We start from the raw sequence: 144179 nt of genomic DNA on the forward strand, positions 1-144179 counted from the left end.
CTGCCACCACCAAACTCCTAACCTGCCGTGGCGTTTGGAACCACGGTTCTGCTCTGTATGTGCCGACGCACTGCATTACCTCCCCTGTGTGGTGTTGACGAATCCCCACTAGCAACTTGCTAGGCCTCTGCCGGTAGCTGGCGGAAAAAGGAACTAGGAGACGTTAGGTGCTTCCCTGGACAGCCAGAGGACGAGGCTATGGTTAGCATAACCTGTAGGTCACAAGATGAAGCAATCTTCTTGAGGCAATTATGTTTATTTGCTCAATAATAGCCTTTAAAAAGGCTCCTCCCTATTGCTAGGGGCAACAGCATACAACAAGATGTTTCAGCAGAATAAAGATGGTACAATACAAACAAACAGTCTTCCTTCCTGCATCTGCCATTCAGGATTCGTATATCCATTAAATCAGGTACATGAAACAGGTTCCATGCCCATAGACCCAGTGATTAGCATCTTTCTCTAAGGAACTTACACATCAAAAGGTATTGTCCTTCACACCTCTCTGCTAGGACAGGGCCATTAGAATGCCACTTCCTACTGACAGGAGATGATTATTCAGACAGCTATTGTAACTGCATTTTTCCTTTAAAATACATTTTTAAACATTTGTACAAACACGGCGCCTACCGCCCACAATATTTTAAATATGGCGCCAAGCGCCCATTGTCCCGATAATGGCACCGGGCACTAGGGGTTAACCCCTTCAGTGCCGCGGCGGCCATTTTCCACATGGCTGGGGCCTATCCAGCCACACACTGACACACTGCTGTTAGATGCCACACCTCACACACTGACACTCTGCTGTTAGGTCCCACACCCTACACACTGACACTCTGCTGTGCTAGACTTCACACACTGACACTGCTGTGCTAGATCCCACACCTCACACACTGACACTCTGCTGTGCTAGACATCACACACTGACACTGCTCTGTTAGATCCCACACTGACACTCTGCTTTTAGATCCCACACCTCACACACTGACACTCTGCTGTGCTAAACCTCACACACGGACACTCTGCTGTGCTAGACCTCACACACTGACACTGCTGTGCTAGATCCCACACCTCACACACTGACACTCCGCTGTTAGATCCCACACCTCACACACTGCTGTGCTAGACAGCACACACTGACACTCTGCTATGTTAGATCCCACACCTCACACACTGACACTCTGCTGTGCTAAACCTCACACACGGACACTCTGCTGTGCTAAACCTCACACACTGACACTGCTGTGCTAGATCCCACACCTCACACACTGACACTCTGCTGATAGATCCCCCACCTCACACACTGACACTCTGCTGTGCTAGACATCACACACTGACACTGCTCTGTTAGATCCCACACTGACACTCTGCTTTTAGATCCCACACCTCACACACTGACACTCTGCTGTGCTAAACCTCACACACGGACACTCTGCTGTGCTAGACCTCACACACTGACACTGCTGTGCTAGATCCCACACCTCACACACTGACACTCCGCTGTTAGATCCCACACCTCACACACTGCTGTGCTAGACAGCACACACTGACACTCTGCTATGTTAGATCCCACACCTCACACACTGACACTCTGCTGTGCTAAACCTCACACACGGACACTCTGCTGTGCTAAACCTCACACACTGACACTGCTGTCCTAGATCCCACACCTCACACACTGACACTCTGCTGTTAGATCCCCCACCTCACACACTGACACTTAGTTCTTAGTGCCAGGAGTGTGCACAGAGCCGGCCCTAACCAATATGATGCCCTAGGCAAGATTTTGGCTGGTGCCCCCTAGCACCACCGCTGGTTCTGCCTCTGACCTTGCACCTCTTTCCCAGCACCATCACCCCTCACCCATAGCAGTCCTTATTTTGGTGTTTGTACCCCCTATATTTTAAATAGGAACAGTTCGCACATTTGTCGCGCACAGCCCAAAAAGGGGTGTGTTTTTGCTGGCAAGGGGCATGGCCACACAATAGTAACCCCAATTCTAATTACGCCATACAGTACTGCAACTCTATTCACATTTGATCATGCGATAGTGTCCATAATTCATATTACATCCCACAGTAGTATCACTTTACCTTATAAACGTTACTCCTCACAGTAGAGCCCCTTATTCACATTACATCACACTGAATTGCTCCTTATTCACATTACACCACACCCTATTGCTCTTTATTCACATAAGACGACACAGTAGTGTCCTTTCTATACGCAATGCCACATAGTAGAGCACCTTATACACATAATGCCACACATTAGTAATGCATTTATGCACAATTCCACACAGTAATTACACATGAGACACATTAATGTCTTTATAAACATAATGCGCTTTACACATTATGACGACCTTTATTAATGCCCTTTTACACATAATGTCCCTTACAAATATGTCGCACATTATTAATGCCGTTATACACATAATGACACACATAGTGCCCCCTACACATTTGCTGCACATTATTAGTGCCCCTATACACATAATGACACACATACAGTAGTACCCTGTTACACATATGTCACACATTATTAATGCCCTTATACACATAATGACACACACAGTGCCCCTTTACACATATGTTGCACATTATTAATGCATTTTTACATGACACACATAATGCTCCTTACACATATTCTGTACACTACTGCACAGCCAACCCATTCACACGCGCACACACACACACAGCACAGCACTCACACTGCCACTAACACTGTGACTTCTGCCTCTGCTTGGATACAGATGTGTCCTCATAAATCTTGCCTCAATGCTAACGTTGGGCACCTTTTTTTATGAAAATGCATCTTATTTGTATTGCTATGAGGCTAAGATGCACAAGCAGCTTCTGCTGATTAAAATGATATGCAGCATGCCTATATACTGTGTGAGACTGTGGCTGTATCTGCATATGAAATGCTACACACAGAATATAGGCATGCCGCATATCATTTTAATCAGCAGAAGCTACTGGTGCCCCTAGGCATATCAAATGCCCTAGGCAATTGCCTAGTTTGCCTATGGCCGGCTCTGAGTGTGCATCTGCATCTCTCTTCCTCCAGCATAGTATTAGAAGTCTCAGCATGATAGCACCTCTTTAATATCTGTAGTAATAGGGTGTGCAGTCCAGGCCCACCCCCCTCCTCTAACCTTCCATAATCCTATTCAATTGCGGGTAATATCCAATTACACCTACTTGGAGAGACGAACAGTTGTAACAGCACCAGGCTGCGTCACCCACTTCTAAGCCATGTCGTATGATTGCAAACTGAACCCTGATGGAGACATGCAATGCTGAGAGAAGACCATGTGGCCTATCCATGCAGCCCAGGCTGCCTATCCATGGAGAATAGGCTACCTATCTAGGGAGCCCAGACCAACCATCCATGGAGAATGGCTACCTATCTAGGAAGCCCATACCAACCATCCATGGAGAACCGGCTACCTATCTAGGAAGCAGCCTACCAACCATCCATGGATAATAGACTACCTATCTAGGAAGTCAATACCAACCGTCCGTGGAGAACAGGATACCTATCTAGGGAGGCCAGACCAACCCTCCGTGTAGAAGAGGCTACTTATCTAGAAAGCCCAGACCAACTATCCATGGAGAACAGGCTACTTATCTAGGAAGCCCAGACCAACCATCTATGGAGCCCAGGCTGCCTATCTAGGGAGCCCAGACCAACCCTCCGTGGAGAACAGGCTACTTATCTAGGGAGGCCAGACCAACCATCCATGGAGAACAGGCTACTTATCTAGGGAGCCCAGACCAACCATCCATGCAGAATAGACTACCTATCTAGGGAGCCCAGATCAACCATCCATGGAGAACAGGCTACTTATCTAGGGAGCCCAGACCAACCATCCGTGGAGAACAGGCTACTTATCTAGGGAGCCCAGACCAACCATCCGTGGAGAACAGGCTACTTATCTAGGGAGCCCAGACCAACCATCCGTGGAGAACAGGCTATCTATTTAGGGAGCCCAGACCAACCATCCATGTAGAACAGGCTACTTATCTAGGGAGCCCAGACCAACCATCTATGGAGAACAGGCTATCTATCTAGGGAGGCCAGACCAACCATCCATGGAGAACAGGCTACTTATCTAGGGAGCCCAGACCAACCATCCATGGAGAACAGGCTACTTATCTAGGGAGCCTAGGCCAACCATCCATGGAGAACAGGCTACTTATCTAGGGAGCCTAGGCCAACCATCCATGGAGAACAGGCTACTTATCTAGGTAGCCTAGACCAACCATCCATGGAGAACAGGCTACTTATCTAGGGAGCCTAGGCCAACCATCCATGGAGAACAGGCTACTTATCTAGGGAGCCTAGACCAACCATCCATGGAGAACAGGCTACTTATCTAGGTAGCCTAGACCAACCATCCATGGAGAACAGGCTACTTATCTAGGGAGCCAGGCTGCATATAATAGCAAGAAATACTAAACCAGGATTTGACAACCCGCTCCTTAGTAAATCTACCCCCAAGTCTTCAACCAATAGCAGAATGTGGGAGATGAACCAATGCCATCTGTATAAAATGGGCATATCCAGAACAGGTTGGGGAATATGGGAATAGATTTCAGGACACCTGGGAGATGCGTCTTTGGAGTCCTGTTAGATAGAAGGCTTGCTAGAGGTAATCTATTTCATGTGTGATGTGGTGACTGGACCATCCGTAGCTAAAGAACTGGATCTGGTTCTGATTCCCTTGTCATTTATTTATTACCAGATATTTATATAGCGCACACATATACCGCAGCGCTTCACAGGGAATATTTGGCCATTCACATCGGTCCCTGCCGCAGTGGCACGTATAGTCTATATTCTCTACCACATACACACACTTACACGCCAGGGTTAATTTTGTTGGGAGCCAATCAACCTACCAGTATATTTTTGGATTGTGGTAGGAAATACACACAAGCACATGGAGAATATACAAACTCCACACCTTTAGAGATATGGCGGGAATTGAACCCATGACTTTGGTGTTATAAGGCAGTAATGCTAACCATTACACCATCCGTACTGCCCAAATACATAGCAAACATCAAATTGTTCCTTAGTGCTGAGTGACACTGCTCCCATCACACAGCCCAAGTTCCCAAACCATGGATTACCTGTACTTGCAATACTACAGCTAACCACATGGTGGGGTATGTGAAGAACACCAGAGTACACTGATAGTTGCATACATGTGATGATTATGTAAAACAGGTGATGGGTAGAGTCACTTATAAGAGGAAAAAATGGAGGAAAACACTGTTCTGTGCTTAATTAAAAAAAATGGCGAGGCAAAGAGAAATCATAATGACAAAACTTCTTTAGGTCAGCTGCTAGTATCTGATTACAGACGGTTGTGAAGGCTGGTGGTGGTGGTGGGTAGGCCGATTAGGTGGAGGTGGTTAGGTAGGTAAGGTATTGGTAAGTAGGTTGGATAGGTAGTGGTAGATAGGTTAATTGGTGGAAGTTATGCCAAATAGGTGGTTGGTAGGTCAGTTAGGTGGTAGTTGGTACGCCAGTTAGGTGGTAGTTTGTGGATAGGTTGGATGGTGGTTCATTGGTAGTGGTAGGCAGGCTAGTTATGTTGTGGTTGGTAGGTTAGTTAGGTTATGGCTGGTAGGCCAGTTAGGTGGTGGTAGACTGGTTAGATGGTGCTTGATAGGTGGTGGTAGACTTGTTAGATGGTGCTTGATAGGAGGTGGTGGTAGGATGGTTAGGTGGTGGCAGAAAGGCAACTTAGGTGGTGGTTGGTAGTTAGGCTAAGTGGTGAAAGGTAGGCCGGTTAGACGGTGGAAGTTAGGCCGAATAGGTATGGTGGTTAGGTGATGGTAGACTGGTTAGGTGGTGGGTGGTAGGCCAGGTAGGTGATGGCTGGTAGGCCAGTTAGATGGTAGTTTAGGTGGTGGTAGACTGATAAGATGGTGGTTGGTAGTTGGTTTTAAGATAGTTGGTAGGTAAGCAAATTAGGTGGTGGTTGGTAGGTTAGTTGGTAATAGCAGGGCAAATTAGGAGATTGACAGGTGGTGTTTGGTAGGTGATGGTAGGCTGGTTAAGTGGTGGTAGGTACCCAGTTAAAGTGGTGGGTGGTGGGCTGGTTAGGTAGTGGTTGGTAGCCCATTTAGGTGGTAGTAGGCAGACCTGTTAGATGGTAGGCCGGTTAGGTGGTGATCCCAGACAGACCCTTGAGGGATATCACAGGTAACATCTAGATGTTTAGCGTTGGCATCAGAGATTGACACATACTGTCATCTTAGTAATAAATAGGACAACACCCAACAGTGAATTTCTCCGGCAAGGTCCACAGTTTATCCACAGGATAACATTGGGATATGAGGTAGCGACAGCGGATTGGCACCAAACGATCAAAGCTTTCGGCCTCCCAGCATGCAACGGACCTGTCCCTATATCCCCACCTCCTGGCTCAGGCAAATCAGTTTTTTATTTGGCGCGGCAGGAACCGGACCATGGTCAATGGGATGCTGGTTTTTAGCAGCTACAAGCTTTTTTATTTTTAAAGTCATACTATTAGTAGGGGAAATGCGAGACACAGCCGCATTGTTTTCAGGATGGAGACTACCGAACAGTCGCTGATGCGGCTGCCACCTCAAGTGCACCAGCGCTAGGTCTCAGGGATCGTAGGCTCCAGAGGTAGTATGAGGCCATGATCCGTAGGGTTGATGTCAGCAGTGGGGAGTAAGATGCTCCCTTGGTCACCCCTACCAGTTTCCTGCCATGAACTGAGTTCCCGCTTCTCTCTGAGATGCTGTGTATCTAAAAGGTGGCTGTGTGACTGGTGCATCAGTGTTCACTTGGGCGTCTGTGTACCCTGTAGGTTCACGGGGCAATTGTGTACACTAATCGAATCTGGATCCACTCAGCGTTCAGTAACGTATTGATCGATCCTGGAAGCAGGGTGAGTTTCCCTCTATCCCACTCTCCTGAGCCGGGTGATAGAGCACTAAGGGGGTAATTCAGACCTGATCGTAGCAGCAAATTGGATAGCAGTTGGGCAAAACCATGTGCACTGCAGGTGGGAAAGATGTAATATTTGCAGAGAAATTTGCGGCAACCGCAAGAAGATTGACATGAGGAAGGCGTGTTGGGGCGTCAACTGACCGTTTTCCGGGAGTGGTCCAGCGAACGCAGGCGTGTCCAGACGTTTTGAGGGCGGAGTTCTGATGTCAAATCCGGGACCTGCATCGCATGTCATTCGATGGCAAAAGCAGTGGCGGCCTGGGCTGATGCATTGGAGGATGATCTCTCATTGGCATCCAGAGAGCAGAAATCCCATATTGCACATATTAAACAGGCGGCTATGTTTATGGAAGAAGCAGCCTTGGACATGGGTACAATTGCCCCTCAGGCCTCAGCCTCAGCAGTAGCAGCTCGCAGAGCGGTCTGGCTACGTACATGGAAGGCTGACTCAGAGTCCAAGAATGTTCTGGAGTCTTTACCTTTTACTGGAGATATTCTTTTTGGTAAAGAATTAACAGTATTTTGGAGTCAGAAGCAGATTCTAAGAAAGTGAAGTTTCCTTCCACACACAAATCCAAGTCTAGATTTCCTGCTTTTGGGCCCTTTCGGACTCAAGGAAAAGCTAGAGAAAAGGGTCATGGCACTCAGTCTCAATATGACAAGTCTGGGAAGACTAAAAAGCATTGGGCTACCAGATGACAGGCTTCCAAACCAGAAGATAAGCCATCAGCCTGATGGCCCGGGCCTCCACTGGGGGACCCCAGGGTGAGAGGCCAACTTCTTCATTTTGCACAGATCTGGCAGCAGTCCACCACAGATGCCTGGGTGCAAGAAGCGGTATCTCACGGTTATGCGTTTGCCTTCAAGAAACACCCTCCACAAAGGTTTTTTTGTACCAGCCCATCTTCAGTGGAAATGAAGGCCAGGGCCTTACAAGAGGCAGCTCAGAAGTTGCTTCAGTCAGGAGTGTTTATTCCAGTTCCTCCTGCGCAACGAGGACAAGGTTTCTATTACAACCTGTTTCTAGTCCAGAAGCCAACTGGGTCGTTCCGGCCCATACTCAATCTCAAGGTGCTGAACAAGTACATTTGGGTGCCTTGGTTTCATATGGAGACTTTACGTTGCATTATTTTGGCCATGGAGCAGAAGTATTTTATGGTATCCCTGGATATACAGGACGCTTACCTACATGTTCCTATTGCCCTGTCCCATCAGCACTATCTCAGGTTCGCTATCCTCCAGCATCATTTTCAGACCCTACCACTTGGACTGGCCACAGCTCCCAGAGTTTTCACCAAAATTATGGTGGTGATGGCATTTTATCTCCGTCAGCAGTGGATAAGCATTTTTCCATACCTCAACGATTTATTAATCTTGGCACCATCTCAGGAATTGCTTCAGTGTCATCTGCAACAGACAATAGCTTGTTTACAGGGACACGGTTGGCTCATAAATTGGGCAAAATCATCTCTGGTTCCGTCACAGTGGATGACTCACTTGGGGGCTGTACTAAATTCAGGTCTTCAGAGAGTAATTCTACCTCTGAACAAAATGTCCTAAATTCAGTCAAGAATTCAGGACTTGCTACACAGTCAAAGCCGCAATGCGTGTGATGGGGTTGATGGTGTCGACATTCGACATGGTGGAGTATGCTCAGTTCCATTCGAGGCCTCTGCAACGTCTGATCCTTGCCAAATGGAATGGTTTTCATCAGACATCCCATATGGACAAAGGGAGACCCTTTTGGATATCAGATTGGGAAATTCTGACAACAGCTGCCAGTCTTCAGAGCTGGGGAGCGGTGTCAGGAAGGAGTTGCCTCCAGGGGTACTGGACCAAGGAAGAAAGTTGCCTGTCAATAAATATATTGGAACTTCGCCATATATATGGCACTTATTCAGGGGCAAAGGACATCCTTCAAGGGAAAACAGTCCAAATCCGCTCAGACAAGGAAACCTTCCTCAGCTCGCATTTATCACAGAATATGGCAGGCCTATATTCAGTGGTACAGTGACCGGAAATTTGATCCTAGGTCTTTCAGAGTTTCCAGAGTCCTAGCATTCCTTCAGGCAGGAATAGACAAAGGTCTACGGGTGGCTTCCTTAAGAGTGCAAGTGTCAGCATTAAATGTATGGTTCTAAAATAAAATTGCTAACCTACAGGATGTGCGCTTTTTTCCAGGGAATGTTGAACATTCAACCTCCTTTTGTTCTTCCTACAGTGCCTTGAGACTTAAGTTTAGTCCTAAAGGCCCCTCAGGTTGCCCCATTTGAACCACTAAAACGAGTGGATCTTAAATGGTTGACAGCTAAAGTTCTGAAACTCTTCTAGCAGATAGAGCGGTTCTCAGGACCAAATCTGGGTATCTTCCTAAGGTGGTGTCTAAATTCCACCTTAATAAAGAAATTGTAGTCCCGGCCTTCCAGGGGCCGGACCTTTCTGTGGGAGATGCCTCGATGGTCTTCCATTAACACATTCATTAGACATTATGCCTTTGATACCTTTACTTCTCAGGATGCTGAATTCGGGCGAAGGATTCTCCTGTCCAATCAGGAGCATCCCCACCACTTAACTTCTTTGGGACATTCCAATGTTATCCCGTGGATAACCTGTGGACCCTCCCAGAAAAATAATCGTTATGGTAGACTTACCGTTGATAAAACTAAGTCCACAGGGATCCCCCCCTGATGCACCTGATTTGAGGATCCTTTCACTCGCTAACCTCTTCCTTCTTGTACGGAAGGGTGTGCATGTGTGTTCTTCTCGCCTGATTAGGGCTCTCTATGATGCTCCTGCCTTGAGCTTTGGAAAAACAACTGATTTGCCTGAGCCAGCAGGCGGGGATATATGGACGGGTCTGTTGCATGCTGGGAGGCTGAAAGCTTTGATCGTTTGGTGACAATCCGCTGTCGCTACCTCATATACCAATGTTATCCTGTGGACTTAGTTGAAATAGCGTTATCAACGCTACTATAACGATTATTTTTTTCTAGTAAAATCTGCCACCCACAGAAACTTCCTGGTAGTGACATCCCATTGGAAGCACTCCCTCCTAATCACAGCCAGACAGGCAGTCCCAAAGAAAGGTGTTTTCTAGCCCTGGGATTGCAAGTCTGGACTGCATTATCAGAGACAATGCTTCTCATGGGATGACTCTTCTCTGCTGTTACAGCGGTCCTATCTGGCTTCTAGGGGTTAGCAGCACTTTACTTAAGTACCACCCCTGGACTGAAGCCCCACTTCCCACTGCACTTAAGCCCTGGTACCCGGTGATCCAGCTGTCAATGACCGGGATAGTAGTAAGGAGTGGACTGCAGACGCCTCGGCCAAACTGCTATGGAGCTGTCACTGGTGATTTTGTGCAACAGTGTAGTGTGATCCACAGTGGCAAAAGCCACTGGTACATCTTCTGCTTTACACATAATTCCATTACAGATTTATTGAGCTCTTCACTTGGGGGGACTAACTTTCCTATGGATTCCCCCCCCAGGATGATGTGAGACCCCCGAGATGGTGCTTAGCGATCATCGCTGGTGCCACTGCTGCCTGCTTGGCCTACTCGAGGTGGACGCAGGCCTTGGTAGGACCTATCCACAGCAATCATGACACATCCCTGAAGGTAAGCAACTAGACTGCACACTTGAGCGCGTTAGACGTTAGTCACAGTTTACGCCATTATTTGTAAACCTAGAATAGAATAACTTCACAATAGATTTTATAGTGCTGTCACCATTATTTTAACACTGCCATTTTATGCCTTTCATTCAGCTGCTCCACCTGGATACCATTCCTCTGCTCATTGCAGATATAACCTACGCAATGCACCCCAGACGGCTGCCTTGGATGGTTCTTACCTGGGGCAGGATGAACAACACCTAGGTCTAGATGTCTTATCTCAAGCATTGCAACCTTTGTAGTGCACCCAAGATGGCTGCCTCGCCTGGGAGGGATGAAAATACATGGACCTGATGGTGATGTAATGGCTGTTTCTAGCTTAAGAAAGCTGCACTTCCCCATTCTGTCATCTCTTCTAAGTGTAGTCTATCCCACCGAGGGTAACATATGTAGCGCGACCAAGATGGCTGCCTCACCTGGTATCATCCGTGCGCGAGATAGCCTATGAAATATATTACCCAAAATGGCTGCACCCATCTTGCATCATGTTCATTGTACCCTTTGTGTTTTTTTACGTTCATTGGTTTCGGTTTCTATAAAAGTAAACCTTGGTGCTGGATGGTTGATGTTTGTAAGGCGACCTTGAGTCCTGCTGGAGAAAAGCGCTATATACATAAAAGATCTGTATGGAGAGGTACCACAGAACTGGACGTGACGCGTTTCTGAAAAGGGGCCGCATGTTAGAATCAGTCATGTTAGGAACGCACTTTGGGCCTGATGTTTGTGGGTCTGTGCAGGGGCTGTGATATCACTCTCAGCCCCCTCTTAGCAACACCATGATACACATGCTGCAGCAACTGGCTCTGTTCTTCAACATTTCCTGGACCTGAGTGTCCAGATCCTACGGACAGTCTGAGTAGGCTTCAGCTTATGGGTAGCTGTGTAGGTTAGGTAGTGGTTGGTGGTTATGTGGCGGTAGCTAGGCTGGTTAGGGTGTGTTTGGGAGGTCCACCACCTATTCTGCCTACCTTCCACCACCTAACTGACCTACCACATTGTAGACATTTATATAGTGATTTACAGAGTATTTTATTATTCACGTCAGTCCCTGATGCACTGGAGCTTACACTCTATATTTCTCATCACACGCACACACACATTACCCTACCTGTACGTCTTTGGATTGTGGGAGGAAACCAGAGCAGGCAGATATGTGGAGGACATACAAACTCCACACAGGGCTTTGGTGAGAATCAGTGCGGTCAGACAGTAATGCTAACCACAACACCAATCACGCTGCCCACAGGAACCAGGAATTCACCATGGGCAAGATTGTGAGTTACGTGTAAAGCGACCACATTTCCGGATGCTGTTAGTGATATGGCCCCAGGAGGGTCCAGCTAACGAGAGGTATATAATCTGTGTCTAAGCTGCAGCCAGAAACTATTCCATCTGTGTCTAAGCTGCAGCCAGAAACTATTCCATATTACAATATCTGCCATCACTTTCTTTACCACAGTTTTTTTATTTGAATAAGATACTTAGGAGTAAATTTACTAAGGTGGCAGTGTTTTTAGAACTGGTGATGTTGCTCATATCAACCAATCAGATTCTACTTAACATTTATCTAGCTACTTCTAGAAGATAATCGATAGACTCTGATTGGTTGCTATGGGTAACATCACCATACCTAAAAAAAACTTGCACCTTAGTAAATATAGTAGTATTAGTATTCACACAAAATGTTTATTCTCTCATCAGGCAGCTGAGTGCACTCCCGCCTATGAACAGATGCTGGAGACGGAGCTACCAGGGTGGAATAATAAGTAACAAGACCTCTCATGGCCAGGGCAGGTAGACCACGCTTCCCCTCACGGCCATCGCACAGTCATACTGTCCCAGCATCAGGGGTAAGATGGCGGTACTGGTGGACACATGGTCACACACTGAGGTGCGCAATGGGATCAGATTTCTGCGTCTGAAGGACACATAAGCAGCTTGCTGAGGTGTACGGTGATAACGTCAGGTCACGGAAACAGATTTGGTGCGCTGCCTTTGATAACGGCAGGACAGACGTTCAAGATGAGCAGCGATGTGCAGAGGAGCCATGTCTGTGGCTGGGCAGGAAGCCGGGATTACTTCTCTCCCAGGTGTAGGGATGGAGATATAACGTAGGTCTCTCATCACATCACTTGGTATAAGCATTAGTCTGATGGGCACAGGAGCCATGTCTGTGTGCGGGCAGGAAGCTGGGATTACTTCTCTCCCAGGTGTAGGGATAGAGATATAACGTAGGTCTCTCATCACATCATTTGGTATAAGCAATAGTCTGATGGGCACAGGAGCCATGTCTGTGGCTGGGCAGGAAGCCGGGATTACCTCTCTCCCAGGTGTAGGGATGGAGATATAACGTAGGGCTCATCACATCACTTGGTATAAGCAATAGTCTGATGGGCACAGGAGCCATGTCTGTGGCTGGGCAGGAAGCCGGGATTACTTCTCTCCCAGGTGTAGGGATGAAGATATAACGTAGGTCTCTCATCACATCACTTGGTATAAGCAATAGTCTGATGGGCACAGGAGCCATGTCTGTGGCTGGGCAGGAAGCCGGGATTACTTCTCTCCCAGGTGTAGGGATGAAGATATAACGTAGGTCTCTCATCACATCATTTGGTATAAGCAATAGTCTGATGGGCACAGGAGCCATGTCTGTGTGTGGGCAGGAAGCCGGGATTACTTCTCTCCCAGGTGTAGGGATGGAGATATAACGTAGGTCTCTCATCACATCACTTGGTATAAGCATTAGTCTGATGGGCACAGGAGCCATGTCTGTGTGCGGGCAGGAAGCTGGGATTACTTCTCTCCCAGGTGTAGGGATGGAGATATAACGTAGGTCTCACATCTCATCACTTGGTATAAGCAATAGTCTGATGGGCACAGGAGCCATGTCTGTGTGCAGGCAGGAAGCCGGGATTACTTCTCTCCCAGGTGTAGGGATGGAGATATAACGTAGGTCTCTCATCACATCATTTGGTATAAGCAATAGTCTGATGGGCACAGGAGCCATGTCTGTGGCTGGGCAGGAAGCCGGGATTACTTCTCTCCCAGGTGTAGGGATGGAGATATAACGTAGGTCTCTCATCACATCATTTGGTATAAGCAATAGTCTGATGGGCACAGGAGCCATGTCTGTGTGTGCGGGCAGGAAGCCGGGATTACTTCTCTCCCAGGTGTAGGGATGAAGATATAACGTAGGTCTCTCATCACATCACTTGGTATAAGCAATAGTCTGATGGGCACAGGAGCCATGTCTGTGGCTGGGCAGGAAGCCGGGATTACTTCTCTCCCAGGTGTAGGGATGGAGATATAACGTAGGTCTCTCATCACATCACTTGGTATAAGCAATAGTCTGATGGGCACAGGAGCCATGTCTGTGTGCGGGCAGGAAGCTGGGATTACTTCTCTCCCAGGTGTAGGGATGGAGATATAACGTAGGTCTCACATCTCATCACTTGGTATAAGCAATAGTCTGATGGGCACAGGAGCCATGTCTGTGTGTGCGGGCAGGAAGCCGGGATTACTTCTCTCCCAGGTGTAGGGATGAAGATATAACGTAGGTCTCTCATCACATCACTTGGTATAAGCAATAGTCTGATGGGCACAGGAGCCATGTCTGTGGCTGGGCAGGAAGCCGGGATTACTTCTCTCCCAGGTGTAGGGATGGAGATATAACGTAGGTCTCTCATCACATCACTTGGTATAAGCAATAGTCTGATGGGCACAGGAGCCATGTCTGTGGCTGGGCAGGAAGCCGGGATTACTTCTCTCCCAGGTGTAGGGATGGAGATATAACGTAGGTCTCTCATCACATCATTTGGTATAAGCAATAGTCTGATGGGCACAGGAGCCATGTCTGTGTGCGGGCAGGAAACCGGGATTACTTCTCTCCCAGGTGTAGGGATGGAGATATAACGTAGGTCTCTCATCACATCACTTGGTATAAGCATTAGTCTGATGGGCACAGGAGCCATGTCTGTGTGTGCGGGCAGGAAGCCGGGATTAATTCTCTCCCAGGTGTAGGGATGGAGATATAACGTAGGTCTCTCATCACATCACTTGGTATAAGCAATAGTCTGATGGGCACAGGAGCCATGTCTGTGTGTGCGGGCAGGAAGCCGGGATTACTTCTCTCCCAGGTGTAGGGATGGAGATATAACGTAGGGCTCATCACATCACTTGGTATAAGCAATAGTCTGATGGGCACAGGAGCCATGTCTGTGTGTGGGCAGGAAGCCGGGATTACTTCTCTCCCAGGTGTAGGGATGGAGATATAACGTAGGTCTCACATCACATCACTTGGTATAAGCAATAGTCTGATAGGCACAGGAGCCATGTCTGTGTGGCTGGGCAGGAAGCCGGGATTACTTCTCTCCCAGGTGTAGGGATGAAGATATAACGTAGGTCTCTCATCACATCATTTGGTATAAGCAATAGTCTGATGGGCACAGGAGCCATGTCTGTGTGTGGGCAGGAAGCCGGGATTACTTCTCTCCCAGGTGTAGGGATGGAGATATAACGTTGGTCTCTCATCACATCACTTGGTATAAGCATTAGTCTGATGGGCACAGGAGCCATGTCTGTGTGCGGGCAGGAAGCCGGGATTACTTCTCTCCCAGGTGTAGGGATGGAGATATAACGTAGGTCTCTCATCACATCACTTGGTATAAGCATTAGTCTGATGGGCACAGGAGCCATGTCTGTGTGCGGGCAGGAAGCCGGGATTACTTCTCTCCCAGGTGTAGGGATGGAGATATAACGTAGGTCTCTCATCACATCACTTGGTATAAGCAACAGTCTGATGTGCAGAGGAGCCATGTCTGTGGCTGGGCAGGAAGCCGGGATTACTTCTCTCCCAGGTGTAGGGATGGAGATATAACGTAGGTCTCTCATCACATCATTTGGTATAAGCAATAGTCTGATGGGCACAGGAGCCATGTCTGTGTGCGGGCAGGAAACCGGGATTACTTCTCTCCCAGGTGTAGGGATGGAGATATAACGTAGGTCTCTCATCACATCACTTGGTATAAGCATTAGTCTGATGGGCACAGGAGCCATGTCTGTGTGTGCGGGCAGGAAGCCGGGATTAATTCTCTCCCAGGTGTAGGGATGGAGATATAACGTAGGTCTCTCATCACATCACTTGGTATAAGCCAGCGGTGGCCAACCTGTGGCTCTTGAGCCACATGCGGCTCTTTCTTTCTTCAAATGTGGCTCCTAACACAAAGTCACATGACCACAACAGATCTGATAACCACTGCTCTCCAGAAAAACACGCAGCAGCACTACGGTGACTTAGAACTGAGTGAGCCAGATACAAGAGATGAGACACCCACCAGCAAACAGAGTACACATAAGGGGCTGCTGCAATGGCATGAATTGGGGGAAGCTGAAGTGACACATGAGGGTGCTGGCTGAAGTGACACATGAGGGTGCTGGCTGAAGTGACAGGAGGGTGCTGGCTGAAGTGACAGGAGGGTGCTGGTTGGAGTGACAAGAGGGTGCTGGTTGGAGTGACAAGAGGGTGCTGGTTGGAGTGACAAGAGGGTGCTGGTTGGAGTGACAAGAGGGTGCTGGTTGGAGTGACAAGAGGGTGCTGGTTGGAGTGACAAGAGGGTGCTGGTTGGAGTGACAAGAGGGTGCTGGTTGGAGTGACAAGAGGGTGCTGGTTGGAGTGACACATGGGGGAGCTGAAGTGTATTATGTGAATCTGGATTTTTCAATGTATTTTATGTTGGATCTGGCTTTTTCAATGTATTTTATACCAGGGGCGTGGCCTAGAAGGCACAAGGCCACACCCCATTTTTGCATGTGTGCCTTCGGCTCGATGTCGGCTCTTTGACGTACCTAACACATTTCTTTAGGCTCTTTGTTTCTGACTGGTTGGCCACCCCTGGTATAAGCAATAGTCTGATGGGCACAGGAGCCATGTCTGTGTGCGGGCAGGAAGCTGGGATTACTTCTCTCCCAGGTGTAGGGATAGAGATATAACGTAGGTCTCTCATCACATCACTTGGTATAAGCAATAGTCTGATGGGCAGAGGAGCCATGTCTGTGGCTGGGCAGGAAGCCGGGATTACTTCTCTCCCAGGTGTAGGGATGGAGATATAACGTAGGGCTCATCACATCACTTGGTATAAGCAATAGTCTGATGGGCACAGGAGCCATGTCTGTGGCTGGGCAGGAAGCCGGGATTACTTCTCTCCCAGGTGTAGGGATGGAGATATAACGTAGGGCTCATCACATCACTTGGTATAAGCAATAGTCTGATGGGCACAGGAGCCATGTCTGTGTGTGGGCAGGAAGCCGGGATTACTTCTCTCCCAGGTGTAGGGATGGAGATATAACGTAGGTCTCACATCACATCACTTGGTATAAGCAATAGTCTGATGGGCACAGGAGCCATGTCTGTGTGTGCGGGCAGGAAGCCGGGATTACTTCTCTCCCAGGTGTAGGGATGAAGATATAACGTAGGTCTCTCATCACATCATTTGGTATAAGCAATAGTCTGATGGGCACAGGAGCCATGTCTGTGTGTGGGCAGGAAGCCGGGATTACTTCTCTCCCAGGTGTAGGGATGGAGATATAACGTAGGTCTCTCATCACATCACTTGGTATAAGCATTAGTCTGATGGGCACAGGAGCCATGTCTGTGTGCGGGCAGGAAGCCGGGATTACTTCTTTCCCAGGTGTAGGGATGGAGATATAACGTAGGTCTCTCATCACATCACTTGGTATAAGCATTAGTCTGATGGGCACAGGAGCCATGTCTGTGTGCGGGCAGGAAGCCGGGATTACTTCTCTCCCAGGTGTAGGGATGGAGATATAACGTAGGTCTCTCATCACATCACTTGGTATAAGCAACAGTCTGATGTGCAGAGGAGCCATGTCTGTGGCTGGGCAGGAAACCGGGATTACTTCTCTCCCAGGTGTAGGGATGGAGATATAACGTAGGTCTCTCATCACATCACTTGGTATAAGCAATAGTCTGATGGGCAGAGGAGCCATGTCTGTGGCTGGGCAGGAAGCCGGGATTACTTCTCTCCCAGGTGTAGGGATGGAGATATAACGTAGGGCTCATCACATCACTTGGTATAAGCAATAGTCTGATGGGCACAGGAGCCATGTCTGTGTGTGGGCAGGAAGCCGGGATTACTTCTCTCCCAGGTGTAGGGATGGAGATATAACGTAGGTCTCACATCACATCACTTGGTATAAGCAATAGTCTGATGGGCACAGGAGCCATGTCTGTGTGTGCGGGCAGGAAGCCGGGATTACTTCTCTCCCAGGTGTAGGGATGAAGATATAACGTAGGTCTCTCATCACATCATTTGGTATAAGCAATAGTCTGATGGGCACAGGAGCCATGTCTGTGTGTGGGCAGGAAGCCGGGATTACTTCTCTCCCAGGTGTAGGGATGGAGATATAACGTAGGTCTCTCATCACATCACTTGGTATAAGCAATAGTCTGATGGGCACAGGAGCCATGTCTGTGTGCGGGCAGGAAGCTGGGATTACTTCTCTCCCAGGTGTAGGGATAGAGATATAACGTAGGTCTCTCATCACATCACTTGGTATAAGCAATAGTCTGATGGGCAGAGGAGCCATGTCTGTGGCTGGGCAGGAAGCCGGGATTACTTCTCTCCCAGGTGTAGGGATGGAGATATAACGTAGGGCTCATCACATCACTTGGTATAAGCAATAGTCTGATGGGCACAGGAGCCATGTCTGTGTGTGGGCAGGAAGCCGGGATTACTTCTCTCCCAGGTGTAGGGATGGAGATATAACGTAGGTCTCACATCACATCACTTGGTATAAGCAATAGTCTGATGGGCACAGGAGCCATGTCTGTGTGTGCGGGCAGGAAGCCGGGATTACTTCTCTCCCAGGTGTAGGGATGAAGATATAACGTAGGTCTCTCATCACATCATTTGGTATAAGCAATAGTCTGATGGGCACAGGAGCCATGTCTGTGTGTGGGCAGGAAGCCGGGATTACTTCTCTCCCAGGTGTAGGGATGGAGATATAACGTAGGTCTCTCATCACATCACTTGGTATAAGCATTAGTCTGATGGGCACAGGAGCCATGTCTGTGTGCGGGCAGGAAGCCGGGATTACTTCTCTCCCAGGTGTAGGGATGGAGATATAACGTAGGTCTCTCATCACATCACTTGGTATAAGCATTAGTCTGATGGGCACAGGAGCCATGTCTGTGTGCGGGCAGGAAGCCGGGATTACTTCTCTCCCAGGTGTAGGGATGGAGATATAACGTAGGTCTCTCATCACATCACTTGGTATAAGCAACAGTCTGATGTGCAGAGGAGCCATGTCTGTGGCTGGGCAGGAAGCCGGGATTACTTCTCTCCCAGGTGTAGGGATGGAGATATAACGTAGGTCTCTCATCACATCATTTGGTATAAGCAATAGTCTGATGGGCACAGGAGCCATGTCTGTGTGCGGGCAGGAAGCTGGGATTACTTCTCTCCCAGGTGTAGGGATGGAGTTATAACATAGGTCTCTCATCTCATCACTTGGTATAAGCAATAGTCTGATGGGCACAGGAGCCATGTCTGTGTGTGCGGGCAGGAAGCCGGGATTAATTCTCTCCCAGGTGTAGGGATGGAGATATAACGTAGGTCTCTCATCACATCACTTGGTATAAGCAATAGTCTGATGGGCACAGGAGCCATGTCTGTGTGCAGGCAGGAAGCCGGGATTACTTCTCTCCCAGGTGTAGGGATGGAGATATAACGTAGGTCTCTCATCACATCACTTGGTATAAGCAATAGTCTGATAGGCACAGGAGCCATGTCTGTGTGCAGGCAGGAAGCTGGGATTACTTCTCTCCCAGGTGTAGGGATGGAGTTATAACGTAGGTCTCTCATCACATCACTTGGTATAAGCATTAGTCTGATGGGCACAGGAGCCATGTCTGTGTGTGCGGGCAGGAAGCCGGGATTAATTCTCTCCCAGGTGTAGGGATGGAGATATAACGTAGGTCTCTCATCACATCACTTGGTATAAGCAATAGTCTGATGGGCACAGGAGCCATGTCTGTGTGCGGGCAGGAAACTGGGATTACTTCTCTCCCAGGTGTAGGGATGGAGCTATAACGTAGGTCTCTCATCACATCACTTGGTATAAGCAATAGTCTGATGGGCACAGGAGCCATGTCTGTGTGCAGGCAGGAAGCCGGGATTACTTATCTCCCAGGTGTAGGGATGGAGTTATAACGTAGGTCTCTCATCTCATCACTTGGTATAAGCAATAGTCTGATGGGTACAGGAGCCATGTCTGTGTGCGGACAGGAAGCCGGGATTACTTCTCTCCCAGGTGTATCAGCATGTGCCACTTAAAGTCGGCCTTCCGCTTGTAACATTTGCTGCATTCAGGACAAGGAAAGGTCTCCTTCTTCTTAGGAACATGGACGTTCATGTGCTGCTTCAGGTTACTCTTCTGTATAAAGCGCTTTCCGCACTGGGGGCAGGCATAGGGCTTTTCCCCCGTGTGTATATTCAAGTGCTGCTGCAGATGGTTCCTCTGTACAAAGCATTTCCCACACTCTGTGCAGGGATATAATGCGTCCCCCGTGTGGAGCCTCTGGTGCATGACGATGGCGGCTTTGCTGCTGTAGGACTTTCCGCACTCGGAGCAGGAGAACGGCTTCTCCCCGCTGTGCTTTATCTGGTGTCTGACCAGGTGGGATCTGAAGAGGACGTGTCTCCCACAATCAGAACATTTAAAGGGCTTCTCCTCTTTGTGAATCCTCTGGTGCACGGTGAGAGCTGGCTTGGATGACATGCATTTGCCGCAGTCTGGGCAGATGAAGGCCTTCTCCACTCTGTGGGCCGTCTGATGCCTGGTAAGGGCTGAATGACAAGAGAAGTGTTTCCCACACTGTGGACAAGGAATGGTCTTGGTTTTGTGGACCCGCTGGTGTTTAATAAGGCGCGAGTTGGTAGTGTAAGACTTCTTACAGTCCGTGCAGGAATACAGACCTTCAGCATTGGGTTCCACTATCTGAGAAGCATTCAGTTTTCTCCCGGGCTTTCTCTGGTTGGAACCTGATGGTGAATGGTCTGAGGGGGAATAAATATCTGCGTCTTCACAGGAGCTAGACTCTTCCTTTATGCGTACAGATGTATAGTCATTGTCGGTGAGACTTTCCTGCATGCCGGAGGCTGATTCTTCCTTAATATTGATGGATGAGAATAGGGTATGACCTGTAGGGATATAGATACTAGAGTCTGTGAGGGACCCTCCATCACATGGGGCTGGGTCCTCCTTATTATGAGTAGGATCTGTGGGGGTACAGATATCAGAGTCTGTGAGGTCTTCATCAGAGATAGATTCTACCTTAATATTAATAGAAGAATAATCTTCCTGGGTATAAATGGTGGGGAGGACTTTTGTGTCACCGTCTGTGAGATTTTCCATGGATTCATCTCGGAGAGATATTTGTGGCTTCTCACATGAAGTAGAGTCCTTCCAGATAAAGCCTCTTAGATGGTCCTCATGAACATTAGTGTCCTGCTTGGAGGACTTCCAGGAGGAAGTAAGGCTGCAGAACCCTAAACTGGTGTCTGATCCACCTGTTAGGGACACGAGAGAGCAGTTTTAGCATAGTAGCAGATAGACACCACAGAACCCAACACATTTCCTTATATAGAAGACCTTGTCCCCTGGTAACATACTAAGCCGCAGATGCAGAACTGAATGCAAGTCGGCCATGAATGTTCTGGCATTGTGGGCACAGGACTGAATGCAGCAATGTGCCTGTTGTATGTACCTCTGTGGGCGTACGCTTGTTCTTGTGACCATTATCAGGGCGTGCTGACATCACCCCAGTACTTGCTGCAATGCATGCATCTTACTCCAGGCTATTTGCATTAAGCCCTGGAAAAAAAACCTAACTTCAAAGGCGTGTTAAAGAGTTTTTAGCTCAGGAATCATTGCTGAATAACATATCCCAAAATCAGACCACGGGAACCCCCCAGAAACCCTTTAAATAGCTTCTGAAGCGATTCTGTCCTGATGGAAGGGATGATTGCTGTAGTGTGCCTGGACTTTCTGCAAACAGTCATTATTTACAGGTACGCACGGCAATTCCATGAAAACACCCTACATGCAGAAGCCACATTACCACGCGGTCAGGGACACTTTTACCGCAGGTGAAGATGCCACCGAGTCGCGCAGAACACCGCGTCCCCCCGTAGACGCGTACACTCAGCTCCAGATCTGGCACACAGCGAAACGCGTAGGATACGACTACAAACCCAACCTGCATTCAGCCCTGCATTGTGCAACTAATGTAACACATAAACCAACGTATACAAGGTAATCATCTGAAAACAAGCAAATAATGGTGCACAGTGTCTGTCCACCACAGGAGACAAAGGCCACCAGAAACATGTCCTGTGGCAGTCATAGCTTTATGAGAACAGACTGCTCCACCACCAACGTCACATGAACACTACATGGATAAATACAAATACAGTGCTGTTTTATCATTAGATGGGCGGATTGTTTTCTACATATACGGAACTGTGCAAAAGTTTTAGGCGGGTGTGGAAGCCATGCTGCAAAGTAAGAACGCTGTCACAAGTACAAGTGATAATAGTTTATTTTTATTAATTAACAAAATGGAAAGTGAATGACCAGAAGAGAAATCTAAGATCAGTATTTGGTGTGACCGTCCTTTGCCTTCAAATCAACATCAATTCTTCTAGGTACACTTGCATACAGTCAGGGATTTTGTAGGATTATAGTCAGGTGTATGATTAACCAGTCATATCTTCATTTGTAGGTTGAATCATTAACAGAAACAGCTGTGTAGGAGGCTTAAAATAAGATTTTACTCACCGGTAATTCTATTTCTCGTAGTCCGTAGTGGATGCTGGGAACTCCATAAGGACCATGGGGAATAGACGGGCTCCGCAGGAGACTGGGCACTCTAAAAGAAAGATTAGGTACTATCTGGTGTGCACTGGCTCCTCCCTCTATGCCCCTCCTCCAGACCTCAGTTAGGGAAACTGTGCCCGGAAGAGCTGACATTACTAGGAAAGGATTTGGAATCCAGGGTAAGACTCATACCAGCCACACCAATCACACCGTACAACTTGTGATAACTATACCCAGTTAACAGTATGAACAACAACTGAGCCTCATTTAATGGATGGCTCATAACAATAACCCTTTAGTTAAGCAATAACTATATACATGTATTGCAGAAAGTCCGCACTTGGGACGGGCTCCCAGCATCCACTACGGACTACGAGAAATAGAATTACCGGTGAGTAAATTCTTATTTTCTCTGACGTCCTAGTGGATGCTGGGAACTCCGTAAGGACCATGGGGATTATACCAAAGCTTCCAAACGGGCGGGAGAGTACGGATGACTCTGCAGCACCGCATGAGCAAACTCAAGGTCCTCCTCAGCCAGGGTATCAAACCTGTAGAACTTAGCAAACGTGTTTGACCCCGACCAAATAGCAGCTCGGCAAAGCTGTAAAGCCGAGACCCCTCGCCCAAGAAGAGCCCACCTTCCTTGTGGAATGGGCTTTCACCGATTTTGGATGCGGCAATCCAGCCGCAGAGTGAACCAGCTGAATCGTGCTATAGATCCAGCGAGCAATAGTCTGCTTCGAAGCAGGAGCGCCAACCTTGTTGGCTGTATACAGAATAAACAGCGAGTCAGACTTTCTGACTCCCGCCGTTCTGGAAACATACATTTTCAAAGCCCAGACTACATCCAGCAACTTGGAATCCTCCAAGTCCCTAGTAGCCGCAGGCACCACAATAGGCTGGTTCAAATGAAACGATGATACCACCTTTGTGAGAAATTGGGGACGAGTCCGCAATTCTGCCCTATCCATATGGAAAATCAGATAAGGGCTTTTACATGACAAAGCTGCCAATTCTGACACACGCCTAGCCGAAGCTAAGGCCAATAACATGACCACTTTCCACGTGAGATATTTTAGCTCCACGGTCTTAAGTGGCTCAAACCAGTGGGATTTCAGGAAATCCAACACCACGTTAAGATCCCAAGGTGCCACTGGAGGCACAAAAGGGAGCTGAATGTGCAGCACCCCCGTAACAACGTCTGAACTTCAGGCAGTGGAGCCAGTTCTTTTTGAGAGAAATGGATAGGGCCGAAATCTTGACCTTTATGGATCCTAATTTTAGGCCCATAGTCACCCCTGACTGTAGGAAGTGCAGCTGGAATTCCTCTGTAGGGCCTTCTCGGCCTCACACCAAGCAACCTATTTTCACCATATACAGTGAAAAAGTCTTGCTGTCACGCCTTTCCTAGCCTTTATCAGCGTAGGAATAACTGCATCCGGAATGCCCTTTTCCGCTAGGATCCGGCGTTCAACCGCCATGCCGTCAAATGCAGCCACGGTAAGTCTTGGAACAGACAGGGCCCCTGGGTCTGAGAGGCAGAGGGCATGGGTCCTCTGAGAGCATTTCTTGCAGCTCCGGGTACCGAGTCCTTCTTGGCCAATTCGGAGCAAAGAATATTGTTCTCACTCCTCCTTTTATTACAATTCTCAGCCCTTCGGTATGAGAGGAAGAGGAGGGAATACATAGACCGACTGGAACACCCACGGTGCTACTAGTGCGACCACAGCTATCACCTGAGGGTCCCCTGACCCGGCGTAAAACCTTTTTTAGCTTTTTATTGAGGTGGGACGCCATCTAGTCCACTTGAGGCAGTTCCCATCAATTTGCAAACTGCGTGAAGACTTCCTGATGAAGTCCCCATTCTCCCGGGTGGAGATCGTGCCTGCTGAGGAAGTCTGCTTCCCAGTTGTCCACTCCCGGAATGAACACTGCTGACAGTGCGCTTACTTGATTCTCCGCCCAGCAAAGAATTCTGGTGGCTTCTACCCTCGCCACCCTACTCCTTGTGCCGCCTTGGCGGTTTACATGAACCCTGCGGTCTGACTGGATCAGAACCGGTTGGTCGCGAAGGCTTGCATCCGTGGTCACCAGGACCCAGTCCTGAATGCCGAATCTGCGGCCCTCGAGAAGGTGACCACTCTGCAGCCACCACAGGAGAGACACCCTGGCCCTGGGGGATAGTGTGATTAACCGATGCATCTGAAGAGGTGATCCGGACCACTTGTCCGGTAAGTCCCATTGGAAGGTCCTCGCATGGAACCTGCCTAAGGGGATGGCCTCGTATGATGCCACCATCCTTCCCAGGACTCGAGTGCAGTGATGCACTGACACCTGTTTTGGTTTTAATAGATTCCTGACCAGTGTCCCGAGCTCCTGAGCTCTCTCTATCGGGAGATAAACCCTTTTCTGGTCCGTGTCTAGGATCGTGCCTAGGAGAGGCAGATGAGTTGTAGGAACCAACTGCGACTTCGGAATATATAGAATCCAGCCTTGTTGCCGTTACACTTCCAGAGAAAGTGATACGCTGTTCAGCAACTGCTCTTGATCTCGCTTTTATGAGGAGATCGTCCAAGTACGTGATAATAGTGACACCTTGCTTCCGCAGGAGCACAATCATATCACCTTGGTGAATATTCTCGGGGCCGTGGAGAGACCAACGGCAACGTCTGAAATTGGTAAATGACAATCCCGTACCGCAATTCTGAGGTACGCCTAATGAGGTGGATAAATGGGGACATGAAGGTATGCATCCCTTATGTCCCGATCCACGATAAAGTCTCCCCTTTTTAGGCTTGCACTGACCGCTCTTAGCGATTGCATCTTGAACTTGAACCTTCTCAGGTATATGTTCAGGGATTTTTAATTCAATATGGGTCTGACCGAACCGTCTAGTTTCGGGACTACAACATGGTCGAATAATAACCCCCTCCTTGTTGAAGGAGGGGAACCTTGACCACCACCTGGTGAAGATACAATTTGTGAATTGCAGTTAACACTGGCTCCCTCTCTTGGGGGGAAGCCCGCAGGGCCGTCGGTGAGGGGACATCTCACAGTCCAGCTTGTATCCCTGCGACACAATTTCTATTGCCCAGGGATCTAACAGGGAGTGAACCCACTTGTGGCTAAACTTATGAAGGCGTGTCCCAACCGGGCCTAGTTCCGCCTGTGGAGCCCCAGCGACATTGGTGGATTTTTGTAGAGGCCGGGGAGGACTTCTGTTCCTGGGAACTAGCTGTGTTGTGCAGCTTCTTTCCTCTGTCCCCGGCTATGACAAGAAAGGACGCACCTCAGACTTTCTCGTTTCTTTATTCGAAAGGCTGCATTTAATAATGTCGTGCTTCCCTAGGCTGTGCAGGAATATAGGGCAAACTAGCAGAATTACCAGCTATAGCTGTGGAGACCAGGCCCGAGAACCTTTCTCCACACAATCCTCAGCCTTCCATATGCCTCTTAAGTCGGCATCATCTGTCCATTGCATATTCTACAGGACACGTCAAGCAGAGATCGACATAGCTTTGACTCTAGGACCCAGTATACTCATGTCTCTGTTACGACCCGGATGCTCAGGACCAGGGAGATCTTATTCAGTAGTCCAGAGCAGCAGGACGTAATGCTGGGAAAGGGAAACAGAATGGGAATAGCCCCTGGCACCCTACCTCCGTTGTTTTACCCGTGCTGTCAATTCACTCTTGCGAGACTATGGTTTCTTGGGCCCATGGCAGCTGCGTTTGAAAGGTGGATTAAGTCTGCCCAACTCCGATGCCCCCTCAGGTCTTAAGGAGAGACAAAAAGTGAACTGAGACAGGGTAATAACAAGGGGCCCTCTAACTGAAACAACAAGGCCAGGGGCTACTGGCTAACCTAAACCTAAATGTATGCGCGGCTTGCCGCTAAGGAAAAGAACAACCAAAAGATACCACTTGTGCACTCCCCTTTGATAAAGCTGCCAAACAGACAGTGAAACGCGTTAGGTTGCCAGCCTATGACCAGGACGTCGCCAAGGCCAGTGAGTTTGTGGAACTGATCATCCATTGCTTCTCTTAAAGTTGGATATAGATGTTTGGGACGACCCGCAGTGGTCTTCAGAGCTCTGACCCATCTAACATTCATCTATCCGGAGACCGATCCATCTATGTGGACATTTAACAAAAAGGGAGAACCACCATTCACATTTGCGCAGGACAGAATCATCATCACCGCGCTAGGTGGAATACCCTGCCGTCTTCCACTTGGGATCTGGTAATTATCATACGGTCATCCATGCAGGATATGGTATACTAAAGCATTGGAACATTTAATCATCATCTGGCCTTTACAAGAGTCCATGGAAAGTTCTTTTTGGTCATACTACTGGCGTATGAGGCTTGTTTTATTTATCTGATTTTAAATATATGTGTTTATGATATTAATTTATCTTTATTAAAATCTACTTAATGATTTGAATACTAGCACCTGGTAGCGCTGTTTATATATTGTTTTGTGTTTCACTTGTGCACTCTCCTACACGGCAACGCCGAGTTCTGGGGAGGACAATGGAAGCGGAAACCTCTGCAAATGCTCCAGTACAAAAAAACAATACTAAAGCGGCCTAGGCCGCAACACGCGGCAAGGCCGCCACTCACGACACCGGGTGAGAACCCCAACCGACAGCCACAGGTAAATGAGGACCAGAAGGATTCCCAGGACCGGCTAACGAACTCCAAGATACAGGAACTCAGGGAGCAGAACGGACCGGATACATCAGACCAAGAATAGACGTTCACCAAACATGAGCAGCATGCAGGAAGCTATCACCGGCGTTAGTGTGAGGCATTGAGGAGGCATATAACAGGGAACCCTCCAATAAGAACACAGGGCCAAATTAACAAATGTCATGCAGCTGTTTTGCTGCACGAGCAGGGGAAAACAGATGAATGCTGATTAGAGCAACGGGGAACGCGGTCCGCCTGTGGCGTCCCCGTTGCTAAGGACCCGGCGGCCCTGCACGCACGGCGTCCTAGCGTTGCCAGGGAGCCAGCGGCTAGCGCGCGCCTAGCGTCCCGGCGTTGCTAGGCACCGTGCAGAAGAAACTTTATAACTATATATCTATCACTTAAGACAGCATACTAGGGTCTCAATCTCTGCTGATAAGGTACCTATCCACGCTGCCACAGCGCTATAAACCCATGCCGACACAAACGCCGGTCTGAGTAGTATACTATAATGTGCACGCTATCTGCAGGATCCCTGAGAATAGCAAGTGCTACCGTCTGTGCAAACAGGACACCCTAGGGGAAGATTCTCAACACATCCTGGCCCTAGTGGGGAAAGGATACAGCCTGAGAATTCTCTTGTGGGAAGCTGCCGTCTCTTGTCTGGAGATTCCCGCTCTTTTTCCTCATGAGAGGAGGGAAATTTACCTCAGCATTCTTCCCCTTAACATGTGGACTCTCGTGTCAGGGACAGATGAGTCATCAGTGATATGCAAATCATCTTTTATTACAATAATCATATATTGAATACTTTTCTGCCATTTGGCTGTAACTTTGCATTATCGTAGTCGACAGTGGAGTTAAACTCTGTGTCGATACCAGTGTTTGTTAATTTGGATAGTAAGCATTGTGAGACTCTGAAGGTCTCTGTGACATAGGGACAGACCAGGGTAGATTTCCAGTCTGTTCCCTAACCTTTTGTGCAATAATTTCACCTTAGCACTTACACATATCCAGACAGCTGTCGGCGTTGTCGACGGAGACACCCTCTCACACACATATCCGCTCTATCACCTCCTTAGAGGAGCCTTTTACCTCAGACATGTCGACACACGCGTACCGACATACCACACACACAGGGGATGCTCTTATTTGAGGACAGTTCCCCCACAAGGCCCTTTGGAGAGACAGAGAGAGTATGCCAGCACACACCCCAGCGCTATATAACCCAGGGATTACACTACAACTCAGTGTTTACCCAGTAGCTGCTGTATATACAAATTTTGCGCCTAAATTTATGTGCCCCCCCTCTCTTTTCACCCTTTGTGTACCAGGATACTGCAGGGGAGAGCCTGGGGAGCTTCCTTCCAGCGGAACTGTGAAGAGAAGATGGCGCTGGTGTGCTGAGGAAGAAGGCCCCGCCCCCTCAGCGGCGGGCTTCTGTCCTGTTTCTGACTAAAAAATGGCGGGGGTTTTACACATATACAGTCACAGACTGTATTATGTGTATTTTTATGCCAAAGGTATTTTTATTGCTGCCCAGGGCCGCCCCCCCCCCCCCCCCCCCAGCGCCCTGCACCCTACAGTGACCGGAGTGTGTGGTGTGCTGTGGGAGCAATGGCGCACAGCTGCGGTGCTGTGTGCTACCTTAATGAGGACAGGAGTCTTCTGCCGCCGATTTCATCGCTTCTCTTCTGTCTCTGCAACGAGGACGGCGGCGCGGCTCCGGGAACGGACGATCGAGGTTAGGTATTTGTGTTCGATCCCTCTGGAACTAATGGTGTCCAGTAGCCTAAGAAGCACAAGCTAGCTGCAGATAGTAGGTTTGCTTCTCTCCCCTCAGTCCCACGTAGCAGTGAGTCTGTTGCCAGCAGAAGCTCACTGAAAATAAAAAACCTAACAAATACTTTCTTTTCTAGCAAGCTCAGGAGAGCCCACTAGGAGCACCCAGCTCTGGTCGGGCATAGATACTAACTGAGGTCTGGAGGAGGGGCATAGGGGGAGGAGCCAGTGCACACCAGGTAGTCCTAAATCTTTCTTAGATGTGCCCAGTCTCCTGCGGAGCCCGTCTATCTCCATGGTCCTTACGGAGTTCCCAGCATCCACTAGGACGTCAGAGAAAATAAGAATTTACTTACCGATAATTCTATTTCTCATAGTCCGTAGTGGATGCTGGGGACTCCGTCAGGACCATGGGGAATAGCGGCTCCGCAGGAGACAGGGCACAAAAGCAAGCTTTTAGGATCACATGGTGTGTACTGGCTCCTCCCCCTATGACCCTCCTCCAAGCCTCAGTTAGGTACTGTGCCCGGACGAGCGTACACAATAAGGAAGGATCTTGAATCCCGGGTAAGACTCATACCAGCCACACCAATCACACCGTACAACTTGTGATCTGAACCCAGTTAACAGTATGATAACAAAGACGTAGCCTCTAAAAAAAGATGGCTCACAACAATAATAACCCGATTTTTGTAACAATAACTATGTACAAGTATTGCAGACAATCCGCACTTGGGATGGGCGCCCAGCATCCACTACGGACTATGAGAAATAGAATTATCGGTAAGTAAATTCTTATTTTCTCTAACGTCCTAGTGGATGCTGGGGACTCCGTCAGGACCATGGGGATTATACCAAAGCTCCCAAACGGGCGGGAGAGTGCGGATGACTCTGCAGCACCGAATGAGAGAACTCCAAGTCCTCTTTAGCCAGAGTATCAAATTTGGAAAATTTTACAAACGTGTTCTCCCCTGACCACGTAGCTGCTCGGCAAAGTTGTAATGCCGAGACCCCTCGGGCAGCCGCCCAAGATGAGCCCACCTTCCTTGTGGAGTGGGCTTTAACAGTTTTAGGCTGTGGCAGGCCTGCCACAGAATGTGCAAGTTGGATTGTGCTACAGATCCAACGAGCAATCGTCTGCTTAGACGCAGGAGCACCCATCTTGTTGGGTGCATACAAGATAAACAACGAGTCAGATTTTCTGACTCCAGCTGTCCTTGAAATATATATTTTCAATGCTCTGACAACGTCCAGTAACTTGGAGTCCTCCAAGTCGCTAGTAGCCGCAGGCACCACAATAGGCTGGTTCAAGTGAAAAGCCGAAACCACCTTAGGGAGAAAATGAGGACGTGTCCGCAGTTCTGCCCTGTCCGAATGGAAAATCAGATATGGGCTTTTGTATGATAAAGCCGCCAACTCTGAAACTCTCCTGGCTGAAGCCAGGGCCAGTAGCATGGTTACTTTCCATGTAAGATACTTCAAATCTACCGATTTGGGAGGCTCAAACCAATGAGATTTGAGAAAATCCAAAACTACGTTTAGATCCCACGGTGCCACTGGAGGCACAATTGGGGGCTGTATATGTAGTACACCCTTGACAAAAGTTTGTACTTCAGGCACTGAAGCCAATTCTTTCTGGAAGAAGATTGATAAGGCCGAAATTTGAACTTTAATAGACCCCAATTTTAGGCCCATAGCCAATCCTGCCTGCAGGAAATGTAGGAATCGACCCAATTGAAATTCTTCCGTTGGGGCCTTCTTGGCCTCACACCACGCAACATATTTTCTCCAAATGCGGTGATAATGTTGTGCGGTCACTTCCTTCCTAGCTTTAATCAAGGTAGGAATAACTTCCTCTGGAATGCCCTTTTCTTTTAGAATCTGGCGTTCAACCGCCATGCCGTCAAACGCAGTCGCGGTAAGTCTTGGAACATACAAGGTCCCTGCTGAAGCAGGTCCCTTCTTAGAGGTAGAGGCCACGGATCTTCCGTGAGCATCTCTTGAAGTTCCGGGTACCAAGTTCTTCTTGGCCAATCCGGAGCCACTAGTATTGTTCTTACTCCCCTTTTCCGTATAATTCTCAGTACCTTTGGTATGAGAGGCAGAGGAGGGAACACATACACTGACTGGTACACCCACGGTGTTACCAGAGCGTCCACAGCTATTGCCTGAGGGTCTCTTGACCTGGCGCAATATCTGTCCAGTTTTTTGTTGAGGCGAGACGCCATCATGTCCACCTTTGGTTTTTCCCAAAGGTTCACAATCATGTGGAAAACTTCCGGATGAAGTACCCACTCTCCCGGGTGAAGGTCGTGTCTGCTGAGGAAGTCTGCTTCCCAGTTGTCCACTCCCGGGATGAACACTGCTGACAGTGCTATGACATGATTTTCCGCCCAGCGAAGAATCCTTGCAGCTTCTGTCATTGCTCTTCTGCTTCTCGTGCCGCCTTGTCTGTTTACGTGGGCGACTGCCGTGATGTTGTCCGACTGGATCAACACCGGCTGACCCTGAAGCAGCGGTTTCGCCAGGCTTAGAGCATTGTAGATCGCTCTTAGCTCCAGTATATTTATGTGAAGAGACGTCTCCAGGTTTGACCATACACCCTGGAAGTTTCTTCCCTGTGTGACTGCTCCCCAGCCTCGTAGGCTGGCATCCGTAGTCACCAGGACCCAGTCCTGTATGCCGAACCTGCGGCCCTCTAACAGATGGGCACTCTGCAACCACCACAGGAGAGACAACCTTGTTCTTGGTGACAGTGTTATCCGCTGATGCATGTGCAGATGCGATCCGGACCATTTGTCCAGCAGATCCCACTGAAATATTCTTGCGTGGAATCTGCCGAATGGAATTGCTTCGTAAGAAGCCACCATCTTTCCCAGGACTCTTGTGCATTGATGTACTGACACATTTCCTGGTTTTAGGAAGTTCCTGACAAGTTCGGATAACTCCCTTGCTTTCTCCTCCGGGAGAAACACCTTTTTCTGAACAGTGTCCAGAATCATTCCCAGGAACAGCAGACGTGTTGTCGGGGTCAATTGAGATTTTGGAAGATTCAGAATCCACCCGTGTTGTTGAAGCACTACCTGGGTTAGTGCTACACCGACTTCCAGCTGTTCTCTGGACCTTGCCCTTATCAGGAGATCGTCCAAGTAAGGGATAATTAATACGCCTTTTCTTCGTAGAAGAACCATCATTTCGGTCATTACCTTGGTAAAGACCCGAGGTGCCGTGGACAAACCAAACGGCAGCGTTTGAAACTGATAATGACAGTCTTGTATCACGAACCTGAGATACCCTTGGTGTGAGGGGTAAATTGGGACATGCAGATAAGCCTCTTTTATGTCCAGGGACACCATGAAGTCCCCTTCTTCCAGATTCGCTATCACTGCTCTTAGTGACTCCATCTTGAACTTGAATTTCTGTATGTACAGGTTCAAGGATTTCAGATTTAGAATAGGTCTTACCGAACCGTCCGGCTTCGGTACCACAAATAGCGTGGAGTAATACCCCTTTCCCTGTTGTAGGAGGGGTACCTTGACTATCACCTGCTGAGAATACAGCTTGTGAATGGCTTCCAATACCGTCGCCCTGTCTGAGGGAGACGTTGGCAAAGCAGACTTTAGGAACCGGCGAGGGGGAGACCTTTCGAATTCCAACATGTAACCCTGAGATACTATCTGCAGGATCCACGGGTCCACCTGTGAGCGAGCCCACTGATTGCTGAAAATCTTTAGTCGACCCCCCACCGCTCCTGAGTCCGCTTGTACAGCCCCAGCGTCATGCTGATGGCTTTGTAGAACCCGGGGCGGGCTTCTGTTCCTGGGCAGGGGCTGCTTGCTGCCCTCTCTTACCCTTTCCTCTGCCTCGGGGCAGATAAGACTGTCCTTTTGCCCGCTTGTTTTTATAGGAGCGAAAGGACTGCGGCTGAAAAGACGGTGTCTTTTTCTGTTGGGAGGGGGTCTGAGGTAAAAAAGTGGATTTGCCGGCAGTTGCCGTGGCCACCAGATCCGATAGACCGACCCCAAATAATTCCTCTCCTTTATATGGCAATACTTCCATATGCCTTTTGGAATCCGCATCACCTGACCACTGTCGCGTCCATAAACTTCTTCTGGCAGATATGGACATCGCACTTACTCTCGATGCCAGAGTGCAAATATCCCTCTGAGCATCTCGCATATAAAGAAACGCATCCTTTAATTGCTCTAAAGTCAATAAAATACTGTCCCTATCCAGGGTATCAATATTTTCAGTCAGGGAATCCAACCACACTACCCCAGCACTGCACATCCAGGCTGAGGCTATTGCTGGTCGGAGTGTAACACCAGTATGTGTGTATATACTCTTCAGTGTAGTTTCCAGCCTCCTATCTGCTGGATCCTTGAGGGCGGCCGTATCAGGAGACGGCAACGCCACTTGTTTTGATAAACGTGTGAGCGCTTTATCCACCCTAGGGGGTGTTTCCCAGCGCGCCCTAACCTCTGGTGGGAAAGGGTATAATGCCAATAACTTCTTTGAAATTAGCAGTTTTCTATCGGGGTTAACCCACGCTTCATCACACACGTCATTCAATTCCTCTGATTCTGGAAAAGCTACAGGTAGTTTTTTCACCCCCCACATAATACCCCTTTTTGAGGTACCTGCAGTATCAGAGATCTGCAAAGCCTCCTTCATTGCCGTGATCATATAACGTGTGGCCCTATTGGAAAATACGTTTGTTTCTTCACCGTCAACACTAGATTAGTCTGTGTCGGTACCTGTGTCGACTGACTGAGGTAAGGGACGTTTTACAGCCCCTGACGGTGTCTGAGACGCCTGAGCAGGTACTAACTGGTTTTCCGGCCGTCTCATTTCGTCGACTGACTTTTGTAATGTACTAACATTATCACGTAATTCCATAATTAAAGCCATCCATTCCGGTGTCGACTCCCTAGGGGGTGACATCACCATTACCGGCAATTGCTCCGCCTCCATACCAACATCGTCCTCATACATGTCGACACACACGTACCGACACACAGCAGCCACACAGGGAATGCTCTTATCGAAGACAGGACCCCACTAGCCCTTTGGGGAGACAGAGGGAGAGTTTGCCAGCACACACCAAAAGCGCTATAAATGTATATAAACAACCCTAAAAGGTGTTGTTTGTGTTATATGCGCTTTAAAATATATAAATATCGCCAAAATATGCCCCCCTTCTCTTTGTTACCCTGTTTCTGTAGTGCAGTGCAGGGGAGAGTCCTGGGAGCCTTCCTCACAGCGGAGCTGAGCAGGAAAATGGCGCTGTGTGCTGAGGAGAATAAGCCCCGCCCCCTTTTCGGCGGGCTTTTCTCCCGGGTTTTGAGATATCTGGCCTGGGTTAAATACATACATATAGCCTCAATGGCTATATGTGATGTATTCCTTTGCCATAAAAGGTATTAAATATTGCTGCCCAGGGCGCCCCCAGCAGCGCCCTGCACCCTCCGTGACCGTTCAGTGTGAAGTGTGTAGCAACAATGGCGCACAGCTGCAGTGCTGTGCGCTACCTTCATGAAGACTGAAGAGCCTTCTGCCGCCTGTTTCCGGACCCTCGATCTTCAGCATCTGTAAGGGGGGTCGGCGGCGCGGCTCCGGGACGAACCCCAGGGTGACCTGTGTTCCGACTCCCTCTGGAGCTATGTCCAGTAGCCTAAGACTCCAATCCATCCTGCACGCAGGTGAGTTGAAAATCTCTCCCCTAAGTCCCTCGATGCAGTGAGCCTGTTGCCAGCAGGACTCACTGAAAATAAAAAACCTAAAAACTTTTCCTAAGCAGCTCTTTAGGAGAGCCACCTAGATTGCACCCTGCTCGGACAGGCACAAAAACCTAACTGAGGCTTGGAGGAGGGTCATAGGGGGAGGAGCCAGTACACACCATGTGATCCTAAAAGCTTGCTTTTGTGCCCTGTCTCCTGCGGAGCCGCTATTCCCCATGGTCCTGACGGAGTCCCCAGCATCCACTAGGACGTTAGAGAAAACTGGGTGAGGAACAGCCAAACTCTGCTACAAAGGTGAGGTTGTGGAAGGCGGTCTCATGTCACATATCATACACACATGGCAGGACTCAGCACAGCAGCAAGACACAAGGTAGGTATACTGCATCAGGCAAAGGTTTCAAAGCAGACCGGGGTTTCAGGTTGTGCTGTTTAGGCACAAAGATACGGGCAACGCTGAGGACCCTAGACTCAGTGGTCGGCCAAGGACACTTAGTGCATCAGATGGAATATGTTCAGCAGCGCCATCAGCTCAGACCTGGCAGAAACCAGTGGGTTTCCCTAACCCTAATGGCAGCAGGTGGTCTGGACTGATCAGTCTGATAGGTGAACGCATCATGGCGTTATAACACTTTCTGTTCCGCATCCTTACTGAGGCGAAGTAGGAAGGAACATCCACAAGATGTAGTAACATGTCTGACGAAGCTACCCCCTCTGGCCATTTCCCCCCGAGCACACAGCGCGTCAGCTCAGTGCCGAGGCGCTGTGCCTCCTTCCCGGTGTAGTCCGGAGCTGGCACTTGTACGGACATCAACACCATGCAGCTGTTGAAATCGCCAGCTGCAGGTGTCGGAACGGTCAGCATCATGTCGGCTTGCTATTAGATAGCAGCGCCGATGTGTACAGGGGCGCTGTGTCACTGTGCATGCACCACAGCTATCATACATTGGGGAAGGGGGGGGGGGGGGAGCGGTATAGCGCACACAACGAGCACCGATACCGCTTCCCCCTCATATCACCTTTCATACATTTACCTAGAAATGATAAATATTTGGTGCAGCAGGAGGCAGTGTGTTGACTGATGGGCTGGAGAGCGGTACAATACTGAGAGTCTGTAGGTAACAGTGACGCAGGGTGGAGGTTCATTGCTAGTCAGGGGCTGCATTTCAGCAAATGGAGTTGGGGATTTGGTCAGGATTAATGGTGTCCTCAATGCTGAGAAATACAGACAGGTACATAGCCATCATGCAATGTCTCTAAGGAGGCGTCTGATTGGCTCCAGATTTATTCTGCAGCAGGACAACGACCCCAAACATACAGCCAATGTCATTAAGAACTATCTTCAGTGTAAAGAAGAACAAGGAGTCCTGGAGGTGATAATATGGCCCCCACAGAGTCCTGATCTCAGCATCATGGAGTCTGTCTGGGATAACATGAAGAGACAGAAGGATCCGAGCAAACTACATCCACAGAAGATCTTTGGTTAGTTCTCCAAAATGTATGGAACAACCTTCCTGGTCAGTTCCTTCAAAAACTGTGTGCAAGTGTACCTAGAGGAACTGATGCTGTTTTGAAGACAAAGGGTGATTAGTTTTAGTTTTCTTTATTCACTTTGCATTTTGTTAATTGATACAAATAATCTATTACCACTGATAAAGCTAAATATTTATCGTATATAAAACCCTTTATGAGGTCTAAGAACACTGTACGCTATCTACGTATAAAGTACCGTAAGGGTACGCTAGTTGCGTATCAATCGCTTAGCCGTGATCGAGACGCTCAAGCGTCACGTTCACTCACGGCCAAGAGATCACAGGCAGGCACGCTATTGGCTGTTGACTAACGTAATGATTCGCTATAGTGTAGCGGACGCTCGGGACCACGAGGAGATCACCAGCGGCGCAGACGCTCACTACGTTAAACCTTTATATCTATACCTTTAACAACGAAATATACAGTAAACCTTAGTGTGGTGATAATGTGTAAATGCAACCTGGTGTAACCTGATTAACTCACAAGCTGTTTGAGCGTCACCGACGCTCTGAGATTACTTAACACTATAAGGAATACACAGATACCTGGGCTTAGGGTCCAAAACCTATTATATATATTATGAGTATTATACTTGCAAAAGAATCACAGTACAAGTCATACACTACAATATAACATAGACTAACTAACCAGATAACTACACAGGAAATACAATACAATACAATACAATACAATACTATTTAAGGGAAAACGAGAGAGAAAGATAAGGAGAGAGAGAGATTGAGAGAGATTGGCTCAGAACAACAAGAAGATCAATATGATTGCGGAGAAAACTTACGCACAAGGGGAAACGATCGCATGCGCCTCGATATCCAGCTCCCGATTATCAGCAATGAGAACCGTTGAAGAGAGTGAACTGGATATGGTCGGCCTGCCTATTTATGCCCCACACACAATACAATTCAATGGTCCCTACAATCTCATTGTTCATTGGACACAGGAATTCGGCTTCGCATTATAACAAAAGGTCATAGGTTGATTCATACAGGTGGGCTGTGACTGCTTCCAACTGTTCAGGTGGGTGGGATACTGGGTTTCCCGCCGCATGACTAAGTAAGAACAAATAATAGTAAATGGACATAAACTTCTTATGTCCATAACTATTCGCACGAGCGATTAATCCGCTCCAAACCAACACCGGAATATTGCTATTTAAATACTCTTCCGATGGGTACCAAACACCACTGTATGACCCCTGTTAGACCCTTCGTACAATACAAAGAGGGATCTCTCTGTTCAGGAACATGCTATGTTAACTAAACTTTCAGAATCTATCAAAGGGACCATGATCTACAAAATACATTATTACTGAAAATATGTAACGAATGAGTCGCACGCTACGATCACATAAACTCTACCGTAAATACGCATACCGTGCGCCTGCGGGTGCCCGCGACTGTGAGTATGCGCACACACGGGAGAGCGTACGCATGCGCAGCGCGGACCTGAATGAGGTGCAAATATGGCAGTGTGTATAGAGATATTTTTCTGACTTTGACAGTCCACCCTTTGGCAGTCAATAATAACTGCCACCTTCTAAAACATTTCAAAAGGAGAAAAATATATGTCAGGGGTTAATTCATTTCCATGGTTGGGTAAGGGAGGAGAGAGGAGAAGGTGTGAAGAGGGTATGACCTAGTGAGATAGTAGAAGCATGTGTGTATGAGTCCATGTTTGGGGGGTCATGTATCATCGTGCCGTACGTGTTGTAAATCAAGCTTCGAGGTATAGCGAAGTATACATTTGAATTCCTTCTTATCCCGTATTAAGGGTCTGTGGATGGGCTGTCAAACTCTACCGAGCTCTTTTCGGCTTTCAGTTGTAACAAAATGGGGGAGCACATTTTAGTTGATGATACATGAATGGGGGAGGTATGTGATTGCTGATATCTGTGCCTGTATTCCCTATAGACTATGTGTGTCATTACCTGAGGGTTGTAGAAATGAAGATAAAGAACACTTATGGTAAATGCAGTGGTGTTCTATGTCAGGTTAATGTACATCTGTCGGTTGAAGTTTTGTTCGGTGTCAGTTGAAAGCCGTCTTCTTTGCGCTGTTTTGCCCATTAGGTGCGAGCAAAAAGCTTTGTCAATGCTCATAGATTTACAAAAAGTGTTGGGCTAGCGTAAGTTTAAGAATTCTAGGGAAACTGGAGATCTATGGCAAAGTTCATCAAAATGTCCGTATCTAAGGTTGTCAAAACTTCTTCTTTGGTCTATCCGTTGTCTGTATAGCGTCTCGTCAACTTCCTCGTCCAAGGGGGTCTTTTTATCTTGGAGGAAAACGGAAAAACAAGTGAAAGAAACGGACCGTATAATCGCATTTTCATTACATCATTGTTTCTACCGTTGGGTCATAGATTAAATCCAGGTTAATTACAGTTTCCTCACTCCTCAAACTCATCACTCTTGTACTTTGTTTGCACTTCATTAAAGCCTGACCGCATCTAAATATCAAGCCAATTGATATGACAACACCTAAGATACATAGGAGAAACTTCCCAACATCCATTATGACTCCTTGAGCCCAGTCTCCTAAACCGGAGAACCAATTTCGCGGGTTCAACCATGACACCCAACCAGTCAGCTCCTTACCTACAGCAGCAAGAGTGAGATTGTGTTTTCGGCGAAATTCCCACTTCAATTGGAGAATATCGTCCATCTTTTGGTCTATGACCTCGACCGGATCCTCGGTGCTATTCGTGATATACGTGCAACACTTCACGCCGTACTGTGTTGCCAATGTAACACAATATCCGCCTGTCACTGCTGTGAGGTAATTGAGAACCATTCTATGCTGCACCAGTTCTGTTTTATAAGCTTGAAGTTCCCTTCCAGTATATCTAAACGTGTCATCATACATTTCAGTGATATTATCTAACAAATTTGCAAGCGCAGAGATGTATTTATAATTCAGCACTCCTCTAGCGGTGCGGGTGAAATCTAACGCGATTAAGAATTGAATCCCGGTGGATTCACTTATCAGATCAGAGGCCGGATGCTCTGTCTTCTCTATCAGGTGCCTTTTAACTACGTGCTCGTAGTGGGTGTGAGTATAAGGAGCTTGGGCACCACGGTGTATGTCTTTCATTTTGTCATGTGACACAGTCATTACTTCATGCAATACTTTTCCAATATAACACAATCCTTCAGAGTTTGGGGCAAGCCACTTGTACGCCTTTCTCCCGCATATGAAATATGCATCATCGGGGAGAACATATGGGACGGAGTAGGACATAACCATATTACACACCTTCCATGTGAAATCTCCTGACCCTAATTCTTCCATCTGCTTAGTACACGTATCAGGTTGTACGATATGTGCACAGTATCCTGGGGATACTTCTCCAACTCTCGTAATCCTATTTCCTAAGGTGTACCTATACCGGAAAGATTTTCCTCTACTGGCTATGTGGCGTACAAGCTCTGTATCTGTAGGCATTCTATCTGCTCTATGCGAAAAGGTCATGGTTTGGTTACTCCATGACACTTCCCAATTTCCCGGCTTTCGGGGATTGGAGATGTTAAAACATAATAGGGACCTATCCACATGGTATTGGTGGAGCTTCAAACTAGGTGGGCTGGAGATATTAAACCTCCTGTCCACCGGTCTCCCACCACTTAACTCAAGTACCTCCCCTATTGTTAAAGGAAATGGTACTAGCCCTGATTTGCTATGACCCTGAGGTACTTGAGAGCATACCCAACAATCTGTTTTGTTTAACACATTACCCACTAAGGAGTGATAGTCACTCAATGGATGCCGGTCCATATGGATATTAAAACTGGATTGGCATTTCTTTATGCACCCATCCTCAATGACATTGTTACAGAGCCTACAGATACAGTTTTCTTCAGCTAACAATCCTTCACAATTCCTTCTATGGTCGATGCTATCGGATCGTTTTCTGATACTCGCCTTTGCTTGTTGGTTAGGTTGTTCTTGGAAAACTACGCCTCCATCTTTATCATCAGAACCCATTCCAGAACCTCTCTAGACCTCCATGGTACTCTCGCCGGAACAGACTGCTCTGGTCAACATCATGGTCAACAGGAAAATCCGGATCACAGTCTCTTGGGGCAAGTCCATCTTATAGGAGGAAACGGAGAAGAATGAGAAGGGGGAAAAAATAATTTGAGGGAGAGGGGATGGGAAGTGGAGAAAAACAATAAAAGGGAATGGGGAGTCGACAACAGCTCTTGGTCTCGTGATCTTCAAGGCTCAGGTGCTGCCTCAGTCCTCCTGGAACAGACACTCCAGTGATACAACCTCTACCGTCTGTTCCTTATCACAGGACTTCTCTGGATCAGCGACCTTCTTGCAGTGGGACGAATGAACCCAAGTCTCTCTCTCGGCAACCTTTAATGCTGTAGTGCTAGTCAATAAGACCTGGTATGGTCCTTCCCATCTGTCAATAAGGCAACCTGTTGACACGACCTCACCTATCCCTCCGCTAGGGGCCTTTGTTACTAATCTCGGGGGTGGAGCAGTTCCTACTGTGGTTTCTGATATGGTGGCCGCTAGAGAGAGCGCTGATATTGTTGCCGAATCGTCTTCTTGATCACACTCCTGTGGAAAGTTCAAAACAGGGTACAACTTGCACGGGTTAATACTTGCATGGGTTAATGGGTTAACATTATCATTAACATTTACACAGTTACTAAGTGATTGTGTGTTACACCTTAGTGCGTCTTTCTCCGCAATCAACTTCTCTCCCGCTATATATGGTGGCGGCGGGGCCGTGGCTATCAGTTTCCTGACCGAGCCAGATCCCGCCGCCTGAGCCAAACCTCTCTGTATCTCACCTTCCTGTTGCCACAACTGTAAATAATCATAATGCTTGATTCGTCTCTTTGTTGATTTAATGAGACATATCCTCCTCCTTAAATTCGTTAACACTTCTGAGCTGAAGCTACCTACTCTTGGGAATTTCTCCCCGTCATGTACCGTCATTCTCTCCCATTCATCACATAAAACTTCTGTGTGACTTCCATATTTCTCACACATTACGTACCTTGCCGATCCGACTGGTCGGTTTACAGAGTCAACCCGAACCGAGGTTGATCGCCCCCTTCCTGAACAACTGGCCCCCATAATCTGCAGGTGTTGCTTGCTCTACCTCTGATCTCTATATCAGGGTCTTCAGCGAACCCTTACAGAAAACCAAAATATTCACGATAGGTAGGCGGTGAAGTTTACCGAGCACCCCACTCGCTCGCCCACGCCGACCAATACGACCTGATCACACCGATATGGTGCTGGCGTACTCGACCCAGGGCACCTATAAACCTTTGTTTACTGGAAAATGCGAGTGTGATGCGAAGAGCACTACCCTTTCCAGTAAAGGTGGGGTTGTCAGATAGTTCCTGAGTGACCAGCGAACTTCCCTTTTTGAAAAAATAAAAAATTACACAAATCACGTTAGAATGTACAAATAGCGTTTGTGACCCCTTTACTCTAATGGTACTAGGTCAGATTACTAACTACTGTACACAATTACGTGCGGTACAATCGTTCAGCACATAAGCAACTAATCTTATGAACGGAAAGACCAACGGAATCAAAAATTGCGGCTGCGAATTCCTTCAGCAAGAGCTTGTATGGCCTATATGGGTGTTGCACCAACCCTTCTTTGGTGTTGTGCCTCTGAACTCTATAGCGGACTTCTTTGTCTGCTGTACCTGGACCTGCTGGTCTGTTATGACCTCCTGGTCTGACCTCCTGGTCCTGTTACAGTATGACCTCCTGGTCTGCTACACTCTAATGCTCAAATTGTATGTTTAACTAAGGATGCCTCCCTAGCCACCGTGCATGTCACTTACACGTATGTACCTCACGAGAACTCGATGATTTCTTTTGGTTCAACCTCAAAGTTATATAAACTTATGTAATACAGAAACACTCACTCATCACATGTACACTTTTGTTTCTATTTCTATTTCTGCGCAGAAATTTTTCCTTTAGACCAGATGTGTTACCAATTAGGAGGAGGATCTGTTAATTTAAATTTCGGACACCCAAAAATAGACTTGCGTTATTTCTCGCCTCGCGTTATTTACCGCGTTGCGCTATTTATCACTTTGCGCTATTTATCTCCTTGCGCTATTTATCGCTTGTTAAAAATCAACTTGTGATTTGAGTTACGTGGGCGAACACAGACGCTCCGTTGCGGAATATACGCTGCGTGCGTCGGCCTTTGGGTTGCGTACACAAATCTCAGTTAGAGACACGTGTACGCAAAGCAAAGATCCACCGTAACACAATTTATACTTTTATCAATGTAGATGATCCTTGATCATCTACCACACACCACACTGACTTCGCCTTATCTCCCAGGCAAAACTGTGTGTTTGTCTATACTTTTAACTATATTACCTCTATTCTTAAACTATGAAATAACGGCAAATCTCTTTTAGCACTTTTATCAACTATAAAACTGGCAGACAGGAGAGTGATATACGAAAATACACAAATGAAAAAGAAATGCAGATATATATATGTGTGTGTCCGCAAGACAGAAAAAAATAAACAGTTTTAAAAGACACTAGCGTTTTGCTCTTACCTCCGGTTCCCGGATTCCTTCAGCACCCTTTACCTAAGCGAAGCAGACGCTTATCCCGTCAGCACTACGAGGGATACAACCTCCCGCCCTTTGCTGATGGATAATGTCTGCTGATATTACCTAGCAGAGATGTGTGAAGGACTGGACGAGCTCCCAATTGATAAAGCTAAATATTTATCGTATATAAAACCCTTTATGAGGTCTAAGAACACTGTACGCTATCTACGTATAAAGTACCGTAAGGGTACGCTAGTTGCGTATCAATCGCTTAGCCGTGATCGAGACGCTCAAGCGTCACGTTCACTCACGGCCAAGAGATCACAGGCAGGCACGCTATTGGCTGTTGACTAACGTAATGATTCGCTATAGCGTAGCGGACGCTCGGGACCACGAGGAGATCACCAGCGGCGCAGACGCTCACTACGTTAAACCTTTATATCTATACCTTTAACAACGAAATATACAGTAAACCTTAGTGTGGTGATAATGTGTAAATGCAACCTGGTGTAACCTGATTAACTCACAAGCTGTTTGAGCGTCACCGACGCTCTGAGATTACTTAACACTATAAGGAATACACAGATACCTGGGCTTAGGGTCCAAAACCTATTATATATATTATGAGTATTATACTTGCAAAAGAATCACAGTACAAGTCATACACTACAATATAACATAGACTAACTAACCAGATAACTACACAGGAAATACAATACAATACAATACAATACAATACTATTTAAGGGAAAACGAGAGAGAAAGATAAGGAGAGAGAGAGAGAGAGAGATTGAGAGAGATTGGCTCAGAACAACAAGAAGATCAATATGATTGCGGAGAAAACTTACGCACAAGGGGAAACGATCGCATGCGCCTCGATATCCAGCTCCCGATTATCAGCAATGAGAACCGTTGAAGAGAGTGAACTGGATATGGTCGGCCTGCCTATTTATGCCCCACACACAATACAATTCAATGGTCCCTACAATCTCATTGTTCATTGGACACAGGAATTCGGCTTCGCATTATAACAAAAGGTCATAGGTTGATTCATACAGGTGGGCTGTGACTGCTTCCAACTGTTCAGGTGGGTGGGATACTGGGTTTCCCGCCGCATGACTAAGTAAGAACAAATAATAGTAAATGGACATAAACTTCTTATGTCCATAACTATTCGCACGAGCGATTAATCCGCTCCAAACCAACACCGGAATATTGCTATTTAAATACTCTTCCGATGGGTACCAAACACCACTGTATGACCCCTGTTAGACCCTTCGTACAATACAAAGAGGGATCTCTCTGTTCAGGAACATGCTATATTAACTAAACTTTCAGAATCTATCAAAGGGACCATGATCTACAAAATACATTATATAGTGAAAATATGTAACGATTGAGTCGCACGCTACGATCACATAAACTCTACCATAAATCCGCATACCGTGCGCCTGCGGGTGCCCGCGACTGTGAGTATGCGCACACACGGGAGAGCGTACGCATGCGCAGCGCGGACCTGAATGAGGTGCAAATATGGCAGTGTGTATAGAGATATTTTTCTGACTTTGACACCACTTCTATGTATGAAAGCATTACTCTGCAGCATTATTTCCACGCCTGCCTAAAACTTTTGCATAAAACGGTATATGACAGATTTACTTGATTTTACAACAAAACATAAGCCAGTAGAGTCAGTATTTATTTCCCCACACGCCAGAGAATCGTTCAAAAGTAGTTACTCACCCTCCCAGCTCTGGATCGTGGTTATTGTACTGAGAATACTCTATATCAGTAAGAGGTCCACTAACAGAATCATGGTCTCTCTGCAGAAAGTACAGCATTCCATTACCAATAATGAGACTTAGCCTTACTTACCTACTGCCCACCGAGCATGGCTACTGTCCATTGTCTTGTCCTTACAATCATCTGTCTTCTTCATGGCTGACTCCTATATAAAAAGGAAAGACCATCAACACCCTAGTGTTACTGTATAATGCCCCATTCCCAGCAGTCACCTCTCCAGTCATCACCCAGACACATCCCCCGGTGTTACTGTATAATGCCCCATTCCCATCAGTCACCTCTCCAGTCATCACCCAGACACGTCCCCCTGGTGTTACTGTATAATGTCCCATTCCCAGCAGTCACCTCTCCAGTCATCACCCAGGCACGTCCCCCGGTGTTACTGTATAATGTCCCATTCCCAGCAGTCACCTCTCCAGTCATCACCCAGACACGTCCCCTGGTGTTACTGTATAATGTCCCACTCCCAGCAATCACCTCTCCAGTCATCACCCAGACACATCCCCTGGTGTTACTGTATAATGCCCCATTCCCAGCAGTCACCTCTCCAGTCATCACCCAGACACGCCCCCTGGTGTTACTGTATAATGTCCCATTCCCAGCAGTCACCTCTCCAGTCATCACCAGACATGTCCCCTGGTGTTACTGTATAATGTCCCATTCCCAGCAGTCACCTCTCCAGTCATCACCCAGACACATCCCCTGGTATTACTGTATAATGTCCCATTCCCAGCAGTCACCTCTCCAGTCATCACCCAGACACATCCCCCGGTGTTACTGTATAATGCCCCATTCCCAGCAGTCACCTCTCCAGTCATCACCCAGACACGTCCCCCGGTGTTACTGTATAATGTCCCATTCCCAGCAGTCACCTCTCCAGTCATCACCCAGACACATCCCCTGGTGTTACTGTATAATGTCCCATTCCCAGCAGTCACCTCTCCAGTCATCACCCAGACACAACCCCCGGTGTTACTGTATAATGTCCCATTCCCAGCAGTCACCTCTCCAGTCATCACCCAGACACATCCCCTGGTGTTACTGTATAATGTCCCATTCCCAGCAGTCACCTCTCCAGTCATCACCCAGACACATCCCCTGGTGTTACTGTATAATGTCCCACTCCCAGCAATCACCTGTCCAGTCATCACCCAGACACATCCCCCGGTGTTACTGTATAATGTCCCATTCCCAGCAGTCACCTCTCCAGTCATCACCCAGACACATCCCCTGGTGTTACTGTATAATGTCCCATTCCCAGCAGTCACCTCTCCAGTCATCACCCAGACACGTCCCCCGGTGTTACTGTATAATGCCCCATTCCCAGCAGTCACCTCTCCAGTCATCACCCAGACACATCCCCTGGTGTTACTGTATAATGTCCCATTCCCAGCAGTCACCTCTCCAGTCATCACCCAGGCACGTCCCCTGGTGTTACTGTATAATGCCCCATTCCCAGCAGTCACCTCTCCAGTCATCACCCAGACACATCCCCCGGTGTTACTGTATAATGTCCCATTCCCTGCAGTCACCTCTCCAGTCATCACCAGACACATCCCCTGGTGTTATTGTATAATGTCCCATTCCCAGCAGTCACCTCTCCAGTCCTCACCCAGACACATCCCCCGGTGTTACTGTATAATGTCCCATTCCCAGCAGTCACCTCTCCAGTCATCACCCAGACACATCCCCTAGTGTTACTGTATAATGTCCCATTCCCAGCAGTCACCTCTCCAGTCATCACCCAGACACATCCCCTGGTGTTACTGTATAATGTCCCATTCCCAGCAGTCACCTCTCCAGTCATCACCCAGACACATCCCCCGGTGTTACTGTATAATGTCCCATTCCCAGCAGTCACCTCTCCAGTCATCACCCAGACACATCCCCTGGTGTTACTGTATAATGTCCCATTCCCAGCAGACACCTCTCCAGTCATCACCCAGAGACGTCCCCCAGTGTTACTATATAATGTCCCATTCCCAGCAGTCACCTCTCCTGTCATCACCCAGACACATCCCCTGGTGTTACTGTATAATGTCCCATTCCCAGCAGTCACCTCTCCAGTCATCACCCAGACACATCCCCTGGTGTTACTGTATAATGCCCCATTCCCAGCAGTCACCTCTCCAGTCATCACCCAGACACATCCCCTGGTGTTACTGTACATTGCCCCATTCCCAGCAGTCACCTCTCCAGTCATCACCCAGACACATCCCCTGGTGTTACTGTATAATGCCCCATTCCCAGCAGTCACCTCTCCAGTCATCACCCAGACACATCCCCTGGTGTTACGGTATAATGTCCCATTCCCAGCAGTCACCTCTCCAGTCATCACCCAGACAAGTCCCCCACAGTTACTGTATAATGTTCCATTCCCAGAAGTCACCTCTCCAGTCATCACCCAGACACATCCCCCGGTGTTACTGTATAATGTCCCATTCCCAGCAGTCACCTCTCCAGTCATCACCCAGACACATCCCCTGGTGTTACTGTATAATGTCCCATTCCCAGCAGACACCTCTCCAGTCATCACCCAGAGACGTCCCCCAGTGTTACTATATAATGTCCCATTCCCAGCAGTCACCTCTCCAGTCATCACCCAGACACATCCACCTGGTGTTACTGTATAATGTCCCATTCCCAGCAGTCACCTCTCCAGTCATCACCCAGACACATCCCCTGCTGTTACTGTATAATGCCCCATTCCCAGCAGTCACCTCTCCAGTCATCACCCAGACACATCCCCCGGTGTTACTGTATAATGTCCCATTCCCAGCAGTCACCTCTCCAGTCATCACCCAGACACATCCCCTGGTGTTACTGTATAATGCCCCATTCCCAGCAGTCACCTCTCCAGTCATCACCCAGACACATCCCCTGGTGTTACTGTATAATGTCCCATTCCCAGCAGTCACCTCTCCAGTCATCACCCAGACACATCTCCTGGTGTTACTGTATAATGTCCCATTCCCAGCAGTCACCTCTCCAGTCATCACCCAGACACATCCCCTGGTGTTACTGTATAATGCCCCATTCCCAGCAGTCACTGCTCCAGTCATCACCCAGGCACATCCCCCGGTGTTACTGTATAATGGGGGTCATTCCGAGTTGTTTGCTCGCTAGCTGATTTTAGCAGCATTGCACACGCTAGGCCGCCGCCCTCTGGGAGTGAATCTTAGCATAGCAGAATTGCGAATAGAAATTTCTTAGCAGTTTCTGAGTAGCTCGAGACTTACTCCTACACTGCGATCAGCTCAGCCCATTTCGTTCCTGGTTTGACATCACAAACACGCCCTACGTTCGACCAGCCACTCCCCCGTTTCTCCAGACACTCCAGCGTTTTTCCCTAACACGCCTGCGTTTTTTAGCAAACGCCAGGAAAATGCTGAGTTGCTGCCCAGAAACGCCCCTTTCCTGTCAATCATTTACGTAACAATAGTGCGACTGGGAAGCGCCGCAGACGCTACTGCAAAACAGCTAAGTTTAGAGTAAAATAACTAAGCGCATGCGCTCTGCGTACCATGCGCAGTTAGCGACTAATCTCAGTATAACGAAAATCGGCAACGAGCGAACAACTCGGAATGACCCCCAATATCCTATTCCCAGCAGTCACCTCTCCAGTCAGCAGCTGAATGATCTTGTTGATGAGTTCCAGGATCTTCTGGTCATCGTCTCTCTCATGTGCCAGTGAACGAGGGTAAGGCTCAATGATGACCCGGCCACCAGACTTTCTAACCACAATATTATCCTACATAGTGGGGGAAGCCAATTAATGTTACTGCGCAAAGAGAATGACGTCCCTGAACACAAGCCTGCTCTCACTCACTTAATTGTCGCTAATTATACATAAAAGGTTTCCAGTGATGTTACAATGAACTTTCCTTCGTCTAAAACTTTCCATGTTAAAAATCCAACAAGAAAGACAGTACTGGCAAAGACTAGACACTGTGTAAGAATGGCACCACCAACCCTTGGGTGACATCGACAAACCAGAGGTGCCAACTGCCTGACCTGAATATCAATGTGCACGTTTCGCAGAGAACTTCCACGTCCCCTCTCTAGATTATCAATGACCTGTGTTTGTTGAATATATTTATCTAGAATAAACAATCTGCTTCTCTTAAGCCGCTATTAGGGCTTCGCTATTTGCAAGATCACAGAAGATCTGGATTGGTGTCAACCGATGGCCAAACACAAAGTCCAACAACCAGATCTCCATGCTGTACACGGACACCTGAAGCACTAGGTCACACCTACCACATTCACACACAGGAATCCAGCTGGCATCCCGGGATAATGAAATTCAGAAAGACTGCTGGGGTGAAACGGACATGTGAGCTCACATATAAAGATTCAGATATAAAGTAATAAAGAATCCCTCACCTCTCTCATCAGCAGGGAGATGATGTCCATTGTGAAACGCAGTATTCTCCAAGTCACCTCATTCCAGGTATTGTCCATCCTTTGTCGCTCAGACTGATGGTCAAGGGATGGACACTGCTCTGTGCAGGAAAACCTGTGCCCACGTATATCGGAGGATCATAGATGACTATAGTAATATACAAGCACAAGGGCCTCCTCATATAGTGACACTGAGTATAGGGATACACAGGGGGACTCCTAATACAGTGACACTGAGTATAGGGATATACAGAGGGGCCTCCTCATACAGTGACACTGAGTATAGGGGCATACAGGGAGAACTCCTCATACAGTGACACTGAGTATAGGGACATACAGGGGGACTCCTCATACAGTGACACTGAGTATAGGGATATACAGAGGGGCCTCCTCATACAGTGACACTGAGTATAGGGGCATACAGGGAGAACTCCTCATACAGTGACACTGAGTATAGGGACATACAGGGGGACTCCTCATACAGTGACACTGAGTATAGGGGTATACAGGGGGGACTCCTCATACAGTGACACTGAGTATAGGGACATACAGGGGGACTCCTCATACAGTGACACTGAGTATAGGGGTATACAGGGGGGACTCCTCATACAGTGACACTGAGTATAGGGATATACAGGGGGACTCCTCATACAGTGACACTGAGTATACGGATATACAGGGGGGACGCCTCATACAGTGACACTGAGTATATGGATATACAGGGAGAACTCCTCATACAGTGACACTGAGTATAGGGGTATACAGGGAGAACTCCTCATACAGTGACACTGAGTATAGGGGTATACAGGGGGGACTCCTCATACAGTGACACTGAGTATAGGGGTATACAGGGGGGCTCCTCATACAGTGACACTGAGTATAGGCATATACAGGAGGACTCCTCATACAGTGACACTGAGTATAGGGATATACAGGGGGACTCCTCATACAGTGACACTGAGTATAGGGATAAACAGGGGGGACTCCTCATACAGTGACACTGAGTATAGACATATACAGGAGGACTCCTCATACAGTGACACTGAGTATAGGGGTATACAGGGAGAACTCCTCATACAGTGACACTGAGTATAGGGATATACAGGGGGACTCCTCATACAGTGACACTGAGTATAGGGGTATACAGGGGGACTCCTCATACAGTGACACTGAGTATAGGGGTATACAGGGAGAACTCCTCATACAGTGACACTGAGTATAGGGATATACAGGGGGACTCCTCATACAGTGACACTGAGTATAGGGGTATACAGGGGGACTCCTCATAAAGTGACACTGAGTATAGGGATATACAGGGGGACTCCTCATACAGTGACACTGAGTATAGGGGTATACAGGGAGAACTCCTCATACAGTGACAGAGTATAGGGATATACAGGGGGACTCCTCATACAGTGACACTGAGTATAGGGATATACAGGGGGACTCCTCATACAGTGACACTGAGTATAGGCATATACAGGAGGACTCCTCATACAGTGACACTGAGTATAGGGATATACAGGGGGACTCCTCATACAGTGACACTGAGTATGGGGATATACAGGGGGGACTCCTCATACAGTGACACTGAGTATAGGGATATACAGGGGGACTCCTCATACAGTGACACTGAGTATACGGATATACAGGAGGACTCCTCATACAGTGACACTGAGTATAGGGATATACAGGGGGACTCCTCATACAGTGACACTGAGTATGGGGATATACAGGGGGGACTCCTCATACAGTGACACTGAGTATAGGGATATACAGAGGGGACTCCTCATACAGTGACACTGAGTATAGGGGTATACAGGGGGGACTCCTTATACAGTGACACTGAGTATAGGGGTATACAGGGGGACTCCTCATACAGTGACACTGAGTATAGGGATATACAGGGGGGACTCCTCATACAGTGACACTGAGTATAGGGATATACAGAGGGGACTCCTCATACAGTGACACTGAGTATAGGGATATACAGGGGGGACTCCTTATACAGTGACACTGAGTATAGGGATATACAGGGGGACTCCTCATACAGTGACACTGAGTATAGGGATATACAGGGGGACTCCTCATATAGTGACACTGAGTATAGGGATATACAGGGGGACTCCTCATACAGTGACACTGAGTATACGGATATACAGGAGGACTCCTCATACAGTGACACTGAGTATAGGGATATACAGGGGGACTCCTCATACAGTGACACTGAGTATGGGGATATACAGGGGGGACTCCTCATACAGTGACACTGAGTATAGGGATATACAGAGGGGACTCCTCATACAGTGACACTGAGTATAGGGGTATACAGGGGGTACTCCTCATACAGTGACACTGAGTATAGGGATATACAGGGGGGACTCCTCATACAGTGACACTGAGAATAGGGATATAATAGCACAGGGGGGACTCCTCATACAGTGACACTGAGTATAGGGATATACAGGGGGGACTCCTCATACAGTGACACTGAGTATAGGGGTATACAGGGGTGACTCCTCATACAGTGACACTGAGTATAGGGGTATACAGGGGGACTCCTCATACAGTGACACTGAGTATAGGGGTATACAGGGGGACTCCTCATACAGTGACACTGAGTATAGAGATATAATAGCACAAGGGGGACTCCTCATACAGTGACACTGAGTATAGGGGTATACAGGGACGACTCTTCATACAGTGACACTGAGTATAGGGGTATATAGGGGGACTCCTCATACAGTTACACTGAGTATAGGGGTATACAGGGGGACTCCTCATACAGTGACACTGAGTATAGGGATATACAGGGGGGACTCCTCATACAGTGACACTGAGTATAGGGATATACAGAGGGGACTCCTCATACAGTGACACTGAGTATAGGGATATACAGAGGGGACTCCTCATACAGTGACACTGAGTATAGGGGTATACAGGGGGACTCCTCATACAGTGACACTGAGTATAGGGATATACAGAGGGGACTCCTCATACAGTGACACTGAGTATAGGGATATACAGGGGGACTCCTCATACAGTGACACTGAGTATGGGGATATACAGGGGGGACTCCTCATACAGTGACACTGAGTATAGGGATATACAGGGGGACTCCTCATACAGTGACACTGAGTATAGGGATATACAGGGGGGACTCCTCATACAGTGACACTGAGTATAGGGATATACAGAGGGGACTCCTCATACAGTGACACTGAGTATAGACATATACAGGAGGACTCCTCATACAGTGACACTGAGTATAGGGGTATACAGGGAGAACTCCTCATACAGTGACACTGAGTATAGGGATATACAGGGGGACTCCTCATACAGTGACACTGAGTATAGGTGTATACAGGGGGACTCCTCATACAGTGACACTGAGTATAGGTGTATACAGGGGGACTCCTCATACAGTGACACTGAGTATAGGGGTATACAGGGAGAACTCCTCATACAGTGACACTGAGTATAGGGATATACAGGGGGACTCCTCATACAGTGACACTGAGTATAGGGGTATACAGGGGGACTCCTCATAAAGTCACACTGAGTATAGGTGTATACAGGGGGACTCCTCATACAGTGACACTGAGTATAGGGGTATACAGGGAGAACTCCTCATACAGTGACACTGAGTATAGGGATATACAGGGGGACTCCTCATACAGTGACACTGAGTATAGGGGTTTACAGGGGGACTCCTCAAAAAGTGACACTGAGTATAGGGATATACAGGGGGACTCCTCATACAGTGACACTGAGTATGGGGATATACAGGGGGGACTCCTCATACAGTGACACTGAGTATAGGGATATACAGGGGGACTCCTCATACAGTGACACTGAGTATACGGATATACAGGAGGACTCCTCATACAGTGACACTGAGTATAGGGATATACAGGGGGACTCCTCATACAGTGACACTGAGTATAGGGATATACAGAGGGGACTCCTCATACAGTGACACTGAGTATAGGGATATACAGAGGGGACTCCTCATACAGTGACACTGAGTATAGGGGTATACAGGGGGACTCCTCATACAGTGACACTGAGTATAGGGATATACAGAGGGGACTCCTCATACAGTGACACTGAGTATAGGGATATACAGGGGGGACTCCTTATACAGTGACACTGAGTATAGGGATATACAGGGGGACTCCTCATATAGTGACACTGAGTATAGGGATATACAGGGGGACTCCTCATACAGTGACACTGAGTATACGGATATACAGGAGGACTCCTCATACAGTGACACTGAGTATAGGGATATACAGGGGGACTCCTCATACAGTGACACTGAGTATGGGGATATACAGGGGGGACTCCTCATACAGTGACACTGAGTATAGGGATATACAGAGGGGACTCCTCATACAGTGACACTGAGTATAGGGGTATATAGGGGGACTCCTCATACAGTGACACTGAGTATAGGGATATACAGAGGGGACTCCTCATACAGTGACACTGAGTATAGGGGTATACAGGGGGTACTCCTCATACAGTGACACTGAGTATAGGGATATACAGGGGGGACTCCTCATACAGTGACACTGAGAATAGGGATATAATAGCACAGGGGGGACTCCTCATACAGTGACACTGAGTATAGGGATATACAGGGGGGACTCCTCATACAGTGACACTGAGTATAGGGGTATACAGGGGTGACTCCTCATACAGTGACACTGAGTATAGGGGTATACAGGGGGACTCCTCATACAGTGACACTGAGTATAGGGGTATACAGGGGGACTCCTCTTACAGTGACACTGAGTATAGAGATATAATAGCACAAGGGGGACTCCTCATACAGTGACACTGAGTATAGGGGTATACAGGGAGGACTCTTCATACAGTGACACTGAGTATAGGGGTATATAGGGGGACTCCTCATACAGTGACACTGAGTATAGGGGTATACAGGGGGACTCCTCATACAGTGACACTGAGTATAGGGATATACAGGGGGGACTCCTCATACAGTGACACTGAGTATAGGGATATACAGAGGGGACTCCTCATACAGTGACACTGAGTATAGGGATATACAGAGGGGACTCCTCATACAGTGACACTGAGTATAGGGGTATACAGGGGGACTCCTCATACAGTGACACTGAGTATAGGGATATACAGAGGGGACTCCTCATACAGTGACACTGAGTATAGGGATATACAGAGGGGACTCCTCATACAGTGACACTGAGTATAGGGGTATACAGGGGGTACTCCTCATACAGTGACACTGAGTATAGGGATATACAGGGGGGACTCCTCATACAGTGACACTGAGAATAGGGATATAATAGCACAGGGGGGACTCCTCATACAGTGACACTGAGTATAGGGATATACAGGGGGGACTCCTCATACAGTGACACTGAGTATAGGGGTATACAGGGGTGACTCCTCATACAGTGACACTGAGTATAGGGGTATACAGGGGGACTCCTCATACAGTGACACTGAGTATAGGGGTATACAGGGGGACTCCTCATACAGTGACACTGAGTATAGGGGTATACAGGGAGGACTCTTCATACAGTGACACTGAGTATAGGGGTATATAGGGGGACTCCTCATACAGTGACACTGAGTATAGGGGTATACAGGGGGACTCCTCATACAGTGACACTGAGTATAGGGATATACAGGGGGGGACTCCTCATACAGTGACACTGAGTATAGGGGTATACAAGGGGACTCCTCATACAGTGACACTGAGTATAGGGATATACAGGGGGGACTCCTCATACAGTGACACTGAGTATATGGATATACAGAGGGGACTCCTCATACAGTGACACTGAGTATAGGGATATACAGAGGGGACTCCTCATACAGTGACACTGAGTATAGGGGTATACAGGGGGTACTCCTCATACAGTGACACTGAGTATAGGGATATACAGGGGGGACTCCTCATACAGTGACACTGAGAATAGGGATATAATAGCACAGGGGGGACTCCTCATACAGTGACACTGAGTACAGGTTGAGTATCCCTTATCCAAATATCCGAAATACGGAATATTCCGAAATACGGACTTTTTTGAGCGAGAGTGAGATAGTGAAACTTTTGTTTTCTGATGGCTCAATGTACACAAACTTTGTTTAATACACACAGTTATTAAAAATATTGTATTAAATGACCTTCAGGCTGTGTGTATAAGGTGTATATGAAACATAAATGAATTGTGTGAATGTAGACACACTTTGTTTAATGCACAAAGTTATAAAAAATATTGGCTAAAATGACCTTCAGGCTGTGTGTATAAGGTGTATATAAAACATAAATGCATTCTGTGCTTAGACTTCGGTCCCATCACCATGATATCTCATTATGGTATGCAATTATTCCAAAATACGGAAAAATCCCATATCCAAAATACCTCTGGTCCCAAGCATTTTGGATAAGGGATACTCAACCTGTATAGGGATATACAGGGGGGACTCCTCATACAGTGACACTGAGTATAGGGGTATACAGGGGTGACTCCTCATACAGTGACACTGAGTATAGGGGTATACAGGGGGACTCCTCATACAGTGACACTGAGTATAGGGGTATACAGGGGGACTCCTCATACAGTGACACTGAGTATAGAGATATAATAGCACAAGGGGGACTCCTCATACAGTGACACTGAGTATAGGGGTATACAGGGAGGACTCTTCATACAGTTACACTGAGTATAGGGGTATATAGGGGGACTCCTCATACAGTGACACTGAGTATAGGGGTATACAGGGGGACTCCTCATACAGTGACACTGAGTATAGGGATATACAGGGGGGACTCCTCATACAGTGACACTGAGTATAGGGGTATACAGGGGGACTCCTCATACAGTGACACTGAGTATAGGGGTATACAGGGGGACTCCTCATACAGTGACACTGAGTATAGAGATATAATAGCACAAGGGGGACTCCTCATACAGTGACACTGAGTATAGGGGTATACAGGGAGGACTCTTCATACAGTGACACTGAGTATAGGGGTATACAGGGGGACTCCTCATACAGTGACACTGAGTATAGGGATATACAGGGGGGACTCCTCATACAGTGACACTGAGTATAGGGGTATACAGGGGGACTCCTCATACAGTGACACTGAGTATAGGGATATACAGGGGGGACTCCTCATACAGTGACACTGAGTATAGGGATATACAGAGGGGACTCCTCATACAGTGACACTGAGTATAGGGATATACAGAGGGGACTCCTCATACAGTGACACTGAGTATAGGGGTATACAGGGGGTACTCCTCATACAGTGACACTGAGTATAGGGATATACAGGGGGGACTCCTCATACAGTGACACTGAGAATAGGGATATAATAGCACAGGGGGGACTCCTCATACAGTGACACTGAGTATAGGGATATACAGGGGTGACTCCTCATACAGTGACACTGAGTATAGGGATATACAGAGGGGACTCCTCATACAGTGACACTGAGTATAGGGATATACAGAGGGGACTCCTCATACAGTGACACTGAGTATAGGGGTATACAGGGGGACTCATCATACAGTGACACTGAGTATAGGGATATACAGGGGGAATCCTCATACAGTGACACTGAGTATAGGGATATACAGGGGGGACTCCTCATACAGTGACACTGAGTATAGGGATATACAGAGGGGACTCCTCATACAGTGACACTGAGTATAGGGATATACAGGGGGGACTCCTCATACAGTGACACTGAGTATAGGGGTATACAGGGGGACTCATCATACAGTGACACTGAGTATAGGGATATACAGAGGGGACTCCTCATACAGTGACACTGAGTATAGGGGTATACAGGGGGACTCATCATACAGTGACACTGAGTATAGGGGTATACAGGGGGGACTCCTCATACAGTGACACTGAGTATAGGGGTATACAGGGGGACTCATCATACAGTGACACTGAGTATAGGGATATACAGAGGGGACTCCTCATACAGTGACACTGAGTATAGGGATATACAGGGGGGACTCCTCATACAGTGACACTGAGTATAGGGGTATACAGGGGGACTCATCATACAGTGACACTGAGTATAGGGGTATACAGGGGGTACTCCTCATACAGTGACACTGAGTATAGGGATATACAGGGGGGACTCCTCATACAGTGACACTGAGTATAGGGATATACAGGGGGGACTCCTCATACAGTGACACTGAGTATAGGGGTATATAGGGGGACTCCTCATACAGTGACACTGAGTATAGGGGTATACAGGGGGACTCCTCATACAGTGACACTGAATATAGGGATATACAGGGGGGGACTCCTCATACAGTGACACTGAGTATAGGGGTATACAGGGGGACTCCTCATACAGTGACACTGAGTATAGGGATATACAGGGGGGACTCCTCATACAGTGACACTGAGTATAGGGATATACAGAGGGGACTCCTCATACAGTGACACTGAGTATAGGGGTATACAGGGGGTACTCCTCATACAGTGACACTGAGTATAGGGATATACAGGGGGGACTCCTCATACAGTGACACTGAGAATAGGGATATAATAGCACAGGGGGGACTCCTCATACAGTGACACTGAGTATAGGGATATACAGGGGGGACTCCTCATACAGTGACACTGAGTATAGGGGTATACAGGGGTGACTCCTCATACAGTGACACTGAGTATAGGGGTATACAGGGGGACTCCTCATACAGTGACACTGAGTATAGGGGTATACAGGGGGACTCCTCATACAGTGACACTGAGAATAGGGATATAATAGCACAGGGGGGACTCCTCATACAGTGACACTGAGTATAGGGATATACAGGGGGGACTCCTCATACAGTGACACTGAGTATAGGGGTATACAGGGGTGACTCCTCATACAGTGACACTGAGTATAGGGGTATACAGGGGGTACTCCTCATACAGTGACACTGAGTATAGGGATATACAGGGGGGACTCCTCATACAGTGACACTGAGAATAGGGATATAATAGCACAGGGGGGACTCCTCATACAGTGACACTGAGTATAGGGATATACAGGGGGGACTCCTCATACAGTGACACTGAGTATAGGGGTATACAGGGGTGACTCCTCATACAGTGACACTGAGTATAGGGGTATACAGGGGGACTCCTCATACAGTGACACTGAGTATAGGGGTATACAGGGGGACTCCTCATACAGTGACACTGAGTATAGAGATATAATAGCACAAGGGGGACTCCTCATACAGTGACACTGAGTATAGGGGTATACAGGGAGGACTCTTCATACAGTGACACTGAGTATAGGGGTATATAGGGGGACTCCTCATACAGTGACACTGAGTATAGGGGTATACAGGGGGACTCCTCATACAGTGACACTGAGTATAGGGATATACAGGGGGGACTCCTCATACAGTGACACTGAGTATAGGGATATACAGAGGGGACTCCTCATACAGTGACACTGAGTATAGGGATATACAGAGGGGACTCCTCATACAGTGACACTGAGTATAGGGGTATACAGGGGGACTCCTCATACAGTGACACTGAGTATAGGGATATACAGAGGGGACTCCTCATACAGTGACACTGAGTATAGGGATATACAGAGGGGACTCCTCATACAGTGACACTGAGTATAGGGGTATACAGGGGGACTCCTCATACAGTGACACTGAGTATAGGGATATACAGAGGGGACTCCTCATACAGTGACACTGAGTATAGGGATATACAGAGGGTACTCCTCATACAGTGACACTGAGTATAGGGATATACAGGGGGGACTCCTCATACAGTGACACTGAGAATAGGGATATAATAGCACAGGGGGGACTCCTCATACAGTGACACTGAGTATAGGGATATACAGGGGGGACTCCTCATACAGTGACACTGAGTATAGGGGTATACAGGGGTGACTCCTCATACAGTGACACTGAGTATAGGGGTATACAGGGGGACTCCTCATACAGTGACACTGAGTATAGGGGTATACAGGGGGACTCCTCATACAGTGACACTGAGTATAGGGGTATACAGGGAGGACTCTTCATACAGTGACACTGAGTATAGGGGTATATAGGGGGACTCCTCATACAGTGACACTGAGTATAGGGGTATACAGGGGGACTCCTCATACAGTGACACTGAGTATAGGGATATACAGGGGGGGACTCCTCATACAGTGACACTGAGTATAGGGGTATACAGGGGGACTCCTCATACAGTGACACTGAGTATAGGGATATACAGGGGGGACTCCTCATACAGTGACACTGAGTATATGGATATACAGAGGGGACTCCTCATACAGTGACACTGAGTATAGGGATATACAGAGGGGACTCCTCATACAGTGACACTGAGTATAGGGGTATACAGGGGGTACTCCTCATACAGTGACACTGAGTATAGGGATATACAGGGGGGACTCCTCATACAGTGACACTGAGAATAGGGATATAATAGCACAGGGGGGACTCCTCATACAGTGACACTGAGTATAGGGATATACAGGGGGGACTCCTCATACAGTGACACTGAGTATAGGGGTATACAGGGGTGACTCCTCATACAGTGACACTGAGTATAGGGGTATACAGGGGGACTCCTCATACAGTGACACTGAGTATAGGGGTATACAGGGGGACTCCTCATACAGTGACACTGAGTATAGGGGTATACAGGGGGACTCCTCATACAGTGACACTGAGTATAGGGGTATACAGGGGGACTCCTCATACAGTGACACTGAGTATAGAGATATAATAGCACAAGGGGGACTCCTCATACAGTGACACTGAGTATAGGGGTATACAGGGAGGACTCTTCATACAGTTACACTGAGTATAGGGGTATACAGGGGGACTCCTCATACAGTGACACTGAGTATAGGGATATACAGGGGGGACTCCTCATACAGTGACACTGAGTATAGGGATATACAGAGGGGACTCCTCATACAGTGACACTGAGTATAGGGATATACAGAGGGGACTCCTCATACAGTGACACTGAGTATAGGGGTATACAGGGGGACTCCTCATACAGTGACACTGAGTATAGGGATATACAGAGGGGACTCCTCATACAGTTACACTGAGTATAGGGATATACAGAGGGGACTCCTCATACAGTGACACTGAGTATAGGGGTATACAGGGGGTACTCCTCATACAGTGACACTGAGTATAGGGATATACAGGGGGGACTCCTCATACAGTGACACTGAGAATAGGGATATAATAGCACAGGGGGGACTCCTCATACAGTGACACTGAGTATAGGGATATACAGGGGGGACTCCTCATACAGTGACACTGAGTATAGGGGTATACAGGGGGACTCCTCATACAGTGACACTGAGTATAGGGGTATACAGGGGGACTCCTCATACAGTGACACTGAGTATAGGGGTATACAGGGAGGACTCTTCATACAGTGACACTGAGTATAGGGGTATATAGGGGGACTCCTCATACAGTGACACTGAGTATAGGGGTATACAGGGGGACCTCTCATACAGTGACACTGAGTATAGGGATATACAGGGGGGGACTCCTCATACAGTGACACTGAGTATAGGGGTATACAGGGGGACTCCTCATACAGTGACACTGAGTATAGGGATATACAGGGGGGACTCCTCATACAGTGACACTGAGTATATGGATATACAGAGGGGACTCCTCATACAGTGACACTGAGTATAGGGATATACAGAGGGGACTCCTCATACAGTGACACTGAGTATAGGGGTATACAGGGGGTACTCCTCATACAGTGACACTGAGTATAGGGATATACAGGGGGGACTCCTCATACAGTGACACTGAGAATAGGGATATAATAGCACAGGGGGGACTCCTCATACAGTGACACTGAGTATAGGGATATACAGGGGGGACTCCTCATACAGTGACACTGAGTATAGGGGTATACAGGGGTGACTCCTCATACAGTGACACTGAGTATAGGGGTATACAGGGGGACTCCTCATACAGTGACACTGAGTATAGGGGTATACAGGGGGACTCCTCATACAGTGACACTGAGTATAGAGATATAATAGCACAAGGGGGACTCCTCATACAGTGACACTGAGTATAGGGGTATACAGGGAGGACTCTTCATACAGTTACACTGAGTATAGGGGTATATAGGGGGACTCCTCATACAGTGACACTGAGTATAGGGGTATACAGGGGGACTCCTCATACAGTGACACTGAGTATAGGGATATACAGGGGGGACTCCTCATACAGTGACACTGAGTATAGGGGTATACAGGGGGACTCCTCATACAGTGACACTGAGTATAGGGGTATACAGGGGGACTCCTCATACAGTGACACTGAGTATAGAGATATAATAGCACAAGGGGGACTCCTCATACAGTGACACTGAGTATAGGGGTATACAGGGAGGACTCTTCATACAGTGACACTGAGTATAGGGGTATATAGGGGGACTCCTCATACAGTGACACTGAGTATAGGGGTATACAGGGGGACTCCTCATACAGTGACACTGAGTATAGGGATATACAGGGGGGACTCCTCATACAGTGACACTGAGTATAGGGGTATACAGGGGGACTCCTCATACAGTGACACTGAGTATAGGGATATACAGGGGGGACTCCTCATACAGTGACACTGAGTATAGGGATATACAGAGGGGACTCCTCATACAGTGACACTGAGTATAGGGATATACAGAGGGGACTCCTCATACAGTGACACTGAGTATAGGGGTATACAGGGGGTACTCCTCATACAGTGACACTGAGTATAGGGATATACAGGGGGGACTCCTCATACAGTGACACTGAGAATAGGGATATAATAGCACAGGGGGGACTCCTCATACAGTGACACTGAGTATAGGGATATACAGGGGTGACTCCTCATACAGTGACACTGAGTATAGGGATATACAGAGGGGACTCCTCATACAGTGACACTGAGTATAGGGATATACAGAGGGGACTCCTCATACAGTGACACTGAGTATAGGGGTATACAGGGGGACTCATCATACAGTGACACTGAGTATAGGGATATACAGGGGGACTCCTCATACAGTGACACTGAGTATAGGGATATACAGGGGGGACTCCTCATACAGTGACACTGAGTATAGGGGTATACAGGGGGACTCATCATACAGTGACACTGAGTATAGGGATATACAGGGGGACTCCTCATACAGTGACACTGAATATAGGGATATACAGGGGGGACTCCTCATACAGTGACACTGAGTATAGGGATATACAGAGGGGACTCCTCATACAGTGACACTGAGTATAGGGATATACAGGGGGGACTCCTCATACAGTGACACTGAGTATATGGATATACAGAGGGGACTCCTCATACAGTGACACTGAGTATAGGGATATACAGAGGGGACTCCTCATACAGTGACACTGAGTATAGGGGTATACAGGGGGTACTCCTCATACAGTGACACTGAGTATAGGGATATACAGGGGGGACTCCTCATACAGTGACACTGAGAATAGGGATATAATAGCACAGGGGGGACTCCTCATACAGTGACACTGAGTATAGGGATATACAGGGGGGACTCCTCATACAGTGACACTGAGTATAGGGGTATACAGGGGTGACTCCTCATACAGTGACACTGAGTATAGGGGTATACAGGGGGACTCCTCATACAGTGACACTGAGTATAGGGGTATACAGGGGGACTCCTCATACAGTGACACTGAGTATAGAGATATAATAGCACAAGGGGGACTCCTCATACAGTGACACTGAGTATAGGGGTATACAGGGAGGACTCTTCATACAGTTACACTGAGTATAGGGGTATACAGGGGGTACTCCTCATACAGTGACACTGAGTATAGGGATATACAGGGGGGACTCCTCATACAGTGACACTGAGAATAGGGATATAATAGCACAGGGGGGACTCCTCATACAGTGACACTGAGTATAGGGATATACAGGGGGGACTCCTCATACAGTGACACTGAGTATAGGGGTATACAGGGGTGACTCCTCATACAGTGACACTGAGTATAGGGGTATACAGGGGGACTCCTCATACAGTGACACTGAGTATAGGGGTATACAGGGAGGACTCTTCATACAGTGACACTGCGTATAGGGGTATATAGGGGGACTCCTCATACAGTGACACTGAGTATAGGGGTATACAGGGGGACTCCTCATACAGTGACACTGAGTATAGGGATATACAGGGGGGACTCCTCATACAGTGACACTGAGTATAGGGATATACAGAGGGGACTCCTCATACAGTGACACTGAGTATAGGGATATACAGAGGGGACTCCTCATACAGTGACACTGAGTATAGGGGTATACAGGGGGACTCCTCATACAGTGACACTGAGTATAGGGATATACAGAGGGGACTCCTCATACAGTGACACTGAGTATAGGGATATACAGAGGGGACTCCTCATACAGTGACACTGAGTATAGGGGTATACAGGGGGACTCCTCATACAGTGACACTGAGTATAGGGATATACAGAGGGGACTCCTCATACAGTGACACTGAGTATAGGGATATACAGAGGGTACTCCTCATACAGTGACACTGAGTATAGGGATATACAGGGGGGACTCCTCATACAGTGACACTGAGAATAGGGATATAATAGCACAGGGGGGACTCCTCATACAGTGACACTGAGTATAGGGATATACAGGGGGGACTCCTCATACAGTGACACTGAGTATAGGGGTATACAGGGGTGACTCCTCATACTGTGACACTGAGTATAGGGGTATACAGGGGGACTCCTCATACAGTGACACTGAGTATAGGGGTATACAGGGGGACTCCTCATACAGTGACACTGAGTATAGGGGTATACAGGGAGGACTCTTCATACAGTGACACTGAGTATAGGGGTATATAGGGGGACTCCTCATACAGTGACACTGAGTATAGGGGTATACAGGGGGACTCCTCATACAGTGACACTGAGTATAGGGATATACAGGGGGGGACTCCTCATACAGTGACACTGAGTATAGGGGTATACAGGGGGACTCCTCATACAGTGACACTGAGTATAGGGATATACAGGGGGGACTCCTCATACAGTGACACTGAGTATATGGATATACAGAGGGGACTCCTCATACAGTGACACGGAGTATAGGGATATACAGAGGGGACTCCTCATACAGTGACACTGAGTATAGGGGTATACAGGGGGTACTCCTCATACAGTGACACTGAGTATAGGGATATACAGGGGGGACTCCTCATACAGTGACACTGAGAATAGGGATATAATAGCACAGGGGGGACTCCTCATACAGTGACACTGAGTATAGGGATATACAGGGGGGACTCCTCATACAGTGACACTGAGTATAGGGGTATACAGGGGTGACTCCTCATACAGTGACACTGAGTATAGGGGTATACAGGGGGACTCCTCATACAGTGACACTGAGTATAGGGGTATACAGGGGGACTCCTCATACAGTGACACTGAGTATAGAGATATAATAGCACAAGGGGGACTCCTCATACAGTGACACTGAGTATAGGGGTATACAGGGAGGACTCTTCATACAGTGACACTGAGTATAGGGGTATATAGGGGGACTCCTCATACAGTGACACTGAGTATAGGGGTATACAGGGGGACTCCTCATACAGTGACACTGAGTATAGGGATATACAGGGGGGACTCCTCATACAGTGACACTGAGTATAGGGGTATACAGGGGGACTCCTCATAGTGACACTGAGTATAGGGGTATACAGGGGGACTCCTCATACAGTGACACTGAGTATAGAGATATAATAGCACAAGGGGGACTCCTCCTACAGTGACACTGAGTATAGGGGTATACAGGGAGGACTCTTCATACAGTGACACTGAGTATAGGGGTATACAGGGGGACTCCTCATACAGTGACACGGAGTATAGAGATATAATAGCACAAGGGGGACTCCTCATGCAGTGACACTGAGTATAGGGGTATACAGGGAGGACTCTTCATACAGTGACACTGAGTATAGGGGTATATAGGGGGACTCCTCATACAGTGACACTGAGTATAGGGGTATACAGGGGGACTCCTCATACAGTGACACTGAGTATAGGGATATACAGGGGGGACTCCTCATACAGTGACACTGAGTATAGGGATATACAGAGGGGACTCCTCATACAGTGACACTGAGTATAGGGATATACAGAGGGGACTCCTCATACAGTGACACTGAGTATAGGGGTATACAGGGGGACTCCTCATACAGTGACACTGAGTATAGGGATATACAGAGGGGACTCCTCATACAGTGACACTGAGTATAGGGATATACAGAGGGGACTCCTCATACAGTGACACTGAGTATAGGGGTATACAGGGGGACTCCTCATACAGTGACACTGAGTATAGGGATATACAGAGGGGACTCCTCATACAGTGACACTGAGTATAGGGATATACAGAGGGTACTCCTCATACAGTGACACTGAGTATAGGGATATACAGGGGGGACTCCTCATACAGTGACACTGAGAATAGGGATATAATAGCACAGGGGGGACTCCTCATACAGTGACACTGAGTATAGGGATATACAGGGGGGACTCCTCATACAGTGACACTGAGTATAGGGGTATACAGGGGTGACTCCTCATACAGTGACACTGAGTATAGGGGTATACAGGGGGACTCCTCATACAGTGACACTGAGTATAGGGGTATACAGGGGGACTCCTCATACAGTGACACTGAGTATAGGGGTATACAGGGAGGACTCTTCATACAGTGACACTGAGTATAGGGGTATATAGGGGGACTCCTCATACAGTGACACTGAGTATAGGGGTATACAGGGGGACTCCTCATACAGTGACACTGAGTATAGGGATATACAGGGGGGGACTCCTCATACAGTGACACTGAGTATAGGGGTATACAGGGGGACTCCTCATACAGTGACACTGAGTATAGGGATATACAGGGGGGACTCCTCATACAGTGACACTGAGTATATGGATATACAGAGGGGACTCCTCATACAGTGACACTGAGTATAGGGATATACAGAGGGGACTCCTCATACAGTGACACTGAGTATAGGGGTATACAGGGGGTACTCCTCATACAGTGACACTGAGTATAGGGATATACAGGGGGGACTCCTCATACAGTGACACTGAGAATAGGGATATAATAGCACAGGGGGGACTCCTCATACAGTGACACTGAGTATAGGGATATACAGGGGGGACTCCTCATACAGTGACACTGAGTATAGGGGTATACAGGGGTGACTCCTCATACAGTGACACTGAGTATAGGGGTATACAGGGGGACTCCTCATACAGTGACACTGAGTATAGGGGTATACAGGGGGACTCCTCATACAGTGACACTGAGTATAGAGATATAATAGCACAAGGGGGACTCCTCATACAGTAACACTGAGTATAGGGGTATACAGGGAGGACTCTTCATACAGTGACACTGAGTATAGGGGTATATAGGGGGACTCCTCATACAGTGACACTGAGTATAGGGGTATACAGGGGGACTCCTCATACAGTGACACTGAGTATAGGGGTATACAGGGGGACTCCTCATACAGTGACACTGAGTATAGAGATATAATAGCACAAGGGGGACTCCTCATACAGTAACACTGAGTATAGGGGTATACAGGGAGGACTCTTCATACAGTGACACTGAGTATAGGGGTATATAGGGGGACTCCTCATACAGTGACACTGAGTATAGGGGTATACAGGGGGACTCCTCATACAGTGACACTGAGTATAGGGATATACAGGGGGGACTCCTCATACAGTGACACTGAGTATAGGGGTATATAGGGGGACTCCTCATACAGTGACACTGAGTATAGGGGTATACAGGGGGACTCCTCATACAGTGACACTGAGTATAGGGATATACAGGGGGGGACTCCTCATACAGTGACACTGAGTATAGGGGTATACAGGGGGACTCCTCATACAGTGACACTGAGTATAGGGATATACAGGGGGGACTCCTCATACAGTGACACTGAGTATAGGGATATACAGAGGGGACTCCTCATACAGTGACACTGAGTATAGGGATATACAGAGGGGACTCCTCATACAGTGACACTGAGTATAGGGGTATACAGGGGGTACTCCTCATACAGTGACACTGAGTATAGGGATATACAGGGGGGACTCCTCATACAGTGACACTGAGAATAGGGATATAATAGCACAGGGGGGACTCCTCATACAGTGACACTGAGTATAGGGATATACAGGGGTGACTCCTCATACAGTGACACTGAGTATAGGGATACACAGAGGGGACTCCTCATACAGTGACACTGAGTATAGGGATATACAGAGGGGACTCCTCATACAGTGACACTGAGTATAGGGGTATACAGGGGGACTCATCATACAGTGACACTGAGTATAGGGATATACAGGGGGACTCCTCATACAGTGACACTGAGTATAGGGATATACAGGGGGGACTCCTCATACAGTGACACTGAGTATAGGGATATACAGAGGGGACTCCTCATACAGTGACACTGAGTATAGGGATATACAGGGGGGACTCCTCATACAGTGACACTGAGTATAGGGGTATACAGGGGGACTCATCATACAGTGACACTGAGTATAGGGGTATACAGGGGGGACTCCTCATACAGTGACACTGAGTATAGGGGTATACAGGGGGACTCATCATACAGTGACACTGAGTATAGGGGTATACAGGGGGGACTCCTCATACAGTGACACTGAGTATAGGGATATATACAGGGGGGACTCCTCATACAGTGACACTGAGTATAGGGGTATACAGGGGGACTCATCATACATTGACACTGAGTATAGGGGTATACAGGGGGGACTCCTCATACAGTGACACTGAGTATAGGGATATACAGGGGGACTCCTCATACAGTGACACTGAGTATAGGGGTATACAGGGGGGACTCCTCATACAGTGACACTGAGTATAGGGGTATACAGGGGGACTCATCATACAGTGACACTGAGTATAGGGATATACAGGGGGACTCCTCATACAGTGACAGAGTATAGGGATATACAGGGGGGACTCCTCATACAGTGACACTGAGTATAGGGATATACAGGGGGGACTCCTCATACAGTGACACTGAGTATAGGGGTATACAGGGGGACTCATCATACAGTGACACTGAGTATAGGGATATACAGGGGGGACTCCTCATACAGTGACACTGAGTATAGGGGTATACAGGGGGACTCATCATACAGTGACACTGAGTATAGGGGTATACAGGGGGGACTCCTCATACAGTGACACTGAGTATAGGGGTATACAGGGGGACTCATCATACAGTGACACTGAGTATAGGGGTATACAGGGGGGACTCCTCATACAGTGACACTGAGTATAGGGGTATACAGGGGGACTCATCATACAGTGACACTGAGTATAGGGATATACAGGGGGGACTCCTCATACAGTGACACTGAGTATAGGGGTATACAGGGGGACTCATCATACATTGACACTGAGTATAGGGGTATACAGGGGGGACTCCTCATACAGTGACACTGAGTATAGGGATATAATAGCACAGGGGTCTCACCTGTCTCTCTGGCTTTATACCTCATTTATATCACATACAGTTACATACAGCTGCTGCCTGGGAGTGAAGTGATTTCTTACCACTAGAGGTCAGTCTGTCCCTCACATTGTGAATCTGCTGTCTGTAGAAGTAAAATTACAAACAGTGCGCCATTATGTCGTAGCCGATGTTGTGAGTGTGGTGGAGCGAGTGTGACGGACACCAGTAAGATGGCGGCCGGTGCGGAGAGCGAGGATCTCACAGCGTCTCCCTCTAGCACGGCCGAGGCTCTGAGCATGCGCACTAGCAGCAGGGAGAGAACCGGCCCTGCCGCCCTATAGGCAGACAATGGGAGGGAGGACTCGGCGATGGGGTGGGCGTGTCTTAGGAGGCCCGGCCAATCAGCGCGCAGACACGCGCTGTCAGAGAATGGCGGGAAGGCGGTGATTACCTCAGGCTCAGGCACGTGATGAGGAGTCCCCGGGGGGGGGGGATAGGAGCGGAGTGACGGGGGATGGGGCAGCAGATGGTGTCACACAGGGGGCAGATGTCTCCAGAGCCGGCCCGTGTGTGTCTCTAATAGATATATATATATATATAGTGTGTATATGCTGCATCTGTGTGTCTCTAGATAGAGATATATAGTGTGTGTATATATATATATATATATATATATATATGTATGTTACATGTGTGTAAATGCATATGTAGATAGAGACCAGTAAGTAAGCGTAGCAGCCATTACTGGCGTGGATAATAAGACAATGGCGTAATGAGAGTCCGGATAAGGATTGGAACATGAATGTACAGGTCAGCGCCGTAGTATGGCGACCACTGCCCCGCCACCACCCAGAATTCCCTGCTGCCCAATCCCCCTGACTGTTCTTCCATGAGCGGCCTAAACCAACGGCCCAAATGCTGAAACCATTCGGAGGACGCTCCCATGATGCCTTGCAGAGCCGGCGTCCGGTCAGTAGGATGAATCCTGCCTGCCGCACTGCCCAGCTTGCGTCCCTGGTACATGCAAATGTAATAAGCACAGGAAGCATTATAACAATCCAGCACAAAGGACCGGACAGCAAGACCACGATGAACGCCGGGGGCCCTGGTTCCGACAGAAGCCGCAAAGCGCAGATGACAAGGGACACCCAGCGATAAAGCCGCATTTACGCCAGAGTGTGCAATAGTATCACATCAAACCAAAAGCGTTGTCTATGTACCAATAACTTATTATAGTCCCCCCCCGCCCCCCCCATCTTCTTAGAGGGAACTGTGATTTCTCTGACGTCCTAGTGCATGCTGGGTACTCTGTAAGGCCCTTTGTGGGGTCCTGTCCTCAGTCAGAGCATTCCCTGTGTGTGTGCGGTGTGTCGGTACGGCTGTGTCGACATGTTTGATGAGGAAGGTTACGTGGAGGCGGAGCAGGGCCGATAAGTGTGATGTCGCCCCCTGTGGGGCCAACACCGGAGTGGATGGATATGTGGAAGGTTTTAACCGACAGTGTCAACTCATTATATAAAGGTTTGACGACGTGACAACCATGGGACAGTCGGCAGCTCAGTCCGTACCTGCCCAGGCGTCTCAGAGGCCATCAGGGGCTCAAAAACGCCCGCTGACTCAGATGGCAAACACAGATGTCGACACGGAGTCTGACTCCAGTGTCGAGGATGAGATAAATGTACAGTCCACAAGGGCCATCCGATGTATGATTACGGCTCTGAAAGATGTTTTACACATTGCTGACATAAACCCGGTTACCACAAAAAAGGGTATTATGTTTAGGGAGAAAAAACATCCAATGACTTTTCCCCCATCTGACGAGTTGAATGAACTGTGTGAAGAAACGTGGTGTTCCCCTGATAAAAGACTGGCGTACCTTTTCCCGCCAACGGATAGGTTACGTTGGGAAACATCCCCTAGGGTGAGGCGCTCACACGTTTATATAAAAAGGTGGCACTGCCCTCTCAGGATACGGCCGCCTTAAAGGAGCTTGCAGATAAAAAGCAGGAGGCTATCCTGAAGTCTGTATATACACACTCAGGTACTATACTGAGACCTGCAATTGCTTCGGCATGGATGTGTAGTGCTGCAGCCGCATGGTCTGATACCCTGGTTAACAACATTGATACCCTCGACAGGGATACTATTTTGCTAACTTAAGGATGTAGTCCTATATATGAGGGATGCACAGAGGGATATTTGCCGACTGGCATCCAGAATAAATGCAATGTCCATTTCTGCCAGGAGAGTATTATGGACTCGGCAGTGGACAGGTGATGCTGATTCTAAAAGGCACATGGAGGTTTTGCCTTATAAGGGTTCCCTCACAGCCTAAGAAAGCACCGTATTATCAGGTACAGTCCTTTCGGGCCCAGAAAGGCAAGCGGGTCAGAGGCGCTTCCTTTCTGTCCAGAGGCAAGGGAAGAGGAAAAAAGCTGCACCAGACAGCCAGTTCCCATGAACAAAAATCCTCCCCTGCTTCCACTAAGTCCACCGCATGACGCGGGGGCTCCACAGGCGGTGCCAGGTGCGGTGGGGGCGCGTCTCCGGAACTTCAGTGACGAGTGGGTTCGCTCACAGGTGGATCCCGGGGTTCTGCAAGTAGTATCACAGGGATACAAGCTGGAGTTCGAGTCGACTCCCCGTCGCCGTTACCTCAAATCAGCCTTGCCTTCTGCTCTCAGAGAAAGGGACGTAGTACTGGCGGCTATTCACAAGCTGCATCTTCAGCAGGTGATAAACAAGGTACCCCTCCTTCAACAGGGACGGGGTTACTATTCCACAATGTTTGTGGTACCGAAACCAGACGGTTCGGTGAGACCCATTCTAAAATTGAAATCCTTGAACATTTATATAAGAAAGTTCAAGTTCAAAATGGAATCGCTTAGGGCGGTTATTGCAAGCCTGGATGAGGGGGATTTTATGGTGTCACTGGACATCAAGGATGCTTACCTGCATGTCCCCATTTATCCACCTCACCAGGAGTACCTCAGGTTTGTGGTACAGGACTGTCATTACCAATTCCAGACGTTGCCGTTTGGTCTGTCCACGGCACCACGGGTATTTACCAAGGTAATGGCCGAAATGAGGATGCTCCTCCGAAAGAAGGGAGTCATAATTATCCCGTACTTGGACGATCTCCTTATAAAGACGAGGTCCAAAGAGCAGTTGCTAGTCAGCGTAGCACTATCTCAGGAAGTGCTGCATCAGCACGGCTGGATTCTGAATATCCCAAAGTCACAGCTGATTCCTGCGACGCGTCTGCTGTTCTTGGGCTTGATTCTGGACACAGAACAGAAGAAGGTGTTTCTCCCGGAGGAGAAGGCCCAGGAATTATCATCTCTGGTCAGGAACCTCCTGAAACCAAAGTAGGTGTCGGTGAATCACTGCACGCGAGTCCTGGGAAAGATGGTAGCTTCTTACGAAGCAATTCCCTTCGGCAGGTTCCATGCAAGGATCTTGCAGTGGGATCTGTTAGACAAGGGGTCTGGATCGCATCTCCAGATGCATTGGTTGATCACCCTGTCCCCGAGGGCCAGGGTGTCTCTGCTGTGGTGGCTGCAGAGTACTCATCTGCTCAAAGGCCGCAGAATCGACATACAGGACTGGGTCCTAGTGACCACGGATGCAAGCCTCCGAGGTTGGGGGGCAGTCACCCAGGGAAGAAACTTCCAAGGAGTATGGTACAGTCAGGAAACTTCCCTACACATAAATATTCTGGAACTAAGGGCCAATTACAACGCCCTAAGTCAAGCAGAACCCCTGCTTCAAAACCAACCAGTTCTGATTCAGTCAGACAACATTACAGCGGTCGCCCATGTAAACTGCCAGGGCGGCACAAGAAGCAGGATGGCAATGGCAGAAGCCACAAGAATTCTTCGATGGGCGGAGAATCACGTGATAGCACTGTCAGCAGTGTTCATTCCGGGAGTGGACAACTGGGTAGCAGACTTCCTCAGCAGGCACGACCTCCACCCGGGAGAGTGGGGACTTCATCCAGAAGTCTTCAAGCTGATTGTAAATCGCTGGGAACGGCCACAGGTGGACATGATGGCGTCCCACCTCAACAAAAAGCTAAAAAGATATTGCGCCAGGTCAAGGGACCCTCAGGCGATAGTTGTGGACGCTCTAGTGACACCGTGGGTGTACCAGTCGGTGTATGTGTTCCCTCCTCTTACTCTCATACCCAAGGTACTGAGGATAATAAGGAAAAGGGGAGTAAGAACTATACTTATTGTTCCGGATTGGCCAAGAAGAACTTGGTACCCAGAACTTCAGGAAATGATCTCAGAGGACCCATGGCCTCTGCCGCTCAGACAGGACCTACTACAGCAGGGGCCCTGTCTGTTCCAAGACTTACCGTGGCTGCGTTTGACGGCATGGTGGTTGAACGCCGGATCCTAAAGGAAAAGGGCATTCCAGATGAAGTCATTCCTACGCTGATAGAAGCTAGGAAGGATGTGACAGCCAACGGAGGAATTTCAGCTGGGTCGATTTCTGCACTTCCTACAGTCAGGAGTGACTATGGGCCTAAAATTGTGTTCCATAAAAGTCCAGATTTCGGCCCTGTCTATTTTCTTTCAAAAAGAACTGGCTTCACTGTCTGAAGTTCAGATGTTTGTTAAGGGAGTGCTGCATATTCAGCCCCCCTTTTGTGCCTCCAGTGGCACCTTGGGATCTCAATGTTGTGTTGGATTTCCTAAAATCACATTGGTTTGAGCCACTTAAAACCGTGGAGCTACAATATCTCACGTGGAAAAAGGTCATGCTGTTGGCCTTGGTTTCGGCTAGGCGTGTGTCAGAATTGGCAGCTTTGTCATGTAAAAGCCCTTATCTGATTTTCCATATGGACAGGGCAGAATTGAGGACTCGTCCCCAATTTCTCCCAAAGGTGGTATTATCGTTTCATTTGAACCAGCCTATTGTGGTGCCTGCGGCTACTAGGGACTTGGAGGATTCCAAGATGCTGTACGTAGTCCGGGCCATAAAAATGTATGTTTCTGGGACAGCTGGAGTCAGAAAAACTGACTCGTTATTTATCCTGCATGCACCCAACAAGCTGGGTGCTCCTGCTTCAAAGCAGACTATTGCTCGCTGGATCTGTAGCACGATTCAACTTGCACATTCTGTGGCTGGACTGCCGCATCCTAAATCAGTAAAAGCCCATTCCACGAGGAAAGTGGGCTCTTCTTGGGCGGCTGCCCGAGGGGTCTCGGCTTTACAACTTTGCCGAGATGCTACTTGGTCGGGTTCAAACACATTTGCAAAATTCTACAAGTTTGATACCCTGGCTGAGGAGGACCTTGAGTTTGCTCATTCGGTGCTGCAGAGTCATCCGCACTGTCCCGCCCGTTTGGGAGCTTTGGTATAATCCCCATGGTCCTTACGGAGTACCCAGCATCCACTAGGACGTCAGAGAAAATAAGAATTTACTCACCGGTAATTCTATTTCTCGTAGTCTGTAGTGAATGCTGGGCGCCCGTCCCAAGTGCGGACTCTCTGCAATACTTGTATATAGTTATTGCTTAACTAAAGGGTTATTGTTATGAGTCATCTGTTAATGAGGCTCATTTGTTATTCATACTGTTAACTGGGTATAGTATCACAAGTTGTACGGTGTGATTGGTGTGACTGGTATGAGTCTTACCCTGGATTCCAAATCCTTTCCTTGTAATGTCAGCTCTTCCGGGCACAGTTTCCCTAACTGAGGTCTGGAGGAGGGGCATAGAGGGAGGAGCCAGTGCACACCATATAGTACCTAATCTTTCTTATAGAGTGCCCAGTCTCCTGCGGAGCCCGTCTATTCCCCATGGTCCTTACGGAGTACCCAGCATCCACTACGGACTACAAGAAATAGAATTACCGGTGAGTAAATTCTTATTTTATGGGCGTATAACGGGAGTTATGTTTACCCTGCTGCGCAATCTCTAGTTTTGCTACTGGCGGATTGTTATCATCTACCACAGAATGGGCCTTTTCTATGGAGGACTCATTAGCAGCTATCTGCTGTTTCAGCGTCCTGCTGGTGGTGCCTGCATCGGCCATATTGCGTGGTCATGTGATAAGGAGCCCAACATAATGACTTCACCGCACAGATGACGCTTCATTTAAAATAGTTTTCCAGAAACTTTTCATAAGTAGCGACTGGACACACCCATGACACTAAACACCTGTAATGTATCTAGGGTTGCAGTGAAATGTGCATTTTAATGACACTCCTGTCTGATTTAATAACTTATTATTACCAGTTATTTATATAGCGCACACATATTCCGTAGCGCTTTACAGATAATATTTTGGCCATTAACATCGGTCCCTGCCCCAGTGGAGCTTACGCTCTATATTCTCTACCACACTTACACACGCTAGGGTTCATTTTTGTTGGGAGCCAATTAACCTACCAGTATATTTTTGGATTGTGGGAGGAAACCCACACAAGTACGGGGAGAATATACAACATCCACACAGGGCCATGGCGGGAATTGAACCTATGACCTCAGTGCTGTGAGGTAGTAATGCTAACCACTACACCATCCGTACTGCCCAATAATGAAGTCCTTAATATTGTTGCTTCTGTTATATTTTTTTGACAAATTGGACTCATTGTTTCATCACACTGGATAATATGCTAATGTCATAAAATCATGTAACGGAGAAAAGCAGAGGAAACTGTGTGATAGGGCAAAATATTGACTGCTAAAAAACCCAGAAACTATCTAATGTTCATGAATCTTTGGTATTTAGTGTTATAAGAATGTATCCAACCTAAAGGTGACTACCAAAGCTTTAAATTGGAATAAACTTTCATCAGCAATCCCGATCAATATGGGATATGTGAAGGTTACATAGACAGTGAGGTTGAAAAGAGGCAAAATGCCCATTGGGTTCCAGTGGCAAACGCAGGATTTCTGAGGGGGTTTCCAAATGCAGTCCACAATCAGCCTCTCTGGAACATTAGAGCAAGTGTGGGAGTCTGGGGGAGTGGTAATAGAACCTAATAATAACCCTGGACATTAATGGTCTTTTTATACACTGGATATGGTATGGAATACAGTATTAATATTTAATACTGTAGATGGTCTATAGGATGTATCAGACATTTAAATAATATAAAATAAGTGGTCAGGAAAAGATTAAACATCCTGTAAAAAATAATTAAACATAATAGAACCAGTCCTGCACTTTCAAAACTCACATTCTCCCACCTCATGGTAAGGCTCCTGTCTCTTCTTCCTGGTAGATACTCTCTGATCCAGGGTACTGATTGAGGAGTCAGATTCACACACACACAGCAAACTCCGTAGAAGAAGCTGCTACCACTGTGCAGCAACTCTGCTCTGTCCGTTACACTGCATGATGTTTCTGCAGCACTAGTAATCTAATCATATTATTTCTCTAACGTCCTAGTGGATGCTGGGGACTTCGTAAGGACCATGGGGAATAGACTGGCTCCGCAGGAGACAGGACACTTTAAGAAAGAATTTGGATTCTGGTGTGCTCTGGCTCCTCCCTCTATGTTCCTCCTCCAGACCTCAGTTAGAATCTGTGCCCGGACGAGCTGGGTGCATTTTAGTGAGCTCTCCTGAGCTTGCTATAAGAAAGTATTTTGTTAGGTTTTTTAGTTTCAGGGAGCTCTGCTGGCAACAGACTCCCTGCATCGTGGGACTGAGGGGAGAGAAGCAGCCCTACTCTCTGCAGATAGGTTGCGCTTCTTAGGCTACTGGACACCATTAGCTGCAGAGGGATCGTACACAGGATCTCACCCTTTGTCGACCGATCCCAGAGCCGCGCCGCCGTCCCCCTCGCAGAGCCGGAAGACAGAAGCCGGGTGAGCATGAGAAGCAAGAAGAGTTCGAAATCGGCAGCAGAATACTCCGGTCTACACTGAGGTAGCGCACAGCACTGCAGCTGTGCACCATTGCTCCCACACACACCTCACATACTCCGGTCACTGTAAGGGCGCAGGGGGGGGGGGGGCGCCCTGGGCAGCAATTAGAGACCTCTTTGGCAAAAGTTTACATAATATACAGTTGGGCACTGTATGTATGAGCCCCCGCCAAAAATTGTACATGAAAGCGGGACAGAAGCCCGCCGTCGAGGGGGCGGGGCTTCCTCCACAGCACTAACCAGCGCCATGTTTTTTCTCCACAGCACCACTGAGAGAAAGCTCCCCAGTCTCTCCCCTGCAGTTACACGGTAGAATAGGGTAAAAAGAGAGGGGGGGCACATAATTAGGCACAAAAATTCAATATAAACAGCAGCTACTGGGTTAACATTAAGTTACTGTGTTATTCCTGGGTTAATAGCGCTGGGGGGTGTGCTGGCATACTCTCTCTCTCTGTCTCTCCAAAGGGCCTTGTGGGGGAATTGTCTTCAGATGAGCATTCCCTGAGTGTGTGGTGTATCGGTACGTGTGTGTCGACATGTCTGAGGTAAAAGGCTCCCCTAAGGAGGAGATAGAGCAAATATGTGTGTGAGAGGGTGTCGCCGTCGACAACGCCGACACCTGTTTGGATATGTGTAAGTGCTAAGGTGAATTTATTGCACAAAAGATTAGAGAACAGACAGGAAATCTACCCATGTCTGTCCCTATGTCACAGAGTCTCTCAATGATCACTGTCCAAAATAATAGACACTGATATCGACACGGAGTTTGACTCCAGTGTCGACTACGATAATGCAAAGTTACAGCCAAATGGCAGAAAAGTATTCAATATATGATTATTGTAATAAAAGATGATTTGCATATCACTGATGACTCATCTGTCCCTGACACAAGGGTACACATGTTAAGGGGAAGAAAGCTGAGGTAAATTTCCCTCCTCTCATGAGGAAAAACAGTGGGAATCTCCAGACAAGAGACGGCAGCTTCCCACAAGAGAATTCTCAGGGAGTATCCTTTCCCCACTAGGGCCAGGATAGGATGGGAATCTTCCCCTAGGGTGTCACGTTTGCCCAGAAGGTAGCCCTGACGTAACCGCTATCCTCAGGGATCCTGCAGATAGCGTGCACATTCTGGTACACTACTCAGACCGGCGATTGTGTCGGCATGGGTTTATAGCGCTGTGGCAGCGTGGACAGGTACCTTGTCAGCAGAGATTGAGACCCTAGTATGTATATAGATATATATATGTGTATATATAGATATATATATATATATATATATATATATTAAAGATGCTGTGTAAGAGATATGTATATATAAAACATGCCCAAACAGACATGAGTATACTGGGTCCTAGAATCAAAGCTATGTCGATTTCTGCTTGACGTGTCCTGTAGAATATGCAATGGACAGATGATGCCGACTTAAGAGGCATATGGAAGGCTGTGGATTGTGTGGAGAAGGGTCTCGGACCTGGTCTCCACAGCTATAGCTGGTAATTCTGATATTTTGCCTTATATTCCTGCACAGCCTAGGAAAGCACGACATTATCAAATGCAGCCTTTCGAATAAAGAAACAAGAAAATCCAAGGTGTGTCCTTTCTTGCCAGAGGAGGGGGCAGAGGAAAGAAGCTGCACAACACAGCTAGTTCCCAGGAACAGAAGTCCTCCCCAGCCTCTACAAAAATCCACCGTATGTCGCTGGGGCTCCACAGGCGGAGCTAGGCCCGGTGGGGGCACGCCTTCGTAAGTTCAGCCACAAGTGGGTTCACTCCCTGTTAGATCCCTGGGCAATAGATAGTGTCTCAGGGATACAAGCTGGACTTTCAGAAGATGCCCCCTCACCGACGGACCTGCCGGCTTTCCCCTACGAGAGGGAAACAGTGTTAACTGCAATTCACAAATTGTATCTTCACCAGGTGGTGGTCAAGGTTCCCCTCCTTCAACAAGGAGGGGGTTATTATTCGACCATGTTTTAATCCCGAAACCAGACGGTTCGGTCAGACCCATATTGAATTTAAAATCCCTGAACATATACCTGAAAAGGTTCAAGTTCAAGATGGAATCGCTAAGAGCGGTCATTGCAAGCCTGAAAGGGGGAGATTTTATGGTGACTCGGGACATAAGGGATGCATACCTTAATGTCCCCATTTATCCACCTCATCAGGCGTACCTCAGAATTGCTGTACGGGATTGTCATTACCAATTTCAGACGTTGCCGTTTGGTCTCTCCACGGCCTAGAGAATATTCACCAAGGTAATGGCGTAAATGATGGTGCTCCTGCGGAAGCAAGGTGTCACTATTATCACGTACTTGGACGATCTCATAAAAGCAAGATTAAGAGAGCAGTTGCTGAACAGCGTATCACTTTCTCTGGAAGTGTAACGGCAACACGGCTGGATTCTATATACTTCAAAGTTGCAGTTGGTTCCTACAGCTCATCTGCCTCTCCTAGGCATGATCCTAGACACAGACCAGAAAAGGGTTTATCTCCCGATAGAGAGAGCTCAGGAGCTCGTGACACTGGTCAGGAATCTATTAAAACCAAAACAGGTGTCAGTGCATCACTGCACTCGAGTCTTGGGAAGGAGGGTGGCATCATACGAGGCCATTCCCTTTGGCAGGTTCCTTGCGAGGACCTTCCAATGGGACTTACTGGACAAGTGGTCCGGATTACATCTTCAGATGTATCGGTTAATCACCCTATCCCCCAGGGCCAGGGTGTCTCTCCTGTGGTGGCTGCAGAGTGCTCACCTTCTCGAAGGTCGCAGATTCGGCATTCAGGACTGGGTCCTGGTGGCCACGGATGCAGGCCTCCGAGGGTGGGGGGCAGTCACACAGGGAAGAAATTTCCAAGGGCTGTGGTCAAGGCAGGAGACTTGCCTTCCCATCAATATCCTGGAACTACGTCAAGCGGAGACCCTGCTTCGCGATCAACCGGTTCTGATTCAGTCAGACAATATCACCGCAGTGGCTCATGTAAACCGCCAAGGCGGCACAAGGAGCAGGGTGGCGATGGTAGAAGCCACCAGAATTCTGAATCACGTAAGCGCACTGTCAGCAGTGTTCATTCCGGGAGTGGACAACTGGGAAGCAGACTTCCTCAGCAGGCACGACCTCCACCCGGGAGAGTGGGGACTTCATCAAGGAGTCTTCATGCAGATTTCAAGTCGGTGGGAACTGCCACAGGTGGACATGATGGCATCCCGCTTCAACAAAAAGCTGCAGAAATATGGCGCCAGGTCAAGAGACCCTCAGGCGATAGCTGTGGACGCACTGGTGACACCGTGAGTGTTCCCGTCGGTCTATGTATTTCCTCCTCTTCCTCTCATACCCAAGGTGCTAAGAATCATAAGGAAAAGAGGAGTGAGAACAATACTCATTGTTCAAGATTGGCCACGAGGGACCTGGTATCCAGATCTGCAATAAATGCTCACAGTGGACCCGTGGCCTCTGCCTCTAAGACAGGACTTGTGCAACAGGGGCCCTGTCTGTTACAAGACTTACCGCGGCTGCGTTTGACGGCATGGCGGTAGAACGCCGGAACCTAGCATAAAAAGTCATTCCGGATGAGGTCATTCCTACGCTGATAGAGGCTAGGAAGGATGTGACGGCTCAACATTATCACCGTATATGGCGAAAATATGTTGCTTGGTGTGAGGCCAGGAATGCCCCTATGGAGGAATTCCAGCTGGGCCATTTCCTTCACTTCCTACACTTTGGGCCTGAAATTGGGTTCCATTAAGGTCCAGATTTCGGTCCTATCCATTTTCTTTCAAAAAGAACTGGCTTCTCTTCCTGAAGTTCAGACGTTTGTAAAGGGAGTACTGCATATTCAGCCCCCGTTTGTGCCTCCAGTGGCACCTTGGGATCTTAACGTGGTGTTGAGTTTCCTGAAGTCACCCTGATTTGAGCCAGTCAAAACCGTGGAGTTAAAATATCTCACGTGGAAGGTGGTCATGCTATTAGCCTTGGCTTCAGCTAGACGTGTGCCATTTGTCACATAAAAGCCCCTATCTGGTCTTCCATATAGACAGGGCAGAATTACGGACCCGTCCACAATTTCTGCCAAAAGTGGTGTCATCTTTTCATATGAACCAACCTTTTGTGGTGCCTGTGGTTACTCATGACTTGGAGGATTCAGAGTTACTAGATGTGGTCAGGCCTTTGAAGGTTTATGTAGCCAGAACGGCTAGAGTCAGGAAAACCGAGTCGCTGTTTATCCTGTATGCATCCAACAAGCTTGGGGCGCCTGCTTCAAAGCAAACTTTCTCTGACGTCCTAAGTGGATGCTGGGACTCCGTAAGGACCATGGGGAATAGCGGCTCCGCAGGAGACTGGGCACAACTAAAGAAAGCTTTAGGACTACCTGGTGTGCACTGGCTCCTCCCACTATGACCCTCCTCCAGACCTCAGTTAGAATCTTATGCCCGGCTGAGCTGGATGCACACTAGGGGCTCTCCTGAGCTCCTAGAAAAGAAAGTATATTTTAGGTTTTTTATTTTCAGTGAGATCTGCTGGCAACAGACTCACTGCTACGAGGGACTAAGGGGAGAAGAAGCGAACCTACCTGCTTGCAGCTAGCTTGGGCTTCTTAGGCTACTGGACACCATTAGCTCCAGAGGGATCGAACACAGGGCCCGACCTCGATCGTCCGGAGCCGTGCCGCCGTCCCACTTACAGAGCCAGAAGCAAGAAGTTGGTCCGGAAAATCGGCGACAGAAGACTTCGGTCTTCAACAAGGTAGCGCACAGCACTGCAGCTGTGCGCCATTGCTCCTCACACTCCGGTCACTGATGGGTGCAGGACGCTGGGGGGGGGGGGGGGGCGCCCTGAGCAGCAATATTAACACCTTGGCTGGCAAATCTACACCATATATAGTCAGAAAGGCTATATAGGTGTAAAAATACCCCTGCCAGAGATCCATAAAAAGCGGGAGAAGTCAGCCGAAAAATGGGCGGGGCTAACTCCCTCAGCACACTGGCGCCATTTTTCCCTCACAGCTCCGCTGGAAGGATCGCTCCCAGGCTCTCCCCTGCAGTTCTGACTACAAAAGTGTAAAAAAAGAGGGGGGGGGCACTAAATTTAGGCACAGTATATATATATATATATATATATATATATATATTAAGTAGCTATAAGGGAAAAACACTCAGTTATAGTGTTATCCCTGTGTTATATAGCGCTCTGGTGTGTTCTGGCATACTCTCTCTCTGTCTCCCCAAAGGGCTTTGTGGGGTCCTGTCCTCTGTCAGAGCATTCCCTGTGTGTGTGCGGTGTGTCGGTACGGCTGTGTCGACATGTATGATTAGGAGACTTATGTGGAGGCGGAGCAGATGCCGGTAAATGTGATGTCACCCCCTGCGGGGCAGACACCTGTGTGGATGGACTTATGGAAGGAATTACGTGAAAGTGTCAACTCCTTACATAAAAGGTTTGACGACATGGGACAGCCGGCTTCTCAGCTTGTGCCTGTCCAGGTGTCTCAAAGGCCATCAGGGGCTCTAAAACGCCCGCTACCTCAGATGGCAGACACAGATGTCGACACGGATACTGACTCCAGTGTCGACGACGATGAGACTAATGTAACTTACAATAGAGCCACACGTTACATGATTGAGGCAATGAAAAATGTGTTGCACATTTCTGATATTACCCCAGGTACCACAAAAAAGGGTATTATGTTTGGGGAGAAAAAACTACCAGTAGTTTTTCCCTCATCTGAGGAATTAAATGAAGTGTGTGAATAAGCGTGGGCTTTCCCCGATAAGAAATTGATAATTTCTAAAAGGTTACTACTGACATACCCTTTCCCGCCAGAGGATAGGGCACGTTGGGAAACACCTCCTAGGGTGGATAAAGCGCTCACACGTTTGTCTAAAAAGGTGGCACTACCGTCTCCGGACACGGCCGCCCTCAAGGAACCTGCCGATAGAAAACAGGAGGCTATCCTGAAGTCTGTATACACACACTCAGGCATTATACTGAGACCAGCTATTGCTTCAGCATGGATGTGCAGTGCTGCGGCTGCGTGGTCAGATTCCCTGTCGGAAAATATTGACACCCTAGACAGGGACACTTTATTGCTAACCCTAGAGCATATAAAAGACGCACTGTTATACATGAGGGATGCACAGAGGGATATTTGCCGGCTGGCATCTAAAATAAGTGCATTGTCCATTTCTGCTAGGAGAGGGTTATGGACTCGGCAGTGGACAGGTGATGCAGATTCAAAAAGGCACATGGAAGTTTTGCCTTATAAGGGTGAGGAGTTGTTCGGGGATGGTCTCTCGGACCTCGTTTCCACAGCAACAGCTGGGAAGTCAGCATTTTTACCCCAGGTTCCCTCACAGCCAAAGAAAGCACCGTATTATCAGGTACAGTCCTTTCGGCCCCATAAGGGCAAGCGGGTTAAAGGCGCGTCCTTTCTGCCCAAAGGCAGAGGTCGGGGGAAAAAGCTGCAGCATACAGCCGGTTCCCAGGAGCAAAAGTCCTCCCCCGCTTCTGCCAAGTCCGCCGCATGACGCTGGGGCTCCACAGGCAAAGCCAGGTACGGTGGGGGACCGTCTCAAAAATTTCAGCACTCAGTGGGCTCGCTCACAGGTGGATCCCTGGATCCTTCAAGTAGTATCTCAGGGGTACAAGCTGGAATTCGAGACGTCTCCCCCCCGCCGTTTCCTCAAATCTGCCTTGCCAACAACTCCCTCAGGCAGGGAGGCAGTGTTAGAGGCAATACACAAGCTGTATTCCCAGCAGGTGATAGTCAAGGTGCCCCTCCTTCAACAAGGACGGGGGTACTATTCCACAATGTTTGTGGTACCGAAACTGGACGGTTCGGTGAGACCCATTTTAAATTTGAAATCCTTGAACACATATATAAACCAATTCAAGTTCAAGATGGAATCGCTCAGGGTGGTTATTGCAAGCCTGGAAGAGGGGGATTACATGGTATCACTGGACATCAAGGATGCTTACCTGCATGTCCCCATTTACCATCCTCACCAGGAGTACCTCAGATTTGTGGTACAGGATTGTCATTACCAATTCCAGACGTTGCCGTTCGGTCTGTCCACGGCACCGAGGGTATTTACCAAGGTAATGGCCGAAATGATGATACTCCTTCGAAAAAAGGGAGTTTTAATTATCCCGTACTTGGACGATCTCCTGATAAAGGCGAGGTCCAGGGAGCAGTTGTTGGTCGGTGTAGCACTATCTCAGGAGGTGCTACAACAGCACGGTTGGATTCTAAATATTCCAAAGTCACAGCTGGTCCCTACGACACGTCTTCTGTTCCTGGGGATGGTTCTGGACACAGACCAGAAAAAAGTGTTTCTCCCGGAGGAGAAAGCCAAGGAGTTGTAATCTCTAGTCAGAGGCCTCCTGAAACCAAAACAGGTATCGGTGCATCACTGCACGCGAGTCCTGGGAAAGATGGTAGCTTCATATGAAGCAATTCCATTCGGCAGGTTCCATGCAAGAACCTTTCAGTGGGACCTGTTGGACAAGTGGTCCGATCGCATCTTCAGATGCATCGGCTGATAACCCTGTCTCCAAGGACCAGGGTGTCTCTGTTGTGGTGGCTGCAGAGTGCTCATCTTCAAGAGTGCCGCAGATTCGGCATACAGGACTGGGTTCTGGTGACCACGGATGCCAGCCTTCGAGGCTGGGGGGCAGTCACACATGGAAGAAATTTCCAGGGACTTTGGTCAAACCAAGAGATTTCACTACACATAAATATTCTGGAACTGAGGGCCATCTACAATGCCCTAAGCCAAGCAGGACCCCTGCTTCAAAACCAGCCGGTACTGATTCAGTCAGACAACATCACGGCGGTCGCCCATGTAAACCGACAGGGCGGCACAAGAAGCAGGATAGCAATGGCAGAAGCCACAAGGATTCTCCGATGGGTGGAAAATCATGTGTTAGCACTGTCAGCAGTGTTCATTCCGGGAGTGGACAACTGGGAAGCAGACTTCCTCAGCAGGCACGACCTTCACCCGGGAGAGTGGGGACTTTATCCAGAAGTCTTCCAAATGATCGTAAACCGTTGGGAACGGCCACAGGTGGACATGATGGCGTCCCGCCTCAACAAAAAGCTAAAAAGATATTGCGCCAGGTCAAGGGACCCTCAGGCGATAGCTGTGGACGCTCTAGTGACACCGTGGGTGTACCAGTCGGTTTATGTGTTCGCTCCTCTTCCTCTCATACCAAAGGTACTGAGAATAATATGAAGGAGAGGAGTAAGAACTATACTCGTGGTTCCGGATTGGCCAAGAAGAGCTTGGTACCCAGAACTTCAGGAGATGATCTCAGAGGACCCTTGACCTCTGCTGCTCAGACAGGACCTGCTGCAGCAGGGGCCCTGTCTGTTCCAAGACTTACCGCGGCTGCGTTTGACGGCATGGCGGTTGAACACCGGATCTTAAAAGAAAAGGGCATTCCGGAGGAAGTCATTCCTACGCTGATTAAAGCCAGGAAAGAGGTGACCGCAAATCATTATCACCGCATATGGCGAAAATATGTTGCGTGGTGTGAGGCCAGGAAGGCCCCAACGGAGGAATTTCAGCTGGGTCGATTTCTGCACTTCCTACAGTCAGGGGTGACTATGGGCCTGAAATTGGGTTCCATTAAGGTCCAGATTTCGGCTCTGTCGATTTTCTTCCAGAAAGAACTGGCTTCACTGCCTGAAGTTCAGACATTTGTTAAGGGAGTGCTGCATATTCAGCCCCCTTTTGTGCCTCCAGTGGCACCTTGGGATCTCAACGTGGTGTTGAGTTTCCTAAAGTCAGATTGGTTCGAGCCACTTAAAACCATGGATTTGAAATATCTCACGTGGAAAGTGGTCATGCTGTGGGCCTTGGCTTCAGCCAGGCGTGTCAGAATTGGCGGCTTTGACATGTAAAAGCCCTTATCTGATTTTCCATATGGATAGGGCAGAATTGAGGACTCGTCCCCAGTTTCTCCCTAAGGTGGTGTCAGCGTTTCACCTGAATCAGCCTATTATGGTGCCTGCGGCTACTAGGGACTTGGAGGACTCCAAGTTGTTAGACGTGGTCAGGGCCCTGAAAATATATGTTTCCAGAACGGCTGGAGTCAGAAAATCTGACTCGTTGTTTATCCTATATGCGCCCAACAAGCTGGGTGCTCCTGCTTCTAAGCAGACTATTGCTCGTTGGATTTGTAGTACAATTCAGCTTGCGCATTCTGTGGCAGGCCTGCCACAGCCAAAATCTGTCAATGCCCATTCCACAAGGAAGGTGGGCTCATCTTGGGCGGCTGCCCGAGGGGTCTCGGCTTTACAACTTTGCCGAGCAGCTACTTGGTCAGGGGCAAACACATTTGCAAAATTCTATAAATTTGATACCCTGGCTGAGGAGGACCTGGAGTTCTCTCATTCAGTGTTGCAGAGTCATCCGCACTCTCCCGCCCGTTTGGGAGCTTTGGTATAATCCCCGTGGTCCTTACGGAGTTCCCAGCATCCACTAGGACGTCAGAGAAAATAAGAATTTACTCACCGGTAATTCTATTTCTCGTAGTCCGTAGTGGATACTGGGCGCCCATCCCAAGTGCGGATTGTCTGCAATACTTGTACATAGTTATTGTTAAACTAACGGGTTATTGTTGAGAGCCATCTCTTCAGAGGCTCCATTTTGTTATCATACTGTTAACCGGGGTTCCTATCACAAGTTGTACAGTGTGATTGGTGTGGCTGGTATGAGTCTTACCCGGGATTCAAATCCTTCCTAATTGTGTCAGCTCTTCCGGGCACAGTATCCTAACTGAGGCTTGGAGGAGGGTCATAGTGGGAGGAGCCAGTGCACACCAGGTAGTCCTAAAGCTTTCTTTAGTTGTGCCCATTCTCCTGCGGAGCCGCTATTTCCCATGGTCCTTACGGAGTCCCAGCACCTACTACGGACTACGAGAAATAGATTTACCGGTGAGTAAAATCTTATTATTGCTCGCTGGATCTGTAACACGATTCAGCAGGCTCACTCGGCGACTGGATGGCCGCTTCCAAAATCAGTAAAAGCCCACTCCACAAGGAAGGTGGGCTCTTCTTGGGCGGCTGTCCGAGGGATCTTGGCATTACAGCTTTGCCGAGCTGCTACTTGGTCAGGTTCAAACACTTTTGCAAAGTTTTACAAGTTTGATACCCTGGCTGAGGAGGACCTTGTGTTTGCATATTCGGTGCTGCAGAGTCATCCGCACTCTCCCGCCCGTTTGGCTTTGGTATAATCCCCATGGTCCTTACGGAGTCCCCAGCATCCACTAGGATGTTAGAGAAAATAAGATTTTATTTACCGGTAAATCTATTTCTCGTAGTCCGTAGTGGATGCTGGGCGCCCGTCCCAAGTGCGGACTTCTTCTGCAATACTTGTATATAGTTATTGCTTAAATAAGGGTTATGTTTGGTTGCATCAGGATTGATCTGATGCTCTGTGATTGTTCATACTGTTAACTGGGTAAGGTTATCACAGGTTGTACGGTGTGATTGGTGTGGCTGGTATGAGTCTTACCCTGGATTCCAAAATCCTTTCCTTGTAATGTCAGCTCTTCCGGGCACAGTTTCCTTAACTGAGGTCTGGAGGAGGGGCATAGAGGGAGGAGCCAGAGCACACCAGTATCCAAAATATTTCTTAAAGTGCCCTGTCTCCTGCGGAGCCCGTCTATTCCCCACGGTCCTTACGGAGTCCCCAGCAACCACTACGGACTACGAGAAATAGATTTATTGGTAAGTAAAATCTTATTATACCATTGCTATTGTTGCCATAATTTGAGCCATTTGCCAAGTGGAGGGGGGTTTCCAGGCAACCAGAACCCCCCCCAACCCCCCACATTTGCCTGAGGGTTCAACCTGTATTCTGTATTAAGATGTTCATATTATAATGCGCCTGTTGGAGTAATGGGTTAGTACCAATTGACAACAATGATTGTTACCACTCCTAGACATTTAATGTCAATATGATAAATGCTAAAGCCCTGGATACATTTTCCAGTTAGAAATTTGTCGAATCCGTTTTAAAATGCATTTACACAGTCTGCCATTATTGCCTTCTCCTGCAGGGAGTTCCAAATCCTTATTGCCCTTACCGTGAAGAACCCTTTCCTACGTTGTGTATGGAATTTTCTCTCCTCTAGCCGCAGCGAGTGCCCACACGTCCTATACAGAGTTCTTATACTACACAAATCCCCTGCTAGCTCCTTGTAATGCCCCTTTACATATTTGAAGATATTAATAATGTCTCCTCTTTTCTAGTGTGTGTGTATGTGTGTGTGTATATATATATATATATATATATATATAAAACCTAGTAAGCCTTTCCTTCTAATCTAGTGTCTCTAACCCATTCATCAATTTATGAACTCTTTCTAGTTCCCCGATATCTTTATTTATAATGCGGTGCCCAGAACTGAACACAATATTCCAGGTGTGGATGTACCAATGATTTGTACAGTGGCAGGATTCAGGGCCGCCATCAGAAATTCTTGGGCCTGAAGCCAAAAACCCCCCAATATATATATATATAACACCATACAAAAAAAATATACACACACTTTCTCTCCCATTCACTCTCCCTCAACTGACCTATCACAGGCTGACCGAAGATGTAGCAGCCTGGTCCTGTGTAGCTCCGCCCCCTTCTCATGACCAAGATCAGGCAATGTCACAGGAGAGGGGAGAGTAGCTGCAATCTTCTATTGAAAAGTCTGTACCAAAATGGCCGCCGCCTCAGGGGAGAGTTATTAAAAGATACTAGAGGAGCCTCCTATAGTTTCTTTAATAACGGTCTCCACTGAGGCGGTGGCCATTTTTGGAGGGACGTTTACAATAGAAGCTTTCAGCGCCCTCTACCCCTCCTTTGACAGCCAGAACTCGGTAATGAAAAGTGGGCGGAGCATCGCAGCGGCATTTATGGCTCGGGCCCTCTCCTCTCTGTCAGAGAGGCCGGGCCCGGGACATCTGTTCCCGCAGCACCCTCCTGATGGCGGGCCTGGCAGGATTACATCCTTGTCTCAAGGTTTGCTTAATTAACTTCCAGGTGTGAGGCAGAAAACCTGTACCTGCTATTTGCAGTACTCGGGGATCTCACAAGCCACAAATAAGCTACTAATACTCCCGTACACCTTTAGTGACGCACCTGTGTATGCTAGCTTTCTAATTGCAGTACTCCGGGACCACGTGGGTCAGCAGTGACTGTTCCCAGAGGAATGGGCAGTGCAACTTCATCCAGGATGGCTCCAACAAGCTACAAGCTCTTCCTGGCTCATGTAATGCCATCAGCCATGACTGGATAATCTTCCCCTACTTATCACCAATATGTTCATGTTGGAAGAGTCTCAACTGGTGAACAGTTTATGGTCACTGGCCACCATTTTAAATATCCTTGTTTGACCAAAAACAAAATGTAGGAAAACCAGTTACGTGTGTGAGGGTGTAGGACCCAAATCACACATTGAAAGTTTTGGCTGCCTGTAGCCTAAGCTTAGATAGCTCCACTTTCCTCAATCAGCCGCATTCTCATCCCTCACTCTGACCATTCACCTCACCACCAAGTCTTTCTATGCCCTCACCCATCTACTACCATGAGGCAGACACAAGGGTCTCATGGAAACGAGGGGACAACAATAGTAAGGCATGCTATGGAAAGTTGCAGATGGGAAGGCTACATAGGACACAAGGAAAACAAGACATCGGAGGCAAAGTAATGGAAAGCAGAAGTGGGTGTAGGTAGGAAAGTAGTAAGAAATGGCAAACGCAGAACACAGTCATACAAGATGGTGCAGCCTCAGGACATGGTACTGGAAGGGTCCAGAAATTCTACTCGTCCACATTAGGAGAACACGGTCTAATAGATAACAGCGTAGGTGTATTCCAAGCTTTATCTACCTTACTGGGCAAATGTCCTAGAGTATGCCCATCTTTCCAGTTTTTATTGAAGGTAATTTCAGAGTACACTGAGACATTACAACAATAAGTAATTGGAAACAAGAAATTATGGGTCTAATTCAGACCTGATTGCAGCAAGAAAATCTCTCTAATCAGCAAAACCATAAAACCATGTGCACTGCAGGTGTAACGTGCAGAGAATCCCCCGACAACCTCCCCCCGCTGCCAGGTCGGCCGTATCCGCTGTCGGGCAGCTCGGCGGCGGATCGGTATGTGTGTAGGGCTCATTAGATTTGGGTGGGTTATATATTTTCTGTGCAGGGTAAATACTGGCTGCTTTATTTTTACACTGCAATTAGATTTTAGTTTGAACACACCCCACCCAAATCTAATTCTCTCTGCACATGTTACATCTGCCCCACCTGCATTGCACCTGGTTTTGCCCATTAGTAAAAGATTTTGCTGCTGCGATCAGGTCTGAATTAGGCCCCTTAGTATAATTTTAACAAACTTTTGTCTCCATTTTTCACTCCTTTTGCTGATATAGCTGCTGAACACACCTGGGCACTCTCTGTACAATGGGAATTGCATACTGTTTGAGGTGTTCCCACAGATGTGTTGTCACCCTTCTGTCCTTGTTATCCTAACCAGCTGACTGGGGTGTAAGTCAGGAGACTGTGCAGCCATTCCATGACGTGAGGCTACAGTCCTGTTCTTTTCCTGCAAAGTAGCTCTGTGCCGCTGTAGCTGTTTTTGTGCCGGGAGCCAGTCACTCCATGCAAGCCACCGACTCAGGTTCCGGCACTAGAGCCCCAGACCATCACCGTTCCTCCTCCGTGTTGGACAGTTGGAGTCATAAGGATTTATTCACTAAGGGGTGCTTTTTAAAAGTTGCCACTTCACAGCATGTTTAAACCTGAAACTTAAGTGAACAATGCTTTTATATCCACTGAGTCGGGACATTGCCGGGAACTCGAGTCCTGGCTGGGTGTGAAAGGGACCATCTGGGTTGTATGTCCCGGGTCTGCAACAAGGGTCAAAAACAGGACTCGGGTGGTCTGCAGTGTGAAAGTGCAACCTGGGTCACGCTGAAAGTGGCAGAGCCGGATCACCGGCACTAGGAAATGATGTCCTATCCAAGTGCCATCAGCAGTGGCACGGCTTAAAACTGTGTTCATAAGCCCTGGTTGGACCTGGGTTTTTTTTTCCTCTGACGTCCTAGTGGATGCTGGGGACTCCGTAAGGACCATGGGGAATAGACGGGCTCCGCAGGAGACTGGGCACTCTAAAAGAAAGATTAGGTACTATCTGGTGTGCACTGGCTCCTCCCTCTATGCCCCTCCTCCAGACCTCAGTTAGAATCTGTGCCCGGCCAGAGCTGGGTGCTCCTAGTGGGCTCTCCTGAGCTTGCTAGAAAGAAAGTATTTGTTAGGTTTTTTATTTTCAGTGAGATCTGCTGGCAACAGACTCACTGCTATGTGGGACCGAGGGGAGAGAAGCAAATCTACCTGCTTGCAGCTAGCTTGTGCTTCTTAGGCTACTGGACACCATTAGCTCCAGAGGGTTCGAACACAGGCAGCTGTCCTCGATTGTCCGTTCCCGGAGCCGCGCCGCCGTCCCCCTCGCAGAGCCAGAAGATCAGAAAGCTGGAAGACGGTCAAATCGGCGGCTGAAGACTCCTGTCTTCATTTAAGGTAGCGCACAGCACTGCAGCTGTGCGCCATTGCTCCCACTACACACCACACACTCCGGTCACTGTAGGGTGCAGGGCGCTGGGGGGGCGCCCTGGGCAGCAATTAGAGTACCTTTGGCATAAATCTACACATAATACAGTCTGGATTGTATATGTGAAAAATCCCTCGCCATTTGCCTGTCACAGACAGCGGGAGATGCCTGCCGCTGAGGAGGCGGGGCCTTCTTCCTCAGCACACCAGCGCCATTTTTCGTCACAGCTCCGCTGGAAGGACGCTCCCTAGGCTCTCCCCTGCAGTCTCCTGGAAGCTAGAAGGGTAAAAAGAGAGGGGGGCACATAAATTTAGGCTCAAAAGGTGTTTATTAAGCAGCTATTGGGAAATCACTTCTTGTGGTGTATATCCCTGTGTTATATAGTGCTGTGGTGTGTGCTGGCATACTCTTTCTCTGTCTCCCCAAAGACCTTGTGGGGTCCTGTCTTCAGTCAGAGCATTCCCTGTGTGTGTGCAGTGTGTCGGTACGGCTGTGTCGACATGTTTGATGATGAGGGTTACGTGGAGGCGGAGCAAGGGCAGATAAATGTGGTGTCGCCGCCGTCGGTGCCGACACCGGATTGGATGGATATGTGGAAGGTCTTAAATGACAATGTAAACTCATTACACAAAAGGTTTGATGATGTTGCTGCCGGGGGACAGCCGGGCTCTCAACCCGGGCCTGCCCAGGCGCCTCAGAGGCCGGCAGGGTCTCAAAAACGCCCACTATCTCACTTGGTCGACACGGAGTCCGACTCCAGTGTCGACGATGATGAGGCACAATTACAGCCTAAAATGACCAAGGCCATCCGATACATGATTATTGCAATGAAAAATGTATTACACATTTCAGAGGCTGACCCTGTCCCTGACAAGAGGGTAAATATGTTTGGGGAGAAAAAGCAGCCAGTGACTTTTCCCCCGTCACATGAATTAAATGAGTTATGTGAAGAAGCGTGGTCTTCCCCTGATGATTCCCAAAAGATTACTTATGCCGTACCCTTTCCCGCCAACGGATAGGTTACGTTGGGAATCCTCCCCTAGGGTAGACAAGGCCCTGACGCGCATATCTTAGAGGGTGGCCTTGCCATCTCAGGATACGGCCGCCTTAAAAGAGCCTGCAGGTAGGAAGCAGGAAGGTGTCTTGAAGTCAGTGTATACACACTCTGGTACTCTACTGAGGCCAGCAATTGCTTCAGCCTGGATGTGTAGTGCTGTAGCAGCATGTTCTGATACCCTGTCAGAGGAGTTAGATACCCTGGACAGGGATACCGTATTGCTAACCCTTGGCCATATTAAAGACGTAGTCTTGTATATGCGGGATGCCCAGAGGGACATTTGCCTGCTGGGCTCTAGAATAAATGCAATGTCCATTGCTGCCAGGCGGGTCTTATGAACTCGGCAATGGACAGGGGATGCCGACTCTAAAAAACACATGGAGGTTTTGCCTTATAAGGGTGAGGAGTTGTTTGGGGACGGTCTCTCGGACCTCGTATCCACAGCAACAGCTGGAAAGTCAACTTTCTTGCCACAGGCTTCCTCACAGCCTAAGAAAGCACCGTATTACCAAATGCAGTCCTTTCGTTCTCAAAAAAGCAAGAAAGTCAGAGGGGCGTCCTTTCTTGCTAGAGGCAGGGGTAGAGGAAAGAAGCTGCACCATGCAGCCAGTTCCCAGGAACAAAAGTCCTCCCCGGCTTCCACTAAGTCCACCGCATGACGCTGGGGCTCCACAGGCGGAGCCAGGAGCGATGGGGGCGCGTCTCCGACACTTCAGCAGTCAGTGGGTTCGCTCACAGGTGGATCCTTGGGCTATACAGATTGTATTGCAGGGATACAAGCTGGAGTTCAAGGTGACCCCCCCTCACCGTTACCTAAAATCTGCCTTGCCAGCTACTCCCACGGAGAGGGAGGTAGTCCTGGCGGCAATTCACAAGCTGTACCTCCAGCAAGTGATAATACTGGTACCCCCCCTTCAGCAGGGAAAGGGTTACTATTCCACACTGTTCGTGGTACCGAAACCGGACGGTTCGGTAAGACCCATTCTAAATTTAAAATCCTTGAACATTTACATGAAAAAGTTCAAGTTCAAAATGGAATCGCTCAGAGCGGTCATTGCGAGCCTGGAAGAGGGGGATTTTATGGTATCTCTGGACATCAAGGATGCGTACATGCATGTCCCCATTTATCCGCCTCACCAGGAGTACCTCAGGTTTGTGGTACAGGACTGTCATTTCCAATTCCAGACGTTGCCGTTTGGTCTGGCCACGGCACCGAGAGTTTTTACCAAGGTAATGACAGAAATGATGGTACTCCTTCGGAAGCAAGGAGTTACAGTTATCCCGTACTTGGACGATCTCCTCATAAAGGCGAGGTCCAGGGAACAGTTGTTGATCAGCGTAGCATACTCTCAGGAAGGCTGGATTCTGAATATTCCAAAGTCGCAGCTGTGTCCTACGACGCGTCTGCCCTTCCTGGGTATGATTCTGGACACAGAACAGAAGAAGGTGTTTCTCCCAGAGGAAAAGGCTCAGGAGTTAGTGACTCTGGTCAGAGACCTCCTGAAACCAAAACAGGTATCGGTGCACCACTGCACGCGAGTACTGGGAAAGATGGTGGCGTCATACGAGGCCATTCCCTTCGGCAGGTTCCATGCCAGGATCTTTCAGTGGGATCTGTTGGACAAGTGGTCCGGATCGCATCTTCAGATGCATCGGCTGATCACCCTGTCCCCGAGGGCCAGGGTGTCTCTTCTGTGGTGGCTGCAGAGTGCTCATCTTCTTCAGGGCCACAGGTTCGGCATACAGGACTGGGTCCTGGTTACCACGGATGCAAGCCTCCGAGGATGGGGGGCAGTCACTCAGGGAAGAAACTTCCAGGGCATGTGGTCAACTCAGGAGACTTGTCTGCACATAAACATACTGGAATTAAGGGCCATATACAATGCCCTGAGTCAAGCGGAGCCCCTGCTTCGAGATCAACCAGTACTGATTCAGTCAGACAACATCACGGCAGTCGCCCATGTAAACCGCCAGGGCGGCACAAGAAGCAGGGTGGCAATGGCGGAAGCCACAAGGATTCTGCGTTGGGCGGAGAATCACGTGCAAGCACTGTCAGCGTTGTTCATTCCGGGAGTGGACAACTGGGAAGCAGACTTCCTCAGCAGGCACGACCTCCACCCGGGAGAGTGGGGACTTCATCAAGAAGTCTTCGAGCAGATTGTAAATCGGTGGGAACGGCCACAGGTGGACATGATGGCGTCCCGCCTAAACAAAAAGCTAAAAAAATATTGCGCCAGGTCAAGGGACCCTCAGGCGATAGCTGTGGACGCACTAGTAACACCGTGGGTGTTCCAGTCGGTATATGTGTTTCCGCCTCTTCCTCTCATACCCAAGGTGCTGAGAATAGTAAGAAAAAGATTAGTGAGAACAATACTCATCGTTCCGGATTGGCCAAGACGGACTTGGTACCCAGAGCTACAAGAGTTGGTCACAGAGGACCCATGGCCTCTGCCTCTCAGACGGGACCTGTTGCAACAGGGACCCTGTCTGTTTCAAGACTTACCGCGGCTGCGTTTGACGGCATGGCGGTTGAACGCCGGATCGTAGCGGAGAAGGGTATACCGGATGAAGTAATTCCTACGCTGATAAGAGCTAGGAAGGATGTGACAGCAAAGCATTATCACCGCATATGGCGGAAATATGTTGCTTGGTGTGAGGCCAGGAAGGCCCCTACAGAGGAATTCCAGCTGGGTCGATTTCTGCATTTCCTACAGTCAGGTGTGACTATGGGCCTAAAATTAGGGTCCATAAAGGTTCAGATCTCGGCCCTATCCATTTTCTTTCAAAAAGAACTGGCTTCACTGCCTGAGGTTCAGACGTTTGTAAAGGGAGTGCTGCATATTCAGCCTCCTTTTGTGCCACCAGTGGCACCTTGGGATCTTAACGTTGTGTTGGATTTCCTGAAATCCCACTGGTTTGAGCCACTTAAGACCGTGGAACTAAAATATCTCACGTGGAAGGTGGTCATGCTATTGGCCTTGGCTTCGGCTAGGCGTGTGTCAGAATTGGCGGCTTTGTCATGTAAAAGCCCCTATCTGATCTTCCATATGGACAGGACAGAATTGAGGACTCGTCCCCAATTTCTCCCTAAGGTGGTATCATCGTTTCATTTGAACCAACCTATTGTGGTGCCTGCGGCTACTAGGGACTTGGAGGATTCCAAGTTGCTGGACGTAGTCCGGGCTTTGAAAATTGATGTTTCCAGAACGGCGGGAGTCAGAAAGTCTGACTCGCTGTTTATTCTGTATGCAGCCAACAAGGTTGGCGCTCCTGCTTCGAAGCAGACTATTGCTCGCTGGATCTGTAGCACGATTCAGCTTGCACATTCTGCGGCTGGACTGCCGCATCCTAAATCAGTATAAGCCCATTCCACGAGGAAGGTGGGCTCTTCTTGGGCGGCTGCCCGAGGGGTCTCGGCTTTACAGCTTTGCCGAGCTGCTACTTGGTCGGGTTCAAACACATTTGCTAAGTTCTACAAGTTTGATACCCTGGCTGAGGAGGACCTTGAGTTTGCTCATTCGGTGCTGCAGAGTCGTCCGCACTCTCCCGCCCGTTTGGGAGCTCTGGTATAATCCCCATGGTCTTTACGGAGTCCCCAGCATCCACTAGGACGTCAGAGAAAATAAGAATTTACTCACCGGTAATTCTATTTCTCGTAGTCCGTAGTGGATGCTGGGCGCCCGTCCCAAGTGCGGACTCTCTGCAATACATGTATATAGTTATTGCTTACTAAAGGGTTATTGTTATGAGCCATCTGTTAATGAGGCTCAGTTGTTGTTCATACTGTTAACTGGGTATGGTTATCACAAGTTATACGGTGTGATTGGTGTGGCTGGTATGAGTCTTACCCTGGATTCCAAATCCTTTCCTTGTAGTGTCATCTCTTCCGGGCACAGTTTCCCTAACTGAGGTCTGGAGGAGGGGCATAGAGGGAGGAGCCAGTGCACACCAGATAGTACCTAATCTTTCTTTTAGAGTACCCAGTCTCCTGCGGAGCCCGTCTATTCCCCATGGTCCTTACGGAGTCCCCAGCATCCACTACGGACTACGAGAAATAGAATTACCGGTGAGTAAATTCTTATTTATTTATTTTTTTTTTTAAATGCAATAACTTTTTATTGAGATTTTAAATTTTGTAGAAATACAAAAACAAAACAAACTGAAAATGCTGTAGCAAGTGCAGGTGTACGCGGCAGATAATAGAATATACATCAAAAATTGCAGATCAAGAGGACACATGACATACGATTCAGTATAAGTAGATTGTCTCCCCATACCATAGTACGCAGAGCCCCACAGGCGCCATGTGAGCCCACACATTCTATCCACAGAATAAAAGGGGGAGCACCTAGTCCCATACACACGTCACCGTAAAGACACATCATTGTTAAGCATAATCCAATAGGATATAAAACGTCTGCAAAACAGCTACAAAAAATAAAACAAAACCCACAAAAACAAACCACCCCTGTAACCCCCCACCCTGTATAGTCTACCCCCAACTCAGGTATACTTGGATCCCTAAGCCCCCACCTCCTTCTCTAACTACATCCCCTTCTCTAACTACACTACACTAATTAGTTTTGAGTCCTATTATCCAGAAGGATAATAGGACTCGAAACTAATAGGAGCAATAAACTAATTACCTTAAGCTAGGCTAAGTCTGGCTTTCCCACAGAAGGATACAGCGTTTCTCCCATATAGCATACTAAGCAGTATATAAACATATACATAGCATAGAAAGGAGTAGATTCAACCATATCAAAAAATACAGGTAATAAAGATATACAAATAATAAAACAAAAATACTGGTAACAAAGATGAGAATTAATCCAGCCAGGCCTCCATCACGTGCAATATCACAGTATCAGTCTCGTCTCTGGTTAGCCAGGGATAGACACATCGGGGCACAAAGTACTTATCCTTTAAGTCCAGGAACCTCCCGCTAGCACGGGGATGTCCAAAAAAGTATTTGAGGCATGGGAATAACGGATCTGGAAATATCACCACCGGTAGCAAAGGTGTAGAACGGATCTTCAAAAAGCCCACAATGGAGTTTTGACACCCACGAACTGAGGCAATATCCAGAACAGTTGGAATCCCATCCCTTGGGAAGGAGAAATACAGAACCTGCGACGGGGCATCATGAGCGCAGACCGCAGTGACAGAATGCAAAGGTACAGCTACCACATCTCCGACCTTCGTAAGGAGCCTCTGCGTAGAGGCAAGGATTACTTGAAGGATTTGCTGCACAGAATTAGCCATCGGTAAGATGTGAATGCAAGCCAAACAGGAGGCCAGTGGCAAGATGGCGGCAGCTAGCACACCACCAAAGCCTACCAATAGACCTACAGCGGGAGCCACCAGCCAGATGACCACAGAAGCAGGGAATAACAAGGAGACACAGCCGCAGCAGTAGTAATGTCACGCTGGAAGGACCGCATCCATCACCCAAAAGGCGTTGAGGCAGATGGGATCCGTGCTGCAGCCGATGAGGACCGCAACAAGATGGTGGCAGCCTGCGCCCAGCACGCCCCAAACACAGCAGCAGACAGGCGTATGTCGAAGAGAATTCACGGCAGGAGACAACCAAGAGGCAGCTCTCAGGTACGTACAATGTCCCCGAACAGCCGCAGGAGCTGGAGACGAGACACCACGCCCCAGTGAGAGGGCCCGGCCGCAGAGATCTCTGTAAAACTGACAAAAGGCACCACACAGGATCCTTCCCTGGAGCTCCTGGTGATCAGCAAACAATACACCGCTGCAGAGCCGAATCCAGGGGAGAAACAGCTACAAAAACAGGATATATTCGAGGATATGAGCGGGAGAGCCGGCAAAAGCTCCCTACACCTAGGTACTCCAGGCCACGCCCCGGACCTGGGTTTTTAGTGAGAAAGGGGAATTAATAGCGAAACAGGGCGCTGGTTCCTCAATCTGTCAGGTTTATTTACGATCACAGACTTGATGGCTTAATAAACCCTTTGATGAACCAAAGATTTTCAATTTGTATTCATCAGTCCATAAGACCTTCTTCCCGTCTTCAATAGTCCACTGGCGGTGCGTCATAGCCCGGAACAGCTATAGCAGGGCTGGCCAAACCAGTCCTCGAGATCTACCAACAGTTCACATTTTCCAGACCACCTAGCTGGTGCACAGGTGTAGTCATTACTAATTAGGATGTGCTGCATTCATTCCTAACTGACAATTCTACAGATCTCCAGGAGGCCTGGAAAACATGAACTGTTGGTAGATCTCGAGGACCGGTTTGGCCAGCCTTGAGCTATAGGTTTTTATCCCATTTTTTTTTAAACCTCCAGCAGTTACAGATGGGATACGGTCTCTGTATGCAGGATGACCCTCTCTGTATGCCCTGAAGGATCCAGCAGGATTGAAACGCGTCGGGCTATTACAGAGGGGACCATCTGCACATCTACCTTTTTGATCCGACCCACCTGGGTAGTGGTGAGTGGGCAGTCCGGAACGCCCGTCTCTACTTTTTCATTCCACACACCTATGTTTTTTTCTGGTGTGGTGCAGAAGTACCTCCATTTTATGTGTTTTATGGACTGTTTTTTGTCTTTTGAATAAATTTGTTACCCCCTTTTTTCACAAATGTGGATTGGAGTTTTTTACACCTGGAAGCATATCCAATGTAAAGATACCTTGATGTGAGGGTAGCAGTCCGCATAATTGTGAGTGGGGTACGCCATCCCAATATATTCGTTAAGGGGGACTAAAGATACCTTGATATATTCGTTACCATTCCTTGAAGTGGAGTTCGGGTATGCACCCATATTCCTAGAATTGATCAGTGAGAGGGTGGGATCCTAACCATAAAGATACCTTTATGGGTCTATGGTGGCTATCCACTGTGTGAGTACGGTAAGCCATCTAGGACTCATTTTCACACGTTTTACGAATCAAGGGGATACCGGATATAAAGTGTTTGGGACTTGTGATTGTTGTGTGGTTGACATACTACACCATATTTGTTTTATTTCTTTGTTCCATGTTTCTTCATAAATCTGGTGAATTGTATTGAGATCATCACCTATTCAAGAGGAGAAACATTGGATTATAATCATCTCAAAACAAGGGAAGAACTGTTCTTAGCGCTTGATTATCGTGTACTTTTTCTTGCATTGTAACTTATGTACATGTGTTTTCTTAGTTTTTTATTTTTAATAAATTTGCAAGAATCTTAAAAAAACTTTTTTCACGTTGTCATTATGGGTTATTGTGTGTAGAAATTTTGAAGGAAAAAATACATTTATTCTATTTTAGAATAAGGCTGTAACATAATAAAATGTGGAAAAAGTGAAGCGCTGTGAATACTTTCCAGATGCACTGTACATAGTGTGTGTATAATATATAATGTATAAATGACAAATTTAGAGCTAAATTATTTGATTATGTATGTAGAGATATCACTTGTAAGATATATCTATATGCTGACCTCACGCCAATATTTTTTAAATAAATGATACAATTCCACATTGACAATGCTTTATAACATGGGTCAGCTATAAAATTTGGTAGGGTTTTTCTTTTTACCTTCAGATGGGGATGTTGTATATCCTGCCACAATTATACAACGTTTGTGAGCTGTGACATGGAATTTTTATACACAACGCTGTGGCACATCAATGGTTTAGCACGGTGGTTCCCAAACTGTCCACCAGGGTCCCCAGTAGTGCACGTTTTCCAGGTCTCCTCACAGAACCACTAGTGATATTGGGCCTAATTCAGTAAGGGTAGCAGATGCTGCTAATTAGCAGAATTTGTTATCTTTTTCCTAGCATGCTGGGGGACGCCCATAGCTGGGCAAGGCCGCTTAGCATGCTGACCGGCGCCTCCCCCTCTTGATAAAGCAGAAATTGTGATCGCTGGAGCCCCGCCACCGTGTTCACGATTGCAGTGGCTGTGTGTGACATCACGCAGCCGCCATATTCACCCCCCCCATTTGCCCACCTGCACCCCACCACCCCTGCAACACTCCGTCATCTTCCCCGGAAACAGAGCGTTGCCTGCCCCATGACCGCCTGTGCCTGATTGACAGGCAGAGGCAATCGCATTTTCTGCACCCCCCCCTCCCCCTCAGAAATATACGTTATGGTAAGAACTTACCGTTAATAATGGTATTTCTCCTAAGTCCACAGGATAACAATGGGATATGATGGAGCGACAGAGGGTTGGCACCAATCGATCAAAGCTTTCTGGCCTCCCAGGATGCAACGGGCCTGTCCATATGTCCCCACCCACTGGCCCAGGCAAATCAGTTGGATTCCAAAACAATTAGGCAGAAGCATCATGTAGAGCCCTATTCAGGCGACAAGAACACACATGCACACCCTTCCATGCAAAAGGGAAGAGGCTAGCGAGAAGAAGGATCCTCAAATCAGGTGCGTCAGGGTGGGATCCCTGTGGAACCTGTGGACTTAGAAATACCGTCATCAACGGTAAGTTCTTAACATAACGTATATTTCTCCGGCAGGGTCCACAGGATAACACTGGGACTTCCCAAAGCAATTTAGTGGTGGGGACGCTCCTGATTGGACAGGAGAACTGAAGCCCGAATTCAGCGTCATGAGAGGCAAAAGTATCCAAGGCATAACGTCTAATGAATGTGTTAATGGAAGACCATGTGGCTGCCTTACATATCTGTTCTGCTGAAGCACCATGTTGTGCTGCCCATGATGGACCTCCCTTAGAAGTAGAGTGAGCAGAGTCATTAGCCGGAACAATAAGATCAGCTCGAGAATATGCGTCTGAAATCGTCATTCGAAGCCATCTTGCTATCGTCTGTTTAGTAGCAGGCCACCCTATCTTATGAAATCCGTAGAGAATGAAGAAAGAATCTGTCTTTCTGATGGCACTGGTACGATCCACGTAGATCCTTAATGCACGGACCACGTCCAGCGATGCATCTCCCACAGAAAGTCCCGATACCTGAAAAGGCGGGACTACAATTTCTTTAAGGTGGAATTTAGACACTACCTTAGGAAGATACCCAGATCTAGTTCTGAGAACTGCTTTATCTGGATAAAAAAAATCAGAAAAGGGGAATAACATGATAATGCCCCTAAATCTGATACTCTTCTAGCTGATGTCATAGTCAATAGAAAGAGTACTTTAGCTGTCAACCACTTAAGATCCACTTTATTCAGTGGTTCAAATGGGGCAACTTGAAGAGCTTTCAGAACTAAACATACGTCCCACGGTACTGTAGGCGGAACAAAAGGAGGTTGAATGCGCAGCATTCCCTGGAAGAAAGTACACACATCCTGTAAATAGCAATTTTCTTTTGGAACCATACAGTCAATCCCGATACCTGCACTCTCAATGAAGCCACCGTCAAACCTTTATCCATTCCTGCCTGAAAGAATGCTAAGATCCTGGAAACTCTGAAAGATTTTGGGTCCACATTTCTTTCACTGCACCAATGAATATAGGGTTAACATATTTGGTGATAAATACGAGTAGAGGAGGGTTTACTTGCTCTGAGCATTGTTTGAATTACCCGTTGTGAGAATATTCTTGACTTCAGTATAGAGGTTTCAAGAGCCACGCCGTCAAAGATAGACGATCCAGATGCCTGTGATAACAAGGACCCTGCATTAGTAGATCTGGACGTTGAGCGAGCAGAATTGGAGCATCCATTGACATCCTCTGCAGATCTATGTACCAATGCCTTCTGGGCCAAGCCGGAGCTATTAGAATCATGGCACCCTTTCCTTGCTTTATTTTCCTCACCACCCTGGTAGCAGGATGATCGGAGCAAACAGATGTGCCAGATGAAAGTCCCATCTCACCGAAAAGGCGTCCACCAAGATCACTCTGGGATCCTTTGTTCTTGACCCATATGCGGGCACTTTGTTGTTCAGACGGGACGCCATGAGATCTACCTCTGGCAACCCCCACTTGTCTACAAGAGTCTGAAATACTTCCGGGTGTAGAGCCCATCCGCTTGCATGAATGGCGTGTCGACTGAGAAAATCCGCTTCCCAGTTTAGGACTCCACGAACGAACACTGCGGACAAGGCTGGATGATGGAGTTCTGCCCACTTTAGTATGTGACTTTCCTCCATCAATGTTTTTTGGCTGCAAGTTCCTCCCTGATGGTTGAGGTACGCTACTGCCGTTGCATTGTCCGAGCAGATCTGGACTGGTTTTCCTTGAAGAATGTCCTTTGCCTGAATCAGTGCCATATATATGGCTCGAAGTTTGAACAGATTTATTGGCAGGCAACTTTCTTCTTTTTTCCGGACACTGCTCCACAGCTCTGAAGACTGGCATCGGTTGTCAGGATCTCCCAATCTGATATCCAAAAGGGTCTCCCCTTGTCTAGATGGGATGTTTGTAGCCACCAGGCTAATGACTTTCTTACTTTTACCAAAAGTATCATAGTCTGTTTCTTTATTGTCTGATGTACTCCATTCCATCTGGTCAGAATCAGATGCTGCAGAAGTCTTGAGTGGAATTGTGCATACTCCACCATGTCGAATGTTGACATCATCAAACCCATCACTCGCATTGCTGCGTGAATGGATACCGCTTGACTGTGTAACAAGTCCTGAATCCTTGACTGTACCTTGGATATCTTGTTCCGAGGTAAAGATGCTCTCTGCAGACCTGAATCCAGTACAGCCCTCAAGAGAGTCATCCATTGTGACGGAACCAGAGATGATTTTGCCCAATTTATGAGCCACACGTGCCTCTGCAGACATGTTATTGTCTGTTGGAGATGGCACCGGAGCAATTCCTGTGACTGTGCCAGGATTAAAAAGTCGTCGAGGTATGGAAAAATTCTTATCCCCTGCTTGCGGAGCTAAGCTGCCATAACCACCATAATCTTGGTAAATACTCTGGGACTTGTGGCTAACCCAAAGGGTAGGGTCTGGAACTGAAAATGCTGTTGGAGGATAGTGAACCTGAGATAGCTCTGATGGGACAGTGCTATAGGAACATGTAGGTAAGCATCCTGAATATCCAGGGATACCATATAATCCCCTGGTTCCATGATCAAAACTATGGAACGTAAAGTCTCCATGTGAAACGCGGTACCCAAATGTATTTGTTTAGCATTTTGAGATTGAGAATGGGCTGAAATGACCCATTTGCCTTCTGAATCAAACACAGGTTGGAGTAAAAACCCTGACCCTGTTGTGCAGGGGGTACTGGAATGACAACTCCTGACTGAAGCAATTTCTGAATTGCTTCTTGCAAGGCCCTGGCCTTCGTCTCTACCCGAGATGGGCTGGTGCAGAAGAACCTTCGAGGAGGGTGCTTCTTGAAGAGAAAAACATAACCTAGAGATACCGCTTCCTGCACCCAGGCATCTGTTGTAGACTGCTGCCAGATCTGTGCAAACTGAAGTTGGCCCCCTATCCTGGGATTACCCAGGTGGAGGCCCGCACCATCAGGCTGATGGCTTGTCTTCTGGTTTGGAAGTTGGCCCTCTGGTAGCCCAATGCTTTTTTGACTTACCAAACTTATTGTATTGGGGCTGCTTGCAATCACTTTTTCCTTTTGCTTTTCCTTGAGACCGAAAGGACCGGAAAGCCGGACCCTTAGGTTTGGAGATATATGTGGAAGGAAACTTGACCTTTTTGGAGTCTGCTTCTGACTCCAGAATATCTGTCAATTCTTTACCAAAATTAATATTTCCAGAAAAAGGCAAAGATTCCAAAACCTTCTTGGATTCTGAATCAGCTTTCCACGTATATAACCAAACTACTCTGCGAGCACCTATTGTTGAGGCTGATGCCCTAGAAGCAATAATACCCATATCTAATACTGCTTCTTCCAAGAATACTGCAGCCTGTTTAATATGAGCTATATGGGATTTTTGCTCTCTGGAAGCTAATGAAAAATCCCCCTCCAATGCATCAGCCCAGGTAGCCACTGCCTTTGCCATCCAAGCTGAAGCCATGGCTGGCCTTATGACTGCTCCAGAGAAAATATTATTTTTAGGAAACCATCCACTCTCCTATCCGTGACATAATTTAATGATGTTGACGTCAAAGGCAAAATAGATTTTCGAATCACATGCGTATCTACTTTAGGAGCCACCTCCCTTTTTAAACAATCCCCAGCTGGAAAAGGATTATTGTTATCTTATTTTTTGGGAATCCTATATTTTTTATTGGGTGTAGCCCAAGCCTTTTCCATGATTTCAGTCAGCTGATCTGACCCTGGAAACTCAGTCTTAACTGTTTTGGGACATTTAAACACAGGTGCCTTGGTTTTTAACACACGCTCTGACGTATCTTCTAAGGATAGAATGGCTTTCATTGCTCTAATTAACTCAGCTACATCCACTGAGCTGAGACCTTCTTCCTCCTCTTCGTATGCCGAAGTAAAGTAAATTGTGCTCTCATCTTCCAATGAATCCTCATGTGTAGCCTGTGAAGGTGAAGATTTACTTACCACCGGTTTATCAGCTTGTTTTATTTGAGAAGCTGCTGGGGGAAATGATATACCGTAGGTAGGGAGCTGAATGTAAGGGTTAATACTGTACCCCATTACTGGTACAGAAGCTGTAGGAATTATCCGCTCAGCTATACTGTACAAGGTCTGTGCAAACACAGCCCAAGGTGGATCCATCTGTACCTGATGTTGTACAGGGATCTGCCTTGTATCTTGTTGTAAAGCAAAAAATTTGCACATAAACCATCCTGAACCAGCTCCTGAACCAGATCCTGAGAGGATAAATACAGTTTTGCAAGACAAACATGATATGAGTGTTGGTATTACTGTATGTGTACCTTCCTCACCTTTGCCGCTCTTAGACATGATAAATAATCAGCACTTTCACAGTGTACTACACAATTTGTGACTGTAATCACTTTAAACCTTATAAAGTGATATACAATCTGACCCTACCCATGCACCAGCATTGAGGATCGGAATAGAACAACTGACAACATATAGTAAAGTGAGCAATCACACTACAGTCAGTCACATGTTATATATTAGACACATGAGCACATCATCAACTACAAACACATTTTTAAGTGTTTAATCCTGTTTAAACAGATCAGATGTATTCAGACACAATGCGAAAGAAACGACAGTAAATGTACACAAACTCATATGCAATAGGCACTTATCTAACTATTCGTACTCAAAAAAGTAGATAGTCAGTGCTGTATAACCCGTACTCTGTAGAGTGGGACACAGGGAGACTCACCTCGCTTCCAGGATCGATCAATACATTAGTGAACGCTGAGTAGATCCAGACGCTACTAGTGTACACTGCCGCTCCATGAACCTATAGTGAACTCAGACGCACTGGTCACACAGCCGCCTATGCTGTGACCGAGTCCCCTCGTGTTAGCGTTCAGTGAACACAGATGCACCGGTCACACAGCCGCCTATGCTGCGACCGAGCCTCCTCGTGGTAGCGTCTGGGACGGAAGCAAAGAAACAGTTCATGGCGGGTGACTCGGAGGAAGCTGGTCATGAACCGGGGGGAGGGGCAACCAGGAGAGCGTCTGACTCCCCCTGCTGACATCAACCCTAGGGATTGCAACCTCATGCTATTCCTGGTGCCTAAGATCCCTAAGGTATAGCACTGGGGCACCCGCGGTGGCAGCCGCGTCAGCTACTGTTTGGTAGTCTCCTCCCAATACAGTGCGGCTGTGTCCATATTCCATCTACTAAACGGAACCAACGCCTTACCTTCTCCCCGTGCTCCGACCACAACCTGGTAACGTCTACTGGACCTGCTAGTATATGCGACACAGACGCCCGTCGAGACAACACTTGTACCTTGGGTAAGCAGAGAGTTGTTGGAGTGACTCTTTCTAAGGTACGTATAAGACGCTGTTTTGAAAAGATCACTCAAAAAAACTAGTAAGACTATAAAAATAACATAAGAAAGCTTAGGGCTGCTAACAAACCAGCAGCCCTCTGACCATGGTCCGGCTCCTGCCACACCAAACACAAAACTGATTTGCCTGAGCCAGTGGGCGGGGATATATGGACGGGCCCGTTGCATCCTGGGAGGCCAGAAAGCTTTGATCGATTGGTGCCAATCCGCTGTCGCTTCATCATAACCCATTGCTATCCTGTGGATAACCTGTGGACCCTGCCGGAGAAAGTGCGGGCGCCCGCGGGGAGATTGTAAAAATTCCGGTTAGATCGTGATTTGCGATCCATCCTGAATTAGCCCCATAATTAGCTCCAGTGAGTAATGAATACACCTGTGCACCTGCTAGGTGACCTGGATAACAGGATAGGTTTCATTTACCGGGACTCATCGCTCGCCTCAGTGCCGGCATTCTGATGGATGGGATGCCGCTGTCGGCATATTGACAGCCGGCATCCTCTCCACCGGTCACCCATACCGAACCCTGGAAAACATGTCCTGCTGGGGGGGTCCTTGAGGAATCGAGTTTGGGAACCGCTGGTTTAGCAGAAAGAAGCTCATTACGTATTATCTATGAGTCCGGAGACTCCACAACTACATGACGTTACTAGTCTTCTGAAAGCTGAAGGGTTTTCTACCTTTTGATGATAAAACTCTTGTGCATAATCTGCTAGTTGGTATGGACAAGCCCCCAGTAGGCTACGGATCCTGAAAACTGACCAAATTCTAAATTCATTTTATTACTTTCAAAACTTTACCCAACTGCAGTCTCTGATGTTATGGCAAAACCCGAAACATTTCTATCAATGGGTTCTACAAATTCCAGCTTTCATATGGAATAGAGCAGAGATGTGGCATCAGTCCCGCTGATCGGGCCACCCTTCATCTGATCACCAACATGCAGTAACTGCCAGTGGCGTCAAGAGAGGAGGGGGAGGGTGCAAATGACCTAGGCCCAGGTCTGATAGAGGGGCCCAGGTCCACGCCTCCTTTGATTAGGCCCAGCCAGGCTCTTTACTACCCTGGCTGGGAGGCATGCCATGCTTCTGTGAGTGGGTGCTTCTGATGTGCTAGATACACCCCCAAAGAGGAGTTGCCATGGTCACACCTCCAGTGGTGCCCAGGATTTTCTCCTGGCTGCCCTGGTAACAGCTACGGCCGCAATCTTTCTCCTGGCTGCCCTGGTAACTGCTACGGCCACAATCTTTCTCCTGGCTGCCCTGGTAACTGCTACGGCCACAATCTTTCTCCTAGCTGCCCTGGTAACTGCAACGGCCGCAATCTTTCTCCTGGCTGCCCTGGTAACTGCTACGGCCACAATCTTTCTCCTGGCTGCCCTGGTAACTCCTACGGCCACAATCTTTCTCCTGGTAACTGCTACGGCCACAATCTTTCTCCTGGCTGCCCTGGTAACTGCTACGGCCACAATCTTTCTCCTGGCTGCCCTGGTAACTGCTACGGCCACAATCTTTCTCCTGGCTGCCCTGGTAACTGCTACGGCCACAATCTTTCTCCTGGCTGCCCTGGTAACTGCTACGGCCACAATCTTTCTCCTGGCTGCCCTGGTAACTCCTACGGCCACAATCTTTCTCCTGGTAACTGCTACGGCCACAATCTTTCTCCTGGCTGCCCTGGTAACTGCTACGGCCACAATCTTTCTCCTGGCTGCCCTGGTAACTGCTACGGCCGCAATCTTTCTCCTGGCTGCCCTGGTAACTGCTACGGCCGCAATCTTTCTCCTGGTAACTGCTACGGCCACAATCTTTCTCCTGGCTGCCCTGGTAACTGCTATGGCCACAATCTTTCTCCTGGTAACTGCTACTGCCACAATCTTTCTCCTGGCTGCCCTGGTAACTGCTACGGCCGCAATCTTTCTCCTGGCTGCCCTGGTAATTGCTACGGCCACAATCTTTCTCCTGGCTGCCCTGGTAACTGCTACGGCGGCAATCTTTCTCCTGGCTGCCCTGGTAACTGCTACGGCCACAATCTTTCTCCTGGCTGCCCTGGTAACTGCTACGGTCACAATCTTTCTCCTGGCTGCCCTGGTAACTGCTATGGCCACAATCTTTCTCCTGGCTGCCCTGGTAACTGCTACGGCCGCAATCTTTCTCCTGGTAACTGCTACGGCCACAATCTTTCTCCTGGCTGCCCTGGTAACTGCTATGGCCACAATCTTTCTCCTGGCTGCCCTGGTAACTGCTACGGCCACAATCTTTCTCCTGGCTGCCCTGGTAACTGCTACAATCTTTCTCCTGCCCTGGTAACTGCTACGGCCACAATCTTTCTCCTGGCTGCCCTGGTAACTGCTACGGCCACAATCTTTCTCCTGGCTGCCCTGGTAACTGCTATGGCCACAATCTTTCTCCTGGCTGCCCTGGTAACTGCTACGGCTACAATCTTTCTCCTGGCTGCCCTGGTAACTGCTACGGCCACAATCTTTCTCCTGGCTGCCCTGGTAACTGCTATGGCCACAATCTTTCTCCTGGCTGCCCTGGTAACTGCTACGGCCACAATCTTTCTCCTGGTAACTGCTACGGCCACAATCTTTCTCCTGGCTGCCCTGGTAACTGCTACGGCCGCAATCTTTCTCCTGGTAACTGCTACGGCCACAATCTTTCTCCTGGCTGCCCTGGTAACTGCTACGGCCACAATCTTTCTCCTGGCTGCCCTGGTAACTGCTACGGCCACAATCTTTCTCCTGGCTGCCCTGGTAACGGCTACGGCCACAATCTTTCTCCTGGCTGCCCTGGTAACTGCTACGGCCACAATCTTTCTCCTGGCTGCCCTGGTAACTGCTACGGCCACAATCTTTCTCCTGGCTGCCCTGGTAACTGCTATGGCCACAATCTTTCTCCTGGCTGCCCTGGTAACTGCTACGGCCACAATCTTTCTCCTGGCTGCCCTGGTAACTGCTACGGCCACAATCTTTCTCCTGGCTGCCCTGGTAACTGCTACGGCCACAATCTTTCTCCTGGCTGCCCTGGTAACTGCTACAATCTTTCTCCTGGCTGCCCTGGTAACTGCTACGGCTACAATCTTTCTCCTGGCTGCCCTGGTAACTGCTTCGGCCACAATCTTTCTCCTGGCTGCCCTGGTAACTGCTATGGCCACAATCTTTCTCCTGGCTGCCCTGGTAACTGCTACGGCCACAATCTTTCTCCTGGTAACTGCTACTGCCACAATCTTTCTCCTGGCTGCCCTGGTAACTGCTATGGCCACAATCTTTCTCCTGGCTGCCCTGGTAACCGCTACAATCTTTCTCCTGCCCTGGTAACTGCTACGGCCACAATCTTTCTCCTGGCTGCCCTGGTAACTGCTACGGCCACAATCTTTCTCCTGGCTGCCCTGGTAACTGCTACGGCCACAATCTTTCTCCTGGCTGCCCTGGTAACTGCTACGGCCACAATCTTTTTCCTGGCTGCCCTGGTAACTGCTACGGCCACAATCTTTCTCCTGGCTGCCCTGGTAACTGCTACGGCCACAATCTTTCTCCTGGCTGCCCTGGTAACTGCTACAATCTTTCTCCTGGCTGCCCTGGTAACTGCTATGGCCACAATCTTTCTCCTGGCTGCCCTGGTAACTGCTACGGCCACAATCTATCTCTTGGCTGCCCTGGTAACTGCTACGGCCACAATCTTTCTCCTGGCTGCCCTGGTAACTGCTACGGCCACAATCTATCTCCTGGCTGCCCTGGTAACTGCTACGGCCACAATCCTTTCTACAATTAATCATGTTTTACAGCTAATACACAAATGAGAGAACACGACCCAGAGGACTTTACTTACAACCAGGCACACACAGATCTGGAAACGGACTGACTCATCGGGAAGTGGCTCCATTGATCATTATAGTTTCCCGTCATTGACACATCATCCAGCTATTTCCAATGGTCACAAAATTTTTATAGAGGACTTCTCAAACATGGATTATAAAAATGACTGCTTTAAACTATTCTATTTCCCATAGGGGGTTAAGGTCTCATCAGAGTGTAAATGCAGTCACTAGTATGGGGTAGGACAGAGGATGAACCTCAGTTTAGGCTCTCACCCTTTTCTCAGACTCATGCAGAACTTTGCCGAATGGAAATCTATGTAAAGAGCACAACATCTTTACGGCTCGGTGACCTTTTCGCTGGCTGTCACGTGTGCAAGACATTACACGAAGCACAGACGTTACAGCTGCTCTCATAGGACTGGAGTGCAACACGTTCACTACACCAGTTACTGCAGAGACACCTTCCACCCAGCATCCACTGATATATCAGATGAAGCCCTGAGAGTAGTCTAGGGCTCTCCAGTCAGGAGACGCTTAGGCGAGTACTCAGCACATGGGACATTTCGGTTTTGCTCATAAAAGGGAATGACGAGTACACAGGTGTTTTCCTGCGTGAAAAAAATACTACAATATTTGGAGAATATTTTTGTTTAGTCTGAAGATTCATTTTTAATTTGAGTTTCTGACAATGATTCACAATCACCACTAATAACTTCATTATTACCGGGACTTCATCCAAGGTCCCCTTCTGTTTCCAGAACGTTGGGAAGCTGTGGAGTCATCGTGGAATTTAATACACTCAACTATATGTTCACATATCAACATCATTCCATTACACTGCACTTCTCTACAGTTACTTACTATTTATTAGACTACAGTAAGTTTACAGCACACATGCATAACACAAATTCATGTCAAGTTCTTAGTTCCTATATTGCTAGATATACCGACTAATAGAAAGACGTTGCAGTAAACACTTCTGATCTCATGAAGAACAGTTTCTGGGATTCGGACATGTCCTTCTGACGACCCATCGAGTGCTCCTGTGCGTGTTCATTTGTTCAACTGAGGTATCCTAAAAATGTCTTCTCAGATGTCCTCTTCTTAGGACCATGTTCCATGTCAGGAGTGATAAAAATAAGGTTTTAAACCTACCGGTAAATCTATTTCTCCTAGTCCGTAGAGGATGCTGGGGACTCCGTAAGGACCATGGAGTATAGACGGGATCCGCAGGAGATAGGGCACCTAAAAAGAACTTTGACTATGGGTGTGCACTGGCTCCTCCCTCTATGCCCCTCCTCCAGACCTCAGTTAGAGAACTGTGCCCAGAGGAGACGGACAGTACAAGGCAGGATTTAGAAATCCAAGGGCAAGATTCATACCAGCCCACACCAATCATACCATGTAACCTGGAACATACATAACCAGTTAACAGTATGACAAAAACAACACTAACGGTCCAAGACCGATGTCAACTGTAACATAACCCTTATGTAAGCAACAACTATATACAAGTCTTGCAGAGTTTCCGCATTGGGACGGGCGCCCAGCATCCTCTACGGACTAGGAGAAATAGATTTACCGGTAGGTTTAAAATCTTATTTTCTCTTACGTCCTAGAGGATGCTGGGGACTCTGTAAGGACCATGGGGTTTATACCAAAGCATCCAATCGGGCGGGAGAGTGCGTATGACTCTGCAGCACTGACTGAGCAAACGCTAGGTCCTCATCAGCCAGGGTATCAAACTTGTAGAATTCAGCAAAAGTGTTTGACCCCGACCAAGTCGCCGCTCGGCAAAGTTGTAAAGCCGAGACGTCCCGGGCAGCCGCCCAAGAAGAGCCCACCTTCCTGGTGGAATGGGCCTTAACCGAATTTGGTACCGGCAATCCAGCCGTAGAGTGAGCCTGCTGAATCGTATTACAGATCCAGCGAGCAATAGTCTGCTTCGAAGCAGGAGCGCCAATCTTATTGGCCGCATACAGGATAAACAGAGCCTCTGTTTACCTAATTCTAGCCGTCCTCGCTACATACATTTTTAAGGCCCTGACTACGTCCAGGGATCTGGAATCCTCCAGGTCACTTGTAGCCACAGGCACCACAATAGGTTGACTCATATGGAACGAAGAAACCACCTTAGGCAAAAATTGCGGACGTGTCCTTAATTCAGCTCGATCCACATGAAAAATCAAGTAGGGGCTCTTGTGTGACAAAGCCGCCAATTCTGACACTCGCCTTGCTGATGCTAAGGCCTACAACATGACCACCTTCCAGGTAAGAAATTTCAACTCAACCTTGTTTAGCGGTTCAAACCAGTGTGATTTTAGGAACTACAACACCACGTTCAGGTCCCATGGTGCCATTGGAGGCACAAAAGGGGGCTGGATGTGCAGCACTCCCTTTACAAACATCTGGACTTCTGGAAGAGAAGCCAATTCCTTCTGAAAGAAAATCGAGAGAGCCGAATTTCAGGCCCATATCCACTCCTGTCTGTAGGAAGTGGAGAAGACGACCCAGATGAAAATCTTCCGTAGGTGCATTCTTGGTCTCACACCAAGACACATACTTTCGCCAGATACAGTGATAATGTTTTATCGTCACCTCCTTCCTAGCCTTTATTAACGTAGGGATGACCTCTTCCGGAATCCCCTTTTTCGCTAGGATTCGGCATTCAACCGCCATGCCGTCAAACGTAACCGCGGTAAGTCTTGAAATACACAGGGCCTCTGCTGCAACAGGTCTTCCCTCAGAGGAAGAGGCCAGGGATCTCCTGTGAGCATCTCTTGTAGATCCGAGTACCAGGCCCTTCGAGGCCAGTCTGGGACAACGAGTATCGTTCGTACTCTTCTTCGTCTGATGATCCTCAACACTTTTGTGATGAGAGGAAGAGGAGGAAACACGTAGACCGATTTGAACACCCACGGTGTTACCAGAGCGTCCACTGCTATTGCCTGAGGGTCCCGAGACCTGGCGCAGTACCTCTGAAGTTTTTTGTTGAGGCGTGACGCCACCATGTCTATTTGAGAAGTTCCCCAAAGACGTGTTACGTCTGCAAAGACTTCTTGATGAAGTCCCCACTCTCCTGGATGGAAATCGTGTCTGCTGAGGAAGTCTGCTTCCCAGTTGTCCACTCCCGGAATGAAGACAGCTGACAGAGTGCTTACATGATTTTCCGCCCAGCGAAGGATCCTTGTGGCTTCCGCCATCACGACTCTGCTTTTTGTCCCGCCTTGGCGGTTCACATGAGCCACTGCTGTGACATTGTCTGATTGAATCAGAACCGGTAGGTTTCGAAGAAGACTCTCCGCTTGTTGAAGGACGTTGTAAATGGCCCTGAGTTCCAACACATTGATGTGTAGACAGGACTCATGGTCTGACCAAAGACTCTGAAAATGTTTTCCCTGTGTGACCGCTCCCCATCCTCGGAGGCTCGCGTCCGTGGTAACCAGGATCCAATCCTGAATTCCGAACCTGCGACCCTCCAGGAGGCGAGCACTTTGCAACCACCACAGGAGGGACACTCTGGTCCCTGGGGACAGAGTTATTTTCCGATGTAAGTGCAGATGGGACCCGGACCACTTTTCCAGAAGGTCCCATTGAAAAGTCCTTGTATGGAACCTGCCGAAGGGAATGGCCTCGTAGGCCGCCACCATTTTCCCCAGAACTCGAGTGCATTGGTGAACACCCCTTTTGGTTTCAGCAGGTCTCTGACCATGTTCTGGATGTCCTGGGCTTTCTCTATTGGGAGGAAGGCCTTCATTTGTTCCATATCCAGTATCATACCTAGGATTGGTAGTCGAGTTGTCGGAATCAACTGTGACTTCGGTAGATTTAGAATCCAACCGTGCTGCTGGAGCACTCTCAACGAGAGCGCCACACTGTTCAGCAATTTCTCCCTTGATCTCCCTTGAGATCGTCCAAGTATGGGATAATTGTGACTCCATACTTGCGCAGGACCACCATCATTTCCGCCATTACCTTGGTGAAAATCCTCGGGGCCGTGGAGAGTCCAAACGGCAACGTTTGAAATTGGTAATGACAGTCCTGCACAGCGAATCTCAAGTATTCCTGATGGGGGGCATATATGAGGATATGAAGGTACTCCTTTATGTCCAGAGACACCATAAACTCCCCCTCCTCCATGTTGGCTATTATCGCTCTGAGAGATTCCATTTTGAATTTGAATCTTCTTATGTACAGGTTTAGGGATTCCAGATTCAGTCCGGTTACGGGACCACAAATAGGGTTGAATAGTAACCTCTTCCCTGCTGGTGGAGGGGAACCTTGATTATCACTTGCTGTATACGTTTGAATTGCAGCTAACACTACATCCCTTTCCGATGTGGAAGCTGGTAGGGCCGATTTGAAAAATTGGCGCGGGGGCACCTTCTCGAATTCCAATTTGTAACCCTGGGAAACTATTTCCAACACCCAGGGATTCAGGTCCGAACTGACCCAGGCCTGATTGAAAAGTCGAAGACGTGCCCCCACCGGTGCAGACTCCCTCAGGGGAGCCCCAGCGTCATGCTGTGGGTTTTGGAGCAGCCAGGGAGGACTTTAGCTCCTGGGCACCTGCCTAAGCAGGTGCTCTTGCCTCTGCCCTTACCTCTGGCGACCGAAAGGACTGCATCTGATAGGGTGTTACTTTCTTTTGCAGTTGGGGTATGTAAGGTAAAACATTTGATTTACCTGCTGTGGCTGTGGAAACTAGGTCCGTCAGCCCATCCCCAAACAATACATCACCCTTGTAGGGTAGTACTTCCATATGTTTCTTGGAATCCGCATCACCCGTCCATTGGCGAGTCCATAAGGATCTTCTCGCTGAGACAGACATGACATTGGCCCTAGAAGCTAGCAATCCAATGTCCCTTTGAGCATCCCTCATAAATAAGACTGCGTCTTTAATATGGGCTAGAGTTAGGAATATAATATCCTTATCCATATTATCAAATTGATCTGTCAGCTCATCTGTCCAAGCTGCAATTGCGCTATACACCCATGCCGACGCAACCGTATGAGAATAAATACACTTTAAGGTAGTTTCTTGCCTGCGATCTGCAGGGTTCTTAAGGGCCGCTGTGTCAGGAGACGGTAGCGCCACTTTCTTGGACAAGCGCGTCAGGGCCTTGTCCACAGTGGGGGGTGATTCCCAAATCTCCCTGTCCTGCTTAGGGAAAGGGTATGCCATATAAATTCTTTTGGGGATCTGCGGTCTCTTATCCGGAGTCTCCCAAGCTTTTCCAAAGAAATCATTTAATTCATGAGATGTGGGAAAATGAATAATCTGTTTCTTTCCCTTAAACATGTGTACCCTTGTGTCGGGGACCGAGGGTTCATCCTCAATATGCAACACATTCCTTATTGCCACAATCATACACTGAATGGTTTTAGTCACCCTAGGGTGCAATTTTACTTTGTCATAGTCGACACTGGAATCAGAATCCTTGTCGGTAGTAGTGTCTTGTGTTAAGGGACGCTTTTGAGACCCCGACGGGCCCTGTGGGTCGGTCCAATCTAAGGATTGACCCCCTGATGTCCCCCCTAATTCAGCCTTATCAAGCCTTTTATGTAACGATGCCACACTTGCATTCAACATATGCCACATGTCCATCCAATCTGGAGTCGGCACAACCGACGGGCACACACCACTCATTTGCTCCACCTCCTCTTTGGAAAAGCCTTCCGCCTCAGATATGTCGACACACACGTACCGACATCCCACACACACAGGGATTTACCTATAAGGGGACAAAACCCCAACCAGGCCCTTAGGAGAGACAGAGAGAGTATGCCAGCACACAGCCAGCGCTTAATTACACTGGAATATATGACCAGATAGCGCTTTTTATATATATAACCTTAATTCCCCCTCACTGCGTCGCCAAAGTGCCCCCCTCCTCTTTTTTCCAGCCTGAATGTTCAGCAGGGGAGAGACCAGGGAGCCAGCGTGTTCCTCATGCAGTTTCTGTGGAGAAAATGGCGCTGGTTAGTGCTGGGGATCAAGCTCCGCCCACCCGACGGCGGGCTTTGGTCCCGGTGATTTTTTAATAGAAAATGGCGGGGGATCGTAGAATTACTGCCCAGCAGCCTAATCTACCTTGTCAGTGCCCAAATGTGAGGTTTATTGCTACCCAGGGCCCCCCCCCCCTGCACCCTTCAGTGCCTGCTTTGTGTGTGTGACTGGGAGCAATGGCGCGCAGCTTACCGCTGCGCGCTTACCTCATGAAGATCTGATGTCTTCTGCCGCCTGAAGTCTTTTCCTCAATACTCACCCGCTTCTATCTTCGGCATCTGTGAGGAGGACGGTGGCGGCGCGCTCCGGGACGAACCCCAGGTGAGACCTGTGTTCCGACTCCCTCTGGAGCTAATGGTGTCCAGTAGCCTTAGAAACAGAGCCCAACTTGACAAGCCAGCTCTGCTTCTCTCTCCTCGGTCCCACGATGCAGGGAGCCTGTTGCCAACAGGACTCCCTGAAAATAAAAAACCTAACAAAATTCTTTTTCCACAGAAAACTCAGGAGAGCTCTCTGCAGTGCACCCACTCTCCTCTGGGCACAAGATCTAACTGAGGTCTGGAGGAGGGGCATAGAGGGAGGAGCCAGTGCACACCCATAGTTAAAGTTCTTTTTAGGTACCCTATCTCCTGCGGAGCCCGTCTATACCCCATGGTCCTTACGGAGTCCCCAGCATCCTCTAGGACGTAAGAGAAAAGAGGATGGTGGCCAGGACGTTCCTCATTCAGAGGAAGGAGAGGTTCCTTCAGCTGCATGGATTCTGTGATGGCGGACTAGGTGGGATTTATAGGTGAAGTGCTTTCCACACTCAGAGCAGAGAAAGGGCTTTTCCCCGGTGTGGATCCTTTTGTGTATCATGAGATAGGTGTGTCGGCTAAAACACTTCCCACATTCCGGGCAGGTAAAGGGCTTCTCGCCTGTGTGAATCCTCTGATGTCTGAGAAGATCAGATTTCTTACTGAAACATTTGCCACACTCAGAGCAAGCAAACGGCCTACCGCCAGAATGAGTCCGCCCGTGCGCCGAGAGAGCCGTCCGCTGACTGAAACACTTCCCACAGTCGGAGCACACGAAGGGCTTCTCTCCGGTGTGTACCCTTTGGTGTATCCCTAGGTACGTATGTCGGCTGAAGCACTTCCCACATTCCGAGCAGGCAAAGGGCTTCTCCCCGGTGTGAATTCTCTGATGCCGCACCAGATCGGACTTGGTAATGAAGCATTTCCCACACTCGGTGCATACAAAGTGCTTCTCTTCCGTGTGGATTCTCACGTGCTTCCTGAGTTCATACTTCAACACAAAGCTTTTCCCGCATTCGGAACAGGGATACGGCTTTACGCCAGTGTGGACAGTCATGTGCTTATTGAGGTCTCTTTTCTGGGGAAAACATTTCCCGCATTCTGTGCAGGAAAAGGGTTTCTCGCCTGTGTGGATTCTACGGTGGGAAATAAGGGTGGAGTACTGGGTGAAACTTTTGCCGCATTCAGAGCAGGAGAAGGTTTTCTCTCCGGTGTGGACCCGTCGATGGATGACCAGATGCGAGTGGCGGCTGAAACATTTCCCGCACTCTGAGCAAACAAAAGGTTTCTCTCCCGTGTGAATCTTCTCATGTCGGACCACGTCAGATTTCTTGCGGAAACATTTTCCGCACTCGGAACAGGAGAACGGTTTCTCTCCGGTGTGAACTCTCAGGTGGCGGACAAGCTGAGTTTCCCGCGTAAAGATCTTCCCGCACTCTGAGCAGGTAAATGCTTTCTCTGCTGTGTGAATCCTTTGATGTCGAATAAGATGCGAGTCCCGACTAAAACACTTTCCACACTCAGAACAGGTGAACGGCTTCTCCCCGGTGTGAATTTTCTCGTGTCTAATAACATCAGATTTTTTACTAAAACATTTCCCACACTCGTAGCATAGGAAGGGCTTCTCCCCGGTGTGAATTCGCTCATGTCTAGCCAAATCCGATTTACTGCTAAAAGTTTTATCGCAGATGGAGCAGGGAAATGTTTTCCTCTGCAGGTGGAAGCGCTTGTGTCTGGCCAGTTCCAGGGGCGTATTGCAGCACTTTGCACACTGGGGGCATGGATACTCTGTAGCTCCAGGAAAGGTGTAATCTGGGTCACTATCTTCTGTGGGTTTATAAAAGTCTGTGTCTGTGAGGTTGTCTTCGTCACATGAGAGAGACTCCTCCTTAATGATGACGGGGATGTAGTCAGTAGGGGTATGCACTTCAGTGTCTGTGAGATTTTCTTCTTCGTAGGAATCCGATTCATCCTTCGTGTATGACGCGTACTGTGTCGGCTGGGGTCTCTCATGTGCGTCGGAGTCCTCATGGGTGTGAGATATATAGTGTGTATGATCTTTGGGTGTATACATCTCGGTAACAGTCACATTTGCTTCATCACATGAGAGCGATTCCTCCTTGATATGAATAGATGTATATTGTGTGTCGGTCAGATTGCCTCTCTCGCATGAGACAGACGGATGTTGTGTGTGATCTGTGAGTGTGAGCTTTCCTTCTTCACATGACTCCTCAACGTGCTGGGTGCTCTTTACTGGCAAATAAATATTGCTGTCCTTTGTATCTTCTTCTTCTTCACACGACACCCATTCCTCCTTAATTTGCGTAAGCGTTATTTGTGTGGGTAAGGGCGAGACACCGTTCTCTTTCAGATCAGATTTCATGTGTAAAATGGGTTCTGGGCTTAGATTATGGACAAATCTTCCTTGATTACAGGGAATAACGCTGGTTTCTTCCTTTTTATAGTCCTCTGATGAAATGCTTCTGTTATTGCTCTCAGCTGTATCCCTCTCTGCAGCCAAATCTGTCCAGAGAAAAACAAGACACTGATTACAATGACTAACTGCAGAGAACACTGATTACAATGACTAACTGCAAAGAACACCGATTACAATGACTAACTGCAGAGAACACAGATTACAATGACTAACTGCAGAGAACACCGATTACAATGACTAACTGCAGAGAACACCAATTACAATGACTAACTGCAGAGAACACCGATTACAATGACTAACTGCAGAGAACACCGATTACAATGACTAACTGCAGAGAACACTGATTACAAATGACTAACTGCAGAGAACACCGATTACAATGACTAACTGCAGAGAACACCGATTACAATGACTAACTGCAGAGAACACCGATTACAATGACTAACTGCAGAGAACACAGATTACAATGACTAACTGCAGAGAACACTGATTACAAATGACTAACTGCAGAGAACACTGATTACAAATGACTAACTGCAGAGAACACGGATTACAAATGACTAACTGCAGAGAACACAGATTACAATGACTAACTGCAGAGAACACTGATTACAAATGACTAACTGCAGAGAACACAGATTACAATGACTAACTGCAGAGAACACTGATTACAATGAATAACTGCAGAGAACACTGATTACAAATGACTAACTGCAGAGAACACTGATTACAAATGACTAACTGCAGAGAACACCGATTACAATGACTAACTGCAGAGAACACCGATTACAATGACAAATTGCAGAGAACACCGATTACAATGACTAACTGCAGAGAACACTGATTACAAATGACTAACTGCAGAGAACACAGATTACAAATGACTAACTGCAGAGAACACAGATTACAATGACTAACTGCAGAGAACACCGATTACAATGACAAATTGCAGAGAACACCGATTACAATGACTAACTGCAGAGAACACAGATTACAATGACTAACTGCAGAGAACACTGATTACAAATGACTAACTGCAGAGAACACTGATTACAAATGACTAACTGCAGAGAACACTGATTACAAATGACTAACTGCAGAGAACACTGATTACAAATGACTAACTGCAGAGAACACTGATTACAAATGACTAACTGCAGAGAACACCGATTACAATGACTAACTGCAGAGAACACTGATTACAATGACTAACTGCAGAGAACACTGATTATAATGACTAACTGCAGAGAACACTGATTACAATGGCTAACTGCAGAGAACACTAATTATAATGACTAACTGCATAGAACACTGATTACAATGACTAACTGCAGAGAACACAAGACACTGATTACAATGACTAACTGCAGAGAACACTGATTATAATGACTAACCGCAGAGAACATGGATTACAATGACTAACAGCAGAGAACACTGATTACAATAACTGCAGAGAATACAAACCACTGGATTACAATGACTAACTGCAAAGAACAGAAGACACTGATTACAACAACTAACTGCAGAGAATGCAAGACACTGATTACAATGACTAACTGCAGAGAACAGAAGACACTGATTACAATGACTGCAGAGAATACAAGACACTGATTACAATGACTAACTGCAGAGAACACAAGACACTGATTACAATGACTAACTGCAGAGAACATGGATTACAATGACTAACAGCAGAGAACACTGATTACAATAACTGCAGAGAATACAAACCACTGGATTACAATGACTAACTGCAAAGAACAGAAGACACTGATTACAACGACTAACTGCAAAGAACAGAAGACACTGATTACGACTAACTGCAGAGAATACAAGACACTGATTACAATGACTAACTGCAGAGAACAGAAGACACTGATTACAATGACTGCAGAGAATACAAGACACTGATTACAATGACTAACTGCAGAGAACACAAGACACTGATTACAATGACTAACTGCAGAGAACACTGATTATAATGACTAACTGCAGAGAACATGGATTACAATGACTAACAGCAGAGAACACTGATTACAATAACTGCAGAGAATACAAACCACTGGATTACAATGACTAACTGCAAAGAACAGAAGACACTGATTACAACGACTAACTGCAGAGAACAGAAGACACTGATTACAATGACTGCAGAGAATACAAGACACTGATTACAATGACTAACTGCAGAGAACACAAGACACTGATTACAATGACTAACTGCAGAGAACTTATAAAATTTCAGAAGAAAAAGGACAACTATTTTTTAGGGGCACTCTTTAGAATAAATTAAAACTTAACTTTTAAAACGACTTACAAAGACATAACAACACATAACAATCAATGATACAACACACAGATAATGTTGTGTATTGTGGTACCTCTCCTATCCTTCACTTGTAACTATATGTTACATTGTTGTTTATTTTACCTCTGAAATAATCCTGTGAAAACTATTGGGTCTATTCAGACAATTATAACAAGTGCCTTTAGAACCTCTTGCACTGGGACAGATGAAACCACATAGTTTCCATGATGTTCTCTGGGGTGTCTATGAAGGTGCAGCTGATTAGATCACCAGATGGAATCCTAATAGTAACTACACCAGTGTTGGTGCACAGTCCACAAGACTGATGGTAACACTTGGATGTAAGATGCCAGTTAGAGGCCGAGTGACAAAATGCCAAAAAGAAACCCAGACCACTGTCTGCTGCCCCTGAGATCATACTCTGCATGTATAAAGGACCTGATACTTAGTGTACAGCAGTATAAAAAGTCTCTTACCAAGTGATATGGCTGGATGGCGGCCATTTATGTACTGATCCTCAGGTCCTACGGAAGGCTCCATCTTCTGGAAGAAAGAGAAGAATATGATAGAAGTAAATGACATGGAACTTATCCTGCAAGACATCGGAGACAAACTAGCATCAGGGTAGCCTCATGCCCTAGGAGTGTTATTATCTATTATTTATAGTGTCCATAGCACTGAACAGAGAATAATACAGGTGGGTGCAGAACCAATCTATGAGATGTGACAAGAGCCAGCGCTCTTAGAGGGTGGACAGAAAAGATCAGAGGGTTAGTGCTCTGGAGAAAAGGACAGAACAGGGAAATAATAAGAGGGCGGAGAGCTTACAGACTAGCGGACCGGAGCGAGTCTACCATGTAAGAGGTATGTGTATATACAGTACGTCTATGGATACAGAATTACGCTCTTAGGACCCAACCACAAGTGGCTGGGGAGAATTCCTTTGTTTGCTCCACTAATCAGAGAATTCCTGAAGAAGCTTCTCTGCCTCTACCATGGACAATCTATATTATATAAAGGGTAAAGCTGCATCCTCTGTGATCCCCACATATGGCCATCCAGATATACAATGATAAATACAAGTATCAGGGCCATCAGACCTCGAAGGCTGGACAAATCTGCTATCGGGCCGGGCCAGGGAAGAAAATAAAAGAACTTCATGTACAGAAAGGTTCCATGCACTGGCTCAGACATCAGCAGACGCGACTGGCCGATTAATGTGCCCTTTACCTCTCACAGATGGGCCACCACGGTTACATTATCCCAAGTAGTCCAATTCCACAGCTAAATCTCCCAACAGATTGCACAACTGTTGTATCTCAGCCGCCATGAGCTCGTTATGGGACATAACTTGTACCGTTTCTGTATATACATCACACGTGCTTAACTATAGGTCGTTCAAATGAGTGACTATGCCAAAGAAAATTGTTGTAGCACCAAAAGCCAATATTTCCTTCGACCAGTGGATGAAGACGCAGCTCTCAGATGTGTACCACACTTCCCCACTAGACAGATGTGTGATTCTGCTTCATGCTATCACTAATGGTGGAGCAGAAACTGTCCCTCATAACCCAAAACTTGTACGAACAGGCGGTAAGTTCCTAAAGTGCATCAAAGTCCAAGAGAGATGCTGTAATCCTGACGGATGTGGGGCACGTTGATCTTCACCTGACCACCTTTATATCTGATAAATGGGAACTACTGACACTAAGAAAAGCTGACACTTGTCTAATGCGATAAACACCATTGCTTACACAATATTTATTTAATATATTGAGGTCAACGTTTCTCATTATTGTGTTTCATGGAGCGTCGACATGTTCTGAATTATTAGGTAATGTCCCATTCCCAGCAGTCACCTCTCCAGTCAGCAGCTGAATGATCTTCTGCTCCCTGTGTCTCTCATGTATCAGTGACTGAGGTGGAGGCACCGTGATGTGGCTCAGGGTCCTGCTCAGTCCTTCTGACACACACAATGATACAGTCATCATCCAGACGCATCCCCTGGTGTTACTGTATAATTCCCATTTTATAAATGGGGGAAAATGCTTAAAGGGCACATCCCAACGTATTCTGTTATGAAAGAGAAGGAAATCACCTGCAAAGCCTTCCAAAACATGACTCAGTTAGCAACATGCAAAAAAACTTTATGAAGAAGTAGAAGGAGCCAACCTGGGACAGCTGTCCCAATTTTCCAAGCCTAAGTACGCCCTACCAGTTGCTGAGATATCACACTGAGCAATGGAAGTTTGCCAGCCTTTGTAGAGACTAGCCTCCTATCTATCGAACCTTCAACAAATAAAAAAGAGAAGGGAAAAAAATATAACTTGGGTAGTTAGTCCAGAAGGTCTGCATCAAAGTAGGACTTTGTTATTGGTTTTAAAACCCATAGACTAATCCAAATGTTCCCAATGAATCACAAAATGCGTGAAGACCTTCAGATGTAGAGACCAAGATGAGTGATCGAGTTTGGTGCTTTTACCATTGTTAACCTGTTGATTATGGAACAAGTAGGTCTTAAGCTTGAGGATATGGATGATGGTCATAGTTCCAAGGCTGCACCTGCTGCGGTAGGTATACCTCTAAGGTTAACATCCAGTAACCATCGGAGTTCCTAAAGGACACCAAATCTTGAAGGAACAAGATTGATGGTTATGAAAGCAACAAAATTCTCTTAAAATCATCTGATGTAAGCAAAACGATCAAACGATTGCTCCTCAACCAAGGCATTCACCTCTTTGTATATGGAAGAGGAGTTAGATACCTTTCTAAATGAGGAACCAAAAAGTATGACCTCTGTTTTAGGGAAGCTACAAACTGGGCACCCTGTGGCACTGAGCTAAACAAGAATACGGCTATGGGACAGTGACTGAGGATGTGTGCATTCCCAAGTCTATCTGCACCACCGGACACTATTCAAAGACTAATCTAATGCTGAGAGGTTGGTGAGGAGCTTGCCTACTGAGCAAAAAGAAGATGCCAAGTTTGAGCTTTTTGGAGGTAAGCACTGTATCGACTGGGACTGCCAAGGAGGAAAGTTAACCTGGCAACAGATATACTAACAGTAAATAAGCACCAAAAGGAGGGGAAAATGCAGATGACAGGGTCTTTTTCCCCCTTACCTCCCCAGTCATGTCCCTGTATTATTATTATTATAGATCATACGAGATGTTACAGTGACACTCCTAGATCCCCTCACCTCCCCAGTCATGTCCCTGTATTATTAGTATAGATATGTGATGTCACTATGACACTCCCAGATCCCCTCACCTCCCCAGTCATGTCCCTGTATTATTACTATAGATATATATGATGTCACTATGACACTCCCAGATCCCCTCACCTCCCCAGTCATGTCCCTGTATTATTACTATAGCTATAAGTGATGTCACTATGACATTCCCAGATCCCCTCACCTCCCCAGTCATGTCCCTGTATTATTACTATAGATATAAGTGGTGTCACTGTGACACTCCCAGATCCCCTCACCTCCCCAGTCATGTCCCTGTATTACTATAGATATAAGTGATGTCACTGTGACGTTCCCAGATCCTCTCACCTCCCCAGTCATGTCTCTATTATTACTATAGATATAAGTGATGTTACTGTGACACTCCCAGATCCCCACACCTCCCCAGTCATGTCTCTATTATTACTATAGATATAAGTGACATCACTGTGACACTCCCAGATCCCCTCACCTCCCGAGTCATGTCTCTATTATTACTATAGATATAAGTGATGTCACTGTGACACTCCCAGATCCCCTCACCTCCCCAATCATGTCTCTATTATTACTATAGATATAAGTGACGTGACTGTGACACTCCCAGATCCCCTCACCTCCCTAGTCATGTCCCTGTATTACTGTAGATATAAGTCAGGCATGTCCAAACTGCGGCCCTCCAGCTGTTGTGAAACTACATATCCCAGCATGCCCTGACACAGCTTTAGCATTCTCTGACAACAAAACTGTGTCAGGGCATGCTGGGATATGTAGTTTCACAACAGCTGGAGGGCCGCAGTTTGGACATGCCTGATATAAGTGATGTCAGTGTGATGTTCCCAGATCCCCTCACCTCTCAAGTCATGTCCCTGTATTATTACTATAGATATATGTGATGTCACAGTGACACTCCCAGATCCCCTCACCTCCCCAGTCATGTCGCTGTATTATTACTATAGATATAAGTGATGTCACTGTGACACTCCCAGATCCCCTCACCTCCCCAGTCATGTCCCTGTATTATTACTAGATATAAGTGATGTCACTGTGACACTCCCAGATCCCCTCACCTCCCCTATCATGTCTCTATTATTACTATAGATATAAGTGACGTGACTGTGACACTCCCAGATCCCCTCACCTCCCCAGTCATGTCCCTGTATTACTATAGATATAAGTGATGTCAATGTGACGTTCCCAGATCCCCTCACCTCCCCAGTCATGTCTCTATTACTATAGATATAAGTGACGTCACAGTGACGTTCCAAGATCCTCTCACCTTCCCAGTCATGTCCCTGTATTATTACTATAGATATAAGTGATGTTACTGTGATGCTCCCAGATCCCTTCACCTTCCCCAGTCCTGTCCCTGTATTATTACTGTAGATATGTGATGTCACTGTGACGTTCCCAGATCCCCTCACCTCCCCAGTCATGTCTCTATTATTACTATAGATATAAGTGACGTCACAGTGACGTTCCAAGATCCTCTCACCTTCCCAGTCATGTCCCTGTATTATTACTATAGATATAAGTGATGTTACTGTGATGCTCCCAGATCCCTTCACCTTCCCCAGTCCTGTCCGTGTATTATTACCAGGAATAAAAGGGGCATCATCATGACTCCTCACCTCTCCAGTCAGCAGGTAGATGGTCTTCTGGGTGATAAAGAATATATTATCAGTCACTTTGTCAGTGTTCTTGCCCATCCTTAGGAAATAAGCTTAGAGGCATTTCTCGTCCTTACTTTGCCAACCTATAAAACAGCAGAAAGAAATTGATATAGTACAGATATTCTTAGTCCGGGACTGATGCTTCGTCCTGCTGTGAAGAGGGACTCTATATTGCATGTAGACTCTACAAATGTTTTTCTTCCTTCTTCCTACGGATATCATAGACAAGTCACATGACAGGGTATGATGGCGGCTCTGGCCACAACACAAACAAGTGGCAATGAGAAGGGGGGGGGGGGGGTGATGGATGTTCTGGGTAAAGCAAACATAGAAAAGTTGATAGTGGTCGCAGCCTGGGAGAAGAAAGGGATCTGATGCTGGACTTGTGCAGGTGTCGGGGCGGATGGAGTGGCCTGGGATCTGTACCCAGTGAGGAGTGTGCAGCACATTGGTATCTGGAGGGCTGGGGGCGCTGGTGCTTGGTAAGGGGAATTTCTGTGTATGCCCAGGATGGATCTGCGTGGATTCCTGGTCACCTGTGAAATCTCGCTGTCTCCAAAACAGCACAAGCAGACACGCTATTCCCACAATCCATTGCTCTAAGTGCACAGGGCTGGGCTAATGATACAGTGGTTTACAACGCATGATAAATGGCCACCTGCAGGTTCAAATCGCCAGCTGTGTGCGTCGTTTTCCAGCTAAGTAAGTGTAACGCCACAGTGCAGCGCGTTGGGTTTGGAAACTGCAGGTGTGCGCTGATGTTCCAGCAGTATTCCCTCCAATGGGGAATGCCGGGATGTGTAGCGGATGTTGATATTGAGATGTATCATAGCACAGGGGTCGGATCAGCATGTGTGTAGGGAACGTTATTCAGCCCACAGAAGCATGTGAGAGGTGAGGGTGTAATATGCAAATTCCACACCAGAATGTTGACAGGTTCTGAATGAGGCAGTGTTTTTGCTTTACCCTGACCCAAAAATGTTTTGTCAACATTCTGGTGTCAACATGTTAAATGACAATAAGGAGATTTATGGTAAGAACTTGCCTTTGTTAAATCTCTTTCTGCGAGGTACACTGGTATTCCACAGGGAATAACATCAGGGATGTCCTAAAGCAGTTCCTCATGGGAGAAGAAGCACTGTAGCGGGCACAAGAACTCGGCGTTCAAAGGAGGCATCATGGGAGGCGGAAGTATCGAAGGCATAGAACCTGATGAATGTGTTCACCGAGGACCACGTAGCCGCATTGCACAATTGTTGTAGGGTCGCACCACGGCGGGCCGCCCAAGAAGGTCCAAAAGACTGAGTAGAATGGGCCTTAATCGTAGCAAAATCTGGAAGCCAAGCCTGTACATAAGCTTGTGCAATCACCATTCTAATCCATTTGGCAAAAGGTCTGCATATTCGCAGGCCAGCCACATTTATGAAAACCAAAAAGAACAAAGCGAGAATCCGATCTCCTAAGGGAGACAGTTCTCTTCACATAGATAAGGAGAGCCCGTACCACATCCAGAGACCGCTCTTTAGAGGACAAATCAAGAGAGATAAAGGCCAGAACCACAATCTCTTGGTTAAGGTGGAAAGATGACACCACCTTGGGCAAATAACCTGGGCAAGTTCTAAGAACCGCACGGTCACTGTGAAAAATCAGAAAGGGAGACCGACAGGACAAAGCGCCTAAGTCTGAAAACCATCTAGCAGAGGCAATAGCCAGCAAAAGCAGGACCTTAAGCGTAAGCCATTTAAGGTCCACAGGTTCAAACGGAGACTCTTGCAGGGCATCTAGAAGAACAGACAAGTACCAAGGAGCCACCGGAGGGACATAGGGAGGTTGAATCCTGAGAACACCCTGAGTGAAAGTGAACGTCAGGCAGAGATGCAAATTTTCTCTGAAACCATATCGACAAGGCTGAAATAGGCCTTCCTCAAGGTTCATAAGTCCAGGCCCTGTTGCACAAACGCCAAAAATTTGGCAGTACTGAACTTGTACACATCTTAATTCTTATCCACACACCATTTTAATTGCATTTCATTTTTGTATCACTTTCTCTATAGCTTCGGCTTCCTAAATACTAATTTATTAACACTATAGTTTTTTCACTGGTATGCTACGCTGGGCTTTCTGGCTTATGCTGGTGTTTTGGGGTGCCACACCCTGCACCTAGATTTAGCGCTAGGGACCCCAAATATACAGAGACGCCTTGATGTGGCTTTGGGGCTTATTCACACATTTGCGCAAATATGTGTAACGAAGATCTCAGAATTCTATTATCATGTGGGATTTATATCTGGTTACGGTTATCATTCAGGGTGCTGGGGGAAACCAATTGCCTTTCTTTCACACACCAGGTGAAATAAGAATTCCAGACTCTATAATAAATCCAAGCCGAAGCAGGTTTACAGGCTTTCACCATTGTTTGAATGACTGCCTCAGAAAAACCTTTGGCCCTCAGGACCGAAGCTTCAAGAGCCACGCCATCAAAGCCAGTCGGGCCAAATCCTGGTGTACATAATGGCCCTGAACGAGGAGGTCTGGGCTTTGTGGAAGCAGAAGAGGACGCTCTATCGAGAGACCCTGCAGGTCTGAGAACCAATGCACTCTGGGACACGCAGGAGCGATCAGAAGTAGGATTCCTCCTTTTTGCTTGAACTTCCTTATTACCCCGGGCAGGAGTGACACTGGAGGGAACATGTATGGCAGCCGAAAGTTCCATGGAATTGCCAGTGCGTCCACGAACGCTGCTTGAGGATCCCTTGTTCTTGCTCTGAAGACCGGAACCTTGTGATTGTGTCAAGACGCCATCAAGTCTACATCTGGTAGGCCCTACTTGTCCACTAGTTTAAATACTTCTGGATGACGGCTCCACTCTCCGGCATGTACGTCCTGACGACTGAGGAAGTACGCTTACCAGTTGAGGACCCCCGAAATGAACACTGCCGATATGGCTGGCAGATAGCGTTCCTCCCATTGAAGAATCTTTAACACTTCCAACCTTGCCATGCGGCTTCGAGTGCCACCTTGATGATTTATGTACGCCACCGTGGTGGATTTGTCCGACTGTACTTGAACAGGCCTGTTCTATATCAGAGGCAGGACCAGTTTCAAAGCATTGAACACTGCCTGCAACTCCTGAATATTTATCGGGAGGAAAGATTACTCCCTGGTCCACCGACCCTGAAAAGACTGTTGCTCCAACACCGCGCCCCAACCCCGCAGACTGGCATCAATCGCCAGAAGGACCCAGTTGGAGATCCAGAAGGGATGGCCCCTGCTCAATTGCTGGTCCTGCAGCCACCAGGTCAGTGACAGACAAACCTCCGGAGTCAAGGATATCATGTGAGATCTGATCCAGTGAGGCAGGCCGTCCCATCTGGCAAGGATTAGCTTCTGCAGAGGACGAGAGTGCAATTGAGCGTACTCCATCATGTCGAAAGCCGACACCATGATGCCTAGTACTTGCATCACAGAGTGTATCGACACTCGCGGATGAGAAAGGAAGCATCTTATCCTGTCCTGAAGCTTCAGGACCTTCTCCGGAGACAAGAACAACCGTTGGTTGAGCGTTTCCAACAATGCCTCCAGGTGCACCATGCTCTGAGCAGGGACCAGGGAGGATTTCTTCCAGTTGAGGAGCCACCCGTGGGCTTGCAGGAATTGGACCGTCAGTTCCAGATGATGTAGAACCTCTGGGGAGTTCGCCAAGATCAGCAAGTCGTCCAGATACGGCAGGATCCTGATACCCTGACGTTGGAGCACAGCCGTCATAACCGCCATGACCTTGGTGAATATTGGCGGAGCCGTGGTCAGGCCAAAACGCAAGGCCCGGAATTGATAATGTAGGTTGCCAATAGCAAACCGCAGGTATTGCTGATGCGACATGGCAATAGGGATGTGACCGGACGGTCTCGTACGAAAAGCAGTCACCACTTTCGCGTCCCGTCCCCAGTACACAGATTGGATGTTCAGGTCACACGGGACCTGGCCACATAGGGGATTCCCGCTTACAGTCAGTAACTGCCTGTTACTGACTCCACCCACTGTGCTGTGGGCGGGTTTATGCTGCCACCACCAAACTCCTAACCTGCCGTGGCGTTTGGAACCACGGTACTGCTCTGTATGTGCCGACACGCTGCCTTACCACACCTGTGTGGACGAATCCCCACTAGTCCTCTACCGGTAGCTGGCGGAAGGCGGAACTTGGAGACGTTTGGGTGCTCCCGGGACAGCCGGAGAACGGGGCTATGTTTTGCATAGGCCTGCAGGTCACAAGATGAAGCGTCGTCTTTAGGCAGAAGATCTTTATTTGGCCAAATACAGCCTTCAAAAAGGCTCAGCAATACAGCGAGATGTTTACAGCAGAATGAAGATGGTATAATACACTCTGGAGGCTCACAGGCATCCTCTTTTTATCTCAGTTCTACACACAGTACCACAGGGGGGTAAGCCCTCCCTGTCTTCTCCAACCAATCAGGTTATCGCACAAAATATAAATAAATACAAGTTACATCTCAAAAGTTAAGAATTAGATAAAGCATTCCTGCTCCTCTTCATATATAACCAAACCAGTGTGCTATCCCAAACACAATCTAATTATCATCTTCCTGTCTCTTTCACAAATGTAAATATAACTTGCATTTCAATTGCATTCACCCTCTCACACATAGACACCGTTCTTATAAGTTAAACATAATCTGCATCACACATAATGCAGCCTAAGAAATCTTACATCAAACTGTTGTTACATGAAACCCACTAGTTTTCATTCATAAAACACAATCTGATTTAGCAGCCCCTTGTGTCTCCATGTAAAACCAGTTCTGAGTCATCACACCACAGGAGATGCTGACAGCACAGTCTTCTTTCCAAACCTTCATTTGTACCTGAAAGCGAATGTTTTCCCACCAGAAGGCTGCTAATCGACACCCTGCTTTAGCTAGGACAAGTAACATATGACTGGCTATGTACAAGTTGCTGGAGAACAATCGTCAAGGTCTTCTAGAAACAAAATACCTTGTACTTTCCTCATAAGTGCCCTGTCCATGCAGTTCTATAACTGTCCATCATTCTCCAACTGCGCACTGCACAGCGATATAACATACGACACATTATTAAATATATTTTAAATACCCGGTGCCTAGCACCCATAATACATTTAAAGATGGCGACTAGCGCCAGTGCATAGTTTAAAAGTGACGCCAAGCTCCTATTGTCCTCAAAATGGCGCTGGGCACTTGGTGTTTAACCCCTTATGTGCCGTGGCCGCCATTAACCATGTGGCCGCCAGAGTCTCCGGCCACAAGGGATATATAGGTAAGCATTCTATATGTCCAGGGATACCATATAGTCCATGGGCTCCTAGGCCGGAACAATAGAGCAAAGAGTTTCCATACGGAACCTGGATACCTTCACAAATTTGTTCAAAGACTTGAGGTTGAGAATGGGGCGGAAGGATCCATTCGGTTTTGGAACAACGCTGAATAGTACCCCCTGCCCCTCTGATCCAGAGGCACCGGCACTATCACTCCTGTGTCCAGGAGGGATTGTACCACCAAATGGAGTTTTTGCTTTTTCCGGATCCGAAGGGATATTTGTTGAGCAAAACTGGTGAGAGGGACGTTTCTTGAGAGAGATGGTGTATCCGTGAGTGACGACTTCCCTCACCCAGGCGTCTGGAGTGGTCTGTAACCATACCTGGGCAAATCCTAGAGGTCGGCCTCCCACCCTGGGGTCCCCCAGGGGGAGGCCCGCCCCGTCATGCAGCAGGCTTGTCTGTTTTGGAAGCAGGCTGACGGGCAGCCCAGGAACGTTTAGGTTTGGGCTTAGTGGATTTGGAAGTGCGAGCCTGTTTCGGCTACGCCTGACCCTTTGCTTTACTTGGAGGTCGAAAAGGAACGAAATGTGGTACTCTTAGCCTTCGTAGCCAAAGGATTAGTACTTGGTAGACATGCAGTCTTAGCAGACGCTAAGTCAGCAACAATCTTGTTCAGCTCTTCCCCAAAAAGGATGTCTCCCTTAAAAGGGAGCACCTCCAAGGTCTTTTTAGAGTCCAGATCCACAGACGAGGACCGCAACCACAGAATCCGGCGAGCCATAATGGACGTAGTAGACGCTTTGGCCGCCAGAACACCTTTGGCCGCCTCCTAAATATAAATGAGAGGTTGTGATAATATATGAAAGACACTGTCTGGCATTATCAGAAAAATTAGAAGGTAGCTCCACTTCAACAGCTTGAACCCAGGCTTCAATAGTCTTTGCAGCCAAAGAAGCCGCTATAGTAGGTCTATGCAGAGTACCCGCAAGAGTGTAAATAGACTTCAAGCAACCCTCCACACGCTTATCCGTCGGTTCCTTCAGAGAGGTGACAGTAGTGACAGGCAGAGTAGAAGATACCACAAGACACGCGACATGCGAGTCCACCGGTGGTGGTGTTTCCCAATGTTTACTTAACTCTGCAGCGATGGAATAACGAGCTAGCATATTCTTAGACAGGGAGAATTTCTTTCCTGGAGACTCCCAGGATTCCTGACGTATGTCAACTAAACGGTTAGAATGGGGCAAGACTAATTTAGTAACCTTCTGATGCTTCAACTTATCAGGTTTCTTAGACATATCCGAAGGTGCAGATTCATAATCAATCTGAAGAATCAGCCTGATAGCCTCCAAGAGACCAGGAACATCCACCTGTGTTGTAGATTCCCCATCAGAAGCCTCTGCATCAGTGTCTGATGGGTCAGTAGATGCACCATCCTCATCGAATGAAGTATCCGTAAAATGCGTGGATTGTGATGAGGTAATAGCCCGCTTAGATTGCCCTTTGGTCCTAGGAGGGTGAGGGTTAGGTTTTTGTTTAACCAAAGACTGATTTAATTGCTGTAACTGAGTGGACAGATTATCTGCCCATGGCGGATTAACTGCAGGGACAATATGTGGCTGTAATGGCACAGGAGGTCCTACAGGGGGCGCAAATCTCGTTACTAGCGTAGTCAGCAAATTAGAAAAAGCAGCCCAATGTGGGTCTTGGTGTGCCACCGATGCTGCAGATTGACTCAGGGGTATAGATCCCCCAGTACCTGGACCCTCAGCTGGAATATTTTCCTCAGATAAATCCGCGGCGTCAGCACTGCATGACGCAGGATCAGCCACGGATCTCCTACCCTGTGTAGCAGACATTATATAGAAATGTAGTCTTAGGGTGTAACAGTACAATATAGCCATACACAGTACCTGACAAAACTCCCCCTGTGCAATGTGACTGCAGATACAGAACACAAACAGGATTTAAGTGATATATGGTGACTGAAATACACAGAGAAAAATACCAAACAGTATATTCTGTGAAACACTATATATATGTGACCCTGACGCACTTAGACCCCCAGGGTACAGAATATAGTGACAGCAATATGTGTGTGATACACAGAATGGAAACCACACAGCAGCTACAGGCACACACAGTCACATGTACAATGCAGAAATTATTACAAAAAAACAATAAAACTGCTCTGGACTAGCAATACTACATATATATATGTATGTATATAGATATAACAATGCACAGTAAACACTGGATGTATATCACAGGATACTTGTACTATATATCCCTGTAGTAATGCACTTGTTCTTAACCAACACTGTCTAAACGACATGTAGAATATGTAAGTGTCCTGTAAACGCACAGCGCTGATGATGCAGGCGGCTTTACAGAGGAGGCATCACCCAGCAGTCCCAGAATCAGCGCAGCTGTGTGTAATGGCGCCCAAATGCTGACAGGGAGTGAGGGAGAGAGAGACGCAGCTCCAGGGCGGTCCGTTTCCGGAGACCGCGCCGGATTGCGATTTCAGCGGGTCTCGCCTGGGGGACCCTCTTACCTCCTCCCTGAACTTGCGGCCAGGCGATCCCGGAGAGCAGCGGCGAGTGTATGTGCCCGAGGAAGAGAACCGGAGCCTCCGCTGTGAGTACCCGGCAACCAGGGTGCGGGTGTATACAGCGCCGCCGGGGGAGGTGATGGAGCCGCAGCACGATATGTCAGACTGACATATAGAACTTCTAAGTGTCTATGCTGCGACCCTTGAATTCTTCTTTCTTCAGAAAAGCTCTTTTCAGGGCCGCCCAGCGCAGCGCTCCCTGTTATCTGCCTGCACCAACTTACACACTGAGCTCCTGTGCACGGAGGCGGGGTTATATAGAGGAGGCAGTGCAATGCATCCTGGGAACAGTCAAAGCATTTAGCCCGTTGGTGCCTCGGACCAAGATCCAACTCTACACCCTGATGTAATTCCCTGTGGAATCACAGTTTACCCTGCAGCAGAAAATAAGATTCTTGGTCATTTCCAGTTGAATCCTTTTCTCTGAAGCAGGCTGTGGGACACTGGACCACAGGATTGCAGGATGGGGATGGAGTTTAGTACTTAAACCAATTGAAACTTTAAATCTAAGCTCCTCCCCCCCGCAGCCCATAATGCCAGTGCTTCTTCTGAGAGAGTCCGGTAAGGAGCAGCACTAATCCAGTGCAACCGTTAGAACAAACCAGCAAAAACCCAAACCTAACACAACTGAGTGTGAGCGAGGGATCGCACTGTCCCCAAACCTAGCATGACCGAGTGTGAGCGAGGAATCGCACTGTCCCCAAACCTAGCATGACCGAGTGTGAGCGAGGGATCGCACTGTCCCCAAACCTAGCATGACCGAGTGTGAGCGAGGGATCGCACTGTCCCCAAACCTAGCATGACCGAGTGTGAGCGAGGAATCGCACTGTCCCCAAACCTAGCATGACCGAGTGTGAGCGACGGATCGCACTGTCCCCAAACCTAGCATGACCGAGTGTGAGCGAGGGATCGCACTGTCCCCAAACCTAGCATGACCGAGTGTGAGCGAGGAATCGCACTGTCCCCAAACCTAGCATGACCGAGTGTGAGCGAGGGATCGCACTGTCCCCAAACCTAGCATGACCGAGTGTGAGCGAGGGATCGCACTGTCCCCAAACCTAGCATGACCGAGTGTGAGCGAGGAATCGCACTGTCCCCAAACCTAGCATGACCGAGTGTGAGCGAGGGATCGCACTGTCCCCAAACCTAGCATGACCGAGTGTGAGCGAGGGATCGCACTGTCCACAAACCTAGCATGACCGAGTGTGAGCGAGGGATAGCACTGTCCCCAAACCTAGCATGACCGAGTGTGAGCGAGGGATCGCGCTGTCCCCAAACCTAGCATGACCGAGTGTGAGCGAGGGATCGCACTGTCCCCAAACCTAGCATGACCGAGTGTGAGCGAGGGATCGCACTGTCCCCAAACCTAGCATGACCGAGTGTGTGTGAGAGATCGCAGTATCCCCAAACCTAGAATGACCGACTGTGAGCGAGGGACCGCAGTATCCCCAAACCTAGCATGACCGAGTGTGAGCGAGAGATCGCACTGTCCCCAAACCTAGCATGACCGAGTGTGAGCGAGGGATCGCACTGTCCCCAAACCTAGCATGACCGAGTGTGAGCGAGGGATCGCACTGTCCCCAAACCTAGCATGACCGAGTGTGAGCGAGGGATCGCAGTATCCCCAAACCTAGCATGAACGAGTGTGAGCGAGGGACTGCAGTATCCCCAAACCTAGCATGACCGAGTGTGAGCGAGGGATCGCACTGTCCCCAAACCAGGCATGACCGAGTGTGAGCGAGGTACCGCAGTATCCCCAAACCTAGCATGAACGACTGTGAGCGAGGGATCGCACTGTCCCCAAACCTAGCATGACCGAGTGTGAGCGAGGGACCGCACTGTCCCCAAACCTAGCATGACCGAGTGTGAGCGAGGGATCGCACTGTCGCCAAACCTAGCATGACCGAGTGTGAGCGAGGGATCGCACTGTCCCCAAACCTAGCATGACCGAGTGTGAGCGAGGGATAGCACTGTCCCCAAACCTAGCATGACCGAGTGTGAGGGAGGGATCGCACTGTCCCCAAACCTAGCATGACCGAGTGTGAGGGAGGGATCGCACTGTCCCCAAACCTAGCATGACCGAGTGTGAGCGAGGGATCGCACTGTCCCCAAACCTAGCATGACAGAGTGTGAGCGAGGGATCGCACTGTCCCCAAACCTAGCATGACCGAGTGTGAGCGAGGGATCGCCCTGTCCCCAAACCTAGCATGACCGAGTGTGAGCGAGGGACCGCAGTATCCCTAAACCCAGCATGAACGACTGTGAGCGAGGGATCGCACTGTCCCCAAACCTAGCATGACCGAGTGTGAGCGAGGGACCGCACTGTCCCCAAACCTAGCATGACCGAGTGTGAGCGAGGGATCGCACTGTCCCCAAACCTAGCATGACCGAGTGTGAGCGAGGGATCGCACTGTCCCCAAACCTAGCATGACCGAGTGTGTGTGAGAGATCGCAGTATCCCCAAACCTAGAATGACCGACTGTGAGCGAGGGACCGCAGTATCCCCAAACCTAGCATGACCAAGTGTGAGCGAGAGATCGCACTGTCCCCAAACCTAGCATGACCGAGTGTGAGTGAGGGATCGCACTGTCCCCAAACCTAGCATGACCGAGTGTGAGCGAGGGATCGCACTGTCCCCAAACCTAGCATGACCGAGTGTGAGCGAGGGATCACACTGTCCCCAAACCTAGTATGACCGAGTGTGAGCGAGGGACCGCAGTATCCCCAAACCTAGCATGACCGAGTGTGAGCGAGGGACTACAGTATCCCCAAACCTAGCATGACCGAGTGTGAGCGAGGGACCGCAGTATCCCCAAACCTAGCATGACCGAGTGTGAGCGAGGGATCGCACTGTCCCCAAACCTAGCATGACCGAGTGTGAGCGAGGGATCGCACTGTCCCCAAACCTAGCATGACCGAGTGTGAGCGAGGGATCGCACTGTCCCCAAACCTAGCATGACCGAGTGTGAGCGAGGGACCGCAGTATCCCCAAACCTAGCATGACCGAGTGTGAGCGAAGGATCGCACTGTCCCCAAACCTAGCTTGACCGAGTGTGAGCGAGGGACCGCACTGTCCCCAAACCTAGCATGACCGTGTGTGAGCGAGGAACAGCAGTATCCCCAAACCTAGCATGACCGAGTGTGAGCGAGGGATCGCACTGTCCCCAAAACTAGCATGACCGAGTGTGAGCGAGGGATCGCACTGTCCCCAAACCTAGCATGACCGAGTGTGAGCGAGGGATCGCACTGTCCCCAAACCTAGCATGACCGAGTGTGAGCGAGGGATCGCAGTATCCCCAAACCTAGCATGACCGAGTGTGAGCGAGGGACCGCAGTATCCCCAAACCTAGCATGACTGAGTGTGAGCGAGGGATCGCACTGTCCCCAAACCAGGCATGACCGAGTGTGAGCGAGGGACCGCAGTATCCCCAAACCTAGCATGACCGAGTGTGAGCGAGGGATCGCACTGTCCCCAAACCTAGCATGACCGAGTGTGAGCGAGGGATCGCACTGTCCCCAAACCTAGCATGACCGAGTGTGAGCGAGGGATCGCCCTGTCCCCAAACCTAGCATGACCGAGTGTGAGCGAGGGACCGCAGTATCCCCAAACCTAGCATGAACGAGTGTGAGGGAGGGATCGCACTGTCCCCAAACCTAGCATGACCGAGTGTGAGCGAGGGATCGCACTGTCCCCAAACCTAGCATGACAGAGTGTGAGCGAGGGATCGCACTGTCCCCAAACCTAGCATGACCGAGTGTGAGCGAGGGATCGCCCTGTCCCCAAACCTAGCATGACCGAGTGTGAGCGAGGGACCGCAGTATCCCTAAACCCAGCATGAACGACTGTGAGCGAGGGATCGCACTGTCCCCAAACCTAGCATGACCGAGTGTGAGCGAGGGACCGCACTGTCCCCAAACCTAGCATGACCGAGTGTGAGCGAGGGATCGCACTGTCCCCAAACCTAGCATGGCCGAGTGTGAGCGAGGGATCGCAATATCCCCAAACCTAGCAAGACCGAGTGTGAGCGAGGGACAACAGTATCCCCAAACCTAGCATGACAGATTGTGAGCGAGGGATCGCACTGTCCCCAAACCTAGCATGACCGAGTGTGAGCGAGGGATCGCACTGTCCCCAAACCTAGCATGACCGAGTGTGAGCGAGGGCTCGCACTGTCCCCAAACCTAGCTTGACCGAGTGTGAGCGAGGGACCGCACTGTCCCCAAACCTAGCATGACCGAGTGTGAGCGAGGGACAGCAGTATCCCCAAACCTAGCATGACCGAGTGTGAGCGAGGGACCGCAGTATCCCCAAACCTAGCATGACCGAGTGTGAGCGAGGGATCGCACTGTCCCCAAACCTAGCATGACCGAGTGTGAGCGAGAGATCGCACTGTCCCCAAACCTAGCATGACCGAGTGTGAGCGAGGGATCGCCCTGTCCCCAAACCTAGCATGACCGAGTGTGAGCGAGGGATCGCCCTGTCCCCAAACCTAGCATGACCGAGTGTGAGCGAGGGACCGCAGTATCCCCAAACCTAGCATGAACGACTGTGAGCGAGGGATCGCACTGTCCCCAAACCTAGCATGACCGAGTGTGAGCGAGGGACCGCACTGTCCCCAAACCTAGCATGACCGAGTGTGAGCGAGGGACCGCACTGTCCCCAAACCTAGCATGACCGAGTGTGAGCGAGGGATCGCACTGTCCCCAAAACTAGCATTACAGAGTGTGAGCGAGGGATCGCACTGTCCCCAAAACTAGCATTACAGAGTGTGAGCGAGGGATCGCACTGTCCCCAAACCTAGCGTGAGCGAGGGATCGCACTGTCCCCAAACCTAGCATGACCGAGTGTGAGCGAGGGACCGCACTGTCCCCAAACCTAGCATGACCGAGTGTGAGCGAGGGACCGCACTGTCCCCAAACCTAGCATGACCGAGTGTGAGCGAGGGATCGCACTGTCCCCAAAACTAGCATTACAGAGTGTGAGCGAGGGATCGCACTGTCCCCAAAACTAGCATTACAGAGTGTGAGCGAGGGATCGCACTGTCCCCAAACCTAGCATGACCGAGTGTGAGCGAGGGATCGCACTGTCCCCAAACCTAGCATGACCGAGTGTGAGCGAGGGATCGCACTGTCCCCAAACCTAGCATGACCGAGTGTGAGCGAGGGATCGCACTGTCCCCAAACCTAGCACGACCGAGAGTCAGCGAGGGACCGCAGTATCCCCAAACCTAGCATGACCGAGTGTGAGCGAGGGATCGCACTGTCCCCAAACCTAGCATGACCGAGTGTGAGCGAGGGATCGCACTGTCCCCAAACCTAGCATGACCGAGTGTGAGCGAGGGATCGCACTGTCCCCAAACCTAGTATGACCGAGTGTGAGCGAGGGACCGCAGTATCCCCAAACCTAGCATGACCGAGTGTGAGCGAGGGACCGCAGTATCCCCAAACCTAGCATGACCGAGTGTGAGCGAGGGATCGCACTGTCCCCAAACCTAGCATGACCGAGTGTGAGTGAGGGATCGCACTGTCCCCAAACCTAGCATGACCGAGTGTGAGCGAGGGATCGCACTGTCCCCAAACCTAGCATGACAGAGTGTGAGCGAGGGACCGCAGTATCCCCAAACCTAGCATGACCGAGTGTGAGCGAAGGATCGCACTGTCCCCAAACCTAGCATGACCGAGTGTGAGCGAGGGATCGCACTGTCCCCAAACCTAGCATGACCGAGTGTGAGCGAGGGATCGCACTGTCCCCAAACCTAGCATGACCGAGTGTGAGCAAGGGACCGCAGTATCCCCAAACCTAGCATGACCGAGTGTGAGCAAGGGATCGCACTGTCCCCAAACCTAGCATGACCGAGTGTGAGCGAGGGATCGCAGAATCCCCAAACCTGTTGAAGAGAAAAGCATTCAACGGTAAGTGACCAAAAATCCTCTTTTTTCTTTCAGCAAAGCGGGGAACACTGGACCATGGGATGTTCAACAGCCGCCCCCAGGAGAGGGAACGCTGACCAAAGAACTGTATGGTCAAAGCGGGTGTCACCTGAAGCAAAAACATGAAAAAGAGGTCTCCACCACCCTACTGATACCCGGTCTGGTGCCAGTCGCCCTGAACTAGAATAAGCTTGAGTGATATCCGAGCTAATAAAAACACGCAGTGGTCTGCATTGAAGCCGGCCAACCACGTTTATGTGCATCATAAAGTACAAGCAAAGAATCCGTACGCCGGATGGCAGAAATCTTCTCCAGGAAAATCTGCAGAGTTGGAATGTCATCTAGAAAAGCCAGATCATCCCTGTCCTGGGAAGTGGCCGATAGAGGAAAAACCAGAAACACAATTTCCTGGTTTAAGTGAAAAGCTGAAACAACTTCGGGTTGGAACGTAGGAACCGTACGGAGAACCGCTCTATCGCCTTGGAAGACGAGAAACCCTTAAGTCAGAAACGTTTCCTGCTGAGGCAATAGCCATAAGACCAGCTTCCAAGTAATGAACTGAAGATCTGCTGAATCCAAAAGATTCAAAAGGAGCCCGTTTGAGAGTTGATAGGACTAGATTAAGCTCCCCCGATGGTACCACACCGTGTAAAAAGGTTCTGACCTCTGGAAGAAGGGCTGAACACCTATAAAAAAAAAACTGGGACGAAAGTTTTAAACCAACATCCAATCCTCCCTGAAGGAAAGACAAAAACGGTGACAGACAAAATCTGGATGAATGAACATGTCTCTGTTCACACCAGGAGATGTAGATTTTCCACATTCTGCAATAATTACATTACAAAACTGGTTTCCAGGCTCGCAACATAGTGTGGACTACCAAGGGGGAGCAGTCTTTAGCTTTCAAAAGCCCAGTCTCAAAAGTCAGGCCGTTAGGTTTAGATTAAGTGGAATACGACGACCTTTTGAGTATGTCGGCCTACCACGACCTGCATGGCCAGTTAGGATCACAGTCACTTGTCTCGAAGGCCTAGAGACAAATCCTTTGACTTCATGCTTGGTTTGTGCTCAGACATGAACTGTCAAGTGTGGGACCTTCTATAGACAGGTGTGTGCCTTTCCAAAACATGTCCAATCAACTGAATTTATCAGAGGTGGACTCCAATTAAGCTGTAGGAACATCTCAAGGATGATCAGTGGAAATAGGATGCACCTGAGCTCAACTTTGAGCTTCATGGTAAAAACGGGTATGGGTCATTGGGTAGACTCAACTTAGGTCGACAATCATTGGGTCGACCACAATAGGTCGACATGTGTTAGGTCGACAGGGTACCTAGGTCGACAGGTGAAAAGGTTGACATGAGTTTTTGGAATTTTTTTTAATGTCGTTTTGTTCGTAAAGTGACCGGGAACCCCAATTACTGCACCATGTCCCCTCGCATGGCGAGCGAACTTCGGGCAAGGTGCCTCGCTACGCTGGGCACAGATTACCATTCCCAATAGTAGTCCACATAGATCGTAAAGTATGAAAAAGTCCAAAAAATTAAAAAAATTGTGAAAAACTAATGTTGATCTTTTGACCAGTAGAGCTACTACGGGTCAATCTAATGACCATGTCGACCTAGTTACCCCGTCGACCTAGTTACCCCGTCAACCTAACGCATGTCGACCTAAGTTGAGACGACTGTATCCTGCAAAGGCTGTGAATACTTATGTACATATGATTTCTTAGTATTTTATTTTTAATAAATTTGCAAAAAGAAAAACCTTTTTTTCACGATGTTATTGTGGGGTATTCTGTGTATTATGGGGTATTCTGTGTATTATGGGGTATAGTGTGTATTATGGGGTATAGTGTGTATTATGGGTGTGGCCGGAGAGACTAGACTGCGGCACTGAAGGGGTTAACCCTCGTGCCCGGCGCCATGTTGTGGACTGTTTAAAAGTTTGTTTAATGATGTGTTTTACTTTTAACATGTCATATGTAGTGCTCTGTGCACAATTGCAGGAAGGCATGTTTAACTGTATCTATTTTATATTCAAGACAGGCTCAGTGTATATTTAAAGGGAAACACGTGTTTAAACAAAATGTATTTAAAGGAAAAATGCAGTTACTATAGATGTCTGAATAAGCATCTCTTATCCTCTGGAAATAGGAAGTGGCATGCTAATGGCCCTGTCCTAGCAGAGAGGTGTGAATGACAATACCTTTTAATTTGTAAGTTCCTTAGAGAGAGATGCTAATCACTGGGTCTATGGGCTTGGAATCTGTTTCACGTAGGTGATTTAATGGATATACGATCCCTAAATGGCAGATACAGGAAGGAAGACTGTTTGTTTGTATTGTAGCCATTCCTGTTGTAATCTCAAACACTGGGTTTGCCTGGAGATGTGAATGACCAGAAACATTTGTATTTTGAAGCTATGTGATAAATTTATCAATAGTGAATGTTAATCTGATACCAAACGTTGTCTGTGTGACAGGAAGGAGAAGATTGTTTTATTGCACTTCTCTCCTTTTGAAATGTAATTTATTTATTGGTATTTTGTAAAATAACCTGATTGGTTGGAGAAGACAGGGAGGGCTTACCCCCCTGTGGTACTGTGTGGAAAACTGACATCAAAAGGAGACCTGTGAGCCTCCAGAGTTGTAGTATTGTACCATCTTATTCTGCTGAAAACATCTGATTGTATGCTGTTGCCCCTAGCAATAGGGAGGAGCCTTTTTAAAGGTTATCATTGAGCAAATAAACATCATTGCCTCAAGAAGACTGCTTCATCTTGTGACCTACAGGGTTAGGCCAAACCTAGCCCCGTTCTCCGGCTGTCCAGGGAAACGCCTAACGTCTCCAAGTTCCGCCTTCCGCCAGCTACCGGTAGAGGCCTAGCAAGTGGCTAGTGGGGATTCGTCAACACCACACAGGTGTGGTAAGGCAGTGCGTCGGCACATACAGAGCAGAACCGTGGTTCCAAACGCCACGGCAGGTTAGGAGTATGGTGATGGCAGCAAAACCCGCCCACAACACAGCGGGTGGAGTCAGTAACAGGCGGTTACTGACGGTAAGCGGGAATCCCCTATGTGGTCAGGCCTCGTGTGGCTTGACCTTCCATTCTGTGCGCAGTCGACGGGACGCGAAAGCGGCGAGTGCTTCCGTACGGTACCGTCCTGTCACAGAAATTGGTGGCATAGTGGTGGGATATTCCCAGGCGGCTTTTCATCACCTGATTGGAGAAGCCGAGTTACTCAGGAGAGGAGTAACTGCAGCGCAGGAGAACGCACAAGATGGCGGAATTCAGCGGAATGTCTAAGGATGATCTGGAGATTGTATGCCAGGAGAAGGGTGTGGATATCCCTTTCAACGCGTCCAGTAGCGTCATGAAGGCGGCGCTCAGGAGCATGGAGGAGTCCCATCGGGCGGAGGTGGAAAGCACTGACGGCGTCAGCATCGCAGAGGATGGCCCAACAGTGGACCTTCGTAAGGAACCGGTGAGACCCACAAGCCCCGCCCTCTCTCACAGCAGCAATGTTTCCCAGCAATCTCTAGCAGGGCCAGGATCCCAACGTCCCAGGGGGGGCGGCCCGGATACCCTAGCAGATCGGCTAGCGGAATTGGGGGAAAGGGCGACGGAGCAAGAACGCTTGATCATCATCCAGATGTGGCGCGATGAGCGGGTACCACAGGCCGTGGTACCCCGGGAGCCGTTGTCAGCTGTTGTACACAGATCGGGACGCATTCAGTTTGCCAAGTTTGCAGACAGTGATGGGGACATTGATGGACATTTGCAAGTTTTTGAAAGGACTTGTAAACTACACGATCTACCCAAGTCAGAGTGGGTGAGACACCTTGTGCCCACTCTGCATGGAGAGGCCTTGGAGGCCTATCGAGGAGTGGCCACGGAGGACTGTGAGGATTACGACGAAGTCGCGAAGGCCCTCCTCCAGCGATTCTTCATCACTCCAGAGTCTAACAGGAAGAAGTTCAGAGACTTGCCCAAGAATCCTAGCAGCACCCATGAGCAGTTCGCCACCCAGCTGCGGCAGTACGTGGTGAAGTGGGTGAAGGATTCGGAAGCCACTATATGGGACGCACTGATCGACCTGATCTGCAGGGAGCAGTTCTACCGCAGGTGCGCCCAAGAAGTGAAGGAGTGGGTGCTAGATCGGGAGCCACCCAGCTTAAAGATGGCTGCCCAGTTAGCCGACAAATATGTGGCAATTCGGCCACGGGGGCAGAAGCGCCCAGCCAGCTCCAAAAGACTGTACCACCAAGGGGACCCCCCTCTTCAGCTGGGGTATTGTGTGTATTATGGGGTATTGTGTGCATTCTGGGGTATTGTGTGCATTCTGGGGTTTTGTGTGCATTATGGGGTATTGTGTGCATTATGGGGTATTGTGTGCATTATGGGGTTT

At 48.2% G+C, this 144179-nt stretch overlaps 2 protein-coding genes across 4 annotated transcripts in view; both read right to left on the reverse strand.

The window, feature by feature from the left end:
• Positions 1 to 19760: 19760 nt before the first annotated feature.
• LOC134983564 (oocyte zinc finger protein XlCOF7.1-like) lies at positions 19761 to 69047 on the reverse strand. 2 transcript variants are annotated; one of them, XM_063949221.1, is made up of 5 exons: positions 68860 to 69047; positions 49091 to 49256; positions 48321 to 48455; positions 44777 to 44849; positions 19761 to 21266 (listed from the first exon to the last, which is right to left on the reverse strand). In XM_063949221.1, the coding sequence occupies exons 2-5, from the start codon at positions 49166 to 49168 to the stop codon at positions 19993 to 19995; spliced, it is 1560 nt and encodes a 519-aa protein (XP_063805291.1). In that variant the 5' UTR covers positions 49169 to 49256; positions 68860 to 69047; the 3' UTR covers positions 19761 to 19992. The 2 variants fall into 2 exon arrangements, with proteins under 2 accessions (XP_063805291.1, XP_063805290.1); XM_063949220.1 differs by lacking the exon at positions 68860 to 69047 and adding an exon at positions 68780 to 68853.
• Positions 69048 to 116614: 47567 nt separating this feature from the next.
• LOC134983566 (zinc finger protein 260-like) overlaps positions 116615 to 144179 on the reverse strand; it is a 64967-nt gene continuing 37402 nt past the window's right edge. The window contains exons 2-4 of one of the 2 annotated variants that reach the window (XM_063949223.1): positions 125871 to 125995; positions 121490 to 121556; positions 116615 to 118791 (exon numbers count right to left, since the gene is read on the reverse strand). In XM_063949223.1, the coding sequence (XP_063805293.1) occupies positions 116693 to 118791; positions 121490 to 121556; positions 125871 to 125948 (2244 nt within the window). In that variant the 5' untranslated portion in view covers positions 125949 to 125995 and the 3' untranslated portion in view covers positions 116615 to 116692. The remainder of the gene's footprint in view (positions 118792 to 121489; positions 121557 to 125870; positions 125996 to 144179) is intronic. The other variant, XM_063949224.1, reaches the window with a different exon arrangement.

This window comes from Pseudophryne corroboree, assembly GCF_028390025.1.
Source record: "Pseudophryne corroboree isolate aPseCor3 chromosome 3 unlocalized genomic scaffold, aPseCor3.hap2 SUPER_3_unloc_18, whole genome shotgun sequence".
Lineage (NCBI taxonomy): Eukaryota > Metazoa > Chordata > Amphibia > Anura > Myobatrachidae > Pseudophryne > Pseudophryne corroboree.

Excerpts from the sequence above, each read along its gene's own strand:
- LOC134983564 (XM_063949221.1), bottom strand. The coding sequence starts at position 49,168 with ATGGACAATACCTGGAATGAGGTGACTTGGAGAATACTGCGTTTCACA. Across the intron at positions 48,456-49,090 it reads TCTCCCTGCTGATGAGAGAG|GATAATATTGTGGTTAGAAA; the intron begins GTGAGGGATTCT and ends CCCACTATGTAG. Across the intron at positions 44,850-48,320 it reads TTCAGCTGCTGACTGGAGAG|GAGTCAGCCATGAAGAAGAC; the intron begins GTGACTGCTGGG and ends CTTTTTATATAG.